Genomic DNA, 144,179 nt, shown 5'->3' with positions numbered 1-144,179 from the left:
CAAAGCATAGGCAGGATTTAATTTCAAAAACCTATTGTGTTCTCCTATATAAAGAATGCCAAACAGGTCTGGAACCCAATGAGGGTGGGAATATAATGACATCATGTTCACTTTTGTAAGAACTATCCCTTTAAACCGAGCACAGGTAATTGTGAAATAAGAAAGTCGCTTGGCTGTGACTTCTGAAACCTTTCAGTAATGGCATTAAGACTATGAGCACTTCACTGGCAACTGTGCCAAACTAGAAGAAGGGAGGGAGACCAAGAAGCTGAATGTATTGCAGATGGCACAGCTCTATTCTCTAACCGAGCCATCTGGAGTTTACTTAAACTGATGACTTCATTATCAAACACAGTTTCTCTTGCCAAACACAATTGCTGACACGCTGACTGACACACATGTTAATGATGACAGACAGACACACATATTGGCATGACTCAGTTGGCATCCATAATGACAGACCGACTTGAAGATGAGATTTAGTTATGCATTCATTAATGTATTTCTGTCTGGTTGAGATGTATTGGATGAGATTGTGGCATTGGCTAGAGTTTAGGCTTCGTAATTTGATGACATAATAGTGTAAAACAAGCGTAAGTGGCCTGACCTCTCACTCAGAGGTCAGTCAGGGATCTGCGCTGACCCAGCCTTGTGGGTTTGTGCCTCGGCGTCAGAAGTAATACCTTGACCTACTGTAATTTGTTTGGGAGGCCTCCTCTGAGACACCTGCAGGAACTGGGTGGGTGCGAGCGAAAGAAGCCAAATTCTTGCCAATTAAATCATCGTGGCACTGATTTTTTCCAGTGCATGCCCTTCCAGCAGCGAAGTGTTGTGGTAATTGATGTTCATGACATCAGAACTGCGTATTTTTGTAACCCGTATTAGATTTGTTGTACATGTGGTTTTGGCTGTTATATTTGTCCTCAGACAGAGCAGCTACTGACTGTGAGCTCGAAACCACAAGCTGTTCTGCAGACCTGAATGGAACAATTATTTATTTAATAGTGTTCTCTTTGTGTCTGTCTATCTGTCTATATATTTGTTATATGTTATCTGTTACGTTCCATCCCTCCATCTATTCATCCATCCATCCATCCATTTTTATCTATCCATCCATCCGTCCATCCGTCCTTCCGTCCATCTGTCTGTCTATATATTTGTTATCTGTCATCTGTCATGTTCCATCCATCTGTCCGTCCATCCGTCCATCCGTCCATTCGTCCATCCATCCATCCATCCATCCATTTATTCATTTAATTTATCTATTCTGTATATATTTCTGTCATCCACCATCCATCCATCCATCCATCACTTACTTGTTGTTTCATTATTTGTTGTTCATTCTATCATCTGACCCATCCATCAGACATTCATTTGTCTATTTCATTTATCTAATTTCTCTACGGTTCTGTTCATGCATCCATCAATTTTAATTCATTTATCCATCAACACAGTTTTATTTATTTATTTATCCATCCATTCATCCATTTTATCCATCCATCCATTATTGTTCATTTATCCATCCATCCATTTTTATTCAGTGATCCATCCATGAATTTTATTTTATTCATTTATCCATCCATTGATTCTGCCATGAATTTTTTTTATTTCATTTGACCAATTCATTTATCTCATTTCTTTATGGCTCTGTCATCCACCCATTCATTTTAATTCATTCATCTATCCATCCATTTTACTCATCCATTGATCAGTCTATTTTTATTCATTTATCCATCGAATTTATTAATCCATCCACCATCCATTTATCCATCCATCCATCCTTTCATTTTAAAAAATTTATTCATCCATTCATTCATCCATCCTTCTATTTTTATCCATCCATTTTTATTCATTTATCTATTTCATTTATCATTTTTGTCAGCCATCGACACATCCCTCCATTTATTTCTTATTCATTTATCCACCCATCCATGTTTATTATTCATTTGTTAGTTTTCTTTTCAGCTGAGTCCCTTTATTAATCAGGGTTCGCCACTGAGGAATGAACCACCAACTTATCCAGAATATGTTTTATGCAGCGGATGCCCTTTCAGCTGCAACTCATCACTAGGAAACACCCATACTCTCTTATTCACACACATACACTACAAACAATTCAGCTAATCCAATTCACCTACTGTATATCGCATGTCTTTGGACTTGTGGGGTAAACCGGAGCACTCAAAGAAAACTCACGTAAACACAGGAAGAGCATGCAAACTCCACACAGAAATGCCAACTGACCCAGCTGAGGCTCGAACCAGCAACCTTCTTGCTGTGAGGCAGCAGCGTTTCCCACTGCACCACCACGCCGCCCCCCCTATGTTTATTAATTTATCAATTTAATTTATTCTATCTACATGCATCATTGTTTCTTTCCCTTTTTTAAAACTTAGAGATTATAGTTATGCCTCTTATTTTCACGTTGTGTAGTAATATGGTTCCTGAACTGGTGTCAGTAGACCTTTCACTTCAAATTACTTCACCTAACAACCTTAACTCTTTTACTTTTTCATTCTATAAAACAAGCACATGAAGTTGGTGGAAAATGATTAAATTCCACAGCTGTTACCACCCGTTTCCTTTGGCAGCCCGAACCCCACAGAATCGTTCTCACTCATGCTTAAACACACATAAGAACGAAAGTCATGTGTCTCAATCCGGGCTTATAAAATACACACAAAGCATATCACTAACGCTCGCAGTGCACCTACAAAACCTGCCTCTGTGATTTAGTACATTTTCATTGAGATTACGTTCATATATTGTTGTGAGCGTAATTAAAGAGTTCTCCTTCCCCGTCGTGCCTCTTTTACAATCCCTCTGCGTAGAGGAGTGGACGCAGTTAATTGCGTGCGCACTTGTAACCATTGCCGTAATCATGAGGAGTTTTTTTTGTGACCAGCTTCACACTTTCTCTCCACACGTGTGGGGGGCTCCAGGTGTCATGGCCTCCGCCAGCCGCTCGGCCCCCTAAAAAAAAGAGACCCCGAAAGGTTCACAGGCCACTTGATTATGGGCTGGCGGACACAGCTGCGGTTTGTGCCACTTCATTAAAACTGTCATCTGCTTCACAACATATAGCAGAGGTCCATGACATTATGGGATATATGTGCAGTTTCTGTCAAAGGCAGAGCTTGTAGGCCTCCAAACAGCTAAGGTGAGTTGTCACTTTTTTTTTTTTATAGTGAATTATAGTTTTTATAGTAATTTTATAGTGATTTCTTGTGGTCAGGGTTTACTTTTTTGAGAGCAAAATTATGTATAGATACAATGTTTCGCATAATTGAGTGCACCCCATTTTAAAATGAATATTTTGATCCATTTGTCAGTGAATATAGGCAATGTATTTTGGTGTATTTAAACAAAACAGATTTATTAAACAGATATATTTATTCAAATAATATTTTAATCACCAAATTGAAAGATAATACAATAAAATTCAAACAAAATATTGCAAAAATAAATTACAACCTAAAAAATTTCAACTAAATCTGTCAAGTTTTTTTGCCTCTCTTGATTTTTCCTCTTTTTTTTTAACTGATATTTTTCTATATCATATTAATTTGGGTGTACTAGTTTTTGGACCATTATCGGTAGTTATTTTGTTAGATAAGCTCCAGATTTGGCTTTAGTGCTGACTAATCTAATGTATATGCACAAATATAATATTGCATAGCTTCCTATAAAAAATATGAATTTAAAAGATAGATTTGTGAGGGGTGTACTTATATATACTCAGCACAGTACATACAGTTGAAGTCAGAATTATTAACCCCCCTGTATTATTTGCCCGCGTTTATTTTAATCCCCAATTTCTGTTAAACGGAGAGAAGATTTTTTTCAACACCTTTCTAAATATAATAGTTTTAATAACTGATTTATTTTATCTTTGCCATGATGACAGTAAATAATATTTGACTAGATATTTTTCAAGACACTTCTATACAGCTTAAAGTGACATTTAAAGGCTTAACTAAGTTAATTAGGTTAATTAGGCAGGTTAGGGTAATTAGGCAAGTTATTGTATAACGATGGTTTTGTAGACTATCGAAAAAAAAATTAGCTCAAAGGGGCTACCAATTTTAACCTTAAAATGGTATTTAAAACATTTTAAACTGCTTTTATTCTAGCCGAAATAAAACTAATGAGACTTTCTCTAGAAGAAAAAATATTATCAAACATACTGTAAAAATGACCTTGCTCTGTTACACAGAATCTAGGCAATATAAAAAAATAAATAAATTTGTAGGGGGGGGGGCCTAATAATTCTGACTTCAACGGTATATACTTTTGTTTTTTGTGTGAGAATTCACATTTTGAGCCATTTATAATTATACAGTGTTAGACTAATATGTATATAACTACTTATATATCCTTTTATATACACACACACACACACACACACACACACACTCACACACACACACATTCTAATATTTATATATATACTATATATCCTTCAACCTACAGTCACTGCTCTATTTTCTCTTGTCTATGGGATTTAGAAAAATCAGTCCTATGATTCCTGTCCAATCAAATTGTACATATAAAGTAATTTGCCTCATAATGAACTACCTCAAGACATGGGCGATTTATAAGTACACTGTAAAAAATTTCCAGGTTTTCACAACAAGTTACTGTAATTTTTCACAGTAAATTACATTAGTATCCCTTCACAGTATTTAACTGAAAAATTCACAGTAATATGTTGTTTTCATAATTTTATTGTGAAATTACGGCAGGTAGCATGATTACAGCAAATTACTGTGAAAAGGGCTATATCTTTTGCACGTTAGTTATAGAAATTCAAACCTTTTTTAAACTCAACGTAGAAATTAATACAAATGAACTTTTAACAGATAATAACAGAATGTTATAGCCCCCAAAACGATTTGGTTACCAACATCTTTTTGATTGTACTGCACCTTTATTTAATTTTATACAGTTAACATAAAAATAGGAAATAATATTTAATGAACATAACTGTGTGCTTAGCCAAAACATAATAAACTGGAATAAAAAGTAATTAATTAATGAAACCAAAGACTGTTAAACAGCCAACAATTATTTCAATGTCAGGGTAAATGTCTGCTTTAGACGGTTTCATGAGTATTGGGCACCTGTCATCGCCTGGAGGTCACTAATCTCAGAATTAAATATATATATATATAATTTTTTTTTTTTATCTATATAAATAAACCACAGATTAGAGTTTTAAACAACTACATTCTAGCATGAAAAACAGTTAAAACTTCATTTTCGGACGCATATAGAGCCATCGAAGACGGGGCAATTGTCCCAATGTCTAGCCTGAAGACAGGCGCCTCTCGGCGGATACATGAGTAATGAGCGCCGTTACCGCCTGGAGGTCATAGATCTCCGCTACCGGCAAAACACACTTAAAATTACACACAATCTTTACTAACAGTCCACAGATTTGAGTTTTGAAGAACTACATTCTCGCATGAAAAAGTGTTAAAACTTTATTTCATTACATATTACAAGCAATATTTATAATATTATGTGCCTTCTCATCCACCATTACAGCTTGATGCAGCTTGGTGCGAAATGAATCCTGGGAGGAAAAAATAATAATTCTCAATACACTCCAAACGAACTTTATTCTTATTGTTAAAGTCAGAGATATGTAATATTTTGAATGGCGAAGAAAATAATTAACTTTATAATTCAATCAATATATTACTCTTGCACTGCTTCGGTTCAGGACTCGTGTGACATTGAATCAGATTCAGATATTTTATCAGACGTGTTCATGAGCTCGAAGTGATCAACAAGCAATTCGTGTACAAGCAGTACACGAACCAAGCAATATGATGAAATATTAATGAATTATATGTTTGCGTCTTACAATATTATACAAAACGGAATCGTTTTCAGGCGAATTCGACTCTTTACTGTTCACTTAAAGGAGCCGAATTCGACTATTTACTGTTCACTTAAAGGAGCCGATTCATTGAACAGAACTGACTCGACTCGACCGCAAACAAGCGCCATCACCACAGACAACGCCGTCGTCTCTTCACCCAACGGATTCATCCTCGGTAAGTGTTAAAATATGACTTTTGTCCGTTAAATGATTGTTGTATGTATATTTCTGTATAGTGCATGTCATTTAACAGGAATTTACCGAGTACTTTAGTTGTACTCGCACGGACAGGGTTTAAGCGCGCCTTTTTTTTAAAGCAAGAAATTAACGACGCCAGATGGTGCTTGTAGTGTTTTCTGAGGTATTAGCATAACGTTAACGTTAGTTCCTGAAAAAAGAAAGGGAATTTTCTTTAATTAACTTCTTGTTAACTGCATTTTCTGTTTCAGTACAAGACTGAAGTAAAGTTAAAGGTGAAATGACTAACTGTTATAACGTTAAGGTAAGCTCTGACCTTCACTTAAGTTAACGTTACGGTTAGTGACCATCATGTATGTTAATTTTGTTCACTGTAACGTTAACGTTAAGTTAGTTAATTAAACTAAACTCATTATGAAGCAAGTCTTGACTGTTTTATTAAATGAGGCTTATAATACAATTCAGTTGTATTCTTTTAAACTAACACTAACACAGTACATATTGTATATTTCTCACTGGTGTTGATGCAGTGCTAACATTTACTAATGAGAACTAATTGTATATTGTCACTAACTGTAATTTTATTTTTTGGTGTTCAGGTGTACCTGATAATAGCTAATGTGTGAGGTGAGTGTAAATTCTGAGCACACAAATATAACCTAAATTCATTATCACAATCTAAACCTATATATATATATATATAAACCTATATATATATATATATATATATATATAAACCTATATATATATATATATATATATATATATATATATATATATATATATATAGTGTGTGCGTGTGTTAGGTTGAGTCTTATTCTACTCTTATTATATTCATATTTTTTTGCAGCCACAGCCACTGATGTTGAAACACTGATGCTACCAATCAACCATCGCTTGATTATTAAAGGTAATGTTGATGCCAAAGGTAATGTCATTTTTATTAGATTTTTAAATGTCAGGTTTTTCACAGATTTGTTGTGAGCAGTTTCTTGTACAAACTCTTTTTCTTCTTTCAGAAGTTCCACCAGTACCTCCAGTAGTAGTAAATATTAGACAAAGATTTTTTTAAACTATAGTTTTTATTTTTATTAGCAATTTTACTGGGCATGTGTGTTTGTTTGCTTGGTTTTTAATAGGCAGAGCATGGAATGTCAACTTTGTTTCTACAAATAAATTTAATTATTCACAAACACCTCTAATTTAGTCTTTCTTTCCCCCTTTTAGTCTTATTCCTTGGAGGGTCGAGTGGTCATGGGACCTCACCTGGATTTCACAACTGACTTTGAATCTGGTCTGAAACTGATGTATGCTGAAGTTGCCTTTTGCACTCTGGAATTTAAGGTAATGTCTACAATAAATATTGTAACTGAGGGCTTGTTTTGGGGGGGGGTTAAACAAGGAATGTATAGGAGCACAAGTCATGACTCCCCTTGTCCCCTTGTTATAAAGGGCCGTGTTGCAGACACAAATTGTTTGTCTGTGCTGGAGACCAGAGGGGAAGCTATCTTTAAAAGGATGGGGCTCTTATACCATATGTGAAGTTACCTATTCAGGTGAGTGGATTACATACAAGTCATTGCAAATGCATAAATAGTGGGAAATTTTTACTGGGCAGCACAAATTAAGTGAAACTCAAAAAACGTTAAAAAATATTTGGAATATTTGCAAAAAACTTGATTGAAATGAATACAACTCAAGTGCTGTATCACTTCAATCAAGTTTTTTTTTGCAAAACTTTCCTAATATTTAAATCATGAAAAATTAGCTTGATGCAAGAAACATCCTGCTAGTATTCAAGAGCAAGTGCTGTGATGCATGTGTTAACTTTGCAATAAGTGTGAACCCAGCATTAGATTATAGTCTGTAAACAGAAGGTGTAAATCAAAAAGTTTTAAAATGCTCTGCCTAGGTCATTAAAACCACTATTTGTTGTTGGACTGTTCTTGATTGTGTGTTTGTGATGGAAATGTTTTTCAGATGTTTTGTTTAAATGATTGCAGTTTGACTGAGCTACAGTATTGTCAGCATGTTCAAACTGAGCTAACAGTAATTTTGCTCTGTAGTGCAGCAGTAGTGTCCCAGTAGTGCTGTATGAAGCTAACTGTTTGTCTGCCCTTTTGCTTATAGGTGCTTTTTGGGCACCAGTTTGGAGATGGGAGACAGACGAAGTCAAACAAGCAGAGAAGACACATCAACCAGCAAGTGTGTAAAATTATCAGGAAAATGATTGACCTTGAATAGACGACTGCCTAATTTAGCAAGAAGTTTTGTCTCTCTCTCTCATGTGTATATATATATATATATATATATATATATATATATATATATATATATATATATATATATATATATATATATATATATATATATATATATAATGAGAGACAGAGAGCGCACTCTGAAGCACTGCTTTTTATATGTAAGCTACATATGATGTCAGATTTTTTTATGAATATGTTCTTATAGTATTTTTTGAGGCTTCACCTTCACCTTTTGAAAGTTTTCTGAAATGTTTACACAGATGTCATTAAGCTGTTAAATAAATCTGTAAAATGTATGTGTGTTTGTTTTTATTTTGATTTTAGAGTCTTCTCAGATCACCCAAAAATGAAGATTCTGTCGTCATTTACGCATCCTCAGGTTGTTTGGACACAAAGAGGAATATTTAATATTTTTATTCCTGTGTTTAACAAAAAAAACATTTTTAACAGAGCTGGAACAACCTGAGGGTGAGTAAATCAAGATAGAATTTTCATTTTTGTGTGACCTAAAATTGCTTTGAAATTTTACAGCACCAAACTGTTAAATTACAGTAATCCGGGATATAATTGTAACTTTACAGGTATTTAAACCGCAACCTACTGCTAAATCACAGTAATCGTTTTGCAAATTCACAGTAAAATATAGTTAATTCTACAAGATAATACTGTGAAATCACAGTAACAGACTTTATTATCTACTGTAAAGTTACAATATATGGTTGTAATTTCACAATAATTTAATGTGACAAAACCACAGTAAATTACTGTGAACTACCTCACAATAATTTACTGTGAATTTACATACAGTAATTTACTGTGAAAGTAATGCAATTATTAGCCAGTAATTTACTGTGAATTTAAGGTCAAATTTTTTACAGTGTAAAGCAAACTGTTTGGAAATATCAACGTCATTTGACATCAAAATAACACTGTCCTTAGACACTGGCTAGACGTTGAATTTTGGTCACCTGACATCATAACCTAAATCTAACCTAATATTAACGTAGATGCACTACAGATTGTTACGTTTACATACACATGCACAAATTACATGTAAATGCATCAGCTTTTTACAGCGAAATACTCACTACAGACTACTCCTGAGTCCTTTTGAAAGGTCTACTTTTTACTCTTACTTTGAGTAATATTTACAACAGATACTTTTACCTTACTTGCACTACATTTATAGGCAAGTAATGGTATTTTTACTTGAGTATGAATTTTCAGTATGCTTTCCTCCACTGGTGAATAGTGAGTATTACGATGGGATGGGTTGATGCATTTACATGTAGTTTATGCTTGTGCGTGTTAAGTTATTGTTTAAGACCATTTCAGACCTCATACAGTGAACATCTGTAATGACATCCGTCAGTAAACAACATATCTTCTTGGACACTTTTAATACTTCCAAATAGTTTGCAGCATGTTTTAAGGTAGTTCATTATGAGGCAATTTACTTTTTATGTGCGATTTGATTGGACAGGAATCACAGAACTGATTTTTCTAATCCCCATAGACAAGAAAAAAATGACTGCAGGTTGAAGGAAAGTAGTGGAGTAAAAGTACTGATGCAGCACTAAAAACATACTCAAGGGAAAGTAAAAGTACATATTTTTAAAACTACTAAATAAATGACAATTTCTGAGAAAAACTACTCAATTATGGTAATTTGAGTATTTGTAATTTGTTTCTTTACACCTCTGATACTGACTGAGGTAACCTTGTGTGACAACTAGCTCTGGTCTCACCTATATGGTTTCTGACTGTGGCTTGTTATGATTCATAATGCAGTCATCTACCAATATAATCTATTTCCTATAGTAGTAATACACATTTGATTCATTGTGATTCATTGATGCTGTACCCTGTAGAATAAGCTTGTGGGGAATGAACCAGCTTGGGTTACGCTGACATTTATAACCATTAAAATGTTGGCCTAGACGAGCTTGCATGAAGTCAAACATTTAACACATGTTTTCATAATTCATATTTTTGTATACACAGTTGTGACTAGAATAAACTCTCCAGTTCATGAACACACTGACATCTGTATGTGATTATAAACATTTAGAATAATTTAATAATTAAATTTAATTAGTGATATGCACAACAAAACCGTCTATATTATTTGCTGTATACTGCTTTCCTGCTAAATTTCGGGTATTAAGGATATTTAATTAGGAATTAATAAATTATTAAAAGATGTTTTTTGTCAAAGTCTGTACAGTGTGCTGCAAATCAGTTTCTATTCTTAGCTAAATATTAGATTGCTGACAAAATCTATATGTTTATTGCACAAAACAACCATCATGATCCAGTATGATTGCCTGATTTTGTATAATTGATACTTAATGTATTTTGTTTTTTGTTTTTCTGTTAACTTTTATTAATTGGATACCCCAGTTTAAGGAAACCACAGGAAACTGTGTGTAGTTGTATTGATATATTTATTTATAGATATTGATATATTTATTTAGCCCTGGCAGTATGTTTTTATGCTCCTCTGTGTCGAGTTACTTTACGGGTGTTTTGTTCTGTACCTTATTCACAAGTAGCTAAAACTCGCTCATTCAGAGGCGGGAACCAGCGGACATACACCAACTTTAATCATAAGGTGAACACAAAACAAAACTTTCCATCTGGAGCTCCTTCACAGAGTTGACACTTGTAAACACTCGCTCCATCGGACTCGCGGCTCTCAGTACCACCCTTGCTCGTCACCGATACCAAACCGACCAATCACAGAGCTTGTGGTATTTGTCATTGCGACGTGTAGTAACATTTTTTGAGAGGTGCTCATCAGCATCGGCATCAGCCACAGCAATGGCTATGTGACTGTGCGAAGGCTGTGCCGGACCATACGAGTGCGCTTGATGCAGAAGTATAAATCAGCCTTTAATTCCTTGGTTGCCACAGTGGAATGTACTGCCAACTATTCCAGCATATGTTTTACACAGCAGATGCCCTTCCAGCCACAACCCGGTACTGTGAAACAGTCATACACTCTCGCATTCACACACACACTCCAATTCACCTATATGTCTTTGGACTGTGGGTGAAACCAAAGCACCGGGAGGAAACCCATCCTAACACGGGGAGAACATGCAAACTCCACAGAGAAATGTCAACTGGCCCAGCCTGAACTCAAACCAGTGACCTTCTTGCTGTGAGGCAACATTGCTAAACCCTGAGCCACCATGCCACTCCATGTTTTAATATATAGTGCTTTTTAACAGAAGGCATAGAGCAGTATTATAACATAAGCCTACTGTAAATACATTTAGTTGATAAAACAGCAGTCATACTCCGCTTCATACTACCATGATAATAAGTTCTAAATACTTTAGATCATCCATCAACATGATTGCTGCAGGACTTCCATAGAGATGTAACTAACGAATTGTTCACCAAAAGAATAACAATGTTCGCTAGCAAATTGAAATTTAACACAGACATTAATATGTGGCTTTAATTTTTACAATCATATTAGTTGGATGCAGACTTGCAGATATAACTAGAATAAATAAAATTTGCAGTTGGCCAGCTGGTTGCTGCAAATGCTCAAAGGTTGGATCAGTTTCTTAACTAATTATATGTCTCCATCTGCCATTTTGTTTTTGAAAGAAAGTGAAGTATTCTGCATACTGGCTGCTAGAAACCGAACAAAGAAAGCTGTCAACCGGTCAAGGTCCCGCTTCATAATGAACTTCTCCTGCGGATCACAGACCACAGCCAATAACAGTGAGCTCTCAGTTTCCCTCTTAAAGATAATTGTGCGATCAGGTTTTAGATAAGAAATAAAATCACAATATGATATATATGATATGACACAATATGAGAGAGAAAGAGATTATTTGTTCTCGTAATTTGATCTTTGGAGTTGTTATTGTAATATTTTAAGGTTTAAAAACTTGTTTTTTTTTTTATTGTGGATTTATATTTAAGTAATATATGACTAAATTACATTATAAGAGCTTTAAAGGCTCCATCAGGTGCTTTGAAATGTGCAGTTTTATTTATTGTTTGACAATCTCACCTGAAACAGGAAGACAGGACATAGAGTAGCTCCTCCTCCATTTTTAAAAACAGCCAATAGCATTCTGTTTAGTTAACAGCTGTGCCAGTCAGAGCTGAAATGAGATTTTTTTAAGTGATTAAAGCTTACATTGTGAATAATAAAAATTATAAAATTAAATAATAATTATAATTAATTAATTATAAACACAACAAAATCATCTAGATCAGGGGTGCCCAAACCTGGCTCTAGAGGGCCGATGTTCTGCATATTTTAGTCCCAACCACAATTAAACACATCCGAACCAGCTAATCAAGCTCTTAATAGGTATACTTGAAACCTTCAAGCAGGTTTGTTGAAGGATGTTGGAGCTAAACTATGCAGGACAAAGACCCTCAAGGACCGAGTTTGAACACCTCTGGTGTAGATTATTAGTTGTATACTACGTTCCTGCTATCCTGCTAAATAACGATGCATAGAATTATTATATTATTAAAGGGTGTTTTTAGCAAAGTGCTGCACATTTTAAATTTTGATTTGCAATTACTTAAGTAATTGAAACTTACATTGTGAAATAGAAATTTGAAAAGTGATTAGAAATTAACTGCCAAAATTTTAAGATCATAATTTTAAATGTTAATAATCATGTAATTACAAAATGTTTTGTCTGATTGTGTGATATGAAGTCACATTGCGTAAATAAACTTCACAGTTTATAAAATATTAATTTGCAATTTTAAAAAAAGGCAGATTTTGAAATTATTTGAATACATTTGAAATGATTTTAATGTTAAAATGATTAAAGAAATCAAACATTTTATCTCCCAGTTATTGCTGGAAGAATTGCAAGATTTGAATTGGTCAAGGCAGAATTGTGAGATGTTAACTTATTTAACAAGTTCTCTTCAGAATTACATCTTTATTTTTTGTAATTCTCAGTTTTTGTCTTAAGTTGTATCATTTTTCTTAACCCAAAATTATGAACTTAAATAGTTAAAACTGTGAGATGCAAAGTTGCAATTTTGAAAGAAGTAAACTTATAATTAGGAGTTTATGTATCAGAATTGCAAGAGTTTATATCTTGCAATTCTAACATTATTCTAAGAATTGCAAGAAGCAAACAGGTCAATATTGTAAGATAATCACAATACTTAGAACATTTTAAATCAAAATTGTGTGCATTTGACTTGTAATTATGACATATAATCTCATAACTCTGTAAACAATGTTAAAATTTAGAAGTTAACTTGCAGTTTGAATTTGTAACTGAGTTTAAAACTCAAAAAAATAAGTAATTATCCTTAAGTGATTCAAACTCACATTGTGAAATAGAAATTTGAAATGCGACTTCAAATGGTATAATTGCCAAAATCTTACAATCGTGATGTTTAATTGTGAAATTATTATGTAATTACAAAATGTTTAGTCTTATTGTGTGATACAAAGTCACATTGTGAAATAAACTTCACCTTCAACTTGCTTTAGGAAGTTATTTGCAATTTGACTTTAAATCTAAATGATAAAAATGCTGATTCTGAAATCATTTGAATGCATTTAAAATTATTTACAATTTTTAAAAATGATTTTAATTTTGAATTATCAAAGAAATTAAACATATTATCTTCCACTGTAAAAAAAAAATCAAGCTGAATCAAATTACCCTTAGGAGTCCATTGAACTTATATTATGTTAAACTGACTTAAAACATGATTAACTTAGTTTATGAAATAAAATCATAATTTCTGTTACCTGAACGTTCACTATATTTTGCTCTATATTACGCTTTTCTGTTTGAAGAAACTGCTCTATTAACTTTTGGCAAAGACAGGATGGTTTGTTTATATAATTCTCTGCAATCAGCTTTTCTTGCAACATAAATCCTAAAAGGATTAAAGGTGCTATGGAAAAGATGCATTTGAGTTCTTGTTTGGGTGTGTGGGAGATTATATAGTGCGTTTAGCCATGTTCTCTTTCATATTGTAACAATAACACGTTGTGTTGTGAGTAAATATGACCTTTAGATAATCCTTGTAATGATTCTAAGTAATAGGATTTTGTGGGCTTGCATTTTTCATGCTGTAAAGTTAATCTCACTTGAGTATTAATGAGAATAAGACGCGATGAATGCAGTGGCGTGTTTGTGCAACTTTTTTTGTACTCTGGGTGAAAAGTTCAGTTTCCCTTATTTCGCTTAAAACTTGTGCAATCAGAAGGATTTGTATGGAAGTCTGTGCCACATGATAAAAAATATTTTAATTGAATAATTTTGTCTATTGAGTTTATATATCAAAATTATATATTAGAATTGAGTAAAAAAAAGTCATAGTTCTTAGCTTATATCTTGCAATTCTAACTATCTAAGATTTTTTACGGTGGAAACGTGTATTAAATAATAGTTACAACATTGAGAACAAAAGTCGAAAGATTTTTATTCAAATATAGTGCATTTATGACTGGCAATTATGACATAATCTCATAATTCTGTAAAAGTTAGAATTTAGAAGTTAATAAACTCTTGTTAAGTAACTTGGAATAGCAAGTCTTGCAAAATATTACCTAAAAATGTTTAGGTCTTTCTTGCAATTCCAAGTAATTTCACAGCTTTGACATGTTAAAATCCAACACAATCTCACGGCAATTCGTAACTTTTTCATTTAGTGGCTAATTCGTATGAATTCGTACAATCTAATTCGTACAGTTTAGTACGATTTGCTCATCCCCCAATGACGGTTGGGGTTAGGGGTGGGGTTAGGTGCCATGCCTCCTTTTTAAAATTGTACCATTTCGTACGACTGAACTTGTACGAATTCGTACGAATTAGCCACTAAACTGGCAAAACGTAAAATACTTACGTTTTCTCGTGAGATCAGGTTGTTTAAATCTTATAATTTAAATTAATTGAAAAAAAAAAGCTAATAAAACAGAAATGTGTATTTTAGATTCACTACAATAGCTTTGTTTATTCAAGATGTAAAACTTGCAGTTCTGTAGAAGAAAGTCAGAAGTGAGGGGAACTTGCAGTTTTCAATGTATTGGAGTCTGGAGTTTATAAACTCATAATTCTGGGGAAAAGTCATAATTGCAAAAGGATAATTTGGATGTTCAAGAAAAAAAGTCTTTATTCTGGGTTTTATCCCGCTATTCTGAAAAGAAAAAATTTGAACCACAAATTCTTCAAAAAGACCTTTTTCCAGCAATTGCAAATTATTGATTTACATTTCTAACTTTTTATTGTTCAAACGACCCTCCCCACTGCCAAAAGTCCAGAATTAGCTTTTTTTTTTGTCCCATACATGAGCTCCCTCGTCCAGTTTTGACTACTTTGCCTTCACCAACAAACCGACCTGAAACCGGTTTGTGTTTTTGATTTCAGCAAGTCAGTTTAAGTGAATGCAAACAATCATTTTTCATGAGTTCAACATTCAGCTGTTAAATAAAATGTGCTATCTACCTGACACATGATCTGTATAGAGGTTGTCTTTTATTTTAATGCTGTTAAATAGAGAAAAAACTTTCCACAAATAGTATTAGTAGTAGGGATGTCAAGATCTGATCATGTGATTGGAAAGTCTCAGACTTAATCGGAATATATATATATATATATATATATATATATATGTGTGTGTGTGTGTGTGTGTGTGTATATATATATATATATATATATATATATATATATATATATATATATATATATATATATATATATATATATATTTTTTTTTTTTTTTTTTTTTTTTTTTTTTTTTTACATAAATGCTGTATATATTCTTATTATTTTTAACACATCCATAGTTATGCTGTGGCACAGAGTTAGACGTCTTTCTTGACTTCACATGGATACAGCAATGTGTGCAGCATGACACCACTTTGTTGCAGATACTCTATTGGTTAAATGCTGTCAAAAGAAAAACACAGAAGCAGCTTGAAGAGTAAAGTGCTAGTATGTCTGCGGTCTGGAGGTATTATAAAGTTAATGACGACAACATTGCCATAGCAAACTGAGAGATATGTAAACTTGGGATTGCCTGCCGGGTATTTTAAGTTGAGGTCCTGTTTGTTTTTATTTTAATTTTTTTTATATTTACTGAAGAATGTATGTTATTTATTACGTGATTGTTTAAGATTTGTCGAATGTTAAAATAAGGGGAATTAAATAACAAATAAGGAACATCCTGGAACAGTTTTTTTTCTCCTCTTTTGAATTTTTTTTTAATGTATTTTTAGAAGTATCCAATAAGGTTTCAGTATCGGTAGATGCTCAAAATCAAATGACTCTGACTCAAAGGCAAAATTTTTTTATTATTTTAACAATGGAGTTTATTTGTGGAATACAAAATGACCTATGACTGTCAAGCAATAAAAGGAGTCCTTTTTTATAATATTTTTTTCAGAGTTTTCACCTTTATTGTATAGGAAAGTAGAGAGTATGGACAGGAAAGCATGGGGAGCAGAGAGAGGGGAAGGATCGGCATATAGGACCCCGAGGCGGGAATCGAACTCAGGTCATCGTGTAAACCTACAGTTTATATCTAAATACAATTAGGCTATTTTAATTATCCACAAATTGTGAAAAGTACTTTTTACAAGAGAGGCTGGACAAATCGTGAAGCACCCCATTACTATTAGTGTTACTATTATTATTATTATTATTATTATTATTATTATTATTAATACTCAGAGGGCCAAATGCTAACTTTTGAGAAAGTATGCCATTTATTCTTTCAAAACGTAAACTTTAAACACATAAATAACATTATTTCTAAAACTGTCAAATAAAGCTTACATTTTCAATAAATATTAAACAGTAAATATTAACAGTAAATAAATACTGAATTGGTAATATGTTATGGTCAGAAATTTGATAAAATTCAGTGTTGGGCGGTAGCTACAAGTAGGGACGCTACTAGCTACTTTGTAAATCAAATAGCTTTTCAGTAGCAAATCTATTTTTTTAAGTCAAGTAGCGCAGTAGCGTCCACACAAGCTACATTTACGGATTTCAGATTAATAAGTGATGTCACTGACATTCACGGGGCTGTAAGGCTGGTGTCTAGCCGATGAAAGTAAATCCATGTCTAACCGCATACTTCCCTACTATATAGGACGCTAAAAACAAAATGTGAGCCAAGTAGTATGTCTTGATTCATAGAATTTGAAAATCAGTATGCGAGAAGCACCCATTCTGTATATGCATATGTTTATATTTTTATATATAATTTTATTTTTTGCAATGTAGATTTTATCTTAGCTTGCTACATTTGCCAGAGGGTAGCTTTTAGTGTAGTTAAACTACATTTTAAGTAGAGTAGCTAATAGCGTAGCTCACTACATTTTTCAAGTAGCTTGCCCAACACTGATAAAATTTTAGGAGGTATTTTTGGTGGCTCAAAAAGTGAGTACATTGTCAACCAACAAGCTTCCAAGCACAAATTAGTCGATAAAATGCAGTATTTAAGCCTCATAATTAAATACAAAATGATGGGAATTACTGCGAAATTTTAACTTTTAAAGAAAAATAGCCATCTTTTTCACTCAGGCTGGCTTGAGGCCTAGAACTGTGACATCAAAAGCCACAATTGCTTTTTTTAATTTGAAAAGAGCGAATGAATTGGCCAAAAGAGTCCTGCGCTGAGTGATTTTGATGGGCTCCTCATTGCCACCCAGCTCTCTTCAAGAACACCCAGACAGGCATTCCAGCGCGGCTTATCAGACGCCCATCTGCGCTCAGGAGGGGCGAGTCTGGAGGGTCTGTGTGTGTTTTTGGGGGTCGTTGTGCAAGCTCGGCTCAGGTCGAGAGGAAGCGCGCTGCTGGGGTTAGCGGTTCATTAGTGTTTACTAACAATCGCTGGATGTCAGAAAGGTCTCGAGAGAAGAAAAGATGTTTAGGAGGAGAGATTGGTTTATGGGGTCATGTCGTACAACTTATTACACAAAGAGATAAAGGATTAGTCTTTCTTTTTTGTGTAGCGCTCTGGAAGTGACCTAAAAGCTCGATCGGGTCAGTTTACTACAGCCGCTCTTGGGGTTTGAGTCTAATGGTCGCTAATCCAACTAGCATGCTCTCTCAAAACATGTGGCTCACTTTCTGTCTTCGAGCCTCACACGGCGAGGTAGAGGTTAAATCCATTAGGTCTTAAAGTTACCATCATTAAATGTTGCCCGTGGTATCATTAGTTGTTGCCGATGGCAGATTTGAAAGCTAAAAAGAAAACTGTAGGGATATCAAGGACTGCTTTTAAATTGTTTTAAATATGTTGGATTTTTTTTCTGTGTGTTGATAGACTTTTACTAAATGATAACTACACATTACACTGTAAATAAAAATATGGGCACATTTTATTTTGATGGTCCATTTGTTGAATTTAAGTTACGTTGCATTTACATGCCAACTAATTCTCATTAGATTATAGGAAGACTGTTAGGTTGGGGTTAGGGTTAGTGTAAGTTGACATGTACTTGCAGAGTTTCTTATAGTCAGTTAAATGTCTGTTGAAGGAGCAGTACCAATATATATAGCAGACAGTCTACTAATACTCAAATACACCATTAAAATAAAGTGTTACCAAAAATATTGCTGCCTATTTTTTTGTTGTTGAATCGAATAAACTTTAATAGTCATATGAACTTAGCAGTCAAACTGACAAGCACCTTGTATATATAACAAAATCAAAATTACATTTGAAACCTGATTGAATTATTAAAATTAGGTAATGTCTATCATAAAAATTATGTTGTCAAGACTTTTATTTTATGATATACCATAAATGTTAGGTTCCACAAATTTTGTGTTGAGACAAGATAAAAGAATTAAGTTGACTTATAGTTTTTACCAATTTAAGTGAATTAAACATTGAAAAATTAAATTGTTCCTTCAACAAACTCAGGAATTGTGTTGTTTTAACTAATAGGTTATGAGCAGAAGTTTGCGTAAGGACTTTGATTTTGTAGCAACCTGGATCAAGTACTTTCTGTGAACTGCAGTTACAAAATCTGTGCGTTTAGGGTCTGTTTTCTTTATAAATCATCTGATTTATGATATAAAGTGGGTCTCAGAATGAGCAAGAAGCACTGCATTAACTTATATTTTCTACGACATGTCTTTAAAATATTTTTACTTCAGCATTTTCAGTTTCATTTTTGCCATTTAAAACATCACAATATATTGTAATTGTAATGCAAAACTAAATTACATTGCATCAGACCCAACAAGAACATAATAAATATCAAACACTATAATAAACTAACATACTAAATATGCTTTTATAATTTCATAAATATTTAAAAATATATAGTTTTATGAAATATAAAAAATCACAGAATGGAATAAATTAATACTTAAATAACTATTGCTCAGTTTGTTTTAATAGTTATAATATTAACAATTTGTGCTAGTTTACCTATTTATTGATTTATTATGACATATTCAAAAGCCTTATAATGACAGGATGATAACTATCCTGCTAAAATTATATTTCCTTTCAATGGAGTTTCAGCACTGGCCTGCTAATCCTGACAGGCATATGCGTGTAAACAGCTTTTCATCTTGTTTTACCCTTGAACAACTAAATGAACACTGAAGTCTATTTAAATAATTGTATTTAATTCCTTCACAACATCAATGTTGTTAAAGGAACGATATAAAATTGATAAAAGTAACCTTTACCGTTCACCTTAAGTTTATCTGTATGGGTAAAAACTCTAGCTCTGCATATAAAGTATTTTAAATAAGTTGTTTGAACAAACAGCAAATGTAATGTTTTGAGTGTATATTGTTTGTAAAAAATGCACAAAAATAACTGTAAAAATAAATATGATATACACACATAAAAGAAACACAACCAAATTCATTCATTCAATTTCTTGTCGGCTCAGTCCCTTTTATTAATCTGGTGTCGCCACAGTGAAATGAACCGCCAACTTATCCAGCAAGTTTTTACGCAGCGAATGCACTTCCAGCCACAACCCATACACACCAACATATTTAGATATATTCCAGTAATTGTAAAATAACTAATACAAAAATGTGAATGATAGAATCAAATAAATTATCCTTTTTTAAAATAAATATTAAGAAATGGCATTAAAAAAACAAATAAAAGCAAATCTGATTACAATTAATGATTAGAAATGGATAATAATTAAGTAAATAACTGCAAATAAATACATACACTGTAAAACCCAACACTCAACTTTATCAAATGAATGAGTGTAGTTAACTCAAAATTTACTAAAAATGTGACGTTTTGAACTCAGTGTTGAAGGTAATGAGCTAATTAAATACCTCATTACCTCAGCCTAAATGGAGTAAGTACTCATATAGATTACTTTTTTTACTAAAATAATTTGTTGCAATGAGTTTCCTCAAATGGTTTTAGTTGCAATAATTTATTGGGTTTTACTGTGCTCAAATTGCTTCGTTTACTCAAATGGATTAAGTTCACAGAACCCGTTTGGATTAGTTTTTGAACTTAAATGGTTTGTTGCAACCAGTTAAGTTACCTTAACGTTTTGGGTTTTACAGCACAGTTATACAATGGCAAGCAAAATACACTCAAATGAATGACTGCTTGCTCAAACTGCTTATTTTAAATAAGCTGAAACGACATAATTCTTAAGTTTTTTATGGAACAACTTTTGTTTGTTGTTGTTTAATCCACTCAAATTTGTAACAATTATTATATTACTTAATTGTTTTGTGTTGGGACAACATGAAGGAATTGTGAGGAACCAGTTAACTTATTAGTTTTTACAAATTTAAGTGGATTGAACATAAAACAATTAAGTTTTCCCAATGAAACCCCAACACAGTAAAACCCAACAGTCAACTTTATCAAAAGAAATCAGTGTAATTAACTCAAAATTTACTGATAGTTAATTCTACTCATTTAAAAGGGGGTTTTGAACCCTCAGTGCTGTAAATTAAATACCTCATTACTTCAACTTAAATGGAGTAAGTTCACAGTACTTATATAGATTTTTTTTTACTCAAATGGTTTGTTGCAATCGGTTTCCTAAAACAGTTACCTTTTACCTAACAGTTACCAGTTACCTAAAAACTGTTACCTTTTTGTGTTTTACAGTGAATAATTGTGTTGTTTCAGATCATTTTAAGTAAGTAGTTTAAACAAGCAACAAATTTTTATAATTTTATTTATAGAAACCAAATATTTGTCAAAAAACATTTTACAACTCTTTTTGGATATTAATTCTGAGCATCAGGCCAGGGTTGACCTGCTCTCTTATTCTGAGTCAGCAAACCTGCAGCAAATCTCCAGCAAGCAAATGCAGCACATTCTCCCTGTGGGGGTTTGGGTAATGCTACCATAAAACTTGTTTTATTGCCCAGTTTAAAAGACCATATTTTATACAAACAGTAAATAGGAGCACCTTTCCTACCGAAATTGAAAACGCAAGTAATGTTCAGCTAACTCATTTATCTCGAACAACTCGACTTCAAACACACCAGATGAACTCCACTAATAAAGAATGAGCTCTGTCAGTCAGGTTTCTTCTACTGTTTTTTTTTTTTTTAGAAAGATCTGCTGGTTGAAATCTTAGGGTGATTGAAAAACAACCATCCCTCATTTTTCATTCCAGGTTGTAAATATTTGAATGGCTTTAGACGGATGAATTTGCAACTGCAGAATTTGTGCAATTATTTGTGTGGCATTTTTATTTTAGGCCAAAAAGGAATGGAGTTAGTTCTCACAGGGGAATTTTTTCCGAGGGCTTTATTTTAGTAACTATAAGTCAAAAGTCCAATTACATAAGGAAAGTGATTGCCCTCAAGCACAAAACTAAAATCTCACCAACATGTTTCCTATTTTCTTAGTGGAACACAATAAATACTAATATATGTTCAGACATTCACTATTTTGTAAGGGCAAGTTGTCCCATGTTTTATATGTGCTATTTTGTTTATTTTACTTTATTTTTTTTATTATATTACATTACATCATGGAGATTTTTTGGGGGAAACTTAATTGTTTTATGTTCAATATACAAAAATTTGTTACGTTAACTTAATGGATTTGTGTTGGGACAACTTGAATAAATTGTGTGGAACCCTGCCTTTTTGTGTGTAATTGTGTTGCTTCAGCTCATTTTAAAAAACTAGTTTGAATGAGCAGCAAAAATATATATTCTTTTGAGTGTAGGTTAAGAAACCAATTGTTTTTTATTTAATGTAATATTTTTTTTAATCTATTTATGTATTTTATTTTTAATTATTAATAACAATTTCAGGCAAAAACAAGTGATTGATTTGAACAAAATTTGTTCATAAACTTGTATTAATTTAAAATAAATTGTATTGATTAACTGAGCTTGAAAATCTATAATGATATTTAATTGAGAATCCCCTTTTACAAATTACATTGTGACCCTGGACCGTCTTGTTTTGCATGGGGATGTATATATTTGTGGAAATAGCCAAAATACATTATATAGGTCAGAACTTTCTGTTCTTTTATGAAAAAAACCCTTAGAATATTAAGTAAAGATCAATTTTCATGAAGATATTTTGTACATTTTCTGCCATAAATATACCAAAACTTTAATTTGGTTAGCAATATGCATTGCTAAGAACTTAGTATGGATAGCTTTAAAGGGCCATGAAACCCCCTTGTTTCAGCAGGTTGTTTTCACACCTCTACTTTGGAAAAAGTCAGAAAAGTGGGCGTGTCCAGCTCTGTTTAGGGGGGAGTGTCGGAGGAAGAAAAGTGGGATGGTGTGGGAGTGTCTATTTGGGCATGCGCGAGTTTCAGAGTCAAAATTCACACACACAGTAAAAAGTGATGGTGTTTAACCTACATGGACATCTGTAGTCGAATCATTTGCCAAGTTATTAACTGGTGGACTTTAACTGCAGTTTAGCTCTTTCATTCAGGGAATTCATTTATGTCCTTCGCGACAAGCGAGATATTTGATTCGAGGAGCTGCTCTAAGCATGTATTTTTCATGCAATGTTTGATACCTCACGGCGAATGAGAGAAAAAAAAACCTCAGCATTTCTCGGAAACTTAGATGCGCACGACAGGTAGTGTCAGAAAGCCGCGTGTGTTATTCCGGTCACTGAATGCGGTAAAAACCCTACACGAGGTTAAAGTTTGGTTGTGGTGCTAACATGTTTACACTCGGTGCAATAGTTTGTTAGATACGAACAAACTGAATAAACAAAGAGCACTGGTCGCTTACTTACCAAATCTGTAGAGACAGGACAATCACCAGCAACTAGAGCCGCGTCTTTATGAAGAGAAGATTACAAGCGAATCCGGATCTCAGCGTTTGCAGATGAGAACAGCTCTCAGGTAAATAATGTTCCTCCTTAGACACGTAAGTTAAGTTATTGTTGTCGCGCGTCGCGTACACTGTAATCCACACGTGACTCTGAGCTCTCACAGAGAGAAAATGAAAACAAACTTAACTGCAGCAAACTATAAAAGCAACACTTCACGCTTGTTTTGTCAATATAACCTGGCGTCTTTGTCAACTGAACACTGTGACAGTAATGAATATTAATGAAGTTGCACAATAGAGCGCGCTGATTGGTTTGAACCAAGCCTTACTCATGCATTAATGCAACACACTGTAAGACGTAATAAGACTCACTCTGGCACCAACGTCAAGTCTGCACGCTGGTATACAATGCTATTATGTTCCGACCGTGGCGCAGCTTCAAAAATTCGTTTCAAACCGGAAGTACGAATTTGCTTGAAATAACACAAAAACAACCAATTTACACTTTTTAGTGAAATATAGGTGTCCTAATAGTGTTTTTAGCAGTGTGGGACACATATACGACTGTCAACAGCTCAAAAAATGTGTTTTGGTGTTTCGTGACCCTTTAAGTGATTTTTTCTATTTAAAATTTTGAACAATAATTAATACACTTGATATTTGGTGGTTTTTAGGTTACATTGGAAAGTGACCAAAATCCAACATCTGTCTGATGTTGGGTTCTGACAACAAAACTGATTTTCATTTCCACCTAAAATGCAATGTCCCACGACATTGGGGTACATTGTCAAGTTGACGTCCTGTGCCTACTGGGGATATATAACTATTACTTTCCAAAAAAAATGACCCTTATGATTGGTTTTATGGCTATATGGTCACATAGTATAAATCATCATACTGTAAATTTACTTCCAAAACTAAACTAAACTCACTCAACTAAACTTTTTTTTGTCTTGCTACTTAAGGGATATTGAATTTGTTCTATTTTAGCCAAGGCAAGTCACCGTGAAGCAGTAAGCTGATTTCAGAGTGGTAATGGCTTTTGAAGTTATGTATCCTTGCTCATTCTTGTGCTTGTGGTGGGCCGTGACCCCATGCTAAGAAGGAGGATTGTGTGTGTGTGTGTGTGTGTGTGTGTGTGTGTGTGTGTGTGTGTGTGTGTGTGTGTGTGTGTGTGCGTGCGTGTGTGTGTGTGTGTGTGTGCATGTGCACGCAGCAGAGAACAGAAACAGTACAGAGTTGACGGTCAGTGTTTCTGACTCCATGGCCAAATTGCCCTCTTGTTCACCTTTAATCCCCAATGTGAGTGGCCGGGGAAGGGGTCACTGAATGGTACTGCGGGCTTCAGCCCAGATGACTGAATGAACTGTGGAAATCCCATGTAAAATTGTGTCACTCACTTATACACACAAGGCATTTCCTCTTCTGGCAGGTCTGATCCAGGAAGCAGTCCAGTCGTTTTTATTTCTTTAACTGACAATAATCGAAAATCAGGTATGAAGCTTTAGCAATGTGAAACAAGTTCAGTTCATTAGACACATTCAGTTGTTCCTAAACGGATTGTGCTTAATAAGCTCACGATGCACATGATCATGTAAACACATTTACCGTTTTTTCTTTTTTTTGAGTAAAGAACATAAACCACTTCAGCATAATCCCATCATCACAGCTAGATTTTTTTCTGATGGCAATTTTGCCCTGCCTGTTGCATCTGTATGAACCTGCTTTGCGTTGGTTTATTGAAGCTTGCAGGTGATCGACGTAACAAATGAAGCACTTGGAGTTGGTATAAATCTCATTTTAATGTAAGTACTGGGAGATAAGCTGAAGTGAGTCTTGTAAACATGGTTTACTTGCATTGCCAGGTTATTACAGTCATATCACCATGCAGCCCAAGACCGGTTACTACTGAAGTTTAGCAGGGTTGAGCCTCAGTAGTATCTGGATGGTAGACCACATGGAAAAACTAGGTTGCTGTTGGAAGTGATGTTAGTGAGGCCTGCAGGGGCGCTCAACCTGTGGCTTGTGTGAGTTTTAATGCCCCAAGTGAAGGGGACACTATACTGTCAGTGGGTGCTGTCTTTCGAACAAGACATTAAACCAAGGTCCTGATTCTCTGTGGTCTCATAGTATTAGCATATTGGTGTGCATGTAAATGTGTTCAAAGCTGAATTTGTTCTAGTAAGTTTAATGTTGATTCAGTTCTGTTCAATATAAATGTCAGTATTAACAACCCTATTCCTATGATTCATATAGATTTGTAAGATCTTATTCATACAATTTAGTCGTACAATAATTGTTCATTTTTCTTGAATTCATATGAATTATCCAATAAACTGACAGAAAGTAAAATAGTTATGTATCTCTATGAGATTAGGCTACAGCAAGTTAAAGACAACTGTGGCAAAAAAAAATAAAAAATACACTATTTAACAGAAATAAAAAACAAACCTCAGGAAAAAGCAGGCTTAATCTTATATAAGGCAAGAAAACGATTGAAGAGAGCTGCCATCCAATCAGAAGTGGATACTTGTTTTTTAGTCATTTATCAGAAGTGTTGATGAGTACAATGAGAGTACTTTATGTTAGAGGTCCAGGTCTCTGTCATCCTGTACAGTGATCTGTGCTGAAGACTTTCCTGCCAATGGGGATTCTACAGGTATCAGAAAAGACATTGTGGGAAATGTGTAAATAACCCATGTGTAATCCACCAAAAAAGAAAATGGCCATTTTTTTTGCCCTAAAGTTCAAATCAATTAAATTCAGCTTTATTTGTATAGCGCTTTTACAATGTAGATTGTGTCAAAGCAGCTTCACATAAATGGTCATAGTAATTGGAACAGAGAATTTCAGTTCTGTTTTATGTATCAAAAAGCAACAAAGTATAATGAAAACACTGCATTATCCAGGACTTCTAAAACTGTATAGCCTTATGTGACCACAATTTAAACCCTAATTGTTTCAAAGGGTTCATTACTTGAGTAACAATGTGTGATTTGAGATCAAAGTATTCATATGATGGGGTTAAAAAAAGACATGATTCATTTTACAAAAGTTTATTTCTAAACTAATTTCTAGAGGATCAAGTGCTTATGATTGACTACAGCTGGTCCCGCATTAGCTATCATGCGATGTACCAATCAGATGAATCCAAACGCACAAAAATAAACAGATTTTAGTCAGACTTACCTTAGTCATATTCACCTCGAAGAGTCCCCCATCCACCCCTGCTCCTCCCCCTCTTTCCTAGATTAATCCAGGACAGGGGGGCACAGCCTCATGGCAAGAAGGTCATTGGTTCGAGTCCAAGTTGGGCCAGTTGGCATTTCTGTGTGGAGTTCACATGTTCTCCCCATGCTCGAGTGGGTTTGCCCTGGGTGCTTCGCTTTCCTCCCACAGTACAAAGACATAGAGTATAGGTGAACTGATTTAACCAAATTGGCCCAGTATGTGCTTTAGTACTGGGCATTCACCGCATAAGCATATTCGGGTATAGTTGGTGGTTACTTCCGTCGTGGCAAAGCCTAATAATCAAGGAAAAGGCCGAGCAAACAAATTTAGCGAAGCTCTCAAGACCTACCTGAGCTTAGACTCCCCTCTCTCCCAATGAAACGGCAGTGAACCCCAGGCTCAAGGATCTTCTGAGCTCAGGGCTCTCTCCCGGGAGAGCATGCCAAACACGCTTTGTTTTCAAACATCAGCCAAGTGTGAACACTAGAAACTTTACAAAAATAATGAGTCTAAGCTATCATATACTGTAGATCCTGTACTGTAGATTTAATTTAATTTTATTATATTTTAATTTAATTTAATTTAATTTAATTTAATTTAATTTAATTTTATTTTATTTTATTTTATTTTATTTTATTTTATTTTATTTTATTTTATTTTATTTTTATTTTGCCTCATTAGCTCAAGATTTTGCCCCATCTGTATGATTAACACGGTTGCTCGGTTGTTTAAGTACTACTTTCTCTCTCTCTTTCTCTCTCTCTGTCTCTTTACATGTGTGTCTCCTCTTATCAGCCTGAATCACCATAAGACAAATGCTGACATCCTGATGAAATCCAGTGCCTCCCTGAGGTGACAACTCTGCAAATTGCTTTCTGATATAAGCTGTAATAATAACAAATAAATGTCCAGATTGAATATTTGTTTTCCACAGCACAGCTTAGATAGATGAGTCCGTATACAGGCTTTTAACTGTCCTGTGTGTATCCAGGCCTAATAAATTTGTAAAACTCGGACCAGCGTCCAGCACAATTCTCTTGGACATTATAAATTACATGCTCAATAACAAATTTCACAGAATTTTGTTATTTCACAATCGAGCAAGCCGTGTGTTTAAACAGCTGCTGTGAAACTTCCAACTGATCACTGTCGGCTGTCATGTCACAAGATAGTTAGAGCGTAACATTAGGTGTAATGGAGTCTCAGAAGGACAAGTACAGAAAGTTTTGTAGCCTCAGTGAACATAGAGAGTTTGTGACGCGGCATGTCAACACTTTCTGATTTTTTGAACAGAAATGCTTAAAGGGGTAGTTTACCCAAAAATTTAAATTTGCTCACTGTTTGCTCACCTTCAAGTTGTTCCAAACCATTATGAGTATCTTTGTTCTGTTGAACACAAGCGGCAACATCCCGCTCTCCCTTGTGAAGCTAATACAAAAGTAACTGAAACTGCAATTCATCGAAATTCCACTAGACGTGTCTCCAAAATAGTTCTATTAACCCCAATTTCTATTGACCCCAATGTTAAAATGGCCAACTTTACAGCAGAAAAAGTGTTTACAACCTGGTACCAAACATAGCTAATATTACACTTCATGACAACTGTGAGGGGGGTGATTTTTTTTTAAATAACTCATCCAATCTATTTATATTGAGTTATTATAAATCTGCATAATTAAGGGTGCGGCCTCTTGAGTGACAGCTAGGTCTCGCTGGTAGCTGATTTGCACCTAAACTTGGCATATACGTTGTTTTTTTTTTGTTTTGTTTTATGTGGCTTTACTCAGTCAGTTTCCTTTTGGGATTATTTCTTACAATTATCAGATAATATGGCATGCTGTGGCCTTAATTGTGCTCACAAACCATTCAAGTTGCCTCTGTTTACCAAGTGAGTAAAATTCCTCTACTTATAATATCTATAAATGTATTCGTTTTATTTAAGATAATTTATCATTTATATTTTTATTTAAAACTTGAACACACGCCAGAATCTGAATGATTGATTAGCTGTAGACCCTAGAACAGTCATCAGAAGTGTGAAGTGTTGTCTTACAGTTTTATGCCTGGATTTCATAAATAGCCTTGCATTTACTAACACAGACTGCATTTTAAGTGTTTGGAAGAAATTTGTCATAAGATCAATGTTTAATGGCTCAATGTATTACAACAGTGTTTTTAAAAGTCTAAACACTTTATTGATATAGTGTACAACCATGCACATGTGGTCAGAAAACAAACGAGTCGCAGGTAATGAAGTATTAAGCGTTTCACCCAAAGAAAAAACGTCTAAGCAAAATGCTAGCAGGCATCTGCTCCACTCAAGCTCCGCCTCTTTGCTCTTTTTTTGGTTACCCCTGGTTGGTTCAATGATGCTTAAACAAAATGGTGACGGTTGGCTACGCCTACTTGTGGCTTCATTTGCTCACTTCAGCAGCCTATGTGTGACGCAACGGATACTTCGTTTATATTTATTCACAGCCTATGGTTCAACAAAAAAGAAGATATTTCAACTTCCATATTTGTTCCATATTCCATATTTGTTTGTATATTTGTTTTCCCACTAAGAAAGTCCATTGTTACAGGTTTCCAGTTTTCTTCAGTTTTCTTTAAAATATTTACTAGAAGAAAGTCAATTAAACCGCTTTGGAACCACTATGCGGGTGAGTAAATAATAGCAGAATTTTTATTTTTGGGTGAATTGTCCCTTAAGAAACTATTTAAGGCAGAGGTATCAAACTTTCGGCCCGCGGACCATTACGCCCCCCCCATTGGACATTTAAAGTACTGCACTATATTATACTGTATTTACAGTTTTTTTTCTTAGCGTGCGGTCGAGCGTGCATGCATATTATTATTATTTTTTCCCGATTTAAGAGTTGAAATAAATGGGCATCAGTGCTGTATTTTTACTAAAACTCTATTTTAGTGAATATTCAAGAGTCGTTGAAGAGTCCAGTAAAGTTACCCAAACCATTTATGCTGTTCTGTTAAACTTTTGGTAAAGCAACAATTGGCTGGGACAGAATAAGAAATATTATTAATATCATTATTATGACTATTTAAATGTCAAAAAGCTAATCTAAAACTGCCACGGATATATTTCATCAGTTGTGTGAAGCAAAAAAAAAACAAAAACATGCTGATTTGTTGATTTGTGACAGGTAATGCTTGAATTATAAACATTGTGTCTGTTGTCCTAAAATTCACCAATTACATAACTTTTTTTTTGTGCTTGAATGTTTTAACGGCCTTTCTATGAATTGTCGGTCACTGAAATGGCCCCCCGCCAATTTGAGTTTGAGACCCCTGATTTACAGTAACAGTTTAACTCTGTAGTTAAACACATCTGAAAAATGACTGAAACAACACTTGTTCGAACAGCAAAATAAAGCATATTGAGAACAGTTTTGGTAAAGATTAACCATCATAAAACCTTGCTACATTAGAATTTATTTCCTGTTATCATCTTGGAAAACATGTTCGCACATTATCTGCCCTGAATACCACTGAAAGAGAGAATTTTCACACAAACAAACATCAGTAGAGATGAACAATTAAGATAAGATCCCACATTGGCATGTGGGAATCTTGGAGAGGGTTTGGTGCAAAGAACAGCCTGGCTAAATAAAGCATCTCCATAAGGAAGGAGGGCCTGCTCTTCAAGTCTGCCTAATGGGCCGACCAGGACTTTCATGTGATAAATATTGTTTATATTAGGGCTCAGGCCCCCTACATTAGTGTCCTTCAAATGCCTCTTGGGCTAGCTGAAGCTGTAGTGGCTGTTAGGTCAGGGGAGAATGGAAAGGGCTGGTAATTGAGCACTGAAGTGGTGGAGTGGAAAGTATGTGGATGTTGCGCTCACTTGAACTAATGTGGATCTTACCTGCATCCGGGTGTTGAGAGCAAACACTGCCACCTGTAGACCTGGCCGTGCATGAGTGGATGGCCCTGTTTACACCTGGTTATAGAGGACTTTTCCATAGTTCCTAGAACTGTTGGCAGAAGGTCTGGACTTTTTTTGAACAATTTTAGTTTTAGCAACTCTATTTGGGGGAACTAAGTGAAGTTTATTTATAAACTAATTTCAAGAGGATCATATGCTCATGACTGACCATGGCTGGTCCCACATTAGCCAACACATGACTCACCAATCCTAGGACTGCATGCCTAATGCACTTTATAATCAATCATCAGCTGAGTGTGAACAAATGAAATTACCTACTTCTTGCAGTGTAGGGTAAAGCCTCATTTTTACTCCTGCATCAAATGATCACCGTTCCTAGTTGTGCTTACCTTGCGCATTGTGAGAATTTATACTTCTGTGTTACTGTGCCAGATCACTTCCAAAATGCTTGTGGGATTCCTGTGTTCCACTGTGTTGAATTTCTTTGCCAGTGTTTTAGATTATGCTGGAAATGCATGTGATGCTCTTTAGAAGAAGCTCAATCTCACAATCATTCAGGAGAGAAAGATGCAGGAACTGGTAAACAAGAAATTTAATAATAAAATAAAAACACAAAAAGTGTCCATCTGCAGGAGTTGTTGTACACCAGTTTGATTTGCTCGCAGAGCTCTTAGCCCTGCCCACACTCATCATCGCTACCAGTGTTGGGCAGTAGCCTGCTAGCTTAAATACGTTTCTTAGTAGCATGGTGGTAGCGTTGCTACTTCCTAATGCCTCGGCTGTTGCTCAAGAAAGTCGCTCTTCATTTGCAATAAAGTTAAAGGATTCTCAACTTTGTCGCTTAACACGCCTACCTGGTTGCTAATGGTCGCTGTCGCTCGCAAAAAAAGAGGTTGCATGAAGTCACTCTGCCTTAAAATGAACGGTCGCTTGTCAATTAGCCACTGTGAGTTGCTCGTAGTGTGAATGAAGCTACAACATGTTTTATATATATATATATATATATATATATATATATATATATATATATATATATATATATATATATATATATATATAGTTTACTGTAGTAAATGTCAAAGTATACTTTGGTAATAACTACTAGTTCATGATAGTTACTGATTACATTATGTAGTGTAATTTATTATTCAAATCAATTCACCTTTATTTAGAGCTTTTACAATGTAAATGTCAAAGCAGCTTCACATAAAAGATTATAGTAAATTGAAACAGTGTCAGTTCAGTTTTCAGAGTTTAAGTTCAGTTCAGTTCAGTTTAGCTCAGTTCAGTGTGGTTTAATAATCAGTACTGAGAGTCCAAACACTGAAGAGCAAATCTATCGATGCAATTTATCAATGAAAAGTTGTAAATATACAATACAATATAATGCTTATTACTAAATATTTCTCTTTACTATAAATTACTATAGTATTTTAAATGTGTGACACCTGGTTTTATTGGATTTTTTGTTTTGTTTTGCTGTCATATACTATGATTTGTTTCTGCTTGGTACAGCATATTGATTACAGTAAATAATTTAACTGACAAATTCTTATATGCCTCATTTGTTTCATTCACAGTTTTATTCATCACTAAGTTATGATTGACTTGGATTGAAGTTGCTTCGATTTAAAAATAGAAATTGAAAATAATAATAATAATAATAATTGCTTAGATGTAGCTAAGCTACTTTCGCTAATTAGCTTTTTTTCCCAGAGGCTAACTTTTAGTGTTGTTAAGCTACATTTTAAGTAGAGTAGCTAACAGCTCACTACATCGCTACTCACTACATTTTTCTTGTCCCACACTGACCGCTACCAAGTTGGACAATCGCTGATCTTGCGCTCTGCTTTGTTATGACATGTAGATTTATTTATTTGAGAGGTGTGTGTCAGGGTGTGGAACCTCCCAGTTCATGTTCACTTGAGGTCACTGTCAGATGGCTTTATCAGCTCAGAGTTCCTAGTGGTGATGTGTATACAACCAGGTAAATGGTCCTGGTGGTAATTTTTGTTAGGAAACTTGGCCTGGGTCTCATTCCTATAACAGTTCCTGTAACTACTTGGTGTGATAGCCCTATGTAAGACATTTAGGACAGCTAAAGGACAGCTTTTTCATTTTCACAAGGCAATGTTTTACAATAGACTATTAATTTATTAGATAAATAACATCCATTTATTAAAACATGATGATATTTATGCTTTTGTAGTATTATTATAAATTAAACTAAACTGTTTCTGCTAACTTAGAGGCACAAATCAAGAACTTGCAAGACTAGCCTTGACTAAACTCTACCATTCGAAAGTCACAACACGTCTTTTCCATCATGTCATGACACTTTACCCAAGCTGTGAATTGCTTGGAGTAGACACTGGACTCTGACTTGCAAAACAACGACTTGGACCCGCGTCTGGTGTTAAAGTTCAGCCTCACACTCCACTCTGTTATGCGAGAGCACAGCTGCATGGCAGCGCTCCTTCAGAGGCCACCTGACACCACAGAGAGGCGCACAACAGTATGGATGTGTACACTGATACTATTATGAATCATAAGAGACACAGCTATATGCATATTTGACAGCAGGGAAAGCGGTTTTGGACAGAGTACACTGTCGTCAGCCGGACTAACAAGGTTTCTTTTGGCTTGTGGTTTTGACTCAGGTGAGATTCTTTTGTTGAATAAAAGGAGCTGCTCCGGATGTCACAAGCACAATTCAGTAAGCAATATGAAGAATTACAAATTAATTATAACAAATTATAACCTCCCAAACTTAATTCAAGTCATGTTTTTGTCCGGAGTAGAGGAAGAGGTGATGTTGTGTGACAACAAGCTACTCAACACAGACTACTAAGAAACAAGCTAGTGGTTCCATTTATTTATATAAAAAAATTATTATCCTAAAAAACCTGAGGGAAGTAGTTGCGCACAGAGCCAAAGGAAAGGGAGGAGGTAGAAGTGTTGAAAAGACTGACGATGCAGCCTAGACGAAGAATCGAAACAACACGTGTGGTGCGTAAAAAAGCCCATCACAGTCAATCAGGCAGCCGAGACTAGTGAGGGAAACTCTATCCAACATGAATCTGTGTGCAGAATGAACTCGAGGGATGTCACATCAAGCATGATTTTTATTTATGTTTTGAGACCCCATGCGAAAGCTCCATTCCAGCCAGGTGGATGATGTTTTTGTGAGTTGTGCCAGACAAACAGGAGAGCTCTGATCCTGCTGGGTTATTAAAGAGAATGTTATTCCAATTACAACTGGAAATAATTAGCCTAGAAGAAACTTTGGGAATCAGGTCGTTTGGAAAGGCGTAGCGTTTCCTGTTCACCGCATGCGAGTGTCAGACTTCGGCAATTGACGTTTATGTTTTAGGAGAAAGTAGGATTGCAAAAATCCCAGTGGAGTTCAGATATTATTTGTGCTTGTGTGTGTGCGCTTGTGAATATGTAGCGTATATTTATGAGAAAGAGAGCCAAGAACAAAAACTTACTTATATATATAATATAATATATATATTATACAATATATATATAGTATAGTTAAATATATAAGTAACTTTGTCAAATAGCAATCATTAGAATATTTGTAGACTGCCTGCTTTATATCTGCTAACATTTTACTTTGATGGTCTACCTACAGACATTCTGAGTTGAATTAACTTTGCAAGTGTATTAACTATATAATATTTATAACTATATAACTTTTGCTTATTGTACTAACCAACTAAAGATTTTCTTAGCCACTCAATAAACTTTTGTTTGAGCCATTTTTCTGCAAATTGGACATTGATGATTTTAACCTCATTATTGAGGAAAAAGGTTTGAGTTCCAGGGCTGAGAAATGATTTTAAACACTCTACTGATAAATACTATTTAGGAACTACACACATTTATTTATGAATGTAGGCATGTACATAAACTAGGCCAGAATAGGTCACCAGTAAAGTTATTCTAAAAAAATGAAATTTGAAATTTGAATGAAAAGTTGACCAATCCTCTTATAGTCAGCTAACAATTATTCAACAACTCTGTGAGAAATCTACTACTAATCTTAATCCTTACAGTAATTGGCACCAATCAACAGAATGTGTATAAGAGGAATATCAAAGTAATGTCTTATCTTTATTTTCCTTTATTTTGTTTTAAACCTTTATGACTCACTTGTCAGAATATGAGTGCATCATTTTCGATTATTACTGCACAATGACTTAAACTATTTGGCATACAAAATACTAATATATTAGGTACATAATACTGCACAACTCACTTTTAGAATACTTTTTGGTAATTTTTTTTGTTTGTTTTACATTTTAAAGGTTAACGCTTTAAAGCCCGTTTTGCCTTCAAAACTGCCTTAATATTTCATGGCCTAGATTCAACAAGGTACTGGAAATATTTCTCAAAGATTTTGGTCCATATTGACATGATCGCATCACACAGTTGCTGCAGATTTGTTGGCAGCACATCCATGTTGCAAATCTCCAGTTTCACCACATCCCAAAGGTGCTCTATTGGATTGAGTTCTGGTGACTGTGGAGGCCATTTGAGTACAGTAAACTCATTGTCATGTTCAATAAATCAGTCTAAGATGATTGCTGACACAATGACAAAAGATGATTGTTGACCTGATGCTCAATTGGTATTAATGGGCCCAAAGTGTTCCAAGAACATCATTGCACCAAGTGCTCCCACACCATTGCACCACCACCACCACCACCAGCCTGAACTGTTTATACAAGGCAGGATGGATGCTTTCATGTTGTTGACGCCAAATTCTGACCCTACCATCCAAATGTTGCAACAGAAATCGAGACTCATCAGACCAGGCAATGTTTTTCCAATCTTCTATTGTCCAATTTTGGTGAACCTGTGCAAATTCAACTATCATCTCGAACCAGTCTGGCCATTCTCTTCTGACCTCTGGCATCAGCAAGGCATTTGCGGCCACAGATCTGCAGCTCACTGGATATTTTCTCTTTTTCCGACTATTCTCTGTAAACACTAGAGATGGTTGTGCATGACAATTCCAGCAGATCATCAAATTCTGAAATACTCAGACCAGCCCATCTGGCACCAACAACCATGCCACATTTAAAGTCACTTTAACCACCTTTCTTCTCTATTCTAATGCTCAGTTTGAACTGCAGCAGATCGACTTAACCATGTCTACATGCATAAATGCACTGAGTTGCTGCCATGTGATTGGCTGACTAGATATTTGCCTTAACAAGCAGTTGCACATGTGTACTTAATAAAGTTAGTCAGACTTTGTGTTGCACGGAAGGAGGTCTTTTGAAATAAGTAATTGACAAACGTTCTTATTTCGATAATAAGATCTTGTGAACATGCTAAGTATGTATACAGCTTGGCAAATATAGCTCCCATTTGTGCAGGCAAGGACACAACTTGTTATAATTAGGATTAAGTTATATATTGATATGGGACTTTATATATAAGGCCATTATAAACAGCCATTCCTTATGTAACAATAATATTATGCAAGAATCAAAACAGAGACAAGTGCAAGCAAATCCGTTTAGCATAAAAGCTGCATTCCAAGTGACAGAAAATCAGTCAGAAAAGGCCAATAACTTTCTCTTTTCCACACTTTTGGGTACCATGAAAATGAGAAGCTTTTGCCCAAGTTGATCCACTGTGAAATAACGGTGCACACGCTGGTCAATTAATAGCCCATTTGGTTATTATGACCCTTAGGAGACCAATGAAAGTGTGTCTTTAAATCTATGTACGTGTTGATATTATTTCATATCAGGCCCCTTCCTCCATGGGCCGCGCAGAAATTCACCAAGCCAAATGTTAATGAGTTCCACCTGCAATGCTATACGAATGTACGGTGCACATTGGCACTTGTTTAAATGAAGGAACGTTGCATGAGGCTTGTGTAATGTTACATGACTTACAGAGCGTCTTGTGGAATTTCAGTAAGTGTGAACCCAAGGGTCTCCTCTGCATGTGATGGGGATTTCTTACCATAAGCAGATCCGACCATTAATTCAACATACTACATACATACATATAACATGCAGCTACATCTGAACAGATCAAGAGACCATTGAGAAGGGGCTTTTGTGCAGGAATTAGCTTTCTAACCTCTCCTTGCTTCTCATCTACTATTAGATGGACTCCCGACTGCCATCTGGACTTTAGGATTTTTAAAAAAACACATTATGTGTCACTGGCGTTGATCTGGCAGACTTTCCCATGATGCTTTCCCTGAGCTTCGTATGAGCTGGTGCTGAAAGACAGACTGTTTATTGCCCTCGTTGAAGAGAGGTTAAGTTACAGCTAAGGCCGTTTCATTAGCATTAAATCACAGTGCAAACCATCCATCCCCAGCGGGACAGTGCTGCTCCCTTAGCCCCCAAGCTGGTATTCCACTGGTTTGCAGGGGGGTAGGCAGGCTGTCCAGATTTAGTGAATGTTTGAGATCCTTGGCTGGGGTCCTTCAGGGTCTTTTTTTGCATTCACCAAGACTTAGGCTCTTAATTGTGTGACTAAACCAATTGTTCTTTTAATTGATGCCACTTAACCTCTTCAACAGGCTCCCCTCAGGTGTGCTGCAGGTGACTATCCTGGGTCCTATGCAGAACCTGATGGATAAGCAGCGAAGCAGGGGATTAGGCATTCTTTGAGACTGTACATTATTGAGCTTGAAACAACCAGTCTTGTCTGACTCATCCAATCATCAAGACTGGTTGGTTTTGAGCCAGGTATGTAATTGTTAACAGGATTATTACTCTACACCTATGGTTTTAAGCCAAAAAAAATGTACATTTGTCATAGTTTACTTACTCTCATGGTGTTTCAAGTCTGTTTAATGTTATTTTGAGGGATTTAAAAATATATATGAGAATTCATTTGCCTTTTGGAAGTGTTTACCCGGATAGCAACATATTTTATGTTGTGTGGAAAAAATCATACACAGGTTTGAAATGACGTGAGATTTTTCATTTCCTTTAACAAGTATGCAGTACATAAAAATAAGTGACTAACAACCAATTAAAGCTTTTAAAAATTACATTTTTTACCTAGAAATGATATGAAAGCCTTCCTCTTACTGGCTGTTGTCATAATAGGCCATAACATGAATTGGCTGCTCATAAATATGAATATTTGAATATGAACCTGCACACAGGGAAATGACCCTGTGAAATAGCAGAGGTAAAATTCCCTCCTTAGGATTTATGACTACTCGGGGTATGGCCAATCTTTTTATTGTGGTCTTTCGCCAGATATGGTCAATTGTACACGGATGCCAGGAGCAATGAAGACTACGAGGTTGCGAGGGGGAAATGTGGATGTGAAATTTCCATTTCTTTTTTTTTTTAGCCCTCTGAAGTTGTATTTTATAGATGACAAATCTTCACTCTGTTTCTGTTAGTTTCCGTCATTTAATGTCACAAAGAGTGTGGTGGAGTGGCTTTGAAGAGCTTGTTCCTTTTAAATCCTGGAGCACCTGTGAAACCGCTTCATTTGCAAAGTGGCATTTCAACATTAATTCCTCATTTTGATGAATTCACAGGCCCGTAATGTGCAACAGGGTGGAGGAGCTCGAGTTTGATCGTTCCAAAAAGAAACACCCTCTCATGGAACAAAAAAAGAAAAAAGACCTGCTTGCTCTGGCCAAGGTTTGTTTTCACCTGAAGCAGCCATTTGTCTTGGCGTTTGCCCAGCGCTAAACCACTGTGTATGTTTCTTTGGTCTCCGCGGACCTGAGTGTGCACCACAACCGCTTAATGTGGTGGGGGAACCAAGGATCCCTGTAATAATCTTGAAATTGTGAAACCACACCATTTCCTTGTACCAGAGCTAACATAAGAAATGCACATTTCCACTAGCCATCCAATACTGTCAGGCGAATGCCAGCTAATCAGCCAAACTTGTAGCTAATCACACAGAGACATAAAGAGGCACTTGACCTCAATGACATTGTGAGGCTTCCAAGAGAATCAGAAAAGTTCTGAGCTTTAGTTAAGAACATCTTAGATTTGGGCCACTTAGCACTTAAATGCAGTGGTGACTGTCGCAAGGGTGAAGCCCTGAGGGCTGGACCTGATCTCCTATGTAGATCTGATAAAATCGAGTGCGAGTTCGAGAGCTAATCCCTCGTCTTGTTGCTCACCTGCATTGCACTGAAGACGCTGACGCATTCCTCGCGCCTCGTTTAAGAGAACAGGATAGAGCGGGATTAAGAGCTACTTTTAAGACAAGCCATCACACAACATAAAAAATTACAGTCCACAAATATATGGAGTAGGTTCTTGGGAGCTTCTCCCCAGAACTTCCTGTAACATAACTTGGGATTAGACTAATGTCGCTGACCTAAAGAGGGATCTGATAATTTACGAGGAGGATTTAACTGTGAGGCCTCGGTTGCACAACAAGGCAGTCACTTTCAGGAATATTATGTGTTGATACACTCTGATTAACTGGAAGTGGAAGCAAGGTCCAAATGTTATCACAACCATATGGAGTATAGGTTATGGATATTACGATTTAGTGTCAACGTGACCTTGAGAAACCAACCCTGTCCTTGCTTCACTGCAGTAGTAGATAATTGCATATTGGGTCCAACTTTAGACATGTCTGAGGAACTCTTTGTTATAGCAGAGGCATAAAATTCAACATTTCCTGTAGTAGTTCCTGATGAGCCCAGGCTGTCTGAGTGTATTTGAATGGGTGAATATGTATGTGTGCAACAAAATATACAGTGAAAGTCAGTAAGCAATTCAGATCTCTTAAAAGGCTCTTCCGAGACATAACAAACAGTAAATTGTCTGTACTAAAACAAAACATTTAAAGCACGTGGCAATATGGACTTTGCTATGCTATGCCTCTTAAGCCCTACTGTATATGGCTGTAGTCCCAAGAGTTATCGATTATTTATTTTTTAATGGCATTAAATAACATTTTTCATCCATTTTAAACATTATTGCTACATTTTAACCATTATTGGTACCTTTTAAACAAAGCTGTATTTGTGTCAAATTATACAAACATGAAATATGATTCTGGAAGCATCATACAATGGATGAAATACATACTTTGAAATAGCTTTAGTGGGACAAAGGAAGCTACACAGCAGGCACACAACATCATAAGACGTTAATATTACATTAGATTCAGGTCATGACATCAGGTGACCAAAATTCAATGTCTAGTAGTAGCCAGTGTCTAAGGACAACCTTATTTTGACGTCCAATAATGACGTCAAATTACATTGATATTTGGTTGATTTTAGGTTGTGTTGGAAAGAGACCAAAATCCATCATCTGATAGAAGTCATATTGGTAATGTCCACACAATTGTCAAGGTGTAACATCATTAGATGTTGATATTTGGTTGATTTTAGGTTGTGTTGCAAAGTGACCAAAATCCAACATCTGATAGATGTCATATTGGTAATGTCCACACAATTGTCAAGGTGTAACATCATTAGATGTTGATATTTGGTTGATTTTAGGTTGTGTCGCAAAGTAACTAAAATCCAACATCTGATAGAAGTCATATTGGTAACGTCCACACAATCGTCAAGGTGTAACATCATAAGACGTTGATATTTGGTTGATTTTAGGTTGGATGTTGGACACTGATGTCGACCTGAAGTTGGGTTCTGACATCAACCCAATTTTCATTTCCAAACAAAATCCAACATCCCCACGACATTAGGGTAAAACATCAATATGACGTCATGTTGACGTCCTGTACCTGCAAGGTAGCATTTTATAGGTTTTTGTTTTCTAACTGTCAATTTAATGACGTGATTCTATTAAAATACATAATTTGATATCTGATAGAAATTACACTCATTTTTATGCTTCAGAAACAAATGACCAAATTCACAGATCTTTCTAGTGACGCATATATAACCACTGTGGAACAATATTCGCAGATAAATTAAACTAATTAATGTGTGAGAAGTGGGCTTTAAGTGAGTTTATTTTCTTAAAGCCCACAGGGCCAAATGTACCCGTAGTTAGTTGAAGAAACAGCCATGTAATTTTCATTTCATTTTAATTCGTTTGATTGCGTATGAGTTTCTTAAGAGTCAGCAGCTCATATCATGTATGCGGATTCAGCAGTGCACATGCAGCTCAGCAACATATGTGAGCTGAGCAGGGTGGAGCAGGACACTGGGCCGCTTAATGTGACTGGCTGGTGGGGAGACAGAGAGGCCCCGGCAAGGAAGTTCCCAGGTTTGGGGTGAGGTCCTGGGGAGTCATTTCAAATGTTGTCTATGACATAGCGCTGGGCTGATGTGTGCGTATTGTGCACGCTCCCCTTTTCTCCACACCCCGCCTGTCTCACCTCTGCTACACTGGAAGTGGTGGAGTTTTGACAGCTGTGTTTGGATCACTCCGATGGCGGTCTGGGGGAAAAGGCGTGTGCTGTACTTATGTGTGAGCTTGATATCAGGTGTATGTGAATTGCTGTATGTGATCTATAGGCTGGGTGGAGATGTGGAGTGTATGCATGTTCATTTGTTGACATATGGCCTTGAAGTTACAGTACTGCATATTGCCCTCATCAGCAAGACCGAAGCTTTGGGAATAAACCTGGAATGTGTGCTAAGTGGGGGCTGGCGGGGGGCTCAGCCCTTCTGAGTTGCATAGAGCAAGGCCTGGCCGGCCACATGAGTCTCAGCTGATTCCAGTGCTAACCACAACTCCGGTGGTATCAAGGCTGGAGCACACTCTTCACGAGCCCCACAGACCCTTAAAAATGAAGGTTCCAAGTGAGGTTTTTGTGATGATGCCATAGAACAGGCATTCTCACACGAAATGTTGTACAGTGATTATTTTGTCGTTAAAAACAGACTTGGAAAGCATGAGAGTATGAAGGAACATTAAAAATGAAATTGTCCACAACACTGGTCATCAGTTTCTATTGAGATTTAAACATGATCTTAATGTTATATGGGCAACGCGATGATGCAGTGGGTAGTGCTGTCGCATCACAGCAAGAAGGTCGCTAGTTCGAGCCTTGGCTGGGTCAGTTGGCGTTTCTGTGTGGGGTTTGCATGCTCTCCCTGCGTTCGCGTGGGTTTCCCCCACAGTCCAAAAACATGCGGTACTGGTGAATTGGGTAGGCTAAATTGTTCGTAGTGTATTAGTGTGAATGGATGTTTCCCAGTGTTGGGTTGCAGCTGGAAGGGCATGCTGGAAAAGTTAGCGTTTCATTCCATTGTGGCAACCCCAGATCAATAAAGGGACTAAGCTGAAAAGAAAATGAATGAATGATGAATGTTATATGAATAAGCTTTCCATTGGTGTATGGTTAGTTAGCATAGCACAATATCTGTCCATCTATTTGAAAGATAGATACTTACAACTGTTCAAAATCTGGAATCTGAGAAAGAGAGAAAAAATATTGAGAAAATTATTCACCTTTAAAGTTGTATAAATCAAGTTCTTAGCCATGCACATTGGCATAAAAGACAAATCTATAATGTTGACCAGGTCACAACCGAGTACAAAAATGCACAGTATGGACTTTGATTTTTGCTTAATACTGTGGACTGTGGGGAGGTGAAATCGGCTGTTCCCAAATTGGGTCCCTTTCAGTTCTGATTGCACCAACATTAGATGTAGACTAATAAGCATCCTATAAAATTACGATCTATGAGTTGCAGTTACCACCTGGCCTCCGTTATACTAATTTCCTAAACCTCACTACCACCTGGGTCATGACCAAGCGGCAACCTCCCGCTCTCTCTCAGGAAGCCAATACGGAAGTAACTAAAACTGCAATTCATCCGAAATTCCGCTAGTCCTGGCCGCTCCTGGCTCCAAAACAGAGCAAATTTCAATTGAGCCCACTGTTAGAATGGCCAACTTTACAGCAGAAAAAAAGCTGTTTACAGCCTGGTACAAAAAACGATTTTGGTTAATACAGCTAATATTACCCTTCATGACAACTGTGAGGGGGGTGAATTTTTTTATAACTCATCCGTTTCCTTCATATCAAGTTATATTAAGTTTGCATAATTAAGGGAGTGGCCACTTGAGTGTCAGCTAGGTCTCTCTGGTCGGCGTCACGTCACCTCAGCTGAATCCTGCAGATTAGCCACTGAACTCGGCGTATTTATCGTATTTCTGTGTTGTTTTATGTGGCTTTACACAGTCAACTGGCTTTTGGACTTGTTTCCTACAATTATCAGATGGCTTGGTATGCTGAGTGCACTTAATTGTGCTCACAAACCATTCACGTGGCCTCCGTTTCCCATGTGAGTAAAGTTATATACTTATATACCATCTCTATACATATATTTGTTTTATGTAAAGATCATTTATCGTTTTTATTTATATTTAGAGCTGTAATACACTCCAGAATCTGACGAATTGAGTAGCTGTAGGCTCTGGAACAGTCATCTGAAGTGTTGTCATACAGTGTTATGCTGGATTTCATCAATAGTCTTACATTAACTAACACAGACTATATCTGAAGTGTTTGGAAGTAATTCGCGTTTTCCTCCTGTTGAAAAACTTCATAAGAACAATGTTTAGTAGCTCAATGTATTACAGCAGTGTTTTTAAAAGTCTAAACACTTTATTGATATAGTGTACAATCAAGCACAAGTGGTCAGAATACAAACGAGTCACAGGTGATAAAGTATTAAGCGTTCTCCCAAAGTAAAGTGTGTCTGAATCAGGTCCAAGCAAACTGTCTGCAGGTGTCTGTAGCTCCGCTCACTCTCCGCCTCTTTGCCCTTGTTTGGTATCCCGCCGTGGGTGTGATGACGCGCGAACAAAATGGCGACGGTTGGCCACGCCTACTTGTGGCTTCTTTTGCGGTCTTTAGAAACCTATGGGTGACGTCACGGAACATTTCCAGTATGGTAGCTGGGCATGCTAAAAGGCATACTAAAGATGGCAGCATCTGGTGTCAGTCTTTAGTGCACCTCTTGAGGCCAGGAGAGTGAGGTTCAGCCACACAGCCCCTAATAGCTGGCCTCTCTTATATCACTCCCAAAATTTCACTCATATCCAGGTTATGTCCCCAGTGTAACCCCTGTGGCTTTGTTTCCAACTTGGGAGGTGGGAGTAGCTAGAGCAAACCTTGAGATCTGGACAATAAGGGCGTACTCACACAATGTACAGTTGCCTTGAACCAGGCCGAAGCACACTTGTCCGCCCTCCCGTCTCCCCCGACGGCCCGCACACATTACATTCAGGCCTGGGCATGCTTATGCCATCGATGATGCGCTGTTCAGTAGAGAGGGTACTCGCTGCAGAGCCTTTTGAGGAGAGCTGAGCTCCAGCGAGGGGGAGCATGAGCTGTCGCTCCTCCTCCTGTAAGCTGTTTTAATGCGTACACCAACCCCACCCCTAACCCTACCCCCAGTGACATCACTCGTAGAAGAAGTGCAAAAAAGGTGGAGCTCAAGCTTAAGTCAAATATTTCACCAAACACATCAGCCACTTTTGACGCTCAAAAACAATCATAAAGTCCTCATGCTCCAGGTATTAGGATGTTTGCTGAAGGTGCAGCTGTCGTGCAGTGAGGGGTTTGCATCTTTAATAATCTACGACTGTTTGCATTCATTGAACAGTAAGAATGATTAATAAATCCATGTGAAACAGTCCCGTACAAATCACATCTCGTCTTCAAAAGTGATGGGAAGTTCAGATCATTTTACTGACTTAGATCTTTAAGTCTCGTTCATCAAGATGAACGAATCATTTTTTCGAGTCATTTTGTTCATTTGTTTCAATTTGCCAAAATATTCTTAAAATGTTACGAATTGCTTCCAAACACTGCTACAACTAGCCCAAAAGGTTGATTGCACGACAAATACGTCATAAGTAGAATATAACAAGGAGAAAATAATAATTCAATGTTTACCTGCTCTTTTGTCTATGAAGGTATTTTTGTCTCTTTGCTCAGCTCACCTCTTTATGTCTTCAAATGTCAGGAATTCATTCACGTTACACTGACAGTCACATATAATCTTAATCAATGCACAGTCTGAGTCGATAGGAGCCATGTTAGTTCGTTCATCACGTGACAGAATGACTCAAACCCGAGGACTCGAGAGATGAACGGTTCAATTCTTTTTCCGGCTCTAAACGCATATGATTGGCTCGTGATGAACGAGTGACTCAGACCCGATTGAGGACTCGATAGGTGAGCGGATCAATTCTTTTTCCGGCTCTAAACACATTTGATTGGCTTCTGCCAATGTGATGAAGACTTGAAATTAACGATACTACCTGCACAAATGTACGCACGCGCAGATGAACAAATCACTCCCTGAGAGGACTCGTAGTTCCCGAGTCATATTTAAGATTCGTTCAAAAAGAACGAATCGTTCATGAACGACCCATCACTAGTCTTCAGTTTCTATAAACCGCGCTCTGGCACACCTCTTGGCCAAGCAAACCGTGCCTGAGCCCGATTCAGGGCACTCACACTTCTCAAATGATTTGGGAAACAGGCCTAGGCACGGTTCCAATATCATAGTGTGAGTGCGCCGCCCCTAAGTTTTACTCAAACAGCTACTAGCTCACCTCCATTATACTCGCCCCTCCAAACCTTACTTCTATTCCAGTCACAACAAAAATGTAACCCCTCCGATTCCATGCACACCATTAAGTTTCAATCCAGTATCTGTAGCATGGGGGACTAACAAGGGCAGACTGCAGTCTCTAGCATCCATCACCTGATGAGGTCAGGCCAGTAAAGTTTGGACAGATTCCATGAATCTTAAATGCTCTCCTTAGAGCAAACAATGCCATTAAAGAACCTTTGTTTTTAAGGGTGTAGTTGTTTTCAGATCTCCATATCGGAGGTAAAAATCTAGAAGTGTTTAATCTTAAAGTAAAATCTGCATAAAATGCATAACTGCTCTTTAATTGACGTCAGCCAGATGCCGGTTAAAGTGCAGAAAGAAGCAGCTGGGCAATAAACTTGCATATATTCAGGTCAACAGAACCGAGGTGACTTGGATTTCTGCAAGCAACAGAGCTGCTTTTTTCTATAAGCTGCACATGATGCATCATTGAAGTAATTGTTTTATTGTTTTTCTTGGCAAGGGACGCGCTCTTTCACAGCTGTGAAGTCAAACAGACTAATTAAGTAGGAAGAGTTCAGCAAGGAGCAAGGTGAATCACTCTTACCGCACGCCTGGCACCTGCATACTAAACAAGCTGGGTTCCTGCAGTGTTACCGTAACAATGTTGCATGTTTTTTTCCGATAACACGGCTCTGATGACCTCACATGTAGCTGTAAAACCTTCACACCTTCACAAGCGCTTTATTGCAGGCACCTTGACTCTAGTTTACCAACCAAACACTGCTGCTTATCAGCAAGGCTGACACAGGAAAAACAAGCAGGAAACAATTCTGCCTTACTAACAGGAATGCTTTAACATACCTTCTTCATAGGTAGAAGTAAAGGCTAGCTAATAATTACTCGGACCTTAACGTCATTAGAGATTAGCTTCATTAGAAAGATGCGTGCTTTTGCATCTTCTGGCCACCCTAATAAAAACGTTTCAGGTTCTGTTCTCTTGTTGCTGTTTAGATGTGTCCTCTGGGGAGGAAAGTGAATCAACGCTAAAGCTACTTTGTTTCTTTTTTCCTGCTGTTTTTCAGGATGGTCATAACCTTAGGTGGTTACACTCTTGTGGTAGAATCAGGAAGCAGTTCCCTTTTCCCCCATTTTGCCCAAGAAACTCATAAAAACACAGGACATCCTGTGGACTTTTAATGACACTGTGCACATTGTAATGAAATGAGTCAAATAAACACTCCCGGTCATGTCAACCAATAAACAAGCATGACCTGGGGAATGGGTGTTTTTATGAATCTGTATCATTCATCCCATTATACCAAAGCTTATTAAATGACCCACCTGCTGATATTTTCCAAGCATGCAAACATACTGGTTTTGTGTTTGAATCATCTTACTGGTTAAGCCCACTTGCCTATCACTTCATGATCAATGCCAACTGCTGTAGTCTCCATCTGCAGCTGCATTTTGTTGCCAGTAGGTTTTGGCCTGTCAGAAACGTTTGATCCAGAAAGACTCTGATGTTGCCACGCCACCAGGTGGCTAATCTGTAATACTGCTCTTTTGTACCACATTTTAGGGTGGTATTTAAAGACAACATCTGAAAATGACCACAACTTATAAAATGTCCAAAGAAAACCATTGGACCACATCAGAAGAATTCTTTTCTCAGATTTTTATCACCAAACAAACAGAACAAAAATAAGGCAGTGGTCATTATTTTTCCTTTCATGGTTGCATTTTGACTTTGGTGCTCACGCTTTGCCCACTGGAATATTTATAGTGCAATTCAGTTGAATTATACCAGACAATCCAGTGGCATTAAGAGCTGCTGCTGTGTCAAGATAAGAAACTGACAGGATAGATAAAAGTGTTTGGATGTTATATTTCAATTTCCTCAAATCTTTTTTCCACAAATACAAGCTTTTAGAGATAGTTGAGAGAATGGGAATGCAGCCAAAATAAAGTGATTAATAGTTAGCAAAAGCTTTAAAAATGGATTAATATTACATAAAATGTAATTGACTTGGTAGCAGACTTTGACAATGATTTGTGGTCATAATGGCTTTGATAAGAGCATCAGTCTGATAACTTAAATGACTGATAAATAGCCCTCTGGTATCATATCTTTCTTGAACTTAACACATGCTCAGAATCCAACAATAAATTGCAATAAGTAAATACATTAACCCTTTAATAGGCATCTCAAGCCCTTGGCTGAGAGCAGTTTCAGACATTTCAGACATGATTGTCATTTTAATCTGATTGAGGCATGTCTTGCTTTGTAGAAAACATTAAATTATGATATTCAATTCAATTCAATTCAATTCAGCTTTATTTGTATAGCGCTTTTACAATGTAGATTGTGTCAAAGCAGCTTCACATAAATGGTCATAGTAACTGGAACAGTGTGGTTCAGGTTTTAGTGTTTAAGTTCAGTTCAGTTCAGTTTAGCTCTGTTCAGTGTGATTTAATCATTACTGAGAGTTCAAACACTGAAGAGCAAATTCATCGATGCGTAGCTCTACCAATCCTGAACCATGCGAGGCAGTGGCGACAGCGGAGAGGGAAAAAAAACTTCACCTGATGGGAGTGAAGAAAAAAAACCTTGAGAGAACCAGACTCAGTTGGGCACGACCATTTTAATTTCTCCGCTGGCCAAAAGTCTTGTGCAGAACTTCATTCGCCGTGGTTTATGCTGGAAGATGGCCTCAATGAAGACTCGTCTGTCCCTGATATGTTAAAAGTTGTGTTATAAAGTACTCTAAACTAATAAGAGAAACCCCCTTTAAATTTACATTTTTTAATTTAATTCTAATTTAATTAGGATTTGTAAATTCATTTATCAGTGAATATGGACACTTTGGACAATATCGGTCAAACGTTTGGGGTCAGTTTTTCTTTTTAATTATCAATTTTATTTAATAATTTAAATAAAATGATTCTGTTCATCATATTTTTTTTTTTGATTAAATAAATGCAGCCTTGGTGAGCAGAATAAACTTATTTTAAAACATTTAAAAATCCTACAACTAATTTCCTTGTGAAATACGTAACATGTATGTTTTCTCCACACTTTTATCGGGGTGTACACATTTTTGCCCGACAACATTAAACTATTTTGTTGGAATAGTTCCAGTTTTGTATTTGGTACTAACTAATGTGTGAAGCGATGTTTTTTATTTCAATGTAGATGACAGAAATCAATTCTTAAAAAAATAAATGAAATTTAAAAAGGCATAACAGTTACCTATTAAATATTTTATTCTTTTCATGTTCATAAAAAAGGATAAAATGTAATGTGTAGGAACTCATTGCACTTGAAACCACAAGTGCATGTTTGGTGCACTTTTGTAAGCGCATGTGAATGGGAACGTTGGTCATTCGTCTCTCAAGCACATAGTTAATGAAGTTCCTTCTGTTATGAGTGGTTTGCATAACACCTGGTTCCATGCCAGCTTTTGGGCTGTCCAGTTGCTGCGATACACAGGTCATGCACTCTCTCTCCCTCCTGCAGCGGGGCTCCTCAAGACATGATTAACGGCTGCTCTTTTTCCCACTCTCTCATTCTCGCTCTCTTTCTTCAGGATCCTTCCTCCTCAAAGCCAGCATTAAGTTTGTGGCCCGTGCAACTGCACATGTGTGTTCCCAGTTCCCACAAGTGAACCGCTGGGCTTGATGAGAGAGGCGGACGGCTCGGGACGGCTGGGGTGTCGTTGCTGGGGTCCCAATCGGGGCTGTAAATTCAAGCGGGGAGGGCGAAATCCTGTAAGATGAAACCCTTTTCCCTCCGTGTATCAGCAACACAGCTCGGGCCGAGACAAGAGAGAAGAAGCAGGCAGTAAATCCATTGGAGTTCACTGATAGCACTGTTTGCACAGCCACCGCCGCCTGCTTTGATCAAATCGCCGGGGGAGTGGGGGTCGTGTGTCGCTGCCAAAGGTCAGCTATATATTACGCTCCTAAAAGTGATTACTGAAATTCTTAACTGAAACCATTCTGCTGCCAGGGTGTGCCAGAAGCCCCTGCAGCGGTGTCTGGCCCGCTCGGGGGCCTCTCTGCGGCCCCGTCCGCCACAGAAATGCTCACTGCTTGTGTTTCCTATCATGAGAGGAGGGCCCGAGAGAGCCCCACATGGAAACGTGCTATCCAATTGCAGCCGCGGTGGGTAAAGAGGCTTTAGAGTCAGGAAATATAAATGTGTAGTGCACTTCAAAGGGAGGACAGCAAATTAAGCCAAGACAATAAGTGGCCTTGCATTCAAAACAGTATAAACAAGGTCTGCTCTTTTTCTCTCTTTCACAGTGCTGGAATCAGCTGATCACTGCTGTGCTGGAGGTTTGGCTCACTAAAAGGTTTTAGATGACAGCTCAATTAAGACGTGGAGGCGTTTCCTGCCACCTGCTATGGTTCACCCAAAAATGAACTTTCTGTTATCGCCCAGCAAGCATTTTTTTGTTTTTGTTTTTAAAAGATGTTTAATCGATGTCTAAAAGACATCTAAACATTGTCCGCTTCATTGTCAGGCAAAATCTGTCAGTGAAAATCTAAAAGACATCTACTGTAAGAACAGGCCAAAACTAGCCTAGTCATCAAATAAACAGAAGTGAGTGACTACACATATAAAGTCTGTCTAATCTGTCTGTCGACTAGTCTAGTATTGGGCTATTCTGAGATGTCTATTAGATTTTCACTGACAGCCCAAATTTAGCTTTGTTTTAGTCAAGCTGTCTATGTTTAGATGTCTATTAGATGTGTATTAAACACAGAATTGTTTGATGGGTGTTTATATATCTTCATGCCATTCCCAGAAAAAAAAATGTGGAAGAATTGAACCTTTAGTCCATTCATTAAAAGTAAATCGAACATGAGACAAGTCATACAGGTTTGAAATGTGAGGGTAAGCAAATTGTGACCGAAGTTTCATTTCAAGTACTGTAGAGGCAAGATTTACTCAACCTTTCTTCGTTTTTATTTTATTTTTTTTGTGTGGAACAAATACACCAGGATTGTTTTCAACCCATCGAGATACTATTACAGTTTTTTAATACCCTGAAATTTCATTCATTCATTTTCCTTCGGCTTAGTCCCTTTATTTATCAGGGGTCGCCACAGCAGAATGAACTGCCAACTTATGCACCATATGTTTTACACAGCAGATGCCCTTCCAGCTGCAACCCAGTAGTGGGAAACACCCATACACACTTATTCACACACATACACTACAGCCAGTTTAGTTTATTCAATTCATGTCTTTGGGCTGTGGGGGAAATCGGATCACCCGGAGGAAACCCACGCCAACAGCGGGAGAACACACAAACTCCACATAGAAATGCAGCCCAGCCCAACCCACCCAGGACAGCAGCGTTCTACTGTAAGGCGACAGTGCTAACCACTGAGCCACCGTGTCGCCACACGGAACTTACAATATAAAATTAAATCTGCGTGCAAATAAATCTGCACTTCCATAACATTCCTTCCATAGCTGCCATGGATTTAAAATGTTGCCATCACGGGATAAACAAGAGAAATGTGAAGTCATGCTCAATGAAACTTTATACACATTCGCTGATCATTACCTAAGATTGCCTTGTGTTAACTTTGGCAGCCCTTGGCTTGGCTCTTAAATTAAAAGGGATGATGTATTTCCTCTTATTTGTAATTTGCAGTGGGCTACTGAGAGAAGAATTAAAGAAGAGAGAGGGAGAGAGAGAGAATGATGCCTGTTTGACCGGCAGGCACATGCCAGAAATAACAGAGTGGACCTTGCTCTAGAGTCTCATTAGCTGGTGGAAAACAGTTCCCCGGAGGCACAACAGGGTGTAAATATGTTTAAACCTTCTCAGACCTGAGGCGAACCTCTGCCAATTTCTCCCTCCTCGTTGTGAGATGCACACCCATGCAGATGGAGACTTGAACTGTAGGCTCCATAAGAGCTGCTTTTGAAGTCTCATAAATTCAGGCTAAAATGCAAATAAAATAAAACTGTGGATTCTAGAGAACACCCTGCATGGGGAAAATCTGGAAAAGCTTGATGTCTGAAATATAAATTTATGTCTGTTTTTGGTTTGTGGAACAAAATGAGAAATTATCACAAATCAGCTCTCGGTTTGAAAGTTTCTTTGCGGTTTGTGTGGCCTGTGAAATTTCATAACCAGAGTTATGCAATCTGACATTTTAAATCTCTCTGAAACATTATGAGATTTCCAGATTGTGTTCTCTGTTGATATTAAAGGAGCTTCGGTTTTCATTATGCTAATATAACATGTGCATTTACTTTTTAGGAGCGATTTTAAATTGTAATGTAGGCTATATGCAAGCTGCCAGTTTTTGATTTAGGTTTGACTAGGTTATGGTTCAGGCAAAAGTAGTTATAGTTTTATGTAGTGACTTTTAAATGAAATTTAATACACATTAATATACAGACATTTCTTTCTTTTTTAATTAAGGCTTTTATTTATTAATTTGGAGTAAAGAATATGGCACAGCCTTCTTTAAAATGAGGATAACAAGGAAAAATGTACAAGCAGGCACAGCCAATTGAATCTGATTGGTTTGACTTCCGTACTCATTCACTTCCATTCATTTTTAGATGTTAAAAACAGCACTGCTTGATGTTGCAAACTGATATTTTCTTATTACATGATTCTTGTTATCTGTATAATCATAAGTAGTTTGACCGTTTTCTGCGGATTATTATTCAAAGTCATTTCTCTCATAGGCAGCTGATTGGAAGTTCTAAAACAATCGCAAAAAACAAGCACACTTCTGCATTGAAGAGGTCAATAATAAGACAAAGGTTGCTACTATTCTACTAAAGTCTATTTTACATTAGAGAATTTGGTTATTAATTAATTTGATTACTAATTTTGTTACAAACTATTCTTTGTTCTCTATTTTTTTCACCTGAGGATGGCCGTCCATTGATAGGATCCAAGATCTGTGTAGAGATGATGCCAACCATCGAGGACTTCAATTACACTTAATTGACAAAACACTTCATTAAAATTAAACTAAATTGCAGGTTAACTATTTCTGCATATAACAACTTTTATTTGATTGTAACTTTAACTTGATTGCAATCAAATAATGTGCACCTATTGTAAAGCTGCTGAGGTTAATAACCCTGTAAAACCTAAATTTACCTTTCTGTACTAATGGCATTCTGAAACTGAAAAGTTTTTGAAAAAAATATTACATTTGTGAATATTATATTTTTTAATCAATTTCAGTGCCATTTCAAAATTCCACAACAATCAAATAGTACTGTCTAAATGGCCTATTGTGGTCTCTACTTATCATACTAAAAGGGACACATGCATGTCCCCAGAGCACTAACAGGTTCACATTCAAGACTATTCACACCTGTCTCTGAACAATGCAACAGGCTACCACTCTGACCAGTTACAACATAGACGTAATAAGCTCTAAAGCAAATTTAGTTAATGTTTTCTAAAATCACTGAATATTCACGTTTTAGACATTGTAACAAACACACAAAGAAATGTAAGGAATTTTACTTAAATTTTGACAAATCCAGACGTGCAATAAAGGAGATCAGCTCAATGTGAAGATTGCTGGTAACATACTGTAAGTTCATGACAGGATAACCACATCTACAAAAAACTTTTTCTATGCTAGCTTGCCTTTTTTTTTTTAGAATTGTTTAAAGTGATGCTGTAATTCTGCAACAGTGAGCTTTATAGGGTTAACTGACACAGGGAAAAATTGAAATGTTTAACTTTGAACAGTTTGTGTTAAAGTTTTATTGTTTTGTCTTTTAAAGCAATATTACAGAAGACCTCCAAAGTTCTTCCTCCACCCCAAACTGGCTCAACTATTGGTGCAGCTGCTGTTATGCTGCTAATTGATATATCTTCACCAGCTACTTTTTAGGTACATCTGTACTCACTGCATGCAGATGTGGTCAAGGCGATTTGCTGAAGGTCAAACAAAGCATTAGAAGGTTAGCTAAACTATCTTGAACATGGTTGTTTGTGCAAAACATTCTGAATAATTCAGAATGTGCTGATTTTCTGGCACTTTCACAGTGGAGCTTTCTCTGGAATTGGCGGGAAAGAGAGAATATCCAGTGATGGCATGTTCTGTGGACGCAAATGCCTTGTTTATGCCAGAGGTCAGAGTAAAATCACCAGACTATTTCCAGTTCATAGAAATGGAATGAAAAAGTGTCTCAAAATATATATTAACAGAAACTGGCAGAAAAGCATCTCTAAATACACGTCAAAATCAAGATACAATACAGTTTTATTCAACATTCTTCAGGATTTTTTGCTTTATGTGCAACTGAAGAAATTAATAAAGGTGCTGGGTTTACTGTTCCATTAAGGCAAAAGGACGTGCAGTCTGGTACTAGCAAGCTGTATCTAAAGTAACAGGTGAGTGTGCCTCATAAGCGCTCTTAAAGTATGCTGCACAATATCTTATCATTTTAACCTAAATCCAGATTTGATTTCTTTACATTGATTACCTTTATTTCGTGGAACAAGTTTGCATCCAATCATGACTTGTAGATCATACTTCTATGTTAATGATTAGAAATTTAGTCTTGTCCAGAAGAGGGCAGTGGTGTGTTGATGAACACTTCAGAGCGAGGGTGTCTTTGTAGTGTGCATATTCGAATATCCTTCACTCTTTAACTTTCCTCGGTTTCATTTATACCATTACTCAGTATATTTATAAAGCACTTTTAATGTGGAAACAAAGTGCTTTGAAAAAAAAAAAACAGAAACAAAACCTAAAAACAGCAACATCTGATAATTATTGTTACAGAACTGTGCACTACTAGCAGAACATCTGAAATTGGTTTAAATACAATGCCTTAAACCAGGGGTGTCCAAACCCGATCCTGGAGGGCCGGTGTCCTGCATATATGAGTTCCAACTCCAATTAAACACACCTGAACCAGCTAATCAAGCTCTTTCAAACTATGCAGGACACCGGCCCTCCAGGACCGAGTTTGGACACCCCTGCCTTAAACCCTTGAGCACTTTGAAATTACTTTGCTCTGTGATTGCAAGTCATTGTTGGGACATCACAATCACTTTGTATTATGGGGCATGCAGTTGCTGGAATATACAGATTAAGTAAACTCCTTGGTCAAAATTAAGGGGCCCAGGGGCTGTTCATGTAAACTTCCCTTGTACACTTGAATTGGAATGCATTTTAAAATGGCATCCAGACGAGAAGTGCTTAAGGAAGTTCAAGAGTGTCCCTCCATAGGGATGAAAGCATAAGGATGAGCCTTTCTGAAATGAGTTGTGTGTGTGTGACACCAAACAGCTTCTCTGCACAAGTATGATGGCTGAAGTGTTCATCAGTTGTATTTTTCAAAATCCTTCATTTCAAAGGACATTAAGTAGTGGCCAGTTTTGAGCATTTCGGTTTGAAATAACACCAATATGGCAGCCATGATTTATTTTTCACTCCGAAGTGCCGTTTGTAGGGTTATATATACTATATGGGATGCACTGCATGTCAAAAATTGGAATGAAAAGAAGCCCCGGACCCAATATTTTTTAGGTAAATAGTTTTCCCAAAAATGAAATATAATTTACCCACTCTTTTTCACAAAACAAATGAAGATACTTTGAAGAATGCTAGTCGTAGTTGATAGCACCCATTGACTTCCATAGTATTTTTTTCCTTCAAGTCAATGGGTGCCAGTTAACAGCAAACTTCAAAAAAAAAAAAAATCTTATTTTGTGTTCAACAGAAGAAAGAATCTCGAAAGGGTTTGAAACATGAGGGTGAGTAAATGGTGAGGTATTTTTCATTTTGGGTGAACTATCACTTTAAAATATCAGTTCACTATAGAGGCGATTTTTGAATGATTGAAGCTGTCTGAAATAATTATGTACAAACATGATCAACCTTTATTGGGAGTAACAAAAAGACGAAGAGTGAAATCACACCACAAAACAGTTCAACTTTCTGGCATTGCTATTGGCATAATGTCAATACAAAAATGACAGACGCTTTCAGAAATACTGCGCATCATGTAGAGTGCTGTGCGAGAAAGGCTCTTATTCTCTGAAGCAGCTCCTTCTTTACACTGTCAGGCACCAGGGCTGAGGAAAAGAAGAAAATAATGAATACCAATGATATATAATGATGCTCTGGTCACAAAAAAATGAAATAAAATAATAATAATAATTATATATAATAATTATATATAATTATTATATATAAAAATATATATATTGTTTTTAATGTGTAATAAAACAATAGGTGTAGTGTTAGTGCAGCATACCTCTTCCTTTGGGAGTAACTCCAGCAACCAAGTCTTCCACAGTAACATTTTCTATACCTTTCTCCTTGATCACCTCTGCAGAAAAATTCAGCAAAACTTGCTTTGATACAAACCAACAGAAGTGAATGCAAAGCTTTAGGAGATATTAGACTGATGTTTTTACCTTTGCAGAGTGCTTTGAGTTGATCTCTCCAACCACACTCGATGAGCTTGGCTCGAAGCAACTCCTTTAACCTGATAAAAAAAAAAAAAATATATATATATATATATATATATAAAATTGATTGTCATTATATGCAATGCAGCTTCTATACATGGCATATGCATAAGAGCTTAGCGAGATGCAGACCTCATTTCCATACGTATGATCAGGGCTTGACATTAACACACACCAACCCGGCAAATGCAGGTAGATTTCACCTGTGGCGGGTTAGACACTATAACTAGCCACTTGAAGTGGTTGAAAATCATTTTTAAATTGCCAGTGCTGCCTTATCACTAAAGATTAGAGTTTTAATCTAAGACAGTTTGTCAGTGATGCATGCAAATGTGATCTTAGAGTCGAGAAGCAGCACAACTAAATGAGAGTATGATCAGACGCACAGTGTGTTTAAAAGCTCATATGTCCCGTTTCCTTGCGTAAAGCAAACGTGCCTGGAAACGCAACTGGTGCGATCGTTTCTCTTTGAAATAGACTGAAAAAGAAAACAGTGATCATGCACCTGCAGTCTTGAGTTCAAGATTTTTTTGGAGGCAGCTGCTCTTGCCACTTTCGCTTATTAAGGAGCGAATGTTTACAGTGTGTGCATGATTATCCTTTCAATATTGCACACAGAATGTTTGACTTTCTTTTGCTTACAGTTATTTTTGTTAATGTGGTTTAATTATCATCCTTTACAATAGCATTGCTTTAATATGAGATTAACTCTTCATTTATCTATAGTTAACTGATGATCTGGAACCTTTAGCTTGGACAGACTGCAGTGTATACTGTATAGTTTTAGATGCATGAGAATAATTTTTTTTGAAATGTCAATTGTAAAAAGTTATAAAAAGTTATATTTTGCTTGTTTTTACACATTATTTAGAATTTGTGGCGAGGAAATAACTAGTTTGATGTAGCCAGAAAAAAAAAGATAAATCCTTAGTGTTGAGCCCTAAAAAGTCATGTGAAATAAAACAAATTGCAATTTGACACTATGAATCAACAACCCATTTGTTCATGCTCATAGAGCAAGGTCACAACACACATAGAAGTTAAATGAATGAAGACATAACACAACATTTAAATTAAGTAATTTAACGATGCCAAAGTCAAATTAATGCATATAAAATATATTTTCCCAACAACAAAATTGTGGCTAGTAGCATTGGAAAACTACTAGCCACAGTGATTGGTGATCCAAAAAGTTAATGTCAAGCCCTGTATATAATAATGCCAAAACATTGGTGTCCATTGCGTTCCAACAGCTTAAGACCAAAGAATTAAAAAACTTAGTCATTTATTACAACTTATTTTGTAGCCAAACAAATACTTAAATCTCAGGACAACTCGAATAATATCTACAACATTTCTTAAATGATTAAAAAAATAAACATACTTCAGAAATGTGTATAGGTATGTACATAACTAAACTTACAACGTCTAAAACGAAAAAGATTGTTCCTTAAAGTTACCTTAGAAATGCATGCATGTGGGAAAATCATGGGAGTTTTTGAAAGAGACTACAACAACAGAAGTAGAGGTAAAGTTGATTTTATATTCGGATATTCAGACATTCTCTTTAATAATATAATTTCAGAAATTTATTTTTTGCCAATTCTAAATAGGGAAATCATAGTAGCAGCAACTGACTATCAAAGTACAACATTGTTCACAGTGAATTAGATGGTGTTAATGTTGTTTAGAAGTCATACGTGCATGCTAATTCCGATCGAATATTCAAAGTAACATGTTAAACAATATAGAGACTGCTAAATGAACGAATATGCGAATATAAAACCAACTCTATAAGAAAAAATGTAATACGAGTAGACGACTTGCAATTTTTGAGACAAACATAATGATTACAGACACTTACCTCTCCCTCTCACCCATCTCAATTAACTTCTGGTTAATGGCGGCCCTCATTTGTGATTCTTTACTCATATTAGTCTGAAATAAGAGGTTAAAATGAAGAGACATGGCGAACTGTAGTGCCAAAGACTGCAGGTCTTAACTTGGCCACTCACAAAACACAATTTTCACCTTGCATCATAATTACATTAAGGATAAACAAACAACAACTAGACGGACTTTAGAGGGGAAATACACAGGATGTAGAATATTTTTCATCACTGTAACGATGTTTAGCACAGGTGGTTGTTTTTTATGACCCGTGGCTCTAGCGCCGTACAAATTCAATACTAGTATAAATTATAATTTAACCGTATGCGATTTGTGATAAACGTACCAGACACTAATGCATATGAGCATAATGTTCTCATCGGCGTGTAAGCGCTTTTCTCTCTGCTGTTGTGAATAGCCGGCCGTTCCACACCCCGTTTACTTTCCCCAAAGAAACACGATCACCAGCGGAAGGTTCCTCCGTACTTAATGGTTCCTATGCTCTTACGACGTATGGCGGTTTGTGAGCTTATTCATTTGGTTTGTTTGCGCTTGTTTTCTTCCCAGCACTTACAAATTATCTAAATTTAGCTAAATTTGCTAATTGTTTTGGGAGAATTCTTTTGACTACTGGCAAAGTTGCACAATGTTGAAAGAATACCTGCTTTTGAAGGTACACAGTTAAAAATTGTGTTAAGAGAGAGAGAGAGAGAGAGAGAGAGAGAGAGAGAGAGAGAGAGAGAGAGAATATATATTAATTATACTTAATGTAGTAAGTCACTCTAATTTCTATTTAGGCTCTAAGGTTTGTAGACGAGGGGAGTGCTTATGTTTGCATTTAGTATTTTTTTCTAACATATACTAATTTCAGTTCTTTAGTCAGTATAGTTTAATACAATGTGCGTGTTTTAATTAAATAATTAATTCAATTTAATTTATGAATAATTCATTTTTCCAAGATTTATTTGTTATTTTGATTATTGTTTTGTACCGTGCATTAATATGTGTCAGCCTGTACAGTTGACATCAGCGTCATCTGGTGGAGGGTTAGAAACAAAACAGCTAAAAGCCCGTGGAAAAAAAAAACATTAAATGCATGTAATCAATAATACTATTATGAATATGTATAATACATGTATTTTGTTAATGTATTATTATTACAACATAATTCCTGTGGCCGAATATTTTGTATGGAATTTATTTATAGTAAACTAGCTTTACTACTACTTCTACCATGCTTTAAGCATAAAATACCTCAATATCTCATCCATAGTGCCCGACAGTGCCAGGCATAGTGCCAGGCGGTGAGCTTGGGGAAAGCAGGGGGATAAATCAAAATTGGACATAAGCTCGCGTGATTGGACAGAACGTGATTCACGTGACTGTGAAACCAAAACACATCCCAACAAACACATTTACGTTGTAGCGATGTCTGCACAACGTTGTATTTTTTCAAAGGCAACGTTGCCGCTTACGTGCTCGCTACATTGTCACAACGTAGAAATGTAAGACGTGAGAAGGCTGTAGCAACGTTGTCGTGCGACATTCAGCAACCGCGAGGCGGCGTTCTTACTACTTGTATTAATATTTTTTGTGGCAGTTTATCAATACTGCCTAGAATACAGGATAAGCAGCAATTCTTTTCCAGTATTGCTTAATATGAAATATTGTTCATTTATTTTTCCTATTTAATTTAACAACTGCATGTGTAAACTTTAAAGTGTAAAAATAACACACAAATGAATAAAATCAAACTTTTTATTATATATTTCACAACATTTAATACATACAGTACACATCTAATTATAAGCAAACAGTATAAAGTTTATATATATATAATATATATAATTAAACTAAAGGGTAAACAAACAAGAAAAGTAAACAAGAAATCATTAAAATGTAAATATATATATAAATAAATATATAAATTAAAATTCAGACACTGTGCAGTGAAGCTCTGGACTGGAGAATACAGCAGACCGGGGACCGCAGCTGAAGACCAGGCATAGTTGTTGGTATGGAGAAAGCAGTCAGAGAAAGAAACAAATTCAACAGATAATCCAGCTTCAGAGATCCACAGCAGACACAAGTCAAAATAGGCAGTGAACAAGAGAGGACAGATGGAAACGACTATGACTAGCAAGTTATTGAAGTTTCAGACATTTATTGTAATTTCATTACATATAAAATCTCCAGTGAGTAATTATGTAGCCTACTTTATTTTAATGCTTTAATAATATATCATATACCAAAATTACATACCATTAAATAAATTTAGAGATACAGGGAAAACAGGTTTGTGTTAACAGAAGTCAGAGTTAGTCTCCCAATACTTACTTAAATTATGAGAAGAGAAAGAAGAGGTCCTGTAGTTGTGGTGTTGCTCGCTGTAAATGGAATGTTAAAATTAGTGTCATTTCAATAACAGCTATACAAAATAATAAAGTAATTTTTCATAAGCATGATCTATTTTCCACATTATGAACATGCTGTTTTAGGTAACATAGCTACATTTATTATGATAGTAAATAGAGTAGTATACTTCTTACCTCATTCAATTATTCTTTCCATAGATCAGGAATTACAGCAACACTGATCTGTCATTATACATTATACTGATGAAAAAATTCTGAAAGACAAGTTACATAAGTAATTTGAAAACAACAGTGAGTGGTTAAACAATAGAGTTTTATGCAACTTACGCATAATTAAAATCCAGAAATTATCAATAGAAGATTACCTCCATGTGAAAATAGCCTGTTGAGCAAAGAAAAGAGTGGGTTTTAAATAAAACATCAAAAGATAAATCAAAATAAAAATGTAGACTAGCAGACCTTTTTATTAATATCTATATTAATTAGGCATATGAACATCAACTTATATACTTTAACTTATAGGGATAGCTCACCCAAAACTGACAATTCTGCCATTTAGCCTCATCCTTTATTTGTTCCAAACTTATTTAGCTTTTTTTCTGCTAAATAAAGAAGATGTATTAAATAAAGCTGGAAAACTGTAACTATTTAATTAGTGTTTTCTTACTATGAAAGCAAATGCTTACAGTCTTTAGTGTTCAATAGAAGAAAGAAACGTAAAGGTTTGGAATCACTTATTATTTACAGGGCAAATAATTCGTGAGTACATATCATTTTTGAGTGAACTGTTCCTTTAACGGGACGCAAACTGCACAGAGATGTTTTGTATTTAAAAGTTATTTTGTGTGTTTTGTAAAAAGTGGGTCGGCTCGTGTGATAAAGTATACTGACTGATCACTATGGATATGGAAAAAACTGAACTTCAAAAACATTATTTTCCATTTGACTAAAAACTAAGCGTAGGTAAATAATCAGGAAATGTTTTATCGAGAGATTTAACATAATGATTTTAATGTTGTCGCCGTCCGTGAACGGAATGCTGAAATGTTACTCGCTCGTAATAACTTCATTACGGCTTTTGTGTGTGTGTGTAATGTTGGAACAGATTGTTGTCGAAATCGTAGGTTTGTTTGAATATTCACGATTTACGTATCTTATTTAGCAAGAAGAAATAAAGCAATACTCACGTCTCCTCGGTCGTTGATGAATGAGACGACGGCTTGTTGAAATTTAAACTGATTCAGCTGTGACCAGTAAATGTTGTACAGTGGTTGTCCACTCCACCTGAGCACAACCTAAAGTATGCGGCCCTCGTGATGTTTAAATGGCAACCTTATGACATCGTTGTGACAACGTTTAGCAACAACGTAGAATCCTCAACCTTTTTGCAAGGTTGGTACAACGTTGTAGGAAGGTCGCTACGTTGAGGCAACGTTGTGTGTTTGTTGGGATAGATCGGTAACTGTTCTAATTTCCACTAAACACCATACTGTATTTCTTATATTTAGTTTCCATGGAGGCATCCTGTACCACAAGATGGCGATGTGCAATTGGGAATGTAAATCTACAAGCGTGTCCTCAAGACAGTCTGCTGTTTAAATTAGGAAAGGTAACAGTTTAGAAAACAAATGTACAAGACCGCCATTTAATGTCTTACGTTTATAAAAGACAGTCAAGAGGGTCTTTTTCTGTTGGTGAAAAAAATAGGTTTTTAGATGTAAGTCAAGAACATGTTGTTTACTCTGCTTGTGAAAATATGTTAAAGGTAATCCACATATTGACAGATAATGACTTTCCAGTAAATTAAACAGATATCTATTTGGATTTTTCTTTTCTTGGTAAATTAAGTTGTAATGTGCCACTGCAGGAAACCAGACAAGTCAAAATAAGAATTAACATAGTTGAGCTTTGCCTTCTTTTTTTTTCTTTTCTTTTCTTTTCCTTTCTTTTCTATTCTTTTCTTTTCTTTAAATAACCATAAGACGCAAGATTTAAATAAGGCATAGTAGGTGTTTCTGTTTTTCCAGTCTCTGTGGTGGTTTTCTGCGTCCATGCACCTTGTTTTCACAGAAAAACTATTTCAGGCTACAGCAGCAGCCAGAAGCTTTTCAATGAGGCAGAAGAAGTCATACTGACGGGCTGTTTGATTCAGGCAGAACACCTGTGGTACAGATTTAAGGCGGTCTCAGGTAGAACCTTTAATATCACTTATACCAAGCAGAAGTAGTCAAACTAATATTATTTTAGGGTTACTGTGACTAATATATACAAATGCAGGGATTGAAACATAATTTTCTATAAACAATTCATGTAAATATTAATTGAATTAATCATTTTATTCAGCAAATGCACATAACACATTTTAACATTTAAAGATACCCCTCACAAACACAAACTTGTACAACTGGGTATTGTACTACCCCTAGAAATAATGAATAGTTTTTTATATTCTACAAACTGTATATTCTATCTTCCTATGCCTAATCCAGCAGTCACTGGAAACAATCTGCATTTAACATTTTAAAAATACTTGATTTTGAGTCATTTATCAAAATCAAGTTTTGGTTTCCTCAAGGAAATCATTAAAACAACCCAACAACCTCATTCTAAAAATGTACCAAGATATATATATATATATATATATATATATATATATATATATATATATATATATATATATATATATATATATATATATATTTCTGGAGATCACGAAATACGTCCCAGAAGGTACGTTTTTTTGCAGTGTTTGTTTTCTTGAATCCACGAGAGGCCGCTGTGTATGCTTTTGAGATCTCAAATTTTTCTTGCGAGTGCCATGGGCTATATGCACACGGATTTTTAATTTTCAACCAGGCAGCCCAATTACAAAATTGTTACATTTGAGATCTGATTTCTTTAAAAATCAGCGGTCTTCACTGCGTGCTAGATATACAAAATAAACTGGGTCTTAGATCGGACAAGAAGCACTGCATTAAATTCCATTTTCCCCCGCTATGTCTTAAAAATATGACAATTTATTTTACCCCTGTATTTTTAATGGAATTTCTGCGCTAGCCTGTTACTAGTGAAGGCGCTAGTGGTTACAATGATCATCTCGTTTTATGCTCGAACAACTAAATTAATGCTTAAGTCTATTCAACTGGATGTATTGTAATTACATTACAACATTAATGCTTTAAAAAAACAACCTTGTGGAATTGAAAATACGCACATTAAGCTTTCATCGAAAGTTTATCGTTGGCTTTAAAACTCTTGCTCTGCATAAAGCCCATTCGCACCTGCTGTTCTTGTGTGAATTCACCAGAGGCCGCTGTCGACTCAATTACTGAATGACTGACTGACCGATTAGTTGACCCTCCCTCCTCCTTCCCTAAACCCAACCAATAGTGTTTTCAAAATCTCCATTTGTCCTGCTCACCTACTTTCCTAAACCCAACCGACATTTAAAAAGCGATCCAGAAAAAGAAAAGCCCTCGTCTGATTTTTACCACATTCGCACCCTCTTATTTACTTGTTTATTTTATTTTTTGGCTTTTCATTTAGTCTTACCAGCTTTCTGAAACTGTTCTTCGCTGGACTCGAACCCTGTCATCGTGGTCAACTCCTCTCTGTGTCTCAAGTCCACCAACGTGCATGGCGAGCTACTAGACAAACTGGTAACAGCGGGAAAGCTGTCCATATGGAGGTAAGCGGTCAGCTGGTAAGCGCAAATAGAAATGCCATCATACCGCTCCGAAGCATTCGTTTTAAAGATTAAATGCAGCCATATGTAGCTCTGGCTACATAATTCGCAATCTCCAGCAATGTAAATAGGACTACGTTTTCAGAATAAGCCTATGTTACATAAAAATGTTCTCACAATGTAAAACTGTTATGGTACTGCAAAACTTTAATATTTGGCCCCAGAATGAAAGGAATACAACATGCACAGTAAAACAAATTGTATTGTCGGGAAGGTGTGTAATACAAAACTGGACATAATTTCTTGCTTTTTACATATCCTGGGTCATTTACAGATTTTAAATATGACAAATTTAGGCTGGCATACAGTACGTAGGCAGGAGTATCTCAGTTCCTAACCTCTATTCTCTAGTGGTTAGACAAGAATTATTAATTTAAATTATAATTTCCACCCACAATGGCTAATTAAACCACAGGGGTGTCGCAAACTGTAAAAAAGTGTGGCATTGTGCTTTTTAAAGTGATCTTATTATGCTTGATTTGAAGACCACATGACAGTCTCTTACCATGGATTTGCTCATCTCTGGTTTAATTAAACACTCTACTGAGCTTTCGGATGCCTCTGGATTTCTAATTGCCTCTGTTTTACTGATTTCAAAAGTGGTGAATGAGATAGAGTTTGTAACGTCTGTCCTTAACACCTTTCTAGACATTGTGTGTTGATTTTTATTGATTCTGACTCGTATCTGTGTTAAAGTCATGGTCTGAGGGTGTACTATCGAGGGTTGAGCGGGCACTGGAGTGGAAATGTCCTGGTCTGACAGAGTGATTGATGATTACAAGCTCTATTATAGAGTCATAGTGTCCTTTTAAAGGAGAGAAAAGGATTGGGAGATTGATCGTATTCGCATGTGAGATCCACAAACAGCTTGTTAACTGTCAGTCTGAGAGATTCAGAACGATTGTTCCTTATTAAGTCTGCTTTCAGCCTCACTTTTAGGAGTTGTTTTTGTGCAACGTCTTAAAATAAGCAGTTAACTCTTGAAATATGAGATGCGGAATGCAATCTGACAGCGTTAATAATGCTTTGAGATATATATTCGAAATTAATCATGAAAGTAGTGTAAGTGATAGGAGGAAAGCAGTCAAAACATCCTCTTTTGACTGTTTCTCTGGGGATAATTTTTATCATCCGCTAACCATTACCAGTGAAGTGAAGAGTGCAGCTGAGACACGCTTTAGCAGAGGAATTTGCTGGCATATTTAATGGAGATTCTACATGGATGAACAGTATCAGCTTCATCTGGGCTGTTATTCACTGGGCTAAGTAACCATTAAAAACTCTGGCTCTAATGGTTTGCAGGAAAACCATAAATGTTAAGCCCTAGGAAAATGTCATATTGGTCATAGGCCTCTTTTTTTGAAAGGGATAAACGAATCATTAAAAACAGTTTAATTGTTTCAGGAAGTTTCTCCAGGTGGTGTTTTATGGATGGGGAGGCAGTGATTCACAGTTTCTCTCTTCTAGTGGTGTTGCACTTGATCTGCCACTTTACAGCTGCTAATGCCTGGCAACTTCACAGTCGCCATTTAATTCGTCATGAGCTGGGGACGTTTGCTTTTGTTATATAATCAAGACGTCAGACTGAAAGACGCAAGAGAAATCGTGATTGCACCCTGTCTAATATTCAAAACACCACATGTAATGAGGAACTTTTTGCTTTTAAATATTTGTTTTTTTAACTGTAAACATGATAGTTTTCTGTCCATATGTTCAGTATAGACACAGCTAATGCACATAGTTTTGTTTGAACCTTTTTTTGACAGCACAAGGTTTTCTTTCTCTTGATATACTGATTTAATATGTAATATTTTGTCCTGGGCTGAAAAAATAACTTAAAAATGTAATCCCAACCTATTTCTATCTTCCGTTGAACACAAAGTTGTAGCCACTGACTTCTATATTTCTTTCCTACTATGGATGTCAGTGGCTTCCAGTTCCAAACATTTTTCAAAGTATCTTTTTTGTGTTTAACAGAAGACAGAAAATCAAAGGTTTGGAATTTTGGATGTCTTTTGAGATTTTTTATCTTACATTTTGATGATGATGATGATGATGATGATGATGATTATTATGATAATGATGAGTATTATTGTTATTATTACTACTACTGCTACTATTGCTACTACTACTACTACTACTACTACTACTACTACTACTAATAATAATAATAATAATAATAATAATAATAATAATGTTTACCCCCTTAAGTGTCAGGATTTTGTCCAATGCTGTGATGCTATTGTCTAATGATTTTTTGCTGCTTAATTTATAAAGACAATTTACAATAATAAATTATTATTTATTATAAGCACATTATAAATATGTAAGTTAAGAATACAGCATAGCTGCAGTTATAAACTCCTTACTAACGTTTATTAATGTTACTACTACTAATACTACCTACTACTACTACTACTACTACTAATAATATTAATTTTTACCCCCTTCAGTGTCTGGATTTGTCCTATTCTGTGATGCTATTATCTACTACTGCTACTACTACTACTACTACTACTACTAATAATAATAATAATAATAATAATAATAATTTTTACCCCCTTTTGTGTCTGGATTTTGTCCTATGCTGTGATGCTATTATCTAATGATTTTTTGCTGCCTAATAAAGACAATTTACAATAATAAATTATTATTTATTATAAGCACATTATAAATATGTAAGTTAAGAAAACAGCATAGCTGAAGTTATAAACTCCTTACTAACGTTTATTAATGTAGAGTTAATGCTTAACAGATAATGAATTCACTAGATGCTAATGCTTAATAAATAGTTCATAGTGTGTAGTTATTATAAAGTGGTCAGTCACAACATTCCAATACTATGTTATTCCCAGATAACAACCGCTGAAACTAATAAGACAACCTTATCTGGGTACTTTGAATCATCATGACCAGCAGTGAATCCACATCCATATTTAAATGCTTGTCTGCCACTGCACTGTTTTTGACCATTAGGCACCATCTTATTACTGAATAATACATAGGTTGGTGTGTGCTCCCAGTCATTTTCGTATCTGTCAGCATTTTTTATTTTTTCAACTATTCCTCTTTGTCTCAGGCTGCCAATAAGCCCGTCCAACTTTTTGTAAAAACAACACCTTGGAAATACTTCATCCCTTACTTAAGTGAAACTAAATTAATGCATGGTATCATTTCTTTACTCGCTAACTTTACTTAAGCTTAGTCACAAATTTATCAGGGGTTGCCACAGTGGAATGAACCACCAAATTACTCTGGCATATATTTCATCCTGCAGATGCCCTTCCAGCCACATATATATACATACTTTGTTGGTAAGTGACTTTCTAAGTCGAACTCTCTCTTTTGTATGTTGTAGTACTGTATTTATACCATAGTAATTGTAGTGTATTAAGTTTGAGATAGCACTCACATATCAGGAATGTATGTGTTTTGTATGTGCCACCCTTTGTATAACCCTGAGTTACTTTTTGTTCGCCATCTGTTTCTGTTGAGTCTCCTTTTTTCATTACTGCAGACTAGTCCAGTGAAAAGAAAGAAAGAAGAAATGCCCGCATGTGTTTAGCGTTTTTCCTTATCGCAAACACAACAGTAATCTGGCTTTTTCTGAGGTTAATTATTGTGATCTCATGATCGCAACAGAGAAATACTAGGAAATCTCTGTAGACTGATGGCATTTCATGCCGTTCAGCCTTATAATCTTAAAATGTGAGCAAAACCACCTGTTTTGTCATCACTTTAGATATTACACTATTTAATCATTCAAACATTAGCGCTAAAGTGATGTTTATGAAGTAGCAATGGCTTCTGTTGTTCTGACGTCAGCTGCAGATGAACGGCAGAAGAAAGTAGTTTCTCAGACAAAAGGATTTTGAGACTCTCCGTGTTTGATTTTCTTTTTTATATACACGATTATGTCATCAATTTGTTGTATAAAGGCAATATCACACGAGTAGCAGTGCAATATGGCTGTATATCTACACTGGTGCTACACCAATGCACGCCTCACAGCAGTGCCGATATACAGCCATATGGCGCTGCTACTCGTGTGATATTGCTTGTGTGTGTGTGTGTGTGTGTGTGTGTGTGTGTGTGTGTGTGCATGTATGCTTGTATGTTTGTGTATATACTCAATCCATAATCATAGAAGGAAAAATTCTGTTTAACTTTGTATGTAAGTAAAATTGTGGAGGATCTTTATATACTCCTAAACATTTTCTGTAATTGTGTATATTTCCCAAATAAAATAAGTAAGTAAATAAATAAATAAAAAACATTAGTTGCATTGCCGGATATTGGTTATAATTTATAAGTGATGTAAGGATTTCCAGGTATTACTTGTTCCCAAATCAGAGGCAACTTTAAAACAAGCTTGGATTGTTATTGTGCATAATAAACTTCACTCAGCCACTCCCAGCTGCTACACTTCTGTTTGACGCATTTCAAAACTGTGATTAGGACACTAAAACAAACGCTTCTCAGCTCTCTCTGCTTTTGCTCATTACCTGATGCCACTGCTGAGATCTTCTCTTGAGAGAGGCTTGCGATCACAAGAGACAGCCTGAAGATGTAGTGCTCAGGTGGGAACGCTGAAGTGTGCGGGATGCGTCCTTCTCAATCAGCAACACTCATTTGATTCAGCTTTAATCACTGGCAAACCAGTTTGGTGGAGAGAAAAAAAAACACTCATTGCAGAAGAGTGCATGCATTGGCATTCATTTGATGATTATGCATAAGCTGCTGTGGGAAATTGGTGATTGTGCCATTGACGAAATCTTGAATGAGATGCAGCATAAAAGAACGTCCCTTTTGAGAAACAGCACTGCATACTGGAGCCTGATGGCACTGTGTCCATCAATGATCGTCAATTATTGAGCTTAATTAACACCAAATCAGCATGCTTTCCCTAACCCATATACTCTAGGGCAACCCCTATCTCATCATTCATCCATCTGCCACTGCAGTCTTGACCTCACCAGTAGCATATTGATTGTTGTGTGTTTTCTTTGAGCAGGGTCTCTCTTGTGCTCCTGATCTATACTTAGCAGCTAATCTCGGAGACACAAATGGGCTTCCCTCGGCAAGCACCTGAGGAGAAACACTTGCTCGAGAGTCATTGCTTTCATTCCCCTCGTGCTTGGCCACCTGCAGCTCTGTAATGTTGTTGCATGCTTAATGAAGTAAGCCTGGGCTGAATTCGAAATGAGGGACTCTGCTGTGGTCGATAGAAATGCTGTAAATAAATCTTGGGATGACAAATGTTACTGCGGGTGAGAGGGAATTTATGAGGGCATCTTCTGACCCAAGTGGTTGATTGCATGTGGCTTTTTTTTTTAACAGAGTCAGCATCAGGACCACAGCTTAGGGGATTCGAAATAGCAGATGCGAGCAAACTAAAATTGAGGTGAGGAGCTGTGGGTGTCACTTCTGTCCATTTCCGTCAATGTGTTCACTGTCATTTGTGGCGTTGTGGCAACTGAACCGTAATTGACGGTGTGGGTGATGATAGATTCATTTTCATTCTGTCTTTTTCCATGCTGGGTTTCATTCCTTTTGTAATTCTTCCTGTTAGTTTTGAGTCAACACCATGTAAAAACACCAATCTCAGATTTTATTATTATATTAGATAGCACTGAGAAATAGATGCTTTTGTTGTGCAATTATTTTTGGAGTGGTGAATGCAGCAGTGTTGGAGAGTAACCAACAAAATGCTTTTCCAGCTTTAGTTTTAATTATAAAGGAACTGGATAATGTGCCAAAATTCTACCTCATGTTTTGTTTTTTATATTTCACATCCAGTTTTGTAAAGTTCAGTTTGACTTAGTTAAGAGGATTGTTTGGGTAGTTCATATACAATAAATTAATTAATTAATTAATTTTAAAAAATGGCATAAAAAGAAATATTTCCTTAGAAATCAATTAGTGAATGTAGCGGTGAATGTATTTTAATACACCATTCTACATTTTAATTGGATTTCTTTTTTATAGATTTGTTAAATTGTAATTTACTGAATTTAATTCAGAAACAGTTTAATGACATTTTTTATTAAACCATAAAACAGTATTCTGAAAAATGTAACCAAAATCGAATAATTTATGGGTTGCATTGCAGATTATTGGTTATAATTTCTCCATTACTGAGTGTAAATGTAGACTTTCCAGGTATTACTTTGTCCTTTTCAGCAACTTTGTATTTGTGCCCAAATCACTATCAACTTTAAAACAAGCTTGAATTGTTATTATGCATAATGAACTCCATTCCGCCACTCCCAGCTGCTGCACTTCTCAGAAACCTGTTTGACGCATTTCAAAACTGTTATTAGGACACTAAAATAAACACTTCTCATGTGAAAATATATTTTAGAGGCCCCTTAATTAACAAGAAATTGTATTTAAAAGAAGTTTAGTTCCTGCATTCTATTGAATACAATATTCTTTAGTTTCCCTTTTATTTAACAGACAATAAAAACTTGAGGCTGAAAAGTCATTGATTTCCATAGTATTTTCTAATCTACTGTAGATGTCAGTGACTTCAGGTTTACAACATTCTTTAAAAAAATCAGCTTTATGTTGAACAGGGAGACGCAGTCGGTAGTGCTGTCACCTCAGAGCAAGAAGGTCGCTGGTTCGAACCTCGGCTCGGCTCAGTTGGCATTTCTGTGTGGCGTTGCATGTTCTGGTTGTGTTCGCGTGGGTTTCCTCCGGGTGCTCCAGTTACCCCCACAGTCCAAAGACATGCGATACAAGTAAATTGGGTAGGCTAAATTGTCTGTAATGTATGAGTATGTGTGTGTGGATGTTTCCCAGAGATGGGTTGCAGCTGGAAAATCATCCACTGCGTAAAAACGTGCTGGATAGGTTGGCGGTTCATTCCGCTGTGGCGACCCCGGATTAATAAAGGGACTAAGCCGCCAAGAAAATGAATGAATGAATGTTAAACAGAAGATAAAAACTTAAAGGTTTTTATTCACTTGAGGGTGGAAAAATGATAAATTTTCTCTTTAAATTTTTTGTAGTTCAGTTTAAACTTAAAAAAAACAACTAAATACTAAATGGTGGATGTGTCATATTGTACAGTATGCCAGCAAGTGCTGCAGTGTGGGGCTCCATCAGGGCTTCAGGCTGCCAAATGACTACTACAATAATTCATTCTTTCAAATAATCATGATTGAATATTGGATGGAATTCTTTGGGACGGTGGCAAGGCCCAGAAAAACAGCCAACTTTGGACTACGTCCAGCGTGCAAACTGCCATGTCATTTTTCATACAGCTGTGTAAAGTGTCAGAGATGGACTGAGGGTATTTATCACGTCCTGCTACTTATGTCGATGGGATATGTGGCACCACTGCCCCTCCAGGAATCCATCAATTTAAATGGTGTTTCCATTTTGAAATAGAGCCACCTTGGCTGATGCAATTCTCTGGTTCTTTTGCTGTGTAAATGTGAGTTTCGAAACAGACCAGAGCAGGGTAACATAGCAGTTTACAAGATAATTAGCTCATTAGCATGCAAGCTTAGTACCTTCTCATATATATATCCTGTGGTCATATAAATAACAAGCTGGTATGTAAGACTTCCTCTGGTGATTTCCTGTTTATTAAAATAAAGTGGCACTGGAATTCACCAGGAAGTCCTAAAATAAACTAATTATACAGCAAATAAATACATAACTGCAAGATCTTTTTCTTACTAGGCTATTGCGCATTCCAGCATACACATAGCAAGAAAACTTGGCTGAATGTAGGCTGAATGGAATGACATTCAACTGAGAATTAATAACCATGTATGCAGCAAATGACCTTTAGGGTTAGAGGTTTGAGGTCTCCAATCTAATAAGCACCAGCCCTCTTCACACAGCACCAGAGTGTAGTTTGGCCTTAAGTCCAACAGGAGTCGGGTGTGTTTAGGACTTTGAGAAGCTCTTCGCTAATGGTTTATTGAAGACCTATCTTGGCCATTGTTTGGAGAAGCTTCATTGCTGTCACAGTGATTGATCTTCAGTGGAGACTCAGAAAGTACCAAATGAGCTTAGGTTAGCAAAGCTCAAGCGGATATAATGCATCAAACTTCGTGGCTGTTCAGCTGCTAAATAAAACAAAGCCTCGCAAGTAGAATCCTAACAAGTTGGATTGATGATTGCCATTATGAGTTGTAGTATAGGTGGCACTAGTAACTCTTTCCTGCTTTTGTTTTTGCTGCTGAGACTACAGTATCTAAATGGGCTTCTGTTGCAGAGAAATATTTCATAGTCTCTAATAGGGCTGCAAAATATATAAGAATATCTAAAATGTTTATGTATATTGCAGTAATTTAGAATAAATTAGTGATTTAATACAAAACTGTTTTTAGCGCCCTTTCACACAGTGATGCCGGTAAATATCTGGAAAATTTTCGGAACGACTTTACCTATAAGTTCAAAAAAGCTCTGTTCACACAGGCAAAGACGTTCCAGAATTTTTCTAAAAAAGACCATTCACACATTCATTACAAAACACCGGTAAATTCTGAAATCATTAACCAGAAATGACCTCTAAACGGCTGTGCTTGTATTTGTAAACATTTGATGACATTACAAACTCTGTGGATGGATAAGTATTGTAGACAACTTCGATGAAAACAAATGGAGGAACACTTTCGCATTGTCAAGGTGTACATAATGTGTGTGTGTGCTGACGCTTACCGGCTATTTATGTGCACACGCGTCAAGCAACTGAAGCAGAGCTTGAAGGTAAACTAACAGCGGCTTATCATAAACATTTAATCGATAATTTTTCACACCGTTGGCATTAAGATGGAACTTAGAAACCTTATCTGACTAATATCTTGCAGCTAAATGTGTCTCGAAAAATATTTAACATAAACAGTGTGGATGTGAATGCGTCTGAATGTTCTGATTGGCTGGAGTAGACGTCTCACGTCAGCATGTTCTAAGTGTGAACGCACTCTTTCTGGCAATTTTTCTTCTGCCTTCACACAGCGCAGCATTCCGGCAAATTACCGGTTATGTAACAACTTCTCTCACTGGAAAATTGCCAAAACTAATTTACTGGTGTTTTTAAAAAGGCCCTGTTCACACATACAGACCTACTGTTTGTTTGTTTTGTTGTTGTTTTTTTGTCTGAAAATCTGTAATGACTTTAAATGGATGCTGACATACAGTGTGACTAAGCAATCAAACCATGTTAATAAAGTAATAAGACATAACACATAAATAGTTAATGGAACCTGCTTGCGCTATATGTGAATTGAATAAACTAAATTGGCCATAGTGTTTGAGTGTAAATGTGAGTGTATGGATGTTTTCCAGTACTGGGTTGCAGGTGGAAGGGCATCCACTGTGTAACACATATGCTAGATAAGTTGGTGGTTCATTCCGCTGTGGTGAGCCCTGATAAAACAAGGGACTAAGCCGAAGGAAGATTAATGAGTGAATGACTAATATAAAAAAAAAGGTTGGTTATAGCATTTTTACAAATATTGGAATAATTAAATATAGCAAATATTGCATCAATTAGATACTATCGCATATCAAATAATTCTTTAATATTACAAAATTATAGCTCCTAGAACTAATGGATGGAAGCTGGAACTGGGAACAATTTCAGTTATAGGAATGCTATTTGGGGGAGCTAGATTAGCTCCAGCTTCAGACTGGGGTCTTATCCAACCCAAAAGGAACTTCCAATGGGGTTAACTGTAGGCGAATATGTACCATATGAAACAATGGAAGAGCATTTTTATGTTTTGCAAGACACACATACAGAAAGCATATGTTAGAGGCATCTACATCTTCATGGAGTTCTTTTCTCTGCTCAGATAAGTCACACTATACAGTAAGTTCTCATTATTTAGTTCTTCCCTAACTTATATTACTACATTCCATCTGTTATCACAAAACTGTAAAGTTGTGTTTTTTGGCACACTAAAGTGTTTATAGAGGTTGTTATGATTACAGCTAACCATCTGAAGTCACATGGAATGTTTTGACAATGTTTTTGGATTCTTTTCGGAACTTTAAAAGTATTGGGACCTTTACTGTTTATGGAAAATGAGAGAGCTCTTGGATTTCATCGAAAAATCTTAATTTGTGTTCCAAAGATGAATTAAAGTTTCAGGAGTTCGGAACAACATGAGGAATTATTTAAATAATGTTCATTTTTGTTTGAACAAACGCTTTAGGTTAAAAGTGTGTATTCAGAAAGGCTCTTCTGCAGACCTCATTCTCTATAAATCCTAGAGATAGTTGTGTGTGAAAATCCAAGTAGATCGACAGTTTCCATTTACCAAAGTTACTTTAATCCCCTTTTTCCACATTCTTAGGTTAACATTTGGCAATGTTTACATGCTTAATAGGGTCCCTAAATTAGCTGATGAGACATTTGATTTAATGAACATTTATACATGTTACTAGTAGATTTAGTAGCTTTTACTAGCCTTTTGTGCATTGTTTAGACTTCTGAATTTTGTTTCATTCAGTAAAATGAACTGTCATAAGTGATCTGTTTTCAAATCTTCACCTGATTTTGTTGCATGGTGTTTAATGAGACAGTGAACAATGGTAACATTGATATGATTTTGTTGTGATGCTGAAATTTTTTTGGAAAGTGCCACTGCAAAAAACACAACAATATTTTAACATTCCATATATTTTTATGTAAACATGCCCTTTATAGATATTTAGTTCATTGCACTCTCTTCTGGCATCTTTAGAATGTTTTAAACATAGCAGAACATTCTAAAAAGAAAATGAATATGGCATATAAGTAAGGCACTGAATGTCTTGAGACCTTGCATCTTGATTCATGCCACTGGCCTATATCTCATAGCTTAAATGCAAAAAAAGTTCTGTGTGAAGTAATAGCACTGCGAAAATCATAGGTGCACCCCCCCCCCCCCCCCCTCACATTGTTTCTTTCCATAATACAGAGTTTAGAATAAGTAGGTCATGTGTATGTCATTCATTCCTATAAACTACTGCTGTTAGGGACATTTAGTATTATCAGAGCAATCTAAGTGATTAGAAAATGGTAGTCATCTGCTTTTGGAGATAAAGAGTATGTGGATTACAATCGATAGTGTGTACACAGGATTTCTGATGTTGATAAAGACAGATCATCTCCGTGGCCTGACTTTTTTTTCATAATGGTAGTAGAATCTTTTATACCAACCACACCTTCTATATAAATCTATACATATGATCATATTGTTCAGATGAACAGTCTTAGTGTTTGTGACACCATGCACAAGTTATTGCTTCGACTTTGGCCTTGACTTACATCTTTTGCTATCAGCTGAAAATCAATTGTCACCGCACAGTATTGCATGACCTTGCAGGACAATTTTGACAAAAGGCATCTGTCAAAAAAGAAGTAAACCTGTCCATTTCAGTAGAGGCAATACCTCATCTGGTGGTTTTATAATACATCTGTTACAGTCACCATGCTTTTGTGGCTGAAATCCAATTTGATTCCTGCAGTTGATGAGATGGAATTTATTAATTCCGTTTAATGCAACAAAGTCCAGCATGCGGGAGTCAATAAGCAATTAACTGTAATGACCCCTTTTGAGAGGTTTGTACATATCATCTGTACTACAGTGGAAAGTGAGTGAATAAATAATGACGTTTAGGCTGTGTTAACATTTGTACTATTGTAAGTGTGAACCAAAAAATTAAATGAGACATTTAATCCTGCTTTGTGTACACACTGACATTTATAAAACTGAACATAAGAACAGAAATATCCATAACCACTGCTTGTTTTATGTCTATAGATATAGATGAGATATTTATAGCATATAAAATGAATAAATGAGTCAGAATAGAGCCAGGACTTACTTTGTTGCACATAAACAAAAATCTGTTGCAAGGAGACATGATATCAATGTCTGTATTTAATTCAAATGGGTAAAAAAAATCACATAATTTTCTTTAGTTTGTCTAGAGGTCTGATTGGCCCATGTTGCATTCATATTTCAGTTTGACCACTCTAGAGTTTATTTAGAAGATTATTAAGACCCAACTCTTGTGCCAAATTTACTTCACGCATTAAATTCACTTCACAACAACCTATAATATTATGCTTTGTGTGTTCATCCCATTCTGCTCATTTATTCTATTCTATTCTATTCTATTCTATTCTATTCTATTCTATTCTATTCTATTTCTCTTGCTCAGCCTGTTTTGTTTCATTCTGCTAAATTTGTTCTATCCTATTTTGTTCTTCTCAATCTATTTCATTAATATATCAACATGTTCTAGTAAATTCTGCTCATCTATTCTATTTTATTCCATTTTATCTATTCTATTCCATTTTGACTAAGAACAATAAATTCTCTTTGAATGTATCAGTTGAACTATTCTATTCTTTTCTATTCTAGTCTAGTTTGCTAAATATGTTCTATTCTGTTATGTTCAATGTGTTCTGTCCTATTCTGCTCATCAGTCTTGTTCTATTCTGCTCAGTCTGTTCTGCTCACCTATTCTATTCTTCCTGCTCAATTGGTTTTGTTTTATTTTGCTCAGCCTGTTCTCATCTATTATGCTACTCTGTCCTATTTGACCAAATACAATAATTCTTCTTGAATGTTTCAGTTGAACTTTTATATTCCATTCTATTTTATTCTATTCTAATCAATCATCTTCTTTGTTTTATTCTATTCTGTTCTGCTCAATCTGTTCTATTCAATCTGTTCTGTTATAGTTTGTTCAATAGGTTTCTATCTATCTATCTATCTATCTATCTATCTATCTATCTATCTATCTATCTATCTATCTATCTATCTATCTATCTATCTATCTATCTATCTATCTATCTATCTATCTATCTATCTATCTATCTATCTATCTATCTATCTATCTATCTATCTACAGTATCTATCTATCTATCTATCTATCTATCTATCTATCTATCTATCTATCTATCTATCTATCTATCTATCTATCTATCTATCTATCTATCTATCTATCTATCTATCTATCTATCTATCTATCTATCTTTCTTTCTTTCTTTCTTTCTTTTCTGTTTCATTGCATTCTGAAACAGTCTGTAGAGTGTACAGCCTCATCTTTCAAGCACCGCACAGGACTCAGGGCAACTCTTGAGTGCAACGATCACCTCTGCTTTTGAGATGTGCTGCTGTAATCACACTGAATGATGGTGTTGGTTTCTCTATGGGGACTCAATGCCAAAACCCAGAGTGATTTGCCCTCCCTCTCAAAACATCTTCGGCAGGCATTGATTAATAACCACTGAACCGTAAAGAGTCAAGGGATTGGAAAGTGAATAGCTGCCTGTAGAATTGGTATTTTCATGACTGTTTGATGGCTTTCTGAAAAAGGCAGTATTTTTTGTTCATGTTGTTTGTAACATGGCGATGAGTCACAGTTTAGAATAGTGTTACTAGGAACCTAAAGCTTTTCTTTAGACATTGATCTGGTTGTTTATAGAATATAATACAAAAGCATACTGCTGCTATAAAAATCTCAAACAAATCTAAGGTGATTTGCTGGTCATTGCTGGTTTATGAATCAAAATGTGCTTCAAAATGAGCAATAAAGCATAAAAATCCAGTCTGTTTTGTGACTGGCAGGCTCATCAATGCTTATGAATTCCTTGTTTTCATGCTGTTTGTAAAGCTTTGTTTTCCAGCTTGGCTAAAATTGATCGCTGGGTGAATATTTCATTACTTCATTTATAACTTTGTGTTAATGCCACAAAATAATTCATAGACAAAACATGTCTGTCCATGACATTGTGCATTTTTTTGCCCCTTATCTTTAATTTGTGGGACACACTTGTTAATTTTGGTAGCATTTTTTGAGGCATTACACTATAGAGTCATTCAAACACTAGCTCTAAAGTGACGTCAATTAGTAACGGCTTCTGCTGTTTTGACGTCAGCTGCAGATGTAAATGAATGACGGTAGAGAGTAGTTCCTAATAAAAAGGGGTTTTTAGACTCTCCGTGTTTGATTTTCTTATTCATATACACAATTGTGCCTTAAAACTGTTGTATAAACGCAATATCACACTTGTAGCAGTGAGATACTGTATGGCTATATATCAGCACTGGTGGGACGCTAACACACGGCTCCCACCAGTGCTGATATACAGTCATATCTCACTGCTACTCATGTGATATTGCTCATGTATCCTATAAATTACTTTTATGTTTTACATTGAAGAAAATCCTCTCCTGACCTTTTTTATTGAACATGCATAGAATTGATTAGATATTCCAACATGACCATTAAATGGCTCATAACGCTCTTGTGAAAAGGGTCCATAAGATCAGATCAATTTGGTAACTACAAATCAACATCCCTATTTTAAACCAATCGCACAATCTTTGACTATGTTATAACATAGAGTATAGACTCTTCAAAGACGCAGCTGCCTTAAAATAGTGCCACGTCTCCACGGAAATGATCAGTTAGAAATTTCAGAGATTCTTTGGTTTGATTTGGTTTCTTCTACCAACATCTCAGAAGAACTCAATGTTTCCCTGCATTTGAGAACAAAATAATTTACAGACTCTGTTTCAGCAGAAAGGGCATTACAGTAATCCTACTGCTCTTGCCCTTGGCCTGAACTGCACTTAAGCCATATGATAATTGTACATTGTTCAGTATTCTTTGTTCTTGTAGTAGACTGAATGCATTTTAAAGTAGATTTTATTTCACTTGCGTACTTTATAGACATGGGATATTCAGTTTAATTATAGAAAATTGAACTCACAAAAATGCAAGTTCTTTGGTTATGCATTACACAGTATAATGGTACTTTTATTATATATTATTATACTGATTATGGTATGATTGTCATATTTATGCAATATAAATGTACATGGTATTCTAAGGCATTTCACAGAACACTATGATTTTGTCATGGCACATGTCCAGTGGTTATTTTATGCCATTTTTATTATGAATAGACTAATGTGAACCCTATCTCTTGTTTTACTTGTGTATTTCTCATTAGTTTTCTTAAATTATTTGAAATTTTCCATTTTTGTTAAAGCAAAGAGGAAACAAACATTCCTGCACACTACCAATAATTGCTGTATGAATGTTTTATTATATACTGTATGACATTTCAATCCCATGACCTTTATTAGATATATGCACATAGAAAAGAAAGGAAAATATAGGATTGCTTTCACAGGATTTTGTTAGTGTTGCTTCATGTGAGCTGAGTTTACTTTGTTTTTTAAGAAAAAAGAAAATGATTTTGGTTTACAGCACAGATAAACTTAGTGGGAAAAATAAGTATTGAACACGTCATACGTTTTCTCACAAAACAAATTTCTAAAGGTGCAGTTGACTTAAAATTTTCCCTGGATATTGGTAACAACCAAAAAAATTCATATATGCAAAGAAAACAAATTTAATTAGTTTACAAATTAAGTTATGTGTAATAAAATAATATGACGCAGGAAAAAAGTATTGACTCATAAAGAAAGTAAGGTGTAGAAAAGCAGTAAAAGACCAGCCCATACAGCAGCTGAAATTTTACTGTAGTTCTTTAACAACCCTCTGCCCTTCCTCATAGTAAATGAATATCAGCTGCTTCAGTCCAACATCTACATTATCAGGATGATAAAGACGAAACCAGAGTGGACAGTTTAACAAGACAATGATCCAAAACACAGCCAAGGACACTCTCAAATGCTTTCAGAGAAAGAAAATCAAGCTGGCTCAGTTAATTACCTGACTTGAATCCAATCGAAAAGACAAATTAAAGATCAGGTTTGATAAACGAGACCCACAGAGCCATCAAGATTTTTACACTCTGTGATTTATAAACTCACACCTGAGCCATTCATGACTTCATTTTCTATATGAGAGACGTCTTTAAGCTGCCATCATCATAAAGCCTTTAATATAAAGTAATGAATACAGTTCTGTACATTCTCCCTGTGTCATTTTATCATTACACATAACTAGTTTTTCATATTTTTTTAATGTTTGTATTGTTTGTTTATCAAAATCTGGTTGTCAAAAGCTCCTTTAGAACTGTTATTATTACCAGGAAAAAATGTGACATGTTCTAAATTTATTTTCCCCGCTGTAAAAATTGTATTTATTGACAACAATGGTTCAATGAAGAACCTGTGCCATCCTTGAATCCCTTTTGTTCTTAAAAAAAAGAGAGAAAGAAATGCAAGCCTGAAATGTAGTCATCTTTTCCTGAAAATTTCATTTTAGCAACAGCAAGAGGCCATGATTTAAATATAGTTGTTTCCGATGCCAATCTCATGCTGACTAACAGGAGCAGCGCTGACTGTTTGAAATGTGTAATCTCACATGAAGTCAATTAATATTTCCTTTCTGCATAATTGGCCTTTACAGTTCCCCTTCGTGAAAATAAACCCAGAGAAACCTTTAAGAAGGCTTTTTTTTTCAACCAACTTTATTGTTTTTTTTTTGTTGTTTTTTTAAAGGAACATTTTGTCAGCATTTGCATGGCGTCCATCTGGGTACATGTGTATGTGTGAGAGAGAGAGATTGACGTCAAATGACTGTAAACAAAAGATGGAAAGTACAAAAAGACCAATGTTTAATATCCTCTCGCTGTTCCCCTCATCAGTGCCTTTTCATACTGTTCAATACGTGAGATATGAAAGGAGGGAAGTTGTTTACCATCTAGCCCTCCCTCCATCTCTCTCTCTCTCTCTCTCTCACACACACACATACACACACACACGTGTACGCACACACATACACACTAGAAGATGAATATTTTTTGCAACTACTCTTTCCTTCCTTTGAACCCAAAAAGCTCACAGCAGCTACAACTACAAAACTGTTGCGGTTCATTTGTAGTGTTGCCATAGTGACCAGATGACGGCTAATGCTAACTTGCAAAGACGTGCTCCTGTTTACAGGGAGGCTTCTCTGAGATTTCTCTGTATTTGAAGATTATGAATACCTGTTTACCATTTCAGTTTCTTTCTGAAGCCAACTATGTATGTTCCAGAAATGCAAGTTATATTGTAACTCAACACTATAAAATTAAAATATCTTTGAAACATGATATTTAATTGAGAAGCAATATAAGATGTCAAAGAATAACTGGCTTTATTAGTGTTGCAGTTTATCATTAAATATTATATTTTATTATTACTTGTATTATTTAAATGTCACAATTGTGACAAAAACTACTAAATTAGTGAATATGTGTTAATATGTGTTAATATGTTTGCTGCTTGTTCAAACTATTTATTTAAAATGAGTTGAACCAACACAATTCTTAAGGTTTTTTGGGGTCAACTTAACTGTTTTATCTTCAATTAACTTAAATTTTAAAAACTAGGGGAGAGTGAGGACGAAATTAATGTGGGATGAAAATAACAAAGCAATTTTCTCCAAGCCCTGATAACATTTGATTTCCAGGATATAACAGCACATTCGACATACAACATTTGATGGAGCTGCCAAATATCATGTGATTTCAGGACGTTAGCTGTTAGCTCCAAATTTCCATTTTTAAGTGCGAGTAAATTATTATAATAATATTTTTTTCCTTATTACAAGTTGTGTTTCTCTTTTCATGTGTCACACTAATGATCAATCTACAGGTTATTTAGTGCAATAACACATCCATAAGTTTCAAATCTCTGAGGTTTTTTAGTTTTTAAACCAGGTTAAATTGCAAGAGTTCCTTTGAGGATGAAAGTAACAATGTCATTTATGTTCCACTGCTAATAGCCAGGCCTTATTTTTCACTTCCACATTGGTTTTCAGTGTTTTGGCTCATGTTTTATAAGATTATTGCATATTGGCAATAATAATTAGGGTATATGCAGAAGTATGCGGAAGTACTTTTAATTTGTCAGTAACCTGGCTCACGCGCTTCCAGTGAACTCTATGCCTTTACAAATTCAGCGCGTTTAAGGTTTGTTTTCTTTAAAAATCAGAGATCTCCACTGCCTGAGTGAAATCCGATATAAAGTGGGCATCAGGGTACAAGAAGCACTGCATTAAATTACATTTTTCCCCGCCATGTCTAAAATATGAGCAGTTAATTAACTCCAGTATCTTGTTTTACACTTGAACAACTATTCTATTTAAATGGTTGTATTTTAATTACTTTAAAATGTCAATGCTGTAAAAGGAACCGTATAAAAATAAAAAAAGTCACATTAACCGGAACTGGAAGTTTATCAGTATGGGAAGAAACACAAGCTCGGCATATAACCTATTTAAAAAAACAAATCTTAAATTAAAGAAAATGTTAACATTGTGCATTGTTGGATAGCTTTTGAAGCATTTGGATGAAAAAGAAATTTAAAATAACAAAATGCTGCTTAGAATTTTTTAGCAAAGATAAAGGAAAAAATATGTTAAGAGTTAACATTAACAAGGTCATGCTCAGATATATGTAAAATAAACACGATTAAGCTAGTAAATCTTGCAAATATTGTTTCGCTACTTTTGACCCATTCATGTTTTACTTTCGTCCCTGCCTATGGGGTCAAAAGTAATGTGCAACTTAAAGTGAAGTTATATTAATGTTGTTCCACATTGATGCAAAATAACACTTGATTTTGATAGAGCACTGTTGTGAGTTAGTGACCACAGCGAAAATATATTTCTGCTAATAACATTATCTTTTAAAGTGGGGTTTTTATGAAAGATTTTACCTTCATCCCCACTCTCCCGTATTAGGTTAACTTAATCCATTTGTCTTGTGACAACATGAAGGAAATGTGTGGAACCCAGCATTTTTTTTACAGTATATACATTTTTTATGTAGATCTAGATTTTTTTCTTCTACACTGAAAAAATAACGATTCATTGGATTTATACATTTTTTGGGGGGTGCAAACTATTTTTATGGGCTGAATTTAAACAAACACATTAACATTAAAGTTACTAAGTGAGGTTTATTGATAAACTATTTTTCGAGATGATCACATGGTTATGATTGAACACGGCTGGTTCTGCATTGCATGATCCACCAATCAGGCCATTCCTAACCCACTATAAAGGGGCTCACAGCAAGAACGTCACCATTTCTAGTCCTTTAACAGGCCGATGGTCGTTTCTGTACGTAGTTTGCATGTTCTTACCGTGCTCGCGTGGGTTTTCCCCGGTTCCTTCGGTTTCCTCCCACATTCCAAAAACATGCACAACAAGTGAATTGATCAATCTAAATTTAGCACTACAGTCAATCTCTCATCCTGCAGCATATCTCTTCATAGCATTCATTTTTAGTCATCAGCTCTTATCAAGGGGGGAGTTATCGAGATCAAGAACTTTTGCTTATAATCAATCATCAGCTAAGTGTGAACTCTTGAAATTTAATTTGGTTGTTTAAATTTAGCTTACAGTATACACATTTTTTTTGCAACAGTTTGGCAAAAATTATTTTTTTCTGTGTACATTTGATGTATAAAATGTTACAATTATTTTGTTACGAAAAATGTTAAATAAAATATTACGATTTCACTCTCACCTCATTAATAAAAAATCTGGCTTAATAAATGTGAGAATAATAATTAGTAATTCAAGATATGTCCCCTAATAAGCACTCATTTGTCATGCTAAAGATATTTTCCAACCTGAAATTCTCATTAGGAGTTGTTTTGAATACAAGTTTGCTACTGTATGTGTTGTCGTGATGTTGAAGCTCTTGCTGCTCACTTAACAACTCCTCTGCCAAATGAATCATCCTTGTTGTCTAATTATGAGAAAATTGCAGTCGCACTGGCTATTTACTCCAAGTTTGAATGACACCTCTGTGATATCTGCCACCGTTCTGGCTTCCAGTTCATCTTTTTTATGTGGAACGCGTTTGGAGAAAAGGTTCTGGGTCCGGCATTAGGCTTTACTTGTACCATTGCAAAGCTCCTTGTGACGGCTTATACTACAAACAGCAGGCTGAAACTGGGAGATAAGGGCTATTTGGACGAGCCTTTGACTGACTGTGCCATTTATAATAGAGCAATTCAACAGGCTGAGAAGGGCAAACAGTAAACTGAGCTTCTCCCTGCACACTCTTTGTAAAAAAATAAAAAATAGCGAAAGGACTAGCTTTCGTCAGTGTTAAAGTCAGCTGCATTAACTTTATTTGTTATTACTTTTTTGTACAAGCTATGGCTTCTGTATAGGCCCACACAGAATCTGTGCCTGCAGATATCTGCAGTAATTTGAGCCTGTCATTCAATCTTTATTTACTTATGTAAATGTTTGTATGTGCATCCTAATATTCACTGTGTAGCAAGTACGATTGATTTGTCGCGATAGCGTATTTTTCAATGTGGGCCAATTGGTCAGAAGAGAAAGAACGGCTACTGGAGAGAGAAAAGCAGCACAGCAGGTGAGTGAATAATCAGACACAGTCAGTTTTTTTCCTTCAATATAGTTTATATAATTAGAAATATGTTATGAGTTTGTGAATTTCTGTCCAATAAGCATAAGTATTTATGTATATATAGGTTCGATTATAAATTATAATAATGAAAAGTAAATAGTTTTCTCTTTTTTTCTTTACACAGATGAACGTGAAGTCAATATACAGTTAAAACAAAGTTGTGATCAAGATAGTTGAGAAATTTCAAACACTTGTACAAAAGTAAAAATAAAAATCTTAGAAAGCTACAACACTGTGTTACCCTTTGTATAAAACAAAGTAAAGAAGGCAATAAATTTGTGATAAAAAATACTCTGTACTCTGAAAATAAAGAAATAAATCAATAATAAATATACCAACTCTACTCAAATGCAGGCTATAATTCAATATTCACACTTTTAACTCAATAAATCATTAATGTGCTCAAATAAATCACCTCTCTGTTCAAAGAATCAATACACGGTTCAAATGAATCACCTCCCTGTTCAAAAGATCGTTACTCTGTTCAAATGAATCGTTCGCTACTCAAAAGATTCGGTTTGCTGTCCAAAAGATTTGTTTCGCTTTTAGATGATTCGTTCCACCGTTTGCCGTTCACAGTTCAATACCAAGGATTTCGTGAAAGAGAACTGTTGATTCTCTTAGCTCAGTTCCAGTAAAGGTTTTCCGTTGAGGATTTTAGGAAAAGTAAGAAGGAAAACCGGAAGGTCGCGATGAGTCCGAGTCTCGTTTCTCCAAACAATCAAAAGAACTCTCCTACCAGTCTGGTGGCACAAACACACATTCTAACAGGAGAGTCGGTTCCGTGGGTGGCTCGCCGTAAGTTTCTCCTCGAGTCCAACGTGAATTAGGGACTCATCACAGATGCTTCGACACACACAAAAAACCCAGCCAAGGAAATCACTCAAAATCAAAGCGAAAACCCAGGAAAACTCCAGGTGGCACTCGTGTGCAGATTTCACTCTCATATACAAATGACGCTTTTTCTCTCAATCTTCTCTCACTCCCTTGCAAACACTGAATCACCATAGCAACAGTAAACACAAACTAACAGACAAGCGAGATTTGTTATTGTTTGGAAAGCTGATCTGCTGCTAAAGTGTAAGGCACGATGATGTCATTCTAAAGCACTACTCCCTTGAATGCTGTATAATACTCTTTTATAAATTATTTATATAAATAAATAATTTTAATGTATATTATTTAATCGAGTATTCTGCCAGTGTTTTTTCTCATATTTATAAGGGTATTTCTATTTTTTCTATTGCTGTGTACTAACAACTAGTAACCTGGGTTATCCGGGTTACATTCTCCCCGCCTGGAATCTATGCAGGTCCCTCTGCATCTTTTAGGCTGCGTAACGGCAGCAGAAGGGAACATTTTCTGCATTAAAAGAGAGGCTTCTCTGGGGCAATCAGACTCCTCTAAAGATGCAGTGACTGCTGTACTGAGACCTTGTAGTAAGGATTGTATAACCAGAGAAAGAGGATTCCCTAATTGAGAGTACTGTAGCCTTTGTGGTGGCTCACGGCGTCTTTGCGAACGTCTCAATGTATTTCTTTCAACCTGGTCGATCACTGCCTGGCCACTGTGAATATTTCTCTGATCAGTTTCATCATCTATTTCACTCAATATTTCCAGTTCATCTCTCTGTTCCAATAGTTCTTGATCATTTACTACAGGTACGTTTCTCAACATATCTGGTCTAACAGAATCCATTACAGGTGTGTTCCCTCTTTCAGGTTCACTCATTGGACAGTTTTCATCTTCAGGTAAGTAAGCTAAGTTCTCTTGTGGTATCTCTATTGCAGGACAGTCATTGATTTTACTTTTCACGACTCTTGTTTTACTAGAAAGTTCTGCAATCGGCCTGTCTCTTGAAGGCTCAACATGTCTTGGATTGAAGAGGATTCTGCTCTCTACTTTTGGTAAGTGTCTACGTGAGTAGTGATCCATTGAATCATCCTCAGAGTCAGAACTCTCAGTCATAGTATCAGGTTCTCTTGCACTAGTGTTTGCTCGAGTTCTAGGTCTGCGGGGTGGTTTAGGTTTTACTGGCTCAGGCATGCTTTCTTGTAAGAATCCACAGGGCAGCAGCAAGTCTCGATGCAGTGTGCGAAGTGGGCCATCGCTGCCTTCTGGACTAACAGTATAAACAGGTAAGTCTCCCGCCTTCTTTAACACAACATAGATTTCTTTCTCCCACTTATCAGCCAATTTATGCTTTCCTCTTAGCTTGACATTCCGTACTAGAACACGATCTCCAACCTCAAGGAATGAGGTGACTACTCGCTCATCAAATCGTTTCTTGTTCCTTCTTGCTAATTTTGAGGCATTCTCAGTAGCTATTCTATAGCTTTCCTCTAAGCGATCTTTCAGATTTCTCACATAAATGGAATGAGATGGGGATGACCCAGTAGCAGGTAAACCAAATGCTATGTCTACTGGCAGCCGAGGCTGTCTCCCAAACATCAGCTCGTAAGGTGAGAATCCTGTTGTGTCATTACGAGTGCAATTGTAAGCATGGACTAATGGTTTAACAAAGTCTTTCCAATAGGTCTTTTGTTTGTCCTCCAGGGTCCCTAACATTTGGAGCAATGTTCTGTTGAAACGTTCTACAGGGTTGCCTCTGGGATGGTAAGGCGTAGTTCTTACTTTTTGTATTCCTGCTATGCCACACAGTTCTTTGATTATTCTTGACTCAAAGTCGGGCCCCTGATCACTCAGAATTCTTTCAGGAAACCCGTAATGGATGAAAAAGTTGTCCCATAAGCATTTGGCCACAGTTTCAGCTTTCTGGTTTCTAGTGGGCACTGCAACAGCATACTTGGTGAAATGATCAGTAATTACAAGGATGTCTTTAGTGTTGCTTCGATCAGGCTCTAGTGACAAGTAGTCTATGCAGACTAGTTCAAGGGGTCTGCTGGTTGTGATATTCACCAGGGGTGCAGCCCGCTCAGGAGGGGTCTTTCGTTTTACACATCGCTCACAGGTCTTTACTTTCTCTTCCACAGTTATTGCCATTTTTGGCCAGTAAAAACGGGCTCTAGCCAGGTCCAAAGTCCTTTCAATTCCGAGATGCCCCATGTCATTGTGCAGATTTTTTAATACATTTCCTCTGAGCTTTTTGGGCAAGGCCAACTGATACAATACGCCTCTTGGGTCCTGTCTCTTTCTAAATAAGATTCCATTCTTGAACTCAAAGCGGTCCCACTCTCTTAGCCACAAAGCTACTTCTGCAGGCTCTACTTTCCCATGAGGTTTCTTTCCAGAATCAAGGTGCCTAATTACTTTTTCAAGCACTGGATCAGTTCTTTGACATTCTTTTAACTCTTCCTCTGACATTTGGGGAAGTACTGGAAGGCCTCCTGCCTCCTGCTGGAATTCTTGGGGTACTGCATCAACACTTTGGGACAGTGATTCTACCACAGTAAGTTGAGAATACGGTAGGTTAGAATCACCACAGCTCTGATATACTTGGTGTCGTTCACAGAGGGCTTTTACTGCATCGGGCAAGATAACTTGTTGTTCTGTCTCAGCTAAGTGATGGAGAGTGAATTGTTTGATTCTTTCACGTTCTTTCTGAGAGGCGAAATCATCAATCTGTTCATCATGGGGCCGTCTTGAGAGTCCATCTGCATCTAGATTTCTTTTGCCTGCACGATACTGGATCTTAAAATTGAATGTTGACAGGCTGGACAGCCATCTGTAACTGGTTGCATCGAGTTTTGCAGATGTTAATATGTAGGTGAGTGGGTTGCTGTCTGTAATCACAGTGAACTCTCCTCCATACAGATAGTCACTGAATTTGGCTGTGACTGCCCACTTGAGTGCAAGGAACTCTAATTTGTGAGCGGGGTACTTTGCTTCACTTTTAGTTAGTCCCCTACTTGCAAAGGCAATCACCCTCATTCGACCTTCCTGCTCTTGATAAAGAGCTGCTCCAAGTCCAACAGTGCTGGCATCAGTGGTCAACACATAGGGGAGTCTAGGATCTGCGTATCCTAGGACTGGAGCAGAGGTCAACTTCTCTATGATTGTGTTAAATGCCCACTGACAATCCTGGTTCCATCGCTCTCCAAACTGTTCTTTAGGATCCAGGTAAGGTGTACTTTTTGTGGGGTTTCGTTTCTGATTTTTCTGCAGTGGGGGATATCCAATAGTAAGGTCATTAAGGGGTCTTGTGATTTTTGAGAAGTCTTGAACGAACCTTCTGTAGTATCCTGCAAATCCAAGAAAAGATTTCAGTTCTTTAAGGTTTTTAGGTCTTGGCCAGGTTTTGAGAGCTTCAATTTTGGTTGGATCTGTTTCAACACCATTCTGAGAGACTATGTGGCCTAAGTACTGGACTGATGTTTGGAAAAACTTGCACTTCTTGGGAGAAAGCTTTAATCCGTATTCTTTTAGTCGTGTCAGGACTTGCAAGAGTTTGGCTTTGTGCTCTTCTAATGTCTTGGAAAAGACAATAAGGTCGTCTATGAAAACTAGGACGTCTTTTCTGTTAAGATCACCCATGCATCGCTCCATCAGCCTCTGAAATGTACTTGGTGCATTAGTGACGCCTTGAGGCATTCTGTTGAATTCATAGAATCCTAAAGGACAGACGAATGCAGTCTTTGATTTATCAGCCTCTTCCATCTCAATTTGATAAAAGCCTGATTTTAAGTCGAGAACTGAAAACCATTTGGAGCCAGATAGAACAGAAAAGGCTTCCTCCAAATTAGGCAGGGCATATGCATCTTTTACAGTTTGCGAGTTTAACTTTCTGAAGTCAATGCAGAGGCGTACATCATTGTTTTTCTTTCTTACTACTACAATTGGAGAAGCAAAAGACGATTCAGATTCTCTGATGATGTTTGCATCAAGGAGTTCTTTAAGATGCCGTCTTACAGCATCGACATCCTGGGGATGGATAGGCCGAGCACGCTGCTTGAATGGGGTGCTATCACTGAGATGGATATGGTGTTTTACTTTGTTTGTGTGGCCATAATCCAAGTCATGAAGTGCAAATACATCCTGCATGGAGTTTACAAGATCAGTTATCTTTTCCTTCCAATCATTTGATAACGGAGAGTCACCAAAGTCAGGGATGATTCTATTTTGTGCAGGATTTGTAACTTTGCTCACAGAAGCATTTACTGGTTTTCTTCCCTCAATCACACTTTGTACAGCATGTACTTCGGCCAATACTGCTTTTGGAGGGATAATTAAATCAATTTGTGTCTCATTTCTTAGCACTATTGGTATTTGGACATTGCGTTTTGCAGGTAGAGAATGCAAACTGCTTGCCACAAGTAATCCACCAGGCAAAGATGACGATACTGAGGGTTCAATTGTAACACAAGTCTCTGAGAGTGGCCCATTAACTTTGACGCATCCATTAAGAACTACAGTACTTCCAGCTGCTATCACTTCAGGCATGTCTCCTTTTACTTTCACTTGGCCCAGGACATTCACACCAGCCTGCTGCAGTCTTGCTTCTAGAACTCTTATCACAGCTTGATACCCTTGATAACGTGACATAACTCTGGGCTTGACTGTTTGAGCATGACCAGCATATAAGACATCTAGGGTGTTAGTGCCAATAAGGATTTGGGGTGTTTGTGTTAGGTCTGGGACAACTAGGGCCAATGTTGGAACTTCGGCCTCAGTTCCTAAAAACTCTTGTGGAAACTTTAGAGTCAGTTCAACATATCCAAGGTAAGGAACAGCTTGGCCGTTTGCCCCTTCAACCTCCAACAGATGATTCAATGGCTGCATAGGATGTCGTGACAGGTAGCGGTTGTAGAAAGACATGGGGACTGTTGTGACTTGAGACCCTGTGTCTAGCAAGCAGTTCACTTCCTTTTCTTCAATTTTGACTCTAGCAGTACACTTCATTCCCACTAGTCTGGCTGGTAACTTTAAGGAGTTCCTGGTATCTGTATGCTTATTAAGTGACTGTTGATTATTTGGGCTTTGTTTTCTCTCAGTCCCCATCCGCCCTGCGATAGAGACTGATTTTAGTTTAAAGGCACTGTGGCTCCTCCATTTCTAAGATCCCACTCAGCTTGTTTCTCTCTTAATTTTTGTCTCTTTTCTTCAACTCTTAATGGGTTTGGTGCATTTTCACAGTAAATGGCAAGATGACCATCATCTCCACAGCGAAAGCAATACCATGGTCTGGGTCGATTGGTTCTTAATTCAGTGTTTTTTTGCCTTTCATTTCTCTCTCGACTGACACCAAAATCACTAGGATTATTACTCTGTTGAGGGGATTTCTGAAACTGCTTTCTCTGTGCTCCAGAAGTGGCAAGTTGGACTTTAAGCTCTGCTATCTGTCCTTTTAGTTGCTGAAGCTCACTTGCCTCAGTTCTCTCCCTTGCTTCCTGGTCAGCTGCTGTTTTAATGGCAGTGATTTGGCTTTGGAGAGCCATAATCTCCTTTTTCAAAGCATCAGCTTCAGATGTTTCAGGACACTGGGTTTTACTTTTCTGTTTAGAGACTTTCTGTTTTGGATTGTCAAATGCTGGAATATTAGTTGCATCCACTTCAAGTGAGTTATTAAAGTGAGCAGACTGTTGGTGAGTTATTGTTCTTAATTTGAGTGGGGTTGGTGAGGGTCTGCCCAAACCAAGATGCTTTCTCATTCTCTCTTCTTTTGAAGTTTTCTTCTCCTCAGCTGTTCTTAAGAGTACTGCTAACTCAGCAAACGAGAGTGGATCAGCTTTTATTCTCTCTAGCTGCAATTCAACTATCAAGGCATTGTCCCAACAGCCACGGCAGAACTGTTTCAGGAGATAACGGTCTCGTTCACTCTCCGCAATCCCTCCACGCCTAATGGTAGTGCACAAGAGCACATACAATCTATGAAGATAGGCAGATGATTTTTCACCAGGATCCTGCAGAGTGTTTATGAACTTTGCTAATAATTCATCTCCATCTTCCACTGAACCGTAAACAGACTCTAGTAACCTCAGACACTCTGATGCTGGAGCATTGGGGCTCACATGCTTAATGACATCTGAAGCAGGCGGTAACAGGCTGTCTAGAATTTTTTGCATTTTATGTGACTCAGAAAGGGATAACTCATTCAACAAATAGTCAACGCTTGTCCGCCATGTGTCGAAGTCAGGCTCATTACCTGGACGAGGCATCCGTCCAGAAAAGGCTTTTAAGCGGAAAGAAGCACTGTGTTGGGGCACTGTTTCACTCATCTTCACAACATGTTCCATAATTACTCTCTGAATGTCAGGGGGGTGCATAGAGGATATAGGAATTCTCACAGATACAGAATTGGCTTCTGTTAAACTATGGGGCGATGTAGTACTGATGTTCACCTTGGCTGGGTTGTTATTATCAATTTTTAGAGCAGATGGCTTGAAACTTCCAGTTCGCTGAGGGGTGTTAGTTACACTTGTCAAGACTTTTGTGCTGGATTTTAAATTTTCAAGTCCACAATCTTCTCTGTGTGATGCATCATCCAAATGTGTCACTCCATTCATTTTCATTGAATTTTGCTTAATGATATCTTGTTGGGATTCTACATTTTTATCCTCTAGTGACTTCAGTTGCTTTGCTGTGTCGCTAGATGTGGCGGTGCTGTAAGCAGTACTCAATTTGTGTATGCGGAATATAACGCTCATATCAGTAGGGCTTACGATAGTCAAAGGCAATTGAGGCTCAATGTTGCAAATGGCGGAGTTGTGTGAAAACTCAACAACTGCATTATGATGAAATACAGACTGCGGATCATCAATCAGAAAGTTTTGCCGTATAGAACCAAATCTCAAAAGGTAGGATTCTACGACTTCATCTGTTTCAGTTAGGGTTAAACCACTAATAATCACTGCATTTTCTATTTTAACGTCTTCTCGTTCTATGACATCCATTGTAATGTTATATTTTCACTATATATGCGTATTTCAATAATTATTCACCTCAAAAGCTGCTGCTTTCTCGCTCCTGGCTGGCTCGCCAAGATTGTAGCAAGTACGATTGATTTGTCGCGATAGCGTATTTTTCAATGTGGGCCAATTGGTCAGAAGAGAAAGAACGGCTACTGGAGAGAGAAAAGCAGCACAGCAGGTGAGTGAATAATCAGACACAGTCAGTTTTTTTCCTTCAATATAGTTTATATAATTAGAAATATGTTATGAGTTTGTGAATTTCTGTCCAATAAGCATAAGTATTTATGTATATATAGGTTCGATTATAAATTATAATAATGAAAAGTAAATAGTTTTCTCTTTTTTTCTTTACACAGATGAACGTGAAGTCAATATACAGTTAAAACAAAGTTGTGATCAAGATAGTTGAGAAATTTCAAACACTTGTACAAAAGTAAAAATAAAAATCTTAGAAAGCTACAACACTGTGTTACCCTTTGTATAAAACAAAGTAAAGAAGGCAATAAATTTGTGATAAAAAATACTCTGTACTCTGAAAATAAAGAAATAAATCAATAATAAATATACCAACTCTACTCAAATGCAGGCTATAATTCAATATTCACACTTTTAACTCAATAAATCATTAATGTGCTCAAATAAATCACCTCTCTGTTCAAAGAATCAATACACGGTTCAAATGAATCACCTCCCTGTTCAAAAGATCGTTACTCTGTTCAAATGAATCGTTCGCTACTCAAAAGATTCGGTTTGCTGTCCAAAAGATTTGTTTCGCTTTTAGATGATTCGTTCCACCGTTTGCCGTTCACAGTTCAATACCAAGGATTTCGTGAAAGAGAACTGTTGATTCTCTTAGCTCAGTTCCAGTAAAGGTTTTCCGTTGAGGATTTTAGGAAAAGTAAGAAGGAAAACCGGAAGGTCGCGATGAGTCCGAGTCTCGTTTCTCCAAACAATCAAAAGAACTCTCCTACCAGTCTGGTGGCACAAACACACATTCTAACAGGAGAGTCGGTTCCGTGGGTGGCTCGCCGTAAGTTTCTCCTCGAGTCCAACGTGAATTAGGGACTCATCACAGATGCTTCGACACACACAAAAAACCCAGCCAAGGAAATCACTCAAAATCAAAGCGAAAACCCAGGAAAACTCCAGGTGGCACTCGTGTGCAGATTTCACTCTCATATACAAATGACGCTTTTTCTCTCAATCTTCTCTCACTCCCTTGCAAACACTGAATCACCATAGCAACAGTAAACACAAACTAACAGACAAGCGAGATTTGTTATTGTTTGGAAAGCTGATCTGCTGCTAAAGTGTAAGGCACGATGATGTCATTCTAAAGCACTACTCCCTTGAATGCTGTATAATACTCTTTTATAAATTATTTATATAAATAAATAATTTTAATGTATATTATTTAATCGAGTATTCTGCCAGTGTTTTTTCTCATATTTATAAGGGTATTTCTATTTTTTCTATTGCTGTGTACTAACAACTAGTAACCTGGGTTATCCGGGTTACAACTGCATTGTAGGACCAAATGTCCCTTATATGTTTAGAACCACCAATACATCTTGAGCTTCTAGGGACAATATTATTATCATAATTATTATTATTATTATTATTATTATTATTATTATTATTATTACTATTATTGTTTTTATTATTATTATCATCATCATTATTGTTGTTGTTGTTATTATTGTTTTATTATTATTATTATTATTATTATTATTACTATTATTGTTTTTTATTATTATTATCATCATCATTATTGTTGTTGTTGTTATTATTGTTTTATTATTATTATTTTTATTTTTATTATTATTATTTATTTTATTAAATTTTTTTTCCCCATGTAGAAAATTACGAAAATAAACAAATTAAACCTTTTAAAAATTATACATTTTTTCAAAGAGACAGATAGCCTTGTATGATACTCTAAAACATTTTATTTTAGGGTTGGGGAATAGAATATTCACTCGCCAGCCACTTTATTAGGTACACCTGTCCAACTGCTTGTTAACGCAAATTTAGGCATGTAGACATGGTCAAGACGATCTCCTGCAGTTCAAACCAATCATCAGAATTAGGAAGAAAGGTGATTTAATTGACTTTGAATGTGGAATGGTTTTTGGTGCTAAACGAGCTGGTCTGAGTATAAATGCTTTGTTGATGCCAGAGGTCAAAGGAGAATGGCCAGACTGGTTCCAGCTGATAGAACGGCAACTGTAACTCAAATAACCACACCGGCTGCCTCTCCTGTCAGCTAAGAACAGGAAACTAAAGCTACAATTCGCCCATGCTCACCAAAATTGGACAATAGAAAATTGGAAAAATGCTGCCTGGTCTGATGAGTCTCGATTTCTGCTGCGACATTCAGATGATAGGGTCAGAATTTGATGTCAACAACATGAAAACATGAATCCATTCTGCCTTGCATCAATGGTTCAGGCTGGTGGTGATAGTGTAATGGTGTGGGGGATTTTTTCTTGGCACACTTTGTGCCCATTAGTACCAATTGAGCATTGTGTCAATGCCACAGCCTACCTGAGTACTGTTGCTGACCATGTTCATCCCTTTTTGACCATAGTATACCCATCTTCTGATGACTACTTCCAGCAAGATAACGCACCATGTCAAAAAGCAAGAATCATCTCAGACTGGTTTCTTGAACATGACAATGAGTTTACTGTACTCAAATGGCCTCCACAGTCACCAAATCACAATCCAATAGAGTACCTTTGGGATGTAGTGGAACGGGAGATTCGCATCATGGATGTGCAGCTGAAAAATCTGCAGCAACTGCGTTATGCTATTATGTCAATATGGACCAAAATCTCTCAGGAATATTTTCAGTACCTTGTTGAATCGATGCCACGAAGGATAGAGGCAGTTCTGAAGGCAAAAGAGGGTCCAACCCAGGACTAAGGAATACCTAATAAAGTGGCTGGTGAGTGTATAGTTACAGTATAAAAATCATTAGGGGGGTGGGGCAGTTGAACCAAGTGTGAAAGCACCCTAATTTGCACACAAAGTTACGACAGAAGTTTATTCTCCCACACTGTAAAATGCAATTTGATTATACTAAAAAAATTAATCCATTGCCTTAAGTAAATGAACTATGTGCATAATTGTAAAACAAAATAAGTTACAAAGGGTTTAGTCAGTTTTTAAAAAGTCAACTTATCAATTTTAAGGCAGCAGGTTTACTCACTTTTTAAAAGTAAAGTAGCTAATTGCTTTTTAACTTCATGGGATTAAGTTCTCACACTAATTAGCCCTGTTTAGAATATCTAGCTCTAACACCTCATATAACTCCAATGTATATTAAGCCAAACAGCAATTATCAGACATTAGACCTGAAGAATAGCTGTATTTCTCAAAAACACTAGCATGATGCTTCTGCTTTATCCTTCGTCCCTCTTGTCTTTTTAAAGTCCTGCTCAACAAAACATCTACTCAGAACATAGACTATAAAAGGAAATAGCACTGCTTCTCTGATGTCTGTTCATGTGATTGCAGAGAGAAAAGACTGGGCTATTTATACAATGTACTTTGACCATTCTATAGCACAGCTAGATTTTAAGATATGGAGGCAAGTATGCTATGAATTATTGCTTTTATATTTAGTGTATGTCATTTCATACAAGTACAATACAAGCAATAGTGCATTATATTGTGATTGGAATTTGATTTTATACAACACTTCATTCAGCAAGTCTTATGTTCAACATTTGAGAAATATTGTTTTATATTAATTTATGAATGCTTTAAATAAAGAAAAAATATATTAATATTTATTTTTGTAAGATATAGATTTATTGCTATATTTATATTTGCAGCGTAGTACAATTAATTAATTAATTAATTCATTCATTCATTCATTCATTCACTCATTTTCCTTTGGTTTAGTTCCTTTATTTATCAGGGGTTGCCACAGTGGAATGAACTGCCAATTTATCCAGCATATGTTTTACGCAGCGGATGCCCTTCCAATGGCAACCAGTTGCTGTGAGGCAACCGTGCTACCCACTGTGCCACTGTGACACCAAGTACAATTGATATTTTATGTAATTTATATGTTTGCTTTATTTAATACTTATTTTTTGCCATTATTTTAAATAAAAATATTTAGATACTATAGCTCATTGGGTCAAAACCCAATCTGACTAGGTGCAAACTTGCATGAAAAGTAAACTGATGTTCACTTTATGCTTACTGAAAGAGGTTTGAGTACTTTAAGAGAAGTTCAAGTTTTCCCAAATCTTAATCAATCCTAAAGTCATAATTGGGTTGTCTTATGTATAACATAACATGACCTGTCCAAAAGAAATACTTCAGCCATGGTGTCGTCCTTCCCCCAACGTGCAAAAATTAACTACATTATTGATTTAGAATTTTAAAAGTTTTAATTCAGAATTTGTTTTTACTGCTGTCACACTCTCGTGTCCACATGAACTCGTGGCGCGGATGCATGCACAAACAGCAGATCTGCATGACCAGGGATGCGCAAATGTACAAATCTACATTTGGGCTACTTAACAGAATTATAGGAATTGCCGGCCTGACCATTTTTAATTGGATGAACATTTTTCGCAGAAGAGAAAAATACATATAAATACATTTAGATCGATTACTTTAATCTGTAGTGGAATGTAAAGAGACTTTTAACCAGCACAACAAAAAATGTTTCAAGACAATGACCTACTGCACCTTTACCTATAAACATCCTTTTGTTCACTAGACAGATTCTAAGTCTCATTGCTAATAAATAACTTGTTTTTGTATCCAAATAATTTGGGAAAATTCATGATTTTTTATTTTTATTTTTTTAAAGACAAACTAAATATCTAACTGCTGCACGATGCTATAATGTTCTACGCTGTAAAACATCTTGCATTGCCTTATATTTTTTTAGTTGAATAAAATAAAAAAATTCAAAAAAAAAGTTAAACTTTGTATAACCTAAAAAATGTAGTTGTAACTGGATTAAATTATTAAAATAAGCGTAAAAATATTTGTCGTCTTTCCACCATTTTTTGCACAGTGGATTATAAATAACTACATTCCTAAGTTACAGTGTTATAAGTGTCAGTACACAGTAAAAAAATCCAGGTTGCCTTAAATTTTTAAGCTAAATCAAATAAACCTTATGAGTCCATCTAACTTATAATATGTTACACTGACATAAAACAGCTTGCGTAACTGATAAAATTAAGTTACTGTAGAAGATGATTAACTTAGTTTAATAAGTTACAATTAACTAAAAACATGCTGTCATGACTTACTGATCATATAGTCTTTAAAAGTGTATAATTGTACAGTACTCTTGTTTACTCTATGTATAATTCGTTTTTATGTCTAAAAGCTTTGCTGTTCTTGGTTTGAATGATCTGTGTGCGAACTAGTTTAAATTTACGGGGTAACTTCCAAATTTGCCACGGCTTTATTTAATTGAAGGCATCATAGGGCAAGCCATTTAAGTGAGTTAGAAAGTGATCATTTCAACGTGAGCAACAAAAAAAGATGCCTGAATTTCCTTGCGTGTTCCCATGTGTCGATTGTTGCAATAATCACAGCTCTTAAAACCCAAATGGTGGCTTAATGCTCGCAATTAAGCTAATATCACATAGATGCCATGATATTTATGCTATAAATGCCACCTGTCTCCGTGGCGGTTGCCATCCGGAGGCCACATTATGAGAGAATGTTTTAATAAGAGCAGGTTGAGAGATGGAGGAAGTAAACATTAGCCATCTGGAAGCACGACCCAACATTCAATGGCCCCCTCATTTAGTTTGCCATATCGATTAGTTATCTCTTAGTCTGAAAGAGCTGCACATCCGATACTCACACACACAAACATTCTGAATTATTAGCAGTGTTAGCAGGCACTTTAAATCCATCATTAGCAATTGGAAAGCACAAAACTGGAAGAATTTAGCGCAGACTAGATGTTATATAAAGCTGTTTACTGTGAAGCACGTCTGGACAAACTCACCTCTTATTGTCATAATCTTCACAGCCCTTATCGCTCACGAAGTGCTGCGGTACTATTGAGCTGCTGGCCTGATATGGCACCATAAACACACAGTACAGGAAACCTCTGACGTAGCATTGCTTAAACAAACATGAACTACTGTCACAGTAAATCCAGCCTAATGTGGCCAAATCCAAACCACCCGGTTCGCAATCTATTGGGTCTGACAGAAAGAATGAGAATGTAAACCGTTTGATTCAAAAATATCATTTTTTTCCACAGTTGACTGCGCAAATGGTAATAACCTTATGCACCTGAGCTTATGTGATTATCTGTAGTGTATAACAGAGCTTTTGGGCTGCATGGCTGATCTTTTTTCTATGCTAAATTCTGTCATTCTGGAGAGACATTTATACAATTGGTTATTTAAACAGCTTGTTGGACATTTTATATTATATTATATTATATTATATTATATTATATTATATTATATTATATTATATTATACTATGTTATATTATATTATATTATATTATATTATATTATATTATATTATATTATACTATGTTATGTTATGTTATATTATATTATATTATATTATATTATATTAATTATATTATATTATATTATATTATATTATATTATATTATATTATATTATATTATACTATGTTATATTATATTATATTATATTATATTATATTATATTATATTATACTATGTTATGTTATATTATATTATATTATATTATATTATATTATATTATATTATATTATATTATATTATATTATATTATATTATATTATATTATATTATATTATTATTCATTCATTTCCCTTCGGCTTAATATCTTATTTATCAGAGGTCGCCACAGCAGAATGAACTGCCAACTGTTCCAGCATATGTTTTACACAGCGGATGCCCTTCCAGCCACAACCCAGTAGTGGGAAACACCCATACATTTTCACATTCACACACACACTCATACACTAGGGCTAGCCTTCCTGTGAGGCGACAGTGCTAACCACTGAGCCATAGTGCCTCCCTATATTGTTCATTCGTTCATTCATTCATTTTATTTTGAGCTTAGTTCTTTTATTATTCTGGGGTCGCCACAGTGGAACAAACCAGCAATTTTTTGAGCACATGTTTTTACGCAGCGGATGCCCTTTTAGCCGCAACCCATCACTAGGAAACATCCACGCACACTCTTAATGTCTTATCCAAAATTATATCTTATTATATTATATTATATTATATTATATTATATTATATTATATTATATTATATTATATTATATTCTTGTCTTTATTGTTTTTTAGGGTAATTGCTAGCTCCTTCATTTTAGAAAGACTAAATTTATTTGAAATTGTTCCAAATTCTCATTCTCTGAAAATGTATAGATCACATTCTCAAATTATTGTATTTTTAACTATGTTTTTAATATAATATAATATAATATAATATAATATAATATAATATAATATAATATAATATAATATAATATAATTTTAGCGTTAGGTATAATTTTGGATAAGACATTAACCCTTTTTTAAGAATAAATTAAATAATTAATAAATAAAAATATAATATATCACTGTATGCTGTTTTTTGAAATTTGATATTGATTTCCTTTAATATTAGCATTCTTTTTTAATCTAAATTAAAGAGCTCCTATTATGGGTTTTTGAAAATGACCTGCCATGCAGTGCGTAACAATATGAAGTGAATGAAAACATCCAGCTGAGGTTTAAATCTGAAAGTGCACCGTGTTTAAAACTATTGATTATTTAACTAAAGACTAGAGTCGAATAAGTAAATCGAGTTGGGTTTGGTTGTTTTGCTTGAACGCATCGACATCAATATGGTACATCACCAAATATGTACTGGATCCGGTGAAACATAAACGCACCTTTCCTTTCAGACAATAGTTGAGCGCGGGGTATCACGGGACTGATCATGCATGAAGAAGATGATCACTGACAGATCGAGATTCAGCTGCGGGGAATAATTCATTAAAGTTAATTTACACAACAACACCACAGTATATCCAACCTAGTGCTGTGTTTGTTCCTGTCATTTTTATGATTTTTGATACCATAACCTATGCTGCAACGTGGAATTCGGCGGCTGTTGGCTATTTAAGGAAGAAACAGCGGAAACTATTATTTATGGGGCTTTGTCAGACTTTGACAGGGACTTTTGTCAGTAACTTTTGCAGTTTATATAGACCAGTTTCTTTCTCCTCCGGATCATAACATGTAAGTGTAATAAAATTTTTTGCCTCGTCTTGTGTAGTTTGCAAAATATGTATTGAATAGTGTGCTGTAACTTGTAATTGCTCTATAAGGCTTGTAATCATGTATCTGTTATCAGTGCAATGCATCTCTCAGATTGAATTTTTATGGGGCTGTTCACATATTGCATCCAAAACCACGTTGAAAACGCAACGCATGCTTCTTCCTTTACTGATTTAAATGAGTTTCTGAACTAACGATCCTTTGCCGTTTGCCTTTGGTATGGCCACCATGAGCTGTTCTTTTACACATGTAAGGTCAATTTTCAAAATTGTTCAACTTTTGCTACTATGTGGATTAATACTGATAGTGTGATGTTGTTATTACTCTTGGTTGTGGTTAAGAGTGGAGTAATATGTTGATATTTAACTACATTGCTTTATTGCATGCCTGCATTGGGCTCTTACATACTCTGCTACTTCATAGCTGTGGTGGGCGTTTCTCTCTTTCTCATGTTGAACCCAGTCCACCAATCACAACAGACTGGGTAATCGGACCATTCAGCGCAGATTAGCTTCGCACTAAGGAGAGGTTTGAGAACAAATTATTTGCTGAATGAATCACATGGGAGTTGTTGGGATAATTTGGTAAAATAAATGCATATGGTAAGACAATGAAAGTGTTTTTTGACCTTGCATGCATGTCAGATTGTTGTTGGAGACCCCTAAAACCAAAACATTACCTTTTGTAAAGCAAAATAGGGGCTCCTTAAAAACTCTAAAATGTTTTCATATCTGCTTCAGTTTCTTCTTATCTCTTTTAATAATTTTTTTATTTTTTTATTTTAAATTTTACTGTTTTATGTTTTTTTACTGGCTTTTTTTTTGGCGAGTCACTATATTAATTCTCTATTAGTGCTCTTCTTCCATATAGCTAATGGATGATATGATGTCTTATGCTATGAGATAAGTCAGATCAAAATGCACAAACTTTCTGTCTCCTGGCTCTCAGTGAGCTTTACAAAAAATACATTTAAATTGATCCCTCCCCTGTGGCTATAGTTCATTAAAATACAGTCAAAGCGATTGTTCCGGGTTTGTGTATGACACTGATCGTTCTTGAAAGCCAGGGTACCTGCGGACAGATGAAGACATGCTGCAGTGATTTGTATTTTTAGTCACGCTTGCTAGACCCATTTGCCCCTAATTAAATCACATACTTTATTTATATCGCTTGCTCTATATCGCTTGCTCATCCTTGGATACTAGACTGTAAGAGTTTAATCTTGTTAATGCAGTTTCAATCAATACATGTTTTCAAAAAGGAAACATTTTATCTGGGAAAGGCTGCCATTGATTTTTATTAGCAGGTATAAGCAATGGAAATTGTGGATGTTTAGCAGTAATGAGTAAACTTTAGATTTTCTGTTAGTTTAATTGATGTTATTCAAGGCCACAGGCAACTAAACCTGGTTAAAACCCAATTTCCTACAAGTAGAAAGTCTTCTAGAGCTTTTGACCTCTTGCTGGATAATGTGTCATGGTGGTGTTAAATTCATACTGATGTTTATGGCTGTTTACTCAGAAATGTACCTGGCAACATTATTGACCAGTGACGAAAAAAGAAGCCTAATATCTTACAGGAGGTTTCAGTTGGGAGTATCTATTATATGTTCAGTGATAAGCAAGTCATCTTTTCAAGGAATACAGTTTAAGCATGTTTGTGTAGATTGATACAGCACGTCAACGCACCATTTTTCCATTGATGTTTGATTTGTTAGAATTGGACATTAATTGGTTTTTAATTGGACTCGAACCAGCAACTTTCTTGCTGTGAGGCAACAATCCTAACCACTGAGCCGTTGTGCCGTGTGGTAGATGCAATTATTTGAATATCTGGAATCTAAGGGTTTAAAAATATCAAAATACTAAAAAAATTGTGCATGCATTTATTAATAATCAAAATTGATTTATAATATATATTATAAATGGGAAATTCACAAAATATATTTATGGAACATGATCTTGACTTATATATGATATTCCAATAATTTGTTTTGACTTTTTATTTATTTATTTATTTATTTATTTTTTTACCTATACTTGCTATTTTATAGCTATTGGCAAAAATTTACCTGAGCAACTTAAGACATTATATTTTTACACTTTTAAGTTCTCTTTTTTTATCAAGAAGTTTTTAGCATTGTCACCACACAGCAAGAAGGGCGCTGGTCCAAGTCCTGGCTGAGTCAGTCGGCAATTCTGTGTGGAGTTTGCATGTTCTCCTCATGTTCGTGTTGGTTTCCTCCTGGTGCTCCGGTTTCCCCAACATTCTAAAGACATGCACTATACGTGAATTATTGAACTAGACTGGCCGTAGTGTATGAGTGTGAATGAGTATGTATGGATGTTTCCCAGTACTGGGTTACAGCTGGAAGGGCATCCGCTGTGTAAAACACTGAATAGGTTGGCGGTTAATTCCGCTGTGGTGACCCCTGAAGAATAAAGGGACTAAACCAAAGAAAACTGAATGAATGAATGAATGAATGAATGAATGAATGAATGAATGAATGAATGAATGAATGAAAAGACCATCCAGCTGTTACCCAACCTTAAGTGCAATACCTACTACTGCATATCTGTATGGTCTGATCTGTTTCTCTTTATTCATTTATTTATCCAACAGTCAGTGACTGTAGAATAAACATGTTTTCACTTGAGCAATATTTCAATAATTGTATAATTAAAACAATCTAGCATAATTGTTTGCAGTTTCCAGAATTGATTGCAGTTTATGAGCATTTGCTTAATTATATGTGTGATCTGCTACCAATAACCTTTAAGTTTTGCATTAAAAACAGCTAGTGGCCAGCCAAATCAATTATGTGGGCAAATATTATATTATACAAAAAAATCTGCAGAGTTCTGTGACTGCAGTGTTTTTTTTTTCTATTCATTTATGAAATGGCATGTGTGTATCTTTAAGTTTAATTTAAATGGCCAATTTGAGTGTTTTTGTTGAGACTAAACATGACATATAGTTCAGAAATTGGGCTTACATTTAAGATAATTTAATACATTTTAATTAAATAATTTATGGATAATAAAGTAAAATTAAACCCAACTTTTTTGTTAGTGCATTTAAGTCTCTTAATGGATAGATCACCCCAAAATTAAAATGTCTTCAATGTTTAATCTCCCTTAAGTAGTTCAAACCTGTTTGACTTTCTTTCTTCTGTTAAACCGAAAAAGAAAGAAAGAAAGAAAGCTAGAAACCTGTACCCATTGACTTCTATATTATTGTTGTTGTTTTTTTTAAACAGAAGCATCATTATCCTTTAAGCTTATAAATACTATGTATGATATTTCCTTAAAAGGAATTTTCAGAAGTCAATACTTCAGGCTTCTTAGTGTCACATGGTGATTTGGAAATTTTATCAACATTCTGATTTTCTTTTAAAATAATATACATTTAAAATCATAACCAATCAATACAGCTTTGTTACACTTATTTTAAACTTGCATCTGATGAAGCTACATGGCCACATCTTCATTGATGGACTCAGGGTCTTAAGGTTTTCTAGATTTTAATCATCAATCACCCTGGGTCAGGGTGATCATCCCCCAACTTGTGCCTACTGTAAGTGGTGCCCAAAACTACAGATTCACAGGCATCACAATGTCTTTTCAGCAGCCTTCAATGATGATGGCTCTTCTGCATTGTGTTCTGCATGTAGTTTCTAAATTCTGCGTAGTGATCTTCCTGCGAAGCTCTGGCACCCAGTTTCGACCGCCTCACAGTGGGACTCTCTGATGAGGTCTGTTTATTTAACCTTCTTACTTTCGTTGGTCTTCCCAGGGAAAAATCTGTTCTAGCTAAACCACTTGACTTTTATGATGTCTGTGTGGAGTGGTGGACAGTGACTTATGTTGACTCCCCAGGTCAGTTTGGTGTAGTTAAATGAACTATAATTACACTCCAAAATGATTTTTGCTGCTTGTACAAACTATTTATTTAATATGAGATGATTCAACACGATTCTTGAGTTTTTTTTGGAGTGGGGCAACTTAATTGTTTTATGTTCAATCCACTTAAATTTGTAAAAACAATATACTATAAAATGCTTTGATGTCAGTTTTAGCCAAAGTCAAGAAAGTGTGCAGTGGCCACATAGAACATCTCTAGGCTTTGTCAACCTGTACACATGTATTTTTTTAAACTGTGTCTTCTCCAACTTTGTTTAAAAAAAAATCACAGTCTATATGATACCTGTTAAGGGCACACCAAACCAACAGGCAGCGATAAAAGCCTTTTCTGCTGGGTTAACACCAAACACAGAAAAAAGTATTTGCTTAAGTAGACTCAAGCCAATGCAAATAAGAGAACAAAGATGGATTATCTTCCCATGGTGTAAACAAGGTGGAATGTGCACAGCTTTGCCACAAACACACTAACACATACTTCTGCAATTGGTGTGAACCCAGCCAATCAAAAATGAGAAAACAGCATGCATGCTGACGTCATGAGGCAAATATCAGCCACACAACCACAATGTAACCTCAGAAAATCTTCGTCCAGGCCAGAGTTTTCATAAAAATCCAGTTTCAGTCACCTGATACTGCGTTTTTTTGTGTGGACAAATGGCCAAACCATGTAGAAAAAACTGGAGTTTTGAAAATACCCATGTTTATGTTGACAATGCCCAAGTCTTTCACATTGCTCTGCTGTGATCTTGATCAGTTCTTCTTCAGTTTTTATTCCGTTCAAAGAATGTGGGGTTCTTAACTTTATCACAGAGGATTTTCATTCAAGTTTACATCAGGACTCTGCGCTGACCATTTCATTATTTCAAAGTTTTCAGGTTCAAGAAACTGCTTTACCAGTTTCTGTGTGACAAGTTCATTGTTCTGCATGAATATTGCTGGCTGATTTGACAATGTTCACAGGGAAGAAACCATGTTGCAAAAGTAATTTTAAAAAACACCTGCTGTAAAAGATTCCCAACGCCTGCTCTTTCTTTAATTATTCAGGGTTCAGTCTTTCATCAATTTGATGACAAACAATGTCTCCCATCAGACCCAAATAAATGAAAGTTTGGACTAAGGAAACATTTTCTCAGCACATTTTCTCAAACTTTTCTCAGAAATGTTAGTCTAGGGCAGGGGTCACCAACCCTGTTCCTCGAGAGCTACCTTCCTGCAGATTTAAGTTGCAACTCTAATCAAACACACCTGTCTGTAATTATCAAGTGCGCTTTAGGGCCTAATTAAATAGCTCAGGTGTGTTTGATCGAGGTTGGAGCTGAATTCTACAGGAAGGTAGCTCTCCAGGAACAAGGTTGGTGACCACTGGTCTTTATTCTTTCTTTCACAGACCACAGTGAAATGACAGGAGACCCCAAAAAGTGATAACCTTTGCTGCTGTTTAGAGCCAGTGTAGTTGTCAGAGATCTGAGAAGTGAGTTTTTTGTTTGTTTTAATGTCCCTGCCATACAGTTCTTTGTTGTTTGTATATACCACTGACCCTGTTAGTGTTTTTCTAATTTCATGTGTTCTTAACTTGCAGCGTGTTTAAGCTTTCTCAGCCACCATACCACAGGGGCTTTAAATACAAATGCTCTTAAACATTTAGGAACTGAAGTCAAGACAGATTTTTACCCTGGCCAGCATTGAAACTGTGAGCAACTCCAGCTGCAGAGTAGAACTGATCAGCCATTAACATCCTCTGCATTGTCATGTCCTCATGTGTATTTGTTTTTCATGGACGATCAGCCTTTTTGAGGAGGCTAGAAGTTTGTGACATTGTAAAAATACAATATTCTAGAAGTCCCAGATTTTGAATGAATAACATCTCCTGTTATGGTGAAAGGATCTTATTTCCTTGTCATCAAGACAGCCTACCTTTAGTACCAGATCAACATCTGTAACTGGGAACCATCTGAAAGTGTTCTCTAAAATTGACAAAGTTTGTTTTTCATTCATTCATTCATTCATTCATTCATTCATTCATTCATTCATTCATTCATTCATTCATTCATTCATTTTCCTTAGCGTTAGACCCTGATTATCAGGGATCGCCACAGTGGAATAAACAACCAGCTATTCCGACATACGTTTTACGCAGTGGAAGCTCTAGTGTTCTTACAAATATATAATATAAGTTATTCATACGGTCCTCTGATTGAATCATCATGAACATGTGGCTTAAAAAAAACACTATTTTACTTTTGTTTGGATAACTACAAAAAAGACTAAAAAATGACCTTGAAATTTAGGAAATTGAAAGTTGTTCTTTACAGTATTCAGCATTTTGTGGCAAATAATACAACTTTAAACTATTTATGTACATTACCTGACAAAAGTCTTGTCACCTATTTAAGCTTTAGGAACAACAAATAATAACTTGACCTCTTGATGATCGTTTGGTATCAGAAGTGGCTTATATGAAAGGCAAATACCTCTAGATTACACTTATTGTACCAAAATAAAATATGATCATGCCTTGATTTTTTATTATTTAATTAGGACCGTAAGCTCTAACATAGACAAAGGTCTTGTCACTTAACAGAAATAATGTACAGTACAGTAAGAATAAAAAGCCTTGGTGCAGTGGAAAAAGAATTAATATTTATGCTTGACTCCCATGAGCTTGGACTACTGCATTCATACATCTTTGCAATGACTCAAATAACTTATTAATAAAGTCCTCTGGAATGGCAAAGAATTAATTCTTGCAGGACTCCCAGAGTTCATCAAGATTCTTTGGATTCCTTTTCAATGCCTCCTCCTTCATCTTAACCCAGACATGCTCAATAATGTTTTTGTCTGGTGACTGGGCTGGCCAATCCTGGAGGATCTTGACCTTCTTTGCTTTCACAAACTTTGATGTTAAGGCTGAAGTATGAGAAGGAGAATTTACCCTTTCCTCTGGTTTGTAATGCAATGGGAAGCACAAAATGTCATGATACCTCAGGCTGTTAATGTTGCTATCCACTCTGCAGATCTCTCACATGCCGGCATATTGAATGTAATCCCAAACCATGATTTTCCTTCACCAAACTTGACTGATATCTATGAAAATCTTGGGTTATGCAGATTTCAATTGGTCTTCTGCAGTATTTGTGATGATTGGGATGCAGTTCAAGAGATGAGTCATCACAAAAATCTAACTTCTGCCACTCCAAATGATCAACTAGAAATCAAGTTATTATTTGTTGCTCTTACAACTGGGATCAAAGACAAGACTTTTGTCAGATAGTGTATATTTCCAACTTTTCCCAGTTGTGTGTTGATAATTTGAGTAAATTCTTCCTACTTTATACTTTTACTTAAAATATTTGTCCTTCTCACATCAATTAAATTCAGTTAATATTTATTTCTACAGCGCTTTTACAATGTAGATTATGTCAAAGCAGCTTAACATAGAAGTTCTAGTATATTGAAACTGTGCGAGTCCAGTTTTTAGAGTTTAAGTTAACTTTAGTTCAGTTCAGTGTGGTTTAATAATAATAATAATAATAATAATAATAATAATAATAATAATTCCTTATATTTTTATAGGCAATCAAAGCGCTTTACACAATGGGGGGTGATCTCCTCATCCACCACCAGTGTGCAGCATCCACCTGGATGACACGACGGCAGCCATTTTGCGCCAGACCGCACACCACACACCAGCTGATTGGTGGAGAGGAGACGAATGAAGATGGAGTGATGAAGCCAATTATGATATGGGGATGGTTAGGAGGCCATGATGGAGCGAGGCCAGTGGGCAAATTTGGCCAGGATGCTGGGGTTAAACCCCTACTCTTTTTCGAAGGACATCCTGGGATTTTTAATGACCACAGGACCTCGGTTTAATGTCTCATCCGAAAGACGGCGCCCACTGAGCAGTATAGAGTCCCCGTGACTATACTGGGGCATTAGGACCCACACAGACTGCAGGTTGAGCGCCCCCTGCTGGCCTCACTAACACCAATTCCGGCAGCAACCTAGCTTTCCCATGTGGTCTCCCATCCAGGTACTGACCAGGCGCAGCCCTGCTTAGCTTCAGTGGGCAACAATGTGAGAGTTGCAGAGAGCTAGCTGCCGGCTAATTTTCATTGCTGAAAGTCCAAACAATGAAGAGCAAATCACTTTAGATTTGTATTCATTGTATTCATTTGCCATCGATCTTTCATTGTTTGAGAAACCTTTTCATCCAGGTCTAGAAAGTTAATCTTCCTGTTTATTGTACTAGAGAGGATGACACATTTTAGCAAGAAGGTCCTAAACCCCCGGTGATTCAGCCACTTGATCCTGCTTAATGCCATTGGCGCTCCCACTCAAATTTGGAGATTAAGCCTCTTCTGATGACAAAGAACAGATGATGTAAACAAAAGCCTCCGCCAAAACAAGCTTCAACACATCCTCATTTCAGGATGAGGCAGACATCTTTTGTTGAAGAAACGTTTGATTGGCATCTATTGACCATCTATCAAGCGTATCATCCCTAACGGAAGTGTTTATTCCTGTGACGAAAGAGATGATTGTTAAAAGGTGACATTAGAAAACGGGTTTAGGAAACTTTAGACATTCACTTGTAGCATTCTGTCACAATTTACCCCTTTTTTTCTCTCTTGTTCTCTAATGAAACAAACAAGCAACATGAATTTTCAGCTGGCAAGGTGTTCAGATCTGGCTAGATGCCTGTGGTGGAAAATGCAGCTAAATTATTTCTGGCATTTAAATTCAGTTTCTTTTCTCTCTGTGCTGGTTTTATTACCTTTCAGTCCAAATGAGTCTAATTATCTCTTGTTCTCGGCATTCTCTAGATGAATGTATTGTTGGTGTTAGAAAAGCAACAACAATATAATGTGATATTATGTCCCACACACAAAACAAAGACCAGAACAAGACCGAACAGAAGTGAAATTTATAAATCAATTAGTTCCAAAAAAGGCTTAAAGGTGCAATTTTGCATTGATTCAATAGGTTATATTGTTCTTTGATATAGTAGGTGGCTTAGGTAAGTTCAAAATGTCTTCAGAAAGGGTTATGCTCATTTTTTAACAGGGGAATTACCCCTAGAATCAGCTCAGTGCCTACTTTTTTTCTCTCTATCTGCAAAATAATATATTATAATAATACTGCAATATAATATAAACAAAAACATATTTGTCTTGATTGTTGTGTAGTAATTGAAATATACTTTAAATTATAATTATACTCAACAAAAGGGATCAAGATATGTATTTAGTGTTGTATTTTGGAGCTTTGTTGTATATGATAACACAACCGGGAAGTAATATCAACCTCTACATGAACAGATTACGCTTAATAAAGTGTATTCCTGCTCTTTGAATTGAGAAAAATCACAGTTAGAGCTGAGTGATAAGACAGTTTATAAACATGCATTAAACACTGATACTCAGTCTACGTGTGCCTTATGCCTCATTACAAACATATGTGGTAAACTCACAGTATACAGGATTAATTAACAAAAGTTGCAAATTAGACATGTATTATGCGTCTTTGGGTGGTGCTTAAATAAATCCGCATTACCCACATTTTTTGTTTCACAATATGCATTCTTCATCGATCTTGCATCCTTGTGTTCTTGTGTAAGGTCATCATCAACTGCCAAAGTTTAGTTCCAAAACTCGAGAACCTAGGACGCATGAAAGTTCCCAGATGTGTTCTTGATATCGAGGACGCATTAATGCAGACTTTAGTGCAAAACTTGCTCGAGAAGTCGCAGAAGTCAATGCAACTGAATAAAGAAGGTGGGAAGCGCAGCATTTCATATAGATTTATTATTTAAGTTCAGAGATATAACTTATTTATCTCAGAAGTTTCCCTAAATGAAACAGTGAAAGTATTCATTACCATGAAAATAAAGGCATAAACATATTAAGGGTGTTTCAAGAGTTCACACTTAGCTGATGATTTACAAAGCTTATTTGGCATGCTGTCCCGGGAGAGAGCCCCGAGCTCAAGGGCTCCTCGAGCCCGGGGCTTCCTCCCGTTGGCAGAGCAAGAAGGGAGCCTGAGCTCGGTGGATCTCAGAACTCCCCTGCCGCTGTAGCTAAGGGAACGTAAGGAATTAGACCAGCTTGATTGTTAAGTATGTTGAATGTCTTTGGATGGTGGGAGGAAACCGGAGAGCCCGGGGAAAACCCACGCGGACACGGGAAGGACATACAAACTCCCCACAGAAACACTCACCGGTCCTATCGAACTAGGACCGGCAGTATTCTTGCTGTGTGGTTCACAGTGCTAACCACTGGACCGCCGTGCCGCCCAATTACAGGTAAAGGAGGAGAATAGGGGAGGAGGGGGGTTTCTTCCAAACGAAGATAAAGTGAACTGAAAACTTAGACTATTTATGGTGCCTTAGGGCTCATATGATTGGAAGACTAGTGATTAGCAAATGCGAGACTGGACGTGATAAATCATAAGCACGTGATCCTCTCGAAATTAGTTTATGAATAAACTTCACTTCAAGAGTTCACACTTAGCTGATGATTTACAAAGCTTATTTGGCATGCTGTCCCGGGAGAGAGCCCCGAGCTCAAGGGCTCCTCGAGCCCGGGGCTTCCTCCCGTTGGCAGAGCAAGAAGGGAGCCTGAGCTCGGTGGATCTCAGAACTCCCCAAAATGCAGAAATTAATCGCTCGGGACAGCAGCCGCGTATTCGAAGAAAAAACCCCCCAAAAGGCAGGAAATTTAGAGCTATATCCGGCTGCTGGATATAATAGAAGGAAAGAGGTTAAATGCATGGGCATTAATTAGATAGGATTAATAAGGGTGAAAAGAGGATTCTGATAACTCTTGCTGGAGTTAGAGTTTGAAGGAACCCCTGCGGGGTTCATGGTTTTCGGGGTTAAGAAGAAGGGGAGAATAGGTGGTTTGAAGCAGTGGAAAGAGAACTTTGAGTGAATCTTGTGGGAGTTGGAGCTCTAAGTGACCCCTGCGGGGGCCAGAGTAGAGTGAAGGTATGGAGCAGAGAGTGGAGGAGAGTAGCTCTTACGAAAGATGGAGCTTTGTGAGAGTTTGAGTTTAGAGCGGCCTCTGCGGAGGTTAGAGCTTGAGGGTAGGGTGTAGATAGGAGTGACCTCTGCGGAGGTTAGAGCTTGAGGGTAGGGTGTAGATAGGAGCGACCTCTGCGGAGGTTTGAGCTTGAAGGTAGGGTGTAGATAGGAGTGACCTCTGCGGAGGTTTGAGCTTGAAGGTAGGGTGTAGATAGGAGTGACCTCTGCGGAGGTTTGAGCTTGAAGATAGGGTGTAGATAGGAGCGACCTCTGCGGAGGTTTGAGCTTGAAGGTAGAGTGTATATAGGAGTGACCTCTGCGGAGGTTTGAGCTTGAGGGTAGGGTGTAGATAGGAGTGACCTCTGCGGAGGTTAGAGCTTGAGGGTAGGGTGTAGATAGGAGCGACCTCTGCGGAGGTTTGAGCTTGAAGGTAGGGTGTAGATAGGAGTGACCTCTGCGGAGGTTTGAGCTTGAGGGTAGGGTGTAGATAGGAGCGACCTCTGCGGAGGTTTGAGCTTGAAGGTAGGGTGTAGATAGGAGTGACCTCTGCGGAGGTTTGAGCTTGAGGGTAGGGTGTAGATAGGAGTGACCTCTGCGGAGGTTTGAGCTTGAGGGTAGAGTGTAGATAGGAGTGACCTCTGCGGAGGTTTGAGCTTGAGGGTAGAGTGTAGCTAGGAGCGACCTCTGCGGAGGTTTGAGCTTGAAGGTAGGGTGTAGATAGGAGTGACCTCTGCGGAGGTTTGAGCTTGAGGGTAGGGTGTAGATAGGAGTGACCTCTGCGGAGGTTTGAGCTTGAGGGTAGAGTGTAGCTGGGAGGAGCAATGAGTGGAAGAGAGTAACTCTTGCGAGAGTTGGAGCTTGAAGCGACCTCTGTGGAGGTCAGAGCTTGGGGGTAGAGTGTAGATAGGGGGAGATAGGTAGCAGTGAGTGGAAGAGAATAACTCTTGTGAGAGTTGGAGCTCTGAGCGACCTTTGTGGAGGTCAGAGCTTGAGGGTAGATTGCGGATAGGAGGAGATAGATATCAGTGAGTGGGAAAGAGGATTTGGATAACTCTTGCGAGAGATTGGGGCTCGGAGCGACCCCTGTGGGGGTCAGAGCTAGAGGGTGAGTCATAAGGAGAAGAGAGGTAGTTGAAGTAGAGTGAAGAAGTTTTAGCTTGAGCGGACCCCTGCGGGGTTTGGAGCTTGGAGAAAGAGTCTAGGCGGAAAAAGAATAGGTAACATCGTGAAGAAGAAAGGACTGTGGCCGCTATGGCCGAATCCTGCGAGAGTTGGAGCTCAAGGGGGCCCCTTCGGGTGTCTGAAGAGTCTAGACAGGAGAAACAAGATCATTAGCGGTAGAGTGTAAAATAGATTAGTTGGGAGTGGAGTGTAGAGAAGAAAGGAACGAGAGGCTGAAAAGTAGGGTTATAAGGATAAAAGATTTGGAAAAGTTGGAAGAAGGGAACAAGCACAAATATAATACATATGTACAAACGCAGTAAATGCGCAAAGAACATGTGGATACAAACGTCTGCATCTGTAAATAGCTATTGGTGATTGCAGAAGATGCTAACTGCAATGGCCCTTGAGGGAGTCCTTGGCAAACATGTAAGGGTGCCATGGGTGGACAATTGGGCTTCTGCGGGGTTTGGTTTGGATGACTCTTGCGAGAGTCGAGGCTCTGTTAGACACCTTTTTGAGTTGGAGCCGTGTGAGGAGGTGCTTGGGGGTTGGTTAAAGCCTGTTGGGCTTTCTTGAGGTGGTATTTACTGAGACGTATATAAGATTTGAAAACTTCAGAAGACCAGCGACCAAGGGTCTGGATCTGATGGTGTGAGAGCCCGTTGTAGTGGCTGCGCCAATCCTGAATGAGTGGCTGGAAAAGGGCTCTGGGAAAATACCTGATAGGCGAAAGATTTCTTTAAGGTGTTTTTGAAACCAGAATCGAGATACTGGACGGTTAGCGTCATCAGTAAAAAGCGGGGCCAGTGGGTTAGCCTCTTGAGATTTTCTAGGCTAAGAGGGTTTGGAATGGGCGTGTAGGTGAAGGAATATTGAAAATGAGGATAGAGTGTCCTCTCTGGAATTAATCTGTTTTGCTTTGTTTGATAAGGAAAGAGATAGTTTCCCTGTCTTGCAAAGCTAGATCTGAGATGGTGGGGTGGAGTAGAGGGTTAAATTTGGATGTAACTGTTAATTCAGAACATTTAAGAAACCCCCCAAAAAAATGCTAGATTGAACATAGCATCTAAGGTGCGGGCTGTATGGGAGGAAATGTAACCTTTACAGAGGGTGTAGATGCATGAGGTAAGGATTTTGAGTGTAATGGGTTGTCTAGCATGGTATGGAATTGTTTGAACGAATTCCATGCTGTGAGGTATGCATTGAGGGTTCTGGGAGCTATTGCTTGTAGGATAAGAGATAGAGAAGTTTGATGAAGATTATGAAGTGGGTGGTTTATGGAAATATCGTTACTGAATAAGGAGGGACCGGCGTTGGGTGAGGGTCTGCTTCCGGGGCTAGTTGCCAGAATATCTGCAAAGAGAAATGAGAGAGAGAGTCAGCGATTTGGTTTTTGCAACCAGGTACATGTTCAGCAATCATGATAAATTGTTTTTTAGCAGATATCCAGATAAGGTGTCTTAAAAATGGCATAAGCGATTGGGAGTGGGAGCGCCCTTTGTTAATGCAATGCACTGTAGCTTCGTTATCGCAGTGAAAGAGAATGCTAGATGTAGACCATTCGTCCCCCCACAGGATGGCTGCTGCGATGATAGGGTAGAATTTGAAGAGGGCTGAAAAACATTGGTCTTTGGAATGGAATTACAATTGGGTTGGCCATGTTGAGACAAACCAGTGTCCTTTATATTAGCCACTGTAACCTATTGGAGGGGCAGCGTCTGTGTATGTGTTGATGTCAATAGGGGATGCAATCAAGTCGCTGTAGAAAAAGGAACAGCCGTTCCATTGCTTAAGGAAAGAGATCCATAAGCAAAGTTCATCGCGACTGGGTTTGGAGAGAAAAATTGTTTCTTCTAAACCATGAACTGTGGTGGATAATTGAAGGAGGTGGGAAATGAAAGGAATAATGCGCATAGCGAAATTTAGATGGCCGAGAATTGGTAGGAGTTCTCGTTGTGTGCACATCTGTTTTTCAAGGAAAATTTGGGATAGAGAAATTATTCGATTGATTTTCTCTTTAGGAAGGGATGCTTGGAATTTATGCGAGTCTAGATTAATACCCAGAAATTCGATTGAAGTACTGGGTCCTTCCGAGATCAGCGAAAACCTGCTGGGTGATCGCTAGGTGTTTGGCTGGAGGAGATGACGGGGGGGAAATAAGAAAATCGTCTAGAAGGTGAATGAGGTATGGTATTTCGTAAATATTAGACAGAATCCAGCATAAAGCTTCTGACATCATGTCAAATATTTTTTGGGCTGCTTTTGCATATGAAAAATAGAATTGATTTCGCCAATAAATGCCAAAAGGTGCCAGAAGTCTGGGTGGATTGGCATGATTTTAAAGGTAGGGGAAATGTCTTCTTTGGCTAGCCAGGTGTTACGACTGGCTATCTTTATGAGAGAGATCTCTTGATCAATGTCGTGGTAGTTAAGTAAATATTCGTCCAATGGGATAGTGCTGTTAATGCTAGGAAAGGAGCAATTGTGTTGGGACGAAAGGTCGACTACAAGGCGTTTTTGCCAGAACATTTTTGAGTAGCGACACCAATGGGGCTAATGCGCGAGATATTAAAAGGAGGAGCCTTGGAGTTCCAATCATGAAGTTGTTGTCGATTTCTTTTTAATAAGATAATCGACGGTTTCAGGTTCGGAGGTTGCAGACTGCAGGTTAGGACAGATTGGATAAAGTGAAAAATGGAATGTATCCTTTGTGAAGAGGATGTGGAGTGTAATAGGTTGGATGAGGGTCAGCTTCTGGAGCCAGCAGTCATGATCTCTAAAATAGAAAAAACAAAGAGAATCAGAAATTAAATCTTTGCAAAATAATACAAGTATGGCAGACATGAAAATTGTTTTAGTTTATATCCATGCGAGGCATCTTAATAAGGGCATGGGCGGCTGTAAATGGAAGCGCTTTTGATAATGCATGGTCCGATGACTTCATTGATACGAGGTGCAAGGATGGTAGGGGTGGGTGTTCGTCTCCTAACTGGATGACAGATGAATGGAGAGCTGAGGACATGGGATATGGCTAGTCTGGTGGTCCTGGAAAACTGGTACCCCTTGAAGACTGAGCATGTGAAGTGATAGTGAAGTTTAAATTTGTATTTATAACAGTCAAGTGGGAAGTTTGTTTCTTTGCCGTTTTCACATCCGACTGACTTGCTATATAATCTTATATGACGCTTGTAAATCAACACATGAGTCGCTGGCGTATTACAATTGGACTTCTGTGCTTGATGGCATAATGTTTTTCAATAGCTTGTTAATATTTACTGGTTGGGTAATAATCTTTTCAGAAGTTAAATGTCAAATGGAATTTTATTTATTATTTTTTTTTTTAAATTTTTTTTAACTAAATTTACAAGCGTGTCTGGCCTATTCATTCATAAGGTCTTTGCAACAGAGTCAAGAGAGAGGGCGGGACCATCTCCAGTCTTTTAGCTCATTGGATGGAGACGCTTATCTTTACAGCTATTGGCTTAAGGAGTTTCAGTCAGGCCATGCAAAAGGTGCAAAAAGCCTGGCGGCCATTTTGTTGATCAAATTCAACATTGTTTGTGGCTGGAGCTGCTGCTCTGCTGAACACATTCCAGCAAACAATCTGTTAAACGATGGATAGCATGTGTACTGCTAGGAGAAGGTGAGGGTTCCGTTTTATTGCAATAGCTTTGGAGTTTGGCTTATATCTTGCTGGGAAATAAGGTTGAAGACACAGCAGATGCGTTGTGGAGGCTCTTTGAAGTGGAAGGTTTTGGTGTTGTTGTTTAAGCTGTTGATGAAATTGTTGGAGTTGTAGTTGTTTGAAATGGTAGCAATAGTAGTTGTTGTTGTTGTTGCTGTAGCTTGTATATTGTAGCTTGTAGATTGAAGCTTTTAGATTGTATATTGTAGATTGTAGCTTGAAGCTTTTGTAGCTTGTAGCACTTGTAGCTTTTGTAGTTGATGAGCAGAGCAGAGCGTTCTTCCAAATGAAGATCCTGAAGATTGTAGCTTGTTGCTGCTTTAGTTGTCCATGCTGGTTTAGAGTTGGTTCTTCAACAGAGCTAGCTACGGTGAAGCTGCTTCTTCCAAACGAAGATAAAGTGAACTGAAAACTTAGACTATTTATGGTGCCTTAGGGCTCATATGATTGGAAGACTAGTGATTAGCAAATGCGAGACTGGACGTGATAAATCATAAGCACGTGATCCTCTCGAAATTAGTTTATGAATAAACTTCACTTATTTGCTGAAATTTGTATTAAAATTTGTTTTATTTGTATTGTGCAACATATGTTTGTAAGAATTTTATGCATAGTATATATTTTGAAAAGGGGAAAACAATAAATCACTGCATGAATGCTGTAATGTTTAAATAATATTCCATTAAAAACATATGAAGGTTACGTGACCATCAGGGTGAACGCAGCCTCTTATTTCTCACAGGACGCGTTCTCTGTACTTGCGGTCTTCCGAGTTCATTCTTCTGAGGTAACTTGGCAAGACCAGTCTTCACAAGAACGCAAGCCCTTTCTCTGTGTTTTTTGACATTGAGAAACAGCCATTGTTTCTTAGCAATGAATTGAAAACAATCTATAAAGACAAAATGGTGTGGCTTGATTTTTATTTGCTCTCTTTGCATCTCCTGTTTTCAAAATAAATGTCCCACATACACTGTAAAGTTAATATAAGCTTAGATAGACTTAAAAATAGATTAACAGTCTATGTTTTGGCTAACAAACTTATATTTAATTATTTAGCTGTCTAGGTATGTCCCTCATTCTGAAAACGTAACGCTTATTTCTGGAGCTACATTTTTTTGCAGTTTTTGTTTTTGCTAATACACTAGAGGCTGCTGTGAATGCTTTTTCAGATCTGAAATTTCTCTCGCGAGTGTCATTCGCGCCTGCTGTTCTCACGTATATCCACTAGTTGCCACTGTCGACTGACTGAATGACTGACTGCCCAATCGACTGACCCTCCCTCCTCCTTTCCTAAACCTGACCAATAGTGTTTTTTAAAAGCACCGATTGACCGGCCCACCCACTTCCCTAGATGCAAGGACAGTTTAAAAAGCAATCCAAAATAGATAAGCCTTGCCTGATTTAGACCAGGTTTTTCAGATTTTACCATGTTCTCACCCTGTTATTTACTTGATTATTTTATTTTTTGGCTTGTGTTTTTGTCTTACCTGTTTTCTGAAATTGTTCTTCACCAGATTTGAACCGTGTCATGGTGGTCAACTCCTCTTTGCATCTCAAGTCTGCTGAATACATGGCGAACTACTGGATAAACTGGTAACAGCGTGAAGTCCGTCCATACGAAGGTAAGCGTGAAAAGGAACGACATCATACAGCGACTTCATACTTCATACAGTGACATCATACATACTTCTGGTTATATAATTTGCAAACTCCAGAAATGTGTGTAAGGCACATTTTCAGAATAAGCCTATGTTGCCTGATTTTGTTATATGGCACCTTTACGAATGTTGCAATATGTCACAACAGTTACAAATAACAATAAAGCAGTCAAATATAGCATAAGACAACTTACTGTTTATTTTTGTCACAACTAGTATCTAAATATGTATCAGAGATTTTAAATTGTTTAATAAGATGTTTTCATCAATCTGATTACAAGTGATAGAAATGAAAGGTGTAAATGAGGTCTTAAATGTTTTGGACTTTCAGTTGACAATGCATTTTATTGGTTTGCTTTCATGTAGTGTAACAAGGTGATTTTAATGGGTTTAAACTGCCACAAAACACCATCAACATTTTTCCAACCGAAGTATGTGACATGTCGACAACATGGAGAGTTTTTGGGGTAGTTCTGAATTAAATTATATTAATTAAGTTATGAATTAATTATATGGATGAAATCTGTAAGCAGGTCAACGACTTTAGATAAGTGTGGATTTTAATAATTTTATAATAATGATTTTTTTACCATTGTATACTGACTAATGTTGTAATGCTTTGTGTACAGTGGTTACATACCTACTTTACTTTACATTACATTACATTATGTTACATACCTACGTTACATTAACACCACCTACTGTCCGAAACGAGAAAATTAGTGATAATGGCATTTTAGCATTGAAACTCAAAACAAAACTCAAAAAAATATTTTTTCTCTATCTGTAAATTAGATGTTGTTTTGTTTTCTTTTTTTCTCGTAAATAAACTGCATGTTAAAATGTATTTAAATAAATAGATATAAAAAGTATATCAAAATATTTAAAGTATATTTTAATAAAGGAACCTATATCTCCATTATTTTCTTAATGTAAAATTAAATGCAATACATTCGCAAATAAAAAAACAAGTTCATATATTATGTACAGTTAGTTAGTCATTTTTGTAATAAGATTTTAATATAAATGTAAAAAATAGACAAATTTAATTCACAATCAATCAAACTAATCTTGTCACAACCTTTACATATTAATTGGATAATTGCTGTTTGTGAATTGATGGCCGGGCTGCATGGTGGCTCAGTGGTTAGCACTTTCGCAAGAAGGTCACTGGTTTGAGTCCCAGATGGACCAATTGCCATTTCTGTGGATTTTGCATGTTCTCCCTATATTCGCAGGTTCATGGGTTTTCTCCATATGCTCTAGTTTCCCCCACAGTCCAAAGACATGCGCTTTAAGTGAACTGAATAAACCAAAGTGCTCGTATTATACGAGTGTGTGGAAATGCGAGAGTGTTAAATCAAGCAGAATTTTCTCGACAACCAAAACATACTGTCTTTTTTTAAGATATAACATGCCAAAATTAAGTGAGTTTTTCCTTAAAACAAGCAAAATAATCTGCCAATGGGGTAAGCAAAATAATTCTGTTTTTCCTTTTGACATAAGATTATTTTGCTTACCCCATTAGCAGATTATTTAACTTGTTTTAAGGAAAAACTCACTTAATTTTGGCATATTATATCTTAAAACAAGACAGTGTGTATTTCTTGTCTAGAAAATTCTGCTTGATTTAAGCGTTTTTAGATATTTGTCACAGCAATATTATGCATTAAAGGAAGTTGAGCTTAATGTGACCGCTTAAACTGTCAAGAGCGGTTACAAAAATGAGCACCAAATTATATTGCATGACTACATTTTGGGCTGTTTTTGTAGGTTTAAAGCCAATGTCTACCCAAAAATACTCATGTTGTGCTATTGCATTATGTTACTCCAAAGTTGTATGTTCATGGTTCATGGGTTTTCTCCATATGCTCTAGTTTCCCCCACAGTCCAAAGACATGCGCTTTAAGTGAACTGAATAAACCAAAGTGCTCGTATTATACGAGTGTGTGGAAATGCGAGAGTGTTAAATCAAGCAGAATTTTCTCAACAACCAAAACATACTGTCTTTTTTTAAGATATAACATGCCAAAATTAAGTGAGTTTTTCCTTAAAACAAGCAAAATAATCTGCCAATGGGGTAAGCAAAATAATTCTGTTTTTCCTTTTGACATAAGATTATTTTGCTTACCCCATTGGCAGATTATTTAACTTGTTTTAAGGAAAAACTCACTTAATTTTGGCATATTATATCTTAAAACAAGACAGTGTGTATTTCTTGTCTAGAAAATTCTGCTTGATTTAAGCGTTTTTAGATATTTGGACTAGAAACAAGACAAAAAATCTAAGTAACTACCTCTACCTCACTTTTACTCTGATTGCTGGCATACTGGAGGTGTCAGTGACTGCTGCGCTCACACCTTACGCATGTGCAGTATGAACGGAACGTTCCATTATTCATGGGAGCCCTCGGTTTTGAAAAGAAGTAATAATGTTAAAATCTTAACAGTTATGGACAGATTTTAAAGCTTATGATAGAAAATTTAAAAAGAGCTACTGTATATGATTAATATAGGCTTCTTGGCATTGCTCAGGTCCTCTAATTCCTCGGGGCCCTAAGCGGCTGCTTAGCTTGATTATTAGTTAAGTCCGCCCCTGGTCAGAATGTAAATTTACATTCAGACTGTCTACAGTTTTTGCTCAGACCACCACCTCAGACATAAGCAAAAGAGCTGTTATGCACTATTGAAAATTTTAGATGAAATAAAGCACTGTGCATTAATTGTGCACTATTTTAATAACTGCTGCTTCATTTGGGCATATAAACAGTCTGGTATAATATAAAACGTGACTTACTGTGCAAATGGATGTACAGAACAGCGGTGCTGGCATCTTGCTTCAATCTGACTGGATTGTGAAGATTGAAAACTCCCTCTGGGATTTGGCAAACATAACAAAACAAATATATATTTTTCTAATAGACTTTAATTAATTAATTTACTGTAGCTTGGTTCAAAACACATCTTATTCACTTAAAACCAATGAAAGTTTATTTATTAAAATTAAAAACTTAATGAAATTAGTTTAAATTAACAAAATTGAATCATGCTTAATTTAATTGAGCCCTAAATCATTTTTTTTTTAGTGTAGTTATGTTATGTTGTAAGTTAAGCAACCATCTTTTTTGTGTTTATTTAAAATCTGGCCACATTTATTAATGTTATTATGTCATTATTTAAAATTTTATGCAGTTATTGTTGCAATTATCAAAAAAAGAGGAAAAAAGATAAAACTAAATACCTAATGATTTTTTAATTATTGTCTGCTAGGGTTCTTTGATGAGCTTTAAATATTTCAAATGTTATAATGCAGTCCTTCTGGAAAAATAGGTTGGAAACCACTGATGAAGAGAATAACTTCCTTTTCAAAAGGACTTTGTGCTTTGCAACTTTGTCACAGCAATATTATGCATTAAAGGAAGTTGAGCTTAATGTGACCGCTTAAACTGTCAAGAGCGGTTACAAAAATGAGCACCAAATTATATTGCATGACTACATTTTGGGCTGTTTTTGTAGGTTTAAAGCCAATGTCTACCCAAAAATACTCATGTTGTGCTATTGCATTATGTTACTCCAAAGTTGTATGTCATTTTTTTCTGCATAACCCAAAAGAAGATATTTTAAAGAACTCATTAGCGTCCATCTATTTGGAGGTATATAGAGAAAGCAGACTGTATCTTTAGGCTACAGCCCTGCCAAACATCTTTTGGGATCCTTAAAGTAATAGTCTACTGATAAATGAACATTTTGTTCCCATTACCTTTTGTTGTTTATTTGTCTTTGCAATGCAAGTCAAAGGAAACCAAAACTCTTTACTCACATTATTTAAAAAAATCTTTCTGCAGAAGAAAGGGTGTCTTGCCTAGCTGCTTTCTAACCTAAAGACATAGTATTTTTTTTTTTTTTACGATGTTGGACGCCTACCAAACATATCAGGTTTCACCTCCAGACAGATGGATGCTCATGGGTTTGCTATCTGTCAGGAAACTCTGGCGTACTGCAAAAGCAAAACAAGCTTACCTGACAAAACAGACAATTTAGCCACTCTCTTCTGTTGGAGGGGGATTTAAAGAGCAGACGAGATCTTGTTAGAACTAAAAACCAAATTTACAGTCAAAGCACTACACCCATAACACAAATGGGTGTAGTTAAATATTGATGTAGCAACCATTAAAGCCTCTAAACAAACCTACGTGACGTGTATCTGATGAATGAAGGGTGTGGAAGGTCAGTAACTGTGTAGTCAGTAACTGTGTAGTTCCTCAAGTCATGATAGAAGACTGTATAGAGGCTATACGTAAATGTACACTTTTTGTCGGTTGATTTTTGGTTGTTTGAAATAGTTGTTTCATATTTACATTTACTCATTTAGCAGATGCTTTCATCCAAAGTGACAAACAAGAGAGGATAAAAGATGAACTTAAAATCATCATAGAGGTGAATTGGAGCATATAGATTTTATGATAAATCTAAGTTACTAAATATGAGTCTAAAAATAAAATATTCAATTCATCTTTATTTGTAGCGCTTTTACAAATGTCAAATTGTCAAAGCAGCTTCACGTAGAAGATTATAGTGAATTGAACATATTGTATTTCCTTAAATTAAGCAACAGCCCTTCACATGTTTGTATTTCCTTTTTTCTTTTCTAGTGCACATTTTGATGCTTTTTAATTTCTTTATTTTTTTATTTTAAATAAAATTACCTAAAAATTGAGCAACAGATTTTATTCATTTCTTGTATGTTTTTATTTTATTTTATTTTGTAATATTTTAAAATAAATTGTAAAAATAAAGCAATAACATTTAATAGTTTTGTTTTCTTGTTTTTATACGCAGTTTTTGTTAATTAACTTTTGTGCAACTAATCGAATCGAATTACTAGCCCTTCATATTTTTTGTATTTTTTTATTTACTCCTGTAATTTTAAAGATGAATTTTCAGCCTCATTACTCCAGTCTTCAGTCACATGGTCCTTCAGAAATCACTTTAATATTAATAATAATAATAATTATGATGATGATGATGATAATAATAATAATAATAATAATAATAATAATAATAATAATAATGATTATTGTTATTATAAATATTATTATTATTATCAATAATAATAATAATAATAATAATAATAATGAAGTAATAATTCATTTGAAACTACATACAATATGAAAGCAGTTATTTAAAGTTTTAATAAATATTTAATAATGTTTTTACAATTAATAAATGCTGCCTTGATGAACAGAATTTTCTTTAAAAAAGTAAAATAAAATAAACAAACTGACCCCAAACTTTTGAATTTAAATTACATTGCATCTACATGCCAACTGATTCTCATTAGATATTAAGTAGACTGTTAAGGGTTGGGGTTAGGGTTAGTGTAAGTTGACATGTTCTTATCAAGTTTCTTTTAGTCAGTGAAATGTCTGTTGTAGGAGCAGTATCAACAGATATTAAGCAAATAGTCTACTAATACTCAAATGGAACATCTAAATAAAGTGTTGATCCAATTTCAGGCAGCCCGGTGGCTTAGTGGTTAGCACTGTCGCCTCACAACTAGAAGGTCACTGGTTCGAGTCCCGACTGGGTCAGTTGACATGTGTGGAGTTTGAATGTTTTATCTGGGTTGGCGTGGGTTTCCTCCAGGTGCTCCGGTTTCCCCCACAGTCCAAAGACATGTGGGTTAGGTGAATTAAATAAACTAAATTGGCCATAGTGTTTAAGTGTGTGTGTGTGTGTGTGTGTGTGAGAGAGAGAGTGAATGTGGCAGTGTATGCATATGTCCCAGTACTGGGTTACAGCTGGAAGGGCATCCGCTGCGTAAAAACATATGCTGGAGTAGTTGGCGGTTCATTCCGCTGTGGTGACCCCTGATAATTAAAGGACTAAGGTGAAGGAAAATGAATGGATGAACCAATTTCATTCAATTTTACTGTCTTTTTATCATAGCAATATAAAAGTTCTTGTCTGTTTGTGCGAAATTAAAGCACTTTGATACTTGAGACTTGCCAACTGATTTCTTCCATTCATCCACATTCCATTTATAATTATTCAGTTTAATTATTTTAATAACTGTTCAATTACCGAAGTTAAAAATCAGCATTAATCAGCATCCATTTTTCCATCCACATTTTCTATTCCCTTGTCAGATTACAGATTGTCTTTTTGTCGTCTTTTCTTTCTCTCTTAAGTAAACATGCCCCTGCATTTTCGTTTATTCAGTTTGCATTTTCTTCCTTAACTAATTAATTCATCAAACCACAGCCTTTCTTCTCCTCTCAGATACACTCTTGATTAATAACAAAGAAAATATTGGCGATTTCACATCCACTTGCGAATGCACTGAACCGGGAGTTGAGTAGAAGTGTAAGAGCAGGCCCATGCGGGTCCAGCGCTGTGGTCTCTTACATCTGATGCACTTCACAGAGAAAGGCTGATCAACAGTCCACCTCTGCTCCTTTCCCATTCCATTAACATTTAATGCTGTCATCGCGTCCTCTGATAAGCACATCTCCCCCACACGAGCTGATGAAGGCCACTCACCCACCACACTTACTGATACGCTTTTATTTGATCGTATGAATGCACTATTATAAGAGACGGAGAGGGAAAAAGGATTTGGAGGTAATATTAAAATGGATTAAGTTTAATGAGCTTCAGTGATCCTTATGCAACCGTCCAAGTAGCACATGATATCGATATGTATTTTTTTTTAATACATAATAAAAAGACGTGATTAAATAATTACAGACAGTGCTGGACCACTAACAACATGGTCATCATATTAGTTTTTTTTTTTTTTTTTTGCTCCCTTTATCTTTTTTCATCAGTGGTTTGAGGTCAGAATCAGTCTTTTCAACTGCTGTGGTCATTATGATGGCAGTTTGTAGGCTCTGATTTTTGTGGTGATGATAACGGCGGCTACTTGTGGCACACAGCCAGTGAACATTGATTCAGATGCCTCTGACATTTTACCCAGCGCTGTGGCAGAGCAAAAAAACAAGCGTGCCCACATCGTGTGCTTAGCGGAGGGCTAAAGAAGTCGATTTGTCATTGTGCTGGTTCTGTTCTGGGCTTCAAAGGGAGGTCGAAGCAGTACTGTTTGGACTGAGTTACTGAATCAAAAACTCGCCAAAAACTCTTTTGTTATTCAACCTTCCTGTAGTGGAGCACTGGGGGCATTTTAAAACCCCTCTGTACTCTGAGATTTCCCAGAAATGTAGTATATTTTTTAAAAACTTCAAATAGTTCACTTGTTATTCACTTAAAAGGAAAAGTTTGCTCAAAACTGACAAGTCAGTGATTATTTATTCGCCATCATGTCATTATTTTCTTTCTTCTGGAACCAAAAAAGGGGGATTTTTGTGCCATAAAGTTCCAATGCGGTGTCTACATTGATGTCCTATGTGTTTCCATGCGCTAGTGTTAATGTCATGCAAGTGTACTGAAAAATCATACTTAAGTAAAAGTACCATTACTTGCCTAAATGTAGTGCAAGTAGACGTACAGTATTTGTTGTAAATATTACTCAAAGTATGAGTAAAAAGTAGCCTTTTCAAAAGTACTCGAGTAATGAGTAGTGAGTATTCAGCTGTAAAAAAATGATACATTTACATATAATTTGTGTATGTGTTTAAACGTAACATTCTGTAGTGCATTTAGTTATTGCCCAGCAGGCACACTATGCCATAGGATGTTAATATTGGGTTAGATTTAGGTTGTGATGTCAGGTGACCAAAATTCAATGTCTAGCCAGCATCTAAGGACAAATGACATTGAAATTTGGTTGATTTTAAGTTGTGTTAGAATTCAGTGTCGACTCAACATCTTAAACCAACGTCATACTGATTTCAAATACTGACATTTATTCATCAGGTATGGCAACAAAAATCCAACATGATGTCATATTGGTAACGTCCACACAACGTCAAGCTGTACCATCATTAGACATTGATATTTGGTTGATTTCAAGTTGGACATTGACGTTGGCCTGATGTAGAGTTCTGATTCAAACAAAATCCAATGTCCTCACGACTTTGGGGTGCAATGTTAATTTGGCATCATGTTGACGTCTTGTGCCTGTTGGGTGTTTAAGGCCGTTTCGGTCATCATACAGTAAACATCCGTCATCTTATTATCAGTGACATGCATCTAAACAGTTTTCTGTCAATGCATGTAAAGATTTTGGACTTCTTGGACAATTTTAATGCTTGCAAACAGCTTGCTGCAATTATAAATCTCCCAATGTCTTGAGGTAGTCCATTATGATGCGATTTACTTTCTATGTGTGATTTGATTTGACAGGAATCACAGGACTGATTTGTTTAATCCCCATAGACAAGAAAAAATTAAGTAGTGACTGCAGGTTAAAGAAAAGTAGTGTAGTAAAACTACCGATACAGTACTAAAAATATACTCAAGGGAAAGTCAAATTTTTTAAATTAATTTAATTACTTACAAACTACTCAATTACAGTTACTTGAGTATTCGTAGTTTGTTACTTTAAGTCACTGATGTCATGTAATTCCCCATGTGCCATGTTCCATGTGCATACTGTTGACATCATGTGATTCATTTGTTCTGTTTTCTTGCCGTGTGTTAATGTTTCAGTAACTCCGCCTGTGTCTCACCCTTGTGTGTATTCAGTTCAATTATGTCTCATGTGTTTGTACTCCTGTGTTCTCTTCAGTCTTTGTCCAGTATTGTAAACACCCCTTGTCATTCCTGTGTGTCGATGTTTCAGTGGTTGTGTTTTGTTAATAAATTTGTGTTGTTGTTTTTTTATATATTTCACTAGTTTCATGCATTTGTAAAGTGAGCAAATGTGACACGTTGTGAATTAGTACAAGGGTCAGAATGACAAAATATCACTTTGTTGAATGTCAGTATGACTTTTGGGCTATATTAAAAAGTCTACAGCTGAAAGCCACATTCAAAGAACTTGAAGTCTCCCTTAAATGCAGCTTTAAAGTCTCTGTGAAATCAAAAAGCATCAGCACGTTAGTCTTAAAGATATCTATAAGCTAGTGTGCTCCAAAACGGAGATAACATTTGCATTAAGAAGATATAAATACTCAAAGCTTGCCGTTTGTCACTTCAGTCTAAATGGATCAGAGATTTATTTATTTATTGACGTTACCTCATACTTCAATCTTTTGACGAATCAAATGCTTTCTAGTATGTGACATGCCCCGCCCTGTTTAAGATGCAACACTTGAGCTCAGTCATTCTCATTGGCAGAGCTGGGATAAAAAAACACAATTCTACTGGCTGTTTTTTTAAAGGGGGGCGGAGCTCTTTATGTCCAGCCCCACACATTAAACAAAACTGCACATTTCAAAGGACTACATGGTCTTTACATAGTGCAATAGTATTTGGATACAGATTTGGATTTGCAAGCTGACACTACATATCTCAGACTTGCTATGTTAGACACAATGCACTCAATGGAGCTAGTGACATCACTGTAAGGGGTGTGGTTGTGTGTGTACATTAAAAAGCGGCGCATGCACAGTGTTGCCAGATTGGGCGGTTTCCATGACATAGGCGGGCAGTGAAAATTTGGGCGGTTTTGCAACAGCCTGCCCGCAACACTGTGCATATAGCTCACCTTGCACCTGCACCTAGTCTGCATTCAGACCCCTCTCACGTGGTGCATTGTATTCTTGGTTTTTAGAAAAAATCTAAAAGAATAAAAAAAGATATCTCACACATCTCAAAGACTTGACTGCGGTTAAGATGAATTGGTGGTCAGTTAATGTGTCATCTTTAAAAAGGGACATAGGATACATCTTTCTACGTCGTTGTTTAGGAAGTAAAAATCTACGCAACACATTAGGTTAGGGTTAAAAGAATTGTTGACAAACATATAACATTCCAGAAATATGTATCCTTGCAATAGAGTTTTTAAAAAAGTAAAAAAAAATTCCCCACAGGCAGTTTATTATGAAAATACGTCAAGTGAAAATATATTTATATGACACATTTTGTATTCATCTAAAACATATTATGGTTTACATTCCAAAGCAACTTATGTAAATGCAAGCAAAACACTTACTGGTGGTGGTGTGGAGAGACCCACTCATGATTGAGAAGCGCTTTGGGTGTATGACCATACATGATAAATGAGCTATATAAATACACACATTACACCACAAAGCATACACGCGTTTATATCCATGATGAGTGAGTGGATGGTTATTCATGTAGCAAATTCCCTACAGCATGTATCACTATTACACTTTTAATGCTGTAAACTGTAGTCTTTTGGCTTTTTCTGGCGCATTGTAAATTTATATTAATGTTTATTGTCCTTGTCAAATAAATCTTAAAATAAAATAATGTGGCTCTTTGTGAATGTAGAAGGTCTGCAGAGTTTAAAATGTCAATGTTCATTCATTCATTCATTCATTCATTCATTTCCTTTTTGGCTTAGTCCCTTTATTAATCAGGGGTCGCCACAGTGGAATAAACCGCCAACTTATCCAGAACGTTTTTTTACGCAGCGAATGCCCTTCCAGCCGCAACCCATGCCTGAGAAACATGCACACACACCTATTCATACTCATACACTATGGACAATATGAAAGCCTACCCAATTCACCTGTACCACATGTCTTTGGACTGTGGGAGAAAACCAGAGCACCTGGAGGAAACCCACGCGAATGCAGGGAGAACATGCAAACTCCACACAGAAACGCCAACTGACCCAGCTGAGGCTCGAACCAGTGACCTTCTTGCTGTGAGGCGACAGCACTACCTACTGCGTCGCCGGTCAACGTTCATGACGAATAAAATTATTGGTTTTTAATTCACCAAAAAGAATTGTCAGGAATTAGTTTTATGTCTGTAATGTATCTATATCTCTGACACATTTGCATAAAACCAATCTATCCTCTTTATTGGCTGCTTATGAATAATTTCTCAAACTTGAATAAATCTCTCAAACCGGTGTGTGTAGAGCAGAGAATAGTAATAGAATCAGATATTTTTCAGTCACTAACTTTATCTGATTTTTAAAATAAGACCTGAATGATTTATTCCAAACTGATTCAGAACTAAAGGTCAACTCACTGGAAATGTATTTTAGTGAATAACATCTTAAAAGGATATTTCCCCTCTAAAATACAAATTTTCTGTTAATTTACTGACCTTAAGGCCATCCACGATGTAGATGACATTTTTTCTTCAGTAGAAGATTAAAACAGTTTTTGGGTAAAACTTCAGTCCTTGGTGATTCACATAAGATTTTTTTTACTCCTAAAAGTTCCAGCAGCCTTTGAGTTGCTTTTTATGAATCACCAAGAACTACAGTTTCAGCTGAAAAACTTCTGCAATGTTTTACTGAAGAAAAAAAGACAGATCTTGGACATCCTGAGGGTAAACTAACAGTGAACTCTGTTTTGGATGAACTATGCCTTAACTTTCAGTCTATTTATCTTGCAACAGTATTAAAAGTCGCATAAAGCACAATTCTAGACTTCTTATTTTTCTTTGTGTGTTTTTGTTCAGACTTTTTCTGAAGTTTAAATGCTCCACACTGTAAAATATATTCAGTAATTAACAAGTTTCATATTTTGTGGTTCACATGGTGTTTTATCTTCATTTATGCTTATGAATTGCATCATGGGAGTTTTATCTCTGCTCTGTCGACTTTTGATGTTAAAAATATAACTCCACAGATTATCAAAGTGACATTTATTTGCATTTCAGTAGTTTGACACAAGATATTGTTTAGGAAATAATATTAAGAGAATTTAGTCTGTAAAATAAAAAATAAAAAATGTACTGGCAGTTTGTCTGCAAATTTTTATACTGTAATTTACAATACAAACACGGATAATATTACGGTGGCCGAGAGAGCTCAACATGCTGCAATTAAAAGAAAACACATGCAATTACAAAAAATGCCTGTTTGACAGCACACGTGCTGCAAATCCTTACAATGCATACACATTTTTAAAAAATGTTCCGCATTTTCCCACAACGCAAACAAATTAATGAAACCTGCTGCATTTTCTCACAACACAAATAGAACAGAACAAAAATGTTAAAAGTGGATCCAAAAACATGACAGATGCTGCTGTGCTGTGACTATTGCTCAGTGAAGTTGTAGGTGATCTTTAAAAGGTGATTTTTTTTGTTTGTTTGTTTATTTTATTATTCAGATTCCTGTGTCATTAGTATTTATTAGCCTAAAAACCATAACCTAAATAGAGGGGTCCGTCACGTTTTAGGGTCTCCTTGAAACATTTACGTTGTGTTGTGTGGAAGTGCAGTATGTTTTAATTGTTTGCGTTGTGTAAAAAAGCAGCACATTTTTAAAAATGTGTTTGCGTTGTGAGGATTTGCAGCATGTGTGCTGTCAAATCTTTTCTTAATTTGCTGGCGTTTTTTGTAATTACATGTGTTTTCTTAAATTGCATCATGTTAAACTCTCTCAGCCACAATACAATGTATCACTTCAAACTATTAAAAATGTCAACAAGAGTCACTTTTCAAATTTCTCAAGATCAATTTTTTTTTGAGGAAAGAGCAAGATTCCATAATTCAATTAAAAACGTAAAAAAAAAATGAACTGCCAAATATTTATTTACAAATATACAGTTGAAGTCAGAATTATTAGCCCCCCTGAATTATTAGCTCCCGATTTATTTTTACACCCAATTTCTGTTTATCAGATTTTTTCAACACATTTCTAAACATAATAGTTTTAATAACTCATTTCTAATAACTGATTTATTTTATCTTTGTCATGATGACAGTAGATAATATTTTATTGGATATTTTCAAGACACTTCTATACAGCTTAAAATGACATTTAAAGGCTTAAGGTTAATTAGTTTAACTACTGTAGGCAGGTTAGGGTAATTAGGCAAATATATTGCCTATACAATATTGTACAATGATGGTTTGTTCTGTAGACTATCGAAAAAAGTTTAGCTTAAAGAGACTAATAATTTTGTCCTTAAAATGGTGTTCAAAAAATTAAAAACTGCTTTTATTCTAGCCGAAATAAAACAAATAAGACCAGAAAAAAATATATTATCAGACATACTGTGAAAATTTCCTTTTCCTGTTAAACATAATTTGGGAAATATTTAAAAAAAGAAAAAACAATCAAAGAGGGGCTGATAATTCTGACATATTTTATACTTATAACAATATTTTGCAGTGATGTGCCCGTTCATTGTTATTGCAAGAAAAGTGTCTGAATATGTCTGTTTGGGCGGCAGCACTGTAGCTCAGTGGTTAGCACTGTCGCCTCACAGCAAGAAGGTTGCTGGTTCGAGTCAGCTGGACCAGTTGGCATTTCTATGTGTCGTTTGCATGTTCTCCCCATGTTTATGTGGGTTTCCTCTGGGTGCTCCGGTTCCCCCCACATTCCAAAGACATGCGCCAAATGCGTTATATGTGTATGAGTGTGTGAATGTGAGGGTGTTTTCCTGTGCTGGGTTGCAGCTGAAAGGGCATTCGCTGCGTGATGCATATGCTTGAATAGTTAATGGTTATTTCCACTGTGGCAACCGGTGTTAAATAGGGGACTAAGCTGAAGGAAAATGAATGAATGAATGAGCTTCTGTTTGATTATGCTTGTAGATCAGAAATGGCACACTTCACCTGTACTTTGATGGCTACTGTATTTGTCCTGGCGGCACTGTGGGGGTTATAGTGTTGCTATAAATGTAGCAGTGTTTGTTTGGAGAGCTGATCTTTCCCATGAATTTGATTTATGAATTCTGGTAAACGAAGTGTACTTTGAGATTTTCATCACGTATGAGAGATGTGATTGGACTAAAAATGAACCTGACAAACATGCTCTGAAAAACACTTTTATGTGGCCTTTAACCATTTCAGATCAACACAACATAGCCACTCATCTCAGTATAGGCAAACAACAACCCTGTATACGGACTAGTTCTGAGAATATCTCCAGTCTTTTCAGATTATTGTGCAAAATGTGTGAATTTAAGAACAGCTGTCAAATGGTGACTTTTTTGCAGGATAATAAATATATAAATATACTAAACAAATGAACAAAAAAAAGGCTTCTTGTGTTGTGGGCACATGCTGCTTTCTTTTGCTTTTTTCTCTTCGATTATCAGTAGAGCTTTGATGAGTCCTTTTGTGTGTTCGGCTGGGTATGTGTGGAGAAAGTGTTCTCTTCTGCTAGCAGTGTGACTCCAGCATCCATTAACCATTCTTAATCATGATAAGAGCTTCCGAATATTCCTGAGAGGATGAAAAGAAGCTGTCCCCCTTATTATTGCCAATGCTTTAACAATGCACCACCCTCAGTTAAAAAGATTGCAGTTTACAGTTTGCATTACGGTTTGTCTAACCTGCATAGAGTGGGGGGTATTTCCATGATAGAAGGTGTAGGAAACTACTGGACATTGACTTCCTCCTGTTGTTTCGGATGCACTTACTGTATATATACTGTAGATTGTTGATGTGACCTTGCATTTTCACTGTCACACATGGCAAGAATATTTATAGACCATTTTAATGTGGTGATGTCATTGGCCCATGAACATTTCCTGCTTGTTTTCAAGCCATTTCATAACTGTAACAAGAAGCAATTCAATCATAATGCAATGTTAAAACAGATATTATAACATTATTTAACAAATAAATAAACATTTTGAGTGGATGCCCCTTGGTCGACATCTAAGGACAATAAGATGTTCCACAAATCGTTATGAATTTACTTTTTTGCCTGAAGCAATTAGGTTATGTAAAAAATGTAGTTAATCGATGGACTATTTTTTGTTTTTTGTACTTGCTGTTAAGTGTTGATGTTTATCGTGTTAAGTGTGTCATTCTTGTTATACTATGTGAAGCACCACCATGTCGAAATGAATTGCCCCGAGGGGATTAATAAAGTTTTAAACTAAACTAAACTTATTCATCAATATGTGGCTCTTTTAGAATTCTCGGAAGCTGTAAAAATTAAAAATGTAAAACTGGGAAAATGTTGAGACCATTGTTTTTGTTTACATTCCTCAAAATGGTCTATAACTAGTATTGTCATCACATTCACCTGCACACGAGAGAGTTACAGCAGTAAAAACATCGAAACTTTTTAAAATTCTGAATCAATAAAGGAGTTACTTTATTAAATTTAATTAAGGATGACACCATGGCTGAAGTATTTCTTTTTGACAGGTCATGTTTTGTTTTAAAAATACTTTGGTCACGCGAAGCTGATGTAGATTCTGTTGATTTTTTTTTTTTACAAATGGGTTATATGCACGGACGTGTTGTTCAGCCACTGACATCCTTTGGCGAATATTGATGTGACTATTTTCAGTTTCACAAGGAACCTTTTACAGCATTGATAATGTAGATTTTAGTTTAGTTTAATGAGTAAATAGTGCTATTTCGCCTAGCCTGTTTTACTAAGCTGAAGTTGGTTTTATATTCAAATTGATTCATTTCTGAACAATGACAACATGTGACGCGCTCCCTATATTGTTTACAATGCTGCTCTGAATATTCGGTGTAAAATAGCATGTGAATATGGCTTAGTAATAAGTGTAATTCCTGCATGCCGTGAACAACTACTAAGCATACAGTAGTCGCTTTAGGACAAAGTGCATGAGAGAGAGCGATCTCGCCATGCATGAAATATTGCACATTATGTTTGCTTGCTAACTACTCAACTGTAAGTGAGCTAGTTATAATACAGTTCTTCATTCAGAATTTTAGTATTATGAAGTACTGTAAAGTTTTGTAACTGGCAAATGACATGATCTAGTGGGTTGTCTACTGTCATCTTTAAGGTGCGCGTTCCTGTTTCAGGAGGCGTGGCTTTGGACGGTAGGGAAGGGACATTTTGGCAGATCTACTACTGCGCCTTTAATACCTCAGACCTTATTATACAAGTGGCTGTTTAAGTAAATGGCAATCTTTTTTTTTCATCCATATATTTCTAAAAACATGGACACTTGATATACATTTTGCCACTGAAAACCATGTCCTCTGGTGTGACACTACAGTATATGCTCATACGCATATGCAATTCCATGAAAACTTTAACCATTTGAAGGATCCCATTCATTAACATGTGACTGAAGCCCATGATGTGCACCTTATTTACATATTTATGTTTTTTGGAACACTATAAAATTGTTAACTTTTGTTGTCCTTTGATGTGACAGCCCTATTTCTCAAAAATGTCTAACAAGTTCGACAAGTCATGGAGAAAAATATATAATATTCATAATTTTATTACAATAAATAGCACTATATAAAGATAAGTTTCCAACAATGAAGACCTCTCACCATGTTTGTATATTACGAAGTGTTTTTATTATAGAACATTATAGGTACAGCTTGTACAGTAAAACGTACAAAAAAAACATAATGGATAATAATAAATAGATGAAATACATAATAAAATATGTAGTGAAAACATTTATTTATTTATTTTCCTTCGGCTTAGTCTTGCGGATTGAGCCGCCAACTTATCCAGCATATGTTTTACACAGCGGATGCCCTTCCAGCTGCAACCCAGTACTCCATACACACTCATTCACACACATACACTAAGGACAATTTAGTTTATTCAATTCACCTATAGCGCATGTCTTTGGACTGTGCGGGAAACCGGAGCACCCGGAGGAAATCTACGCGAACACGAAGAGAACATGCAAACTCCAGACAGAAACGCCAACTGGCCCAGCCAGGACTCAAACCAGCAACCTTCTTGCTGTGAGGCAATAGTGCTAACCACTGCGCCACGCATATCTTAGTTACATATTTATTATTTGGAACCACAATAAAATTGTTAATTTTTGTCTTTCTTTGGTGTGACACCTCCATTTATCGAAAATGTCTAACATTTGTGACATTAATAGAGAAAAATATACATATTCACAATTTCAGTAAAATAAGTAGCACTAAATGACGATAAGTGTTCAAAAATCACTTTACTTAATTTTTGACATACTATAGGACATTTTTACATTATAGGACATATGTTATTGTAGGTACAGTTTAGTAAAAGGCACAAAAAACAAAAACAATAAAGGAATTATCAATCTAGGAACCCCTTACATTTTCTCAAACAACAGACCCAAAACTACATAGATATTTTTTATATCCAAAAAATTGTTTTTTTATTGCCTCTTTGTGAACTACCCATATAGACAAGCTTCAGTTCTACTGCACAGGAAATAAAGAGTGACATCCAAGGTTTTTTTTTTTTTTTAAATGGTCCTTTTTTTACTTGCGTCATAAGATCACAGCACTGCAACAGCACTTCCACATTCCCACTGAGAGGAAACACGATTCATTTACAAGCTCCTACAGGAAATTCTTACATTTATATGACAATGGCCCCTGAATGACTGTGCTGTTTTTTGGGGGGGTTTTTTGGATGTCTTTCTGTGCATGCTAATGGGATAATTTGATAATTAGGGATAATTGGAGGTAGAACAATCTGAATGGCATTACAACATGCAAATTTAGAGTTTTAGCTCAAATACATTTAAAATGATATGAATGCAAAATACAGTTTATATCATTTACTCATGTCATTTGGAATTTGTGAGTTCTGGTTACATTGACATCCATTCTCTGGACAAAAATGCTTCTTAGGGTGTAGTTTAAAGGGATAGATCAAACTAAATTTTTATTCTGTCATCATTTAGTCTCCCAAATGTGGTTTTAAATCTTTAGGGGTTTCCTTTGTTGAACACAAAAGAAGATGTTATTCAAAATATCTTCTTTTGAATAAGTGAAGTGTGAATGTATGATAACAGAACTTTAATTTTTGGGTGAACTATCCCTTTAAACCCCAAGAGCCAGATTTAGTAAACTGGGCAATTTAGCACACCATAAAAGCGCCAATGGGACTGGAAAGTAATGTGAGTCACTAATGAACACAGGTGCAGCGGCTAATTTTTAAGCACATCACATAAACCAGCACAAATTAGATCTCAAACAAGAGCCAATGAGGTGCACGGAAATCAACACAGATGCAAAGCGGGTTAAAACATGCTCATTTAGGTGCCAAATAATGACATAAATACCAAGTGTTTCACTGCGTAAATCCTGTAAATCCCACAAAGATGGCAATTAGGGTTTAGATTGACGCAAGATAGTCTTGTCATAAATTGGCCCCAAATCCACAGTTTATTTATAAAGATTTTTAAATGAAAAATTTTCCATCCTTTTCTGCTCTCTGCTGAGAACATTGCCACTGTCTCCATTCTCTTTCTGTTTTGAATAAACATGAGATACAGTTCACCTGTAGTATATCTAATATATATATTGCTCTCATGAATCTATTATAGGTTTGGGGGTACAGTATATTGGTTTGGCTTAGTGTAAAGTAACTAAACAAAACAAATAAGACTTTCTACTGAAGAAAAAATATTATCAGACATACTGTGAAAATTTTCTTGCTCTGTTAAACATCATTTAGGAAGCATTTAAAAAAAAAAATCAAAGGGGAGCTAATATGTCTGACTTCAACTGTATATATACTGTAAAATTCTTTTTGCCAGACATGTTCTGCTTATGTCTAGTTAGTCACTGTATTATGCAACACAGGTTCATTGTGAAGCATACCCCATATACATTTATGGAGAGCGTGAATTATGTAGCCAGAGGTATGTATGACTCACCTTTAAAACAAAAGCTACAGGGCAGTATGATGCTGCCGACGGCTTTTGTTTCTTTACACGACACCAGGTGACCACTTACCTCCATGTGGATGACTTTTCCGCTATTACCAGTTTGTCCAGTGACACCAAATACGTCAACAAACTTGAGACGCAGAGAGGAGATGACCACAATGATTGGTTAGTCGGTCAGTCAGTCAGTCAGTCAGTCAGTCAGCAGCGGCCTCTGGTGGTTTTATGCAGGAACAGCAGATGTGAATGGCACTCGAGACAAATTTGAGATTTACTGTAGACTACTTTTTTCTTTTTATTTTAAGACATTAAGACACTTCTTTACTGCAAGATTTTACCAAGTAAATTTTCTCACCTCATTGGCAGATATTATTTCTTAAAAATGTCAACAGAAGAATTATAAGTTTGAAACCAGTAAATTATGACAATTTTTATTCTTGGGTAAATTTATATAAAGTATAATTTTCTTAACTTAAAACTAACTAAAAAACTGTTTCCTGTTTGCATTGTGGGATATTGGAAATGGAATTTTGACAAAGTGACTTTCATCAACATGTTTAGTCATTTGAAACACTATTACACACACACACACACACACACACACACACACACACACACACACACACACACACACACACACACACACACACACACACACACACACACACACAGGGAATACAGAGCTAGTAATTTAAAATAACACTATTCTAAAAAGAATGGTGTTGTGATACTCTTTTGTGCATAAACAACATATGCAAAGTTACAACACTCAAAGTTAAATGTGAAGAGAGGTGTTTTCTTTTACTTTTTCTTTTTTACTTTTCTTTTTAAGGGCTTCAACAAACAGCTAGCGGGACTAAAATGAGCTTCAAATAAAATTTGCATAAACCTCTCATCCCTGGAGGACAACTTTTCCTTCAACATGCACTTTGGCGAGCAGCGAATCAGAACACACTGTGACAGCCGACCAATTAGAGCCCATTGTAGATTTCTAAGGGAGGGGCTTCACAACAATATTTAAAAATAAAGCATAACCATGTAACAGTGCACAAACACAAGCAAGCCTTTGAAAATAGGTGATCGACCACCCGTTTAAAGCCTATTCACTGAAGACTCAAGTACAAAGGATGCCAGTAAATTAGGTAGTTCGCATCATTGATTTCTAATTATTTATGTAAATGGGTATCATCCATTTGAATAGTTACAAATAACTTGTGAAAGGTTTTCATATATTTTGGATGACGTTCTCATTGAAAGGAGCTAAGCAAATAACTCATATAGCTTTAATTTTCTTTTACATCAGATGTGCTCAAACATACTTCTAAAGCTTTAGTATTTGCCCATTATATTTGAAGACAGCCTTTCGGCACCTCAGGGATTTGGCTGAGCACTTTCAGATCCCACAGGTGCATTACGGTGTGGACCTACTGACAGGCCAGATGCCAGAGAGGAAATCCTTTGGGACTTCAGGTGAACTGAGAGTCCAGAGGTGTGTGTATTTATAAATGTTTGAGAGTGTGTTTGTCCTGGCTCATGACAGGCCGCACGAATGGAGATTTTATTTGGTGCAAAAACCTTCATCTTGTTCTGTAATCATCCACTATACAGTTAAAAAGCCGAAATGCCATGATTATTTAAATGAAGTAATTCCTCCTGGTGCAAACATGTTGCTTCCTTTTGATGTAAATTAGGCTTATTATAGATTCACAAAACTCTGCAGCATTGCATCTGCGGTGTAATTATCGTCACGCTAATATCTTTCAGAGAAAGCAGGCAGTATTTCATTCCGAATCAAAATGTTTGTGTTTGCATCAGTTGATGATTAAAATCATTATGACAACAAATGTTTTTATGTTCATTTATTTTGATAAGTTAATTTGACTGATTAAAGTTAATTTGATTTATTTAAAATAATTAAGGCAGCAATGTTTTTATGAATGTTTATTTTTTTAGATTTACTTTATTTTATTTTGTATTCTTGTTTGTATTTATTTAGGTGTTTATGTATTTATTAAAGTATTTATTGATACATTTATTTCTATTTTTCTATTATGTTTATTCACAGTTTCATTTCCTTCGGCTTAGTCCCTTTATTCATTAAGGGTTGCCACAGCGGAATGAACTTATCCAGAATATGCATATAGTTTATTCAATTCACCTGTACCCCATGTTTTGGACTGTGGGGAAATCAGGAGCACAGCAGCAATCTTCTTGCTGTAAGGCAACAGTGCTAACCACTGAGCCACCATTTTGCCCTTTATATATAACTTGTTTGTATATTTTTAATAAATTTAACAGTAATATTTTAAATATTTAATACTTTTATTTTTATGTATTAAATTCAATTTTTTTTTCTTGACCTTTTTTCTTAGTGAATTCCGCTAAGTGTGTTTTATTTATAAACTAATTTTGATCACTTGCTCATGATTGATCACAGCTGGTCCTGCATCAGCTTCACATATTGCGCCAATCAGATGAATACTAACTCACTATAAATAACCAGACTTTTCCACTTCAGTCATTTTTGTCTTGAAGAATCCCCCCTTCCACCCCTACTCCTCCCCTTCTCCTGATAGTGCGACACGGCAGCCCACTGGTTAGCACTGTTGCCTAACAGCTAGACAAGAACGCCACTGGTTCGAGCCCTAGGCCAGGTGGCATTTCTGTGCAGAGATTGCATGTTCTCCCAGTGCTCACGTGGGTTTTCCCCAGGTTTCCTGGTTTCCTCCCACCGTCCAATGACATACATTATAAGTAAATTGACCAATCCAAAGTGGCATCATAAGACAAACTCCTAGCCAGCTCTCAGCTATTTCTTACACGTTCACAAGCAGGGGAGTTCTCGAGACCTGCCTGAGCTCAAACTATCCTCTTGCCCTTTAAACTGAATGTAGTCCCGGGCTCGAGTATATTCTGAGCTCAGGGCTCTCTCTCGGGACAGCATGCCAAATATGCTTTATTATCAGTCATCAGCTAAGTGTGAACTCTTGAAACAAACTTAAATAATCTTTAAAAGGATAGTTCACCCAAAAATGAAACATTTTCCAACCCTAAATGGTTTCATTTATTTATGACTTCCTTTTTTCTGTTAAACACAGAAGAAGATACTTTGAAGAATGTTAGAAACCAGAAACCGTTGACTTACGAAACTTATTTTGCTTAATATTTTTTGTCAGTTTGACTGATAAAGTTAATTTGATTCAAATAAAAGAATTACAGTAGCAAAATTTTTATGTTTATTTTGTATTTATTTATTGTGGAATTTTGTATTTATATTTGTATTCATTTAATTGTTTATTAATATATTTATTGATACTTTTATTTCTGTTTTTCTATTTTGTTTATATACTGTATATTTGTATATTTTTCTTCATTTATTTACAGTGACATTTTATATATTTAATCACATTCATTTAATTTTTTTATTTTTATATATTAAATAAAATTATTCTGTTGAAATTTTTCCTTTACCTTGCTTTCACAGGGAATTTCGCTAAACAAACTTAAGTGACGTTTTACAAACTAATTTCAAGAGGAGCATGTGATATGATTGATTGCAAGCCTACAATAAATAGAAAGATTTCACCCTTCTGCCTTTTCTTCATTTTGAAAGAGACTCCCTTTCTACCCCATCTCCTCCTTTTCCTCCCATTACCAGGGGAAGCTCTTGAGACCTACCTGATCTCAGACCCCTTTATACTGTATGTTTATTGACTAGGTGGGAATCCTGGGCTCAATTATCTCCAAACTCAGGGCTCTCTCCTGCTAATAGCTTCAAGCAATATCGAAGTGCGAACTCTTGAAATAATCTTTAAAGGGTTCAGCCAAAACCGAACATTTACTCAATCTAAGTGGTTCTAATCCTTTATGACATACCTTTTTTTCTCCTAAACACAAAAGTAGATACTTTAATGAATGTTAGAAACCAGAAACCGTTGACTTGCATAGTATGAAAAAAAAATAGAATAGAAGCCAACGGTTACCGGTTTCCAACATTTTTCCAAATGTCTTCTTTTGTGTTCTACAGAAACTCCAACAGATTTGTGACAAATGAGTAAATTATGACAGAATTTTCAGTTTTGAGTAAACTGTCAGAAGCATTACTGCAGACTTAAAAGGTTACTGGTTATGTTGTGTTTTGTTTCCTCAGATTCAGAGCTACATTCATCTGTCACAGCAGTGAGTGAAATATAGCAGCCGAGCATCTCGTGGCAGCAGCGAAAGTGCTTGTGGCCTCCAGTCTTTGACAGAGCATAAAGATAAAGCAGAGCAGACTGTCAGCTACTAGCCATTTACTCTTGGACACACCCTGACGTAAATCAATTAAGCTGTTAAAAAGGACAGCATGTTGTCTCCCTACAGTCAACACTAATCCTGACAGGCCTTTAAACATCCCTGAATGGGAAGCAAATATTTATCTTGTTACTATTTGCTCCTATTAAGCAAGCAGGATTGTATCTGATAATGGCGATCTTCCTTTCATTCCTCTTCATAAATGATGCAAACAAAAGAAAGGATGTGATAAACCAGGTCTGTAAAATATTCAGTCTACAAAGTTATCCAATTATGAGACAATTAAACACATTTGCTGATTTATTTATTTACTTTTTTCAAAGCAGGGCATATTCCTCATTTTTCTAAGACACAGTAATCCTCTGGGACTTCTGGAAAAATTAAATGAGCTGAGGTTATAATATCGTTCTATAATATCATATTTGTTTTTGTTCTATCGTATCATTTTTATCATTTTTGTCGTTTTAATTTAGAAGCATGTTACTTACTTTGCAAAAGCCAAGAACTAATCACAAGAATCAGAATACAAAAAAGTCCTTAAGAGATAAGAGATGCTTTTATATATTACATTTATTCATACTCACTAATTTAGTTACTGGTGCCAGATGGGCTGGTCTGTGTATTTCAGAAACTGGTTATCTACTGGAGTTTTCACGCACAACTATCTCTAGGGTTTACAGTGAATGGTCCTAAAAAGAGAATTCATCAAGTGAGAGGCAGTTCTTTGGGTGCAAGTGCCTTGTTGATGCCAGAGATCAGAGGAGAATGGCCAGACTGGTTCGAGCTGATGGAAAGGTAACTCTAACTATTTAACTTTTTAGTGGTTATTTGACAGTAACTCAAATATCAACTCCCTAATGCAACTTGAAAAAAGCATAAATGAAGAAACAGACTTTAAATTAGCATTGATTATATGCTAATTACCTTAAATGTTAATATTTTTACAGTTGTTGTAAATTGAAGAACCCAGGCCAAGAGACTGGTTACAAGCAGAATTTTTTATTAAGATATAGTTTTTGAACAAATATGGATAATTAAAAATCAAGGAATATAACTTTTCAGTGACATAGTTTTGTTAATTTGTAACTAGTTTATATAAATTTAGATTTTAACAGTTTAGGTCTAAACCAGCAGACACCAGCACAAAAATAAACCAAGCAAAATATGGCACATACTATAAAAGAGCTGGTAACAACTAGTCTACTGAAATATTATTTTAGATTCTGCATAATAAATATTATCGTGAGCAATCACAAATGATAATTCTGAGTATGCACATGTGGACATTTTCAGCAGCTCAACCTAAAATGAGTTTGACATCTCAGTTATACAGGTTATTTCTGCATATATAATGAACTTCATGTCAGTCTGACAGAGCACCAATGCAGTTCAGTGTCATCTCCCTACCATCATTTCATTTTTCATACATCCAGATAATCCTAAAAAAGCTCATATTATTGTGAAAAGCTGTTAAATATGAGACTTAACGATATTGTGAATGGTGTAAGGGTTAATTGAAAAGGAAGAAAGAATCGATATTGCCACCGAAAGGACTTCATTTGGCTTCTGCACTTCATCTCAGATAATGGAATTGCATTCTAGATCGACTATAAATCTCTGAGCACTGATGATAAATCTGGTCCACTTGTGTCCTGTAGCTGTAAATGAACTACTCTGCTACACCACAACAGACTGGTTCATCACATATCATGCAGTTATCCATTTCCACACTCAGTATGCTTATGTGGACAACAATATTCTGATATAAACACAGTGTTAAGACAATTGTAGCATGATGGCTCAGTGGTCACCTCACAGCAAGAAGGTCATTGGTTCCAGTTCCGGCTGGGTCAGTTGGCATTTCTGTGTGGAGTTTGCATGTTACACCCGTGTTTGCGTGGGTTTCCTCCGGGTGCTCCGGTTTTCCCCACAGTCCAATGACATGCATATAAGTGAACTGGGTAAACTAAATTGACCGTACAGTGTATAAGTGTGTGTAAATGACGCATGTAGAAACGCATTCGCTGCATAAAACATGTGCCAAAATAGTTGTCGGTTCATTCCACTGTGGAGACTTCTGATAAATCAGAGACTATGCCGAAGAAAAATTAATGAATGAAAAAAGATAATTGTATGATTAATAACCTACTCTCTCAAAAATAAGGTATACGCGAGCTGTCACTGGGGTGGTACCTTTTCAAAAGGTACACATTTGTACTTAATCAGATTAAGACATGGAGTTTTACTATTTTAAACCTGTTGTGCAATTTTTGGCCAAGATTTGGTCGTCCAAGCCAAATTTTGGAAATGCTGAAAGATTCCTATAATCCTAGGCCTAAATTTGTGGCCTTGGTGGGTTTGACATGTTTATTGACAGAGGATTAACAGCCATTGTGATCAGATATTCCTTTTGATAAAAATCTGTCTGCGTCAGCATGACTTCTCTTATATGACGAGAATTAAATCAATAATCAATAGCAGTGCAGAACCTGATGATGCAATTAGCTTTAAGATTTGGTTGTCCGAGACAAATATTGAAAATGCTAAAAGAATATTATATTCCTAGGCAAAAAATTGTGGCCTTTGATGGTTGGTTTGTTATGTTTATTGACAGACGATTAACGGCCATTGTGATCAAATATTCCCTTTGATGAAATTCTGCCTGCATCAGCGTGACCTCTTATGATAAGCTTTTAATCAATACCCAATAGCAGTGCTGATGATGCAATCAGCAGGGCAACGTCAAACCACAGATATTGATTGAAGGCATGTTATGGGTAAAATTAACACTACAGATTGTTCCCGTTTGCTGTATAATTTCAGTTATGTTCAACTTTTGTTTGATTAAATTATGTTTAATATGTCATTTCAGAACACTAGTTGCTGAATTTATCATGGATTTATGCAGTCTTTTTTTTTTGGCATGTTTGATTGTTGTTTGTTTTGATATTATGGCAACTGTGATCTTACAGTGTTACCTAAAGATCAGTGGAATTGTAAAGGGTAATTAATATTGGCCTTTAGTCACATTATTGAAGTGCAATATAGACATATGAACACCTTATGCCCCATTCACATTACGAGCGACTCTCAGTGGCAAAGCAACATTAGTCTGTTCATTTCAAGAGAGAGAGCTACTTCTGGCGACGTCTGTCTACTCGAGCCGCAGCAGCCATTGGCGAACAGGTGAGCGTGTCGAGCAACGCGACAAAGTTGAGAATCTTTCAACTTTATGCAAATGAATAGCGACTTTCTTGAACGATAGCACCAGTAAAGCTCACATGATCCTCTCTCTGCTCGCTCAGAGATTCTCCATGCTGTAGATCTACACAGACCTGCATTTGCAGCAGGTCGCCACACTGAGCTACAAAGTTGCTGCTTGTGTGAATGAGCCGTTAGTAGGACTTTTTACTGCATTTTGTGACATGATAAAGTGGCCAAAGTTTGCTCATATATTATGACAGATAATTAACTGGACTTTAAACT

The 144,179-nt window shown here is 36.3% G+C and overlaps 1 protein-coding gene and 2 long non-coding RNA genes across 7 annotated transcripts; 1 reads left to right on the top strand and 2 right to left on the bottom strand.

Annotated features, from left to right (window-relative positions):
* Window positions 1–55,149: 55,149 nt before the first annotated feature.
* eny2 (ENY2 transcription and export complex 2 subunit) lies at window positions 55,150–58,119 on the bottom strand. The gene is given in 5 exon segments (NM_001002427.2): window positions 55,150–55,367; window positions 55,550–55,624; window positions 55,713–55,783; window positions 57,631–57,704; window positions 58,003–58,119. Coding segments are annotated over 4 exon segments (288 nt in total). The 5' UTR covers window positions 57,699–57,704; window positions 58,003–58,119; the 3' UTR covers window positions 55,150–55,293.
* A 15-nt stretch (window positions 58,120–58,134) lies between these two features.
* LOC141378298 (uncharacterized) lies at window positions 58,135–140,995 on the top strand. 2 transcript variants are annotated; one of them, XR_012392443.1, is made up of 6 exons: window positions 61,222–61,423; window positions 61,540–61,640; window positions 62,116–62,220; window positions 63,578–63,719; window positions 117,614–117,721; window positions 140,551–140,995. It is a non-coding gene; the product is annotated as an uncharacterized lncRNA (long non-coding RNA). The 2 variants fall into 2 exon arrangements; XR_012392444.1 differs by lacking the exons at window positions 61,222–61,423; window positions 61,540–61,640; window positions 62,116–62,220 and adding an exon at window positions 58,135–58,329.
* On the bottom strand, window positions 59,402–61,300 carry LOC137496203 (uncharacterized). 4 transcript variants are annotated; one of them, XR_012392440.1, is made up of 6 exons: window positions 61,219–61,300; window positions 60,565–60,633; window positions 60,397–60,413; window positions 60,206–60,253; window positions 59,994–60,043; window positions 59,580–59,648 (listed from the first exon to the last, which is right to left on the bottom strand). It is a non-coding gene; the product is annotated as an uncharacterized lncRNA (long non-coding RNA). The 4 variants fall into 4 exon arrangements; XR_012392441.1 differs by having other exon boundaries at window positions 60,565–60,630; XR_012392439.1 differs by lacking the exon at window positions 60,565–60,633 and having other exon boundaries at window positions 59,402–59,720.
* Window positions 140,996–144,179: the final 3,184 nt, after the last annotated feature.

The sequence above is a fragment of the Danio rerio genome, chromosome 16 (genome assembly GCF_049306965.1).
Source record: "Danio rerio strain Tuebingen ecotype United States chromosome 16, GRCz12tu, whole genome shotgun sequence".
Lineage (NCBI taxonomy): Eukaryota > Metazoa > Chordata > Actinopteri > Cypriniformes > Danionidae > Danio > Danio rerio.
The sequence above is the reverse complement of the archived record's forward strand: the minus strand, read 5'-3'. Positions and strand labels throughout refer to the sequence as shown.